The 112,571-nt window shown below is 35.4% G+C and overlaps 7 protein-coding genes, 1 long non-coding RNA gene and 1 other non-coding gene across 11 annotated transcripts; 4 read left to right on the forward strand and 5 right to left on the reverse strand.

The window, feature by feature from the left end:
• Positions 1-17: 17 nt before the first annotated feature.
• LOC112761188 (small nucleolar RNA R71) lies at positions 18-125 on the forward strand. Its single transcript, XR_003181596.1, has one exon. It is a non-coding gene; the product is annotated as a small nucleolar RNA R71 (small nucleolar RNA).
• A 17,849-nt stretch (positions 126-17,974) lies between these two features.
• Positions 17,975-20,168, forward strand: LOC112759037 (uncharacterized). Its single transcript, XR_011873437.1, has 4 exons — positions 17,975-18,421; positions 18,588-18,633; positions 19,135-19,722; positions 19,840-20,168. It is a non-coding gene; the product is annotated as an uncharacterized lncRNA (long non-coding RNA).
• Positions 20,169-20,840: 672 nt separating this feature from the next.
• Positions 20,841-25,249, reverse strand: LOC140179674 (probable glutathione peroxidase 5). The gene is made up of 6 exons (XM_072219214.1): positions 24,432-25,249; positions 24,220-24,296; positions 24,062-24,123; positions 23,806-23,924; positions 21,342-21,509; positions 20,841-21,204 (listed from the first exon to the last, which is right to left on the reverse strand). The coding sequence occupies exons 1-6, from the start codon at positions 24,483-24,485 to the stop codon at positions 21,172-21,174; spliced, it is 513 nt and encodes a 170-aa protein (XP_072075315.1). The 5' UTR covers positions 24,486-25,249; the 3' UTR covers positions 20,841-21,171.
• A 986-nt stretch (positions 25,250-26,235) lies between these two features.
• Positions 26,236-35,289, reverse strand: LOC112756538 (protein HUA2-LIKE 3). Of its 2 annotated transcripts, none has more exons than XR_011873436.1 (12): positions 34,692-35,289; positions 33,927-34,003; positions 31,206-33,230; positions 29,663-30,113; positions 28,972-29,080; positions 28,759-28,868; positions 28,496-28,652; positions 27,758-28,379; positions 27,202-27,646; positions 26,883-27,050; positions 26,697-26,748; positions 26,236-26,606 (listed from the first exon to the last, which is right to left on the reverse strand). XR_011873436.1 is itself a non-coding variant. In XM_072219213.1 (12 exons), the coding sequence occupies exons 1-11, from the start codon at positions 34,812-34,814 to the stop codon at positions 26,723-26,725; spliced, it is 4,338 nt and encodes a 1,445-aa protein (XP_072075314.1). In that variant the 5' UTR covers positions 34,815-35,289; the 3' UTR covers positions 26,236-26,606; positions 26,697-26,722. The 2 variants fall into 2 exon arrangements, 1 of the variants encoding a protein (XP_072075314.1); XM_072219213.1 differs by having other exon boundaries at positions 28,471-28,652.
• A 7,931-nt stretch (positions 35,290-43,220) lies between these two features.
• LOC112759121 (CSC1-like protein At4g02900) lies at positions 43,221-48,654 on the forward strand. Its single transcript, XM_025807944.3, has 12 exons — positions 43,221-43,354; positions 43,806-44,167; positions 44,544-44,699; positions 44,813-44,948; positions 45,229-45,330; positions 45,457-45,576; positions 45,747-45,827; positions 46,257-46,597; positions 46,927-47,172; positions 47,290-47,614; positions 47,782-48,015; positions 48,191-48,654. Exons 2-12 carry the CDS (start codon positions 43,854-43,856, stop codon positions 48,398-48,400), a joined length of 2,265 nt encoding a protein of 754 aa, XP_025663729.1. The 5' UTR covers positions 43,221-43,354; positions 43,806-43,853; the 3' UTR covers positions 48,401-48,654.
• Positions 48,655-52,410: 3,756 nt separating this feature from the next.
• LOC112754732 (isoamylase 2, chloroplastic-like) lies at positions 52,411-55,447 on the forward strand. Its single transcript, XM_029293704.2, is given in 2 exon segments — positions 52,411-53,445; positions 53,448-55,447. Coding segments are annotated over 2 exon segments (2,619 nt in total). The 5' UTR covers positions 52,411-52,547; the 3' UTR covers positions 55,169-55,447.
• An 841-nt stretch (positions 55,448-56,288) lies between these two features.
• On the reverse strand, positions 56,289-66,715 carry LOC112758470 (mediator of RNA polymerase II transcription subunit 33A). 2 transcript variants are annotated; one of them, XM_025807162.3, is made up of 12 exons: positions 66,161-66,715; positions 65,300-65,410; positions 64,696-65,043; positions 64,273-64,586; positions 63,769-63,860; positions 63,105-63,465; positions 61,287-61,497; positions 59,838-59,952; positions 59,549-59,698; positions 58,689-59,355; positions 58,199-58,405; positions 56,289-57,647 (listed from the first exon to the last, which is right to left on the reverse strand). In XM_025807162.3, the coding sequence occupies exons 1-12, from the start codon at positions 66,451-66,453 to the stop codon at positions 56,512-56,514; spliced, it is 4,005 nt and encodes a 1,334-aa protein (XP_025662947.1). In that variant the 5' UTR covers positions 66,454-66,715; the 3' UTR covers positions 56,289-56,511. The 2 variants fall into 2 exon arrangements, with proteins under 2 accessions (XP_025662947.1, XP_025662948.1); XM_025807163.3 differs by having other exon boundaries at positions 64,696-65,054; positions 66,161-66,586.
• Positions 66,716-68,107: 1,392 nt separating this feature from the next.
• On the reverse strand, positions 68,108-71,259 carry LOC112754736 (sm-like protein LSM2). Its single transcript, XM_025802486.3, has 3 exons — positions 71,115-71,259; positions 70,811-70,969; positions 68,108-68,554 (listed from the first exon to the last, which is right to left on the reverse strand). Exons 1-3 carry the CDS (start codon positions 71,250-71,252, stop codon positions 68,435-68,437), a joined length of 417 nt encoding a protein of 138 aa, XP_025658271.2. The 5' UTR covers positions 71,253-71,259; the 3' UTR covers positions 68,108-68,434.
• Positions 71,260-72,887: 1,628 nt separating this feature from the next.
• LOC112754735 (BTB/POZ and MATH domain-containing protein 2) lies at positions 72,888-76,251 on the reverse strand. The gene is made up of 4 exons (XM_025802485.2): positions 75,190-76,251; positions 74,054-74,402; positions 73,597-73,873; positions 72,888-73,276 (listed from the first exon to the last, which is right to left on the reverse strand). The coding sequence occupies exons 1-4, from the start codon at positions 75,615-75,617 to the stop codon at positions 73,089-73,091; spliced, it is 1,242 nt and encodes a 413-aa protein (XP_025658270.1). The 5' UTR covers positions 75,618-76,251; the 3' UTR covers positions 72,888-73,088.
• Positions 76,252-112,571: the final 36,320 nt, after the last annotated feature.

Below are 112,571 nucleotides of genomic sequence, written 5' to 3' on the forward strand. Positions count from 1 at the left end.
AGGATGGTCCATTCTGAAAGCATGTCGGAAGGACACTTTTTGGTCAGTTGCTTGTATCTCTCCCAAGCTTCATAGAGGGATTCACCTTCTTTTTGTTTGAAGGTTTGAACATCCACTCTAAGCTTGCTAAGCTTTTGAGGAGGAAAGAACTTGGCTAAGAAAGTCGTGACCAGCTTATCCCAAGAGTTCAGGCTATCCTTAGGTTGAGAGTCCAACCAGATTCTAGCTCTGTCTCTTACAGCAAATGGGAAAAGCATGAGCCTGTAGACTTCAGGATTTACTCCATTAGTCTTAACAGTATCATATATCTGCAAGAATTCAGTTAAGAACTGAAAAGGATCTTCAGATGGAAGTCCATGAAACTTGCAGTTTTGTTGCATCAGAGAAACTAGTTGAGGTTTCAGCTCAAAATTATTTGCTCCAATGACAGGAATGGAGATGCTTCTTCCATGTAAATTGGAATTAGGTGCAGTGAAGTCACCAAGCATCTTCCTTGCATTATTATTATTTTCGGCTGCCATCTCCTCTTCTTGTTCGAAAATTTCTGTAAGGTGCTTGCTGGATTGTTGTAATTTAGCTTCTCTTAGTTTCCTCTTCAGAGTCCTTTCAGGTTCTAGATCTGCTTCAACAAGAATGTTCTTGTCCTTGCTCCTGCTCATATGAAAAAGAAGGGAACAGAAAATAATAATAGGGATCCTTTTTGCCCAAGTATAGAGGTTCTCTTGTGTGAGTAGAAGAAGAAAAGAATGTAATGTAAAGGAGGGAAGAAGAGAAAATTCGAACACAGATGGAAGAAGGGGTTCGAATTTGGGTGAGAGGAAGTGTTAGTAGATGAATAAACAAATAGAAGGAGATGAGAGAGAGAGAGGATTTTCGAAAATTATTTTTGAAAAATGGTTAGTGATTTTCGAAAATTAAAAGGAAAAATAAATTAAAATTAAAGTTTGAAATAATTAGTTAATTAGAAGAATTTTGAAAAAGAGGGAGATATTTTCGAAAATTAGAGAGAGAGAGTTAGTTAGGTAGTTTTGAAAAAGATAAGAAATAGTAAATAAGTCAATTAGTTAGTTGAAAAAGTTTTGAATTTCAATTTTGAAAAGGTAAGAAGATAAGAAGTTAGAAAAGATATTTTTGAAATCAAATTTTTGAAAAAGATATGATTTTAAAAAGATATGATTAAAAAGATATGATTTTGAAAAAAGATAAGATAAAAAGATATTTTTGAAAAGATATGATTGAAATTAGTTTTGAAAAATATTTGATTTTTAAAATCACAATTAATGACTTGATTCACAAGAAATCACAAGATATGATTCTAGAACTTAAAGTTTGAATCTTTCTTAACAAGTAAGTAACAAACTTGAAATTTTTGAATCAAAACATTAATTGATGATGTTATTTTCGAAAATTATGATATAAAATTAAGAAAAACATTTTTGAAAAACATTTTAAAAATTTTCGAAAATAAATAAGAAAAATGAAAAAGATTTGATTTTTGAAAAAGATTTTGAAAAAGATAAGATTTTTAAATTGAAAATTTGATTTGACTCATAAGAAACAATTGAATTTTAAAAACTTTTGAAAAAGTCAACTCAAATTTTCGAAATTTATGAGTAAAAAAGGGAAAGATATTTTTTTGATTTTTGAATTTTTATGATGAGAGAGAAAAACATGAAAATGATGCAATGCATGAAAATTTTTTTAGATCAAAACAATGAATGCATGCAAGAATGCTATGAATGTCAAGATGAACACCAAGAACACTTTGAAGATCATGATGAACATCAAGAACATGTTTTTGAAAAATTTTTAATGCAAAGAAAACATGAAAGACACCAAACTTAGAAATCTTTCATTTTTAGACTCTATGGATGCAAGAATGCATATGAAAAACAACAAAAGATGCAAAACAAGAAAACATCAAGATCAAACAAGAAGACTTACCAAGAACAACTTGAAGATCATGAAGAACACTATGAATGTATGAATTTTTCGAAAAATGCAAGATGAATATGCAATTAACACCAAACTTAAAATCTGACTCAAGACTCAAACAAGAAACATGAAATATTTTTTATTTTTATGATTTTCAAATTTTTTTTGGATTTTTCGAAAATTGATTTGAAAAAGAAAAATAAGGATTCCAAAATTTTTAATATGAATTCCAGGAATCTTGCATTGTTAGTCTAAAGCTTCAGTCCAGGAATTAGACATGGCTCACTAGCCAGCCAAGCTTTCAATGAAAGCTCCAATCCAAAACACTAGACATGGCCAATGGCCAGCCAAGCTTCAGCAGATATTGATATTTTCCATGTATAGAGCAACTAAGTGTGTGAAGATCAACAAGCTCTTGTGATGATAAGTTGAAACCCCAATCCAAAAGATTAGACATGGCTTACAGCCAGCCAGGATTCAACAAATCATCATGAAACACTAGAATTCATTCTCAAAAATTCTGAAGAAAAATATATTTTTGAAAACATTTATTTTTTTTTTTCGAAAACAAAGGAGAAAATTTTGAAAAATTTTTGAAAAATTCTTTTGAAAGTAAAACAAAAAGAAAATTACCTAATCTGAGCAACAAGATGAACCGTCAGTTGTCCAAACTCAAAACAATTCCCGGCAACGGCGCCAAAAACTTGGTACGCGAAATTGTGATCTCAAACAATCCCCGGCAACGTGAACAATAACTTGGTGCACGTTATTAATCTTAATTCATAATTTGTCACAACTCCGTGTAGCTGACCAGCAAGTGCACTGGGTCGTCCAAGTAATAAAACCTTACGTGAGTAAGGGTCGATCCTACGGAGATTGTTGGTATGAAGCAAGCTATGGTCATCTTGTAAATCTCAGTCAGGCGGATATCAAATGGTTATAGAGTTTTCGAATATTAATAAATAAATAAACAGAAAGTAAAGGTAGAAATACTTATGTAATTCATTGGTGGGAATTTCAGATAAGCGTATAGAGATGCGTTCGTTCCTCTGAACCTCTGCTTTCCTGCTGTCTTCATCCAATCAATCCTACTCCTTTCTATGGCTGGCTTTATGTAAGGGCATCACCGTTGTCAATGGCTACTTTTCATCCTCTCTGTGAAAATGGTCCGATGCGCTGTCACTGCATGGCTAATCATCTGGAGGCATCACCGTTGCCAATGGCTGCATCCCATCCTCTCTGTGAAAATGGTCCGATGCGCTGTCACAGCATGGCTAATCATCTGGAGGTTCTCGATCATACTGGAATAGGATTTACTATCCTTTTACGTCTGTCACTACGCCCAGCACTCGCGAGTTTGAAGCTCGTCACAGTCATTCAATCCCTGAATCTTACTCGGAATACCACAGACAAGGTTTAGACTTTCCGGATTCTCATGAATGCCGCCAGCAATCTAGCTTATACCACGAGGATTCTGATTAGGAGATCCAAGAGATACTCATCCAATCTAAGGTGGAACGGAAGTGGTTGTCAGGCACGCGTTCGTGGGGAAATGATTATGATTATCACATTCATCACATTCATATTGAAGTGCGAATGAATATTTTAGAAGCGGAATAAGTTGAACTGAATAGAAAAATAGTAGTACTTTGCATTAATTCATGAGGAACAGCAGAGCTCCACACCTTAATCTATGGAGGGTAGAAACTCTACCGTTGAAAATACATAAGTGAAAGGTTCAGGCATGGCCAAATGGCCAGCCCCCAAGAGTGATCAATAGATCAAAAGATAATCCAAAGATGTCTAATACAATAGTAAAGAGTCCTATTTATACTAGACTAGCTACTAGGGTTTGCAGAAGTAAGTAATTGATGCATAAATCCACTTTCGGGGCCCACTTGGTGTATGCTTGGGCTGAGCTATAGCTTTCCACGTGCATAGGCTTCTTTTGGAGTTGAACGCCAGGTTGTAACGTGTTTCTGGCGTTCAACTCTGGTTCGTGACGTGTTTCTGGCGTTTAACTCCAGACTGCAGCGTAAAACTGGCGTTCAACGCCCTTTTGCATCATCGAAACTCAAACAAAGTATAGACTATTATATATTGCTGGAAAGCCCTGAATGTCTACTTTCCAACGCAATTGAAAGCGCGCCATTTTGAGTTCTGTAGCTCCAGAAAATTCACTTTGAGTGCAGGGAGGTCAGAATCCAACAGCATCAGCAGTCCTTCTTCAACCTCTGAATCTGATTTTTGCTCAAGTCCCTCAATTTCAGCCAGAAAATATCTGAAATCACAGAAAAACACGCAAACTCATAGTAAAGTCCAGAAATGTGAATTCAACATAAAAACTAATGAAAACATCCCTAAAAGTAACTAGATCCTACTAAAAACATACTAAAAACAATGCCAAAAAGTGTATAAATTATCCGCTCATCACAAGCCATGTCTAATTCCTGAACCGGAGCTTTAGACTAACATTACATGATTCCTGGAATTCTTATTAAAAATTTTGAATCTCTTTATTTGCTTTTTCAAAATGATTCTCGAAAAAAATACAAAAAAATTTAAAAAACCATAAAACCAAAAATATTGTGTTTCTTGTTTGGGTCTAGTGTCAAATTTTAAGTTTGGTGTCAGTTGCATGTTTTTACTTTCTTGTAATTTTTGAAAATATATGCATGGTGTTCTTCATTGATCTTCAAGTTGTTCTTGATGATTTTCTTTGTTCTGATCTTTAAATTCTCTTGTTTTGTGTCTTTTGTTGTTTTTCATATGCATTCTCAAATTGTTAGTGTCCCTAGTATAGAAAACTTCTAAGTTTGGTGTCTTGCATGTCTTTGTTTTCTTGAAAATCTTCAAAAATATGTTCTTGATGTTCATCATGTTCTTCAAAATGTTCTTGGTGTTCATCTTGGCATTCAAAGTGTTCTTGCATGCATTATTTGTTTTGATCTTAGTTTTTCATGTTTAATTCCATTTTGTTGTTTTTCTCTCTCATCATTAAAAATTCAAAAATTCAAAAATATATCTTTTCAAGTCAATAATACAGAGAATTGAAGATTCAGAATATACAGTAGAGGAATCACAGAGAAAAAGCTGGGCGTTCAAAACGCCCAGTGAGGAAGGAAATCTGGCGTTTAAACGCCAGCCAGGGTACCTGGCTGAGCGTTAAACGCCCAAAAAGGTAGTAATTTGGGCGTTAAACGCCAGAATGGGTATCATTCTGGGCGTTTAATGCCAAGATGATACAAAGGAGGTAAGTTAGTTTTCAATTCAAATCTTTTTCAAATTTTCATGTTTTAATTTTTAATTTTGAGATCATATCTTTCAAAATCAAATCTTTTTCAATCATATCTTTTTCAAAAATCAAATCTTTTTCATTTTTCTTCTTAATATTTTCGAAAACCTTGCTAGCAATTAATGTTTTGATTCAAAAAATTTCAAGTTTGTTACTTTCTTGTTAAGAAAGGTTCAACATTTGAATTTTAGAATCATATCTTTTAAATTTCTTGTTAGTCAAGTCATCAATTTTAAAAATCAAATCTTTTTAATTTATCTTTCAAATCTTTTTCAAAATAAAGTTCAGTCATATCTTTTCAATCATATCTTTTTCAAACAAATATTTTTTCAATCATATCTTTTCAAAATTTGATTTTAAAATCTTTTTCTAACTTCTTATCTTTTCACAAATTGATTTTCAAATCTTTTTCAATTAACCACTTGAAATTTTTTGTTTGATTTTAAAAGTTTACTATTTCTTATCTTTTTCGAAAATCACTAACATCTTTTTCAAAATTCTTTTTAATTAACTAATTGTTTTGAATTCAAATTTCATTTTATTTAAAATTTTCGAAAATTCCCTCTTCCATCTCTTTCTATTTAATCACTAACACCTCTCCTCTCTTAATAATTTGAACCCTCTCCCATCTTTATATGTTCGAATTCATCTCCTTCTACCTCATCTTTTTACTCTTCTTTTCCTCTGACACCCCAAGAAATTTCTATACTGTGACATAGAGGATTCCATACTTTTTTTGTTATCTTCTCTTTCATATGAGCAGGAACAAGGACAAAGGCATTCTGGTTGAAGCTGATCCTGAACCTGAAAGGACTCTAAAGAGGAAGCTAAGAGCAGCTAAAGCACAATACTCTGAAGAGGACTTAACTGAAATTTTTGAAAAGGAAGCAGACAAAACAACCATGGCCGAACCCAACAACAACAATGCAAGGAAGGTACTTGGTGACTTTACTGCACCAACTTCCAACTTCTATGGAAGAAGTATCTCTATTCCTGCCATTGGAGCAAACAACTTTGAACTTAAGCCTCAATTAGTTTCTCTGATGCAACAGAATTACAAGTTTCATGGACTTCCATTGGAAGATCCTCATCAGTTCTTGGCTGACTTCTTGCAAATCTGTGACACTGTTAAGACCAATGGAGTTGATCTCGAGGTCTACAGACTTATGCTTTTCCCTTTTGTTGTAAGAGACAGAGCTAGTATATGGTTGAACTCACAACCTAAAGACAGCCTGAATTCTTGGGAAAAGCTGGTCAATGCCTTCTTGGCTAAATTCTTTCCACCTCAAATGATGAGTAAGCTTAGAGTGGAAGTTCAAACCTTCAAACAGAAAGAAGGTGAATCCCTCTATAAAGCTTGGGAAAGATACAAGCAATTGATTAGAAGGTGTCCTTCTGACATGCTTTCAGAATGGAGCATCATAGGTATCTTCTATGATGGTCTGTCTGAGTTATCCAAGATGTCATTGGACCATTCTGCAGGTGGATCTATTCATCTGAAGAAAATGCCTGCAAAAGCTCAAGAATTCATTGAAATTGTTGCAAATAACCAATTCATGTACACTTCTAAAAGAAATCCTGTAAACAATGGGACAACTCAGAAGAAAGGAGTTCTTGAGATTGATACTCTAAATGCCATAGACCTGAGATCAAACCAACAAGGTATATAAACTTAGGCCAATTATTCACCGTTAAGGAAATAATGTTTTGCGTATACGCAACCTAAAAATATATATGATTCCCTATTATTTGTTATTTTTCATCTTCCACGCTCTTTAAATGCTAATATTTCTTCTTTTACAATATCCCCACCAATTCTCTCTCTTTTTCTTTCTATCTTTCTTTCGGAGACATCTCTTTCCCTTTTTCTTTCTTAGATGTCATTATTGATATTTGATACTATTAAGATACACAGATGGTGATGGTGAAAAATTTTGATATGAAAATAAAATGAGTGATATACTTTAATATGGTAATTTTTGGTGTTTTTTAAAATTGTGGGAGTACACAAAGTGAAAAATTTTTGGTGTTTTTTAAATCGGACCCTTCGATTTGTGTTAAAAAATTGAAAAAATTCAGAGTACACAACTCGGACCATGCGAGTTCTTTGGTCATGAAATTTTGCTTCACAAATCGCATGGTCCTATTTGCAGCTGATGGAATTTGAAATCTGAAACGTGGAATTCGGACCTTCCGTTTTTTTTGTTCTGAATAATTTTTTTTTACATTTTGAGGGACACAACTCGCAGGGTCCGAGTTCTGCTTCCTCTGATCCCACAACAAGGTGAAGCACCCCTCCTCCCCATAAGCGAGTCCAACACTTCCTTTGTTTCCATATTCAACTTAAAAAGTGCGTGATGGTGATGGTGATATATAGGAAGAACGCATGGATCAGTGGGCGAGCAAGCCAAGTCATGGTTGTACATATTGTTCTGTAAGTTAGTGTGGTTTCATCCTCTCCAAGAATCAATTTTGGTTTTGGTTTTCTTTCCTGTCTGGTTGAATCCACTTGAATGTTTTGTTCATTCAGTCACAAGATAGCTCTTTCAGTGACAATGCAGACCTCCCTGGAATATTGTCTCGTAGACTAATAATTTTATCATACAAAAATAGCGACACAATCTGGTCACCACCGCTTTTTTTCCTTCAAACCCCACTCGAGAATGTTCTCTAAATTCAATTAGAGAGTGTCTCGAGTGTGGTAAGAAAAAAGCGGAGCGACCAGACTGTGTCTTTATTCTTGTCTGAGAAATTTCGTGACCGTTTGAGTATGCAGCATTTGATGTTAAGAATTATTTTTGTTCTGAAATTGTGTTCTATCACAAACTCTCTTAAGAATCAAAGGTATGTTTTGCCGGTATGGAAATATCAAGCAAGTAAGTTTCTTCTCTTCTGGCTCTTGAAACACTAGTTATTACATCAAACAATATTTACTGTGATGTCTATATTGATGCTTTGCAATGTTCTGGTTCCTAATATTGTCTGCTCTCACCGATTATGCTTATCTCCCCAACTACTTTTCATCCAAGCCCTAATAATATAATAATTTTGCTACAACCTGTAAACAAAACTCAAGATTTCTGATACAAGTTATGGAAATACATAGGAGGGGATGAGCAAATGGTAATAGAACTCCAAACAAAATCACATTAAACTTAGCCTCTAGTGCAACTATGGAGGTGCTTCTTGAGTTTAAGTTCAATATCAAATAGAAAAGTTTCTAAATAATAAAAAGGTAAAGAAGATATTGGAAATTTTAGAAATGGTTGAAGACTAACATTAGGAGATAGTTTAAAAGTTACAGTTGAACATAGTGCAAGTATATGTTTTTAACCTTTGTCTAAACATTTTCTCCTTCCATAAAAGATTTACTTTAAGCGATCTATATTATCTCTGTTTCTTCCTGCTTTGTTATTATTCCTTGGAGATTTGCCATTCATGTTGACTCAAAGAATGCAGCAGGAAGAAGAATTTATGTTATCTGATCATTTGGTATGCGTTTTATATGCGTGTGGAGAAGGTTTAACTGTGTGACTGGGCTTTTTGTGTTGATGTTGTGGAAACAGATAATGGAATAATAATTTGAGGAAGAGGAAGAGGTGATTCTCATGTTGTTTCATGAGTAATTTTGTGCCATTTGAATCAATTACTTGGATGATATGCAAATTTGTCACGAGTATGATTATTTGTAAGCATTCATGTTATGGGAGCTCTAAGCTCTTGGGGACTAGTTGGTTTTTATTTCATATCATGTTTCTAAGTTTTCTCTGCTTTTGGGGTTTGAGTCTTATGGAGGAAATAGTGTAACAATATTTTACTTCTTTTACTGTCTTATTCCCTTTTAGCTCACAAAATTATGATATAGAAAACACTGAAAGTGAAATTAAAAACAAACAGACCCTGTCTTCTCTCTGTGTTGTGAATTTATTTGTCTCAGTTGTGGTTTATATGCACAAGAAGACCATACACGAGGTGGTTACAGGAGATCTACGTAGACATGGTACATGATAGAGCGCAATGGCATCGTTTGGTATATATCGCCAACCCCACTAGGTGGGATAAGGCTTTGTTGTTGTTTCGTTGTTTTGGTTTATTTGCACCCATGCACACAAAACTGCTTGTCCTAAGCCAGTTCAGAGTTTGTGAAATGCTGATTGGTTGTCTGATGCTGTGTGTAAGAAGTTAAGCAGATATGAACTGTGTATTCATCTTTGAAATAGTAGTTGTGCAATTAACAGGTTAAGCAGATGTGATCAGTGTAACAATCCAACTGTTTATTCATCTTATGAGTGTGTGGTGTATGAATAATGTCTAGGATTAGAGACGGTCCAATCCAACTAACAAAAAAAATGTATTGTAATTTCCATCATAATTCACTTATTCTACTCTAGTGCTAAATTTGGAACAACAAATATTAAACTCAAATAAAATTATGTAAAACAAAATCATGTTATAAAATTATTTGGTAGCTAAATTTTTAGTATTTATGAATTTTTTATATTGAAATAATATTATATTATCAAATATAAATAAAATATTCTATTCAGAGATGGGCTGGTGGTTCGAATAGGTGAGGAGGATGCTATGGCTCTGGAAGTGATGCCGTCGGCAGAGGAGATCAAAGAGGCTGTGTGGGATTGCGAGTCCTCCAAGGCGCCAGGGTGTGACGGGTACAACATGAACTTCATCAAGCGATGTTGGGATGAGATTGGCTCTGAATTCATGTAAGACTCGGTTAATTAACGGCTAATTAACCCATAAATGAGAATTTATTCTAGAAAGCCAAAAATGTTATTTTTATGGCTAAATGTGATAGAGAAAATTGAGACGAGAATTTCGGTACCAATTTTATAGAAATCGGACCAAGATTTGACCGAACGGGCCAAACCGGACCAACCGGATCCAAAGTGGGCCCTTGGCCCAATATAACTAAACCAAAACCCTAGTTTTCAGCACTCTCTCTCCTCACACAACACCAAAACACGCTGAAAATTGAGATGGAAGGGGGAAGAACACTCTCTCAACTTCCTTCTCTCACTTGATCTTCAAACCACCATAACTTTTGATCTAGAGCTCCGATTGCCGCTCCGTTTGCGGCCACGCGTTCACCGCGGAGAGCTCTACAAAACCCATACAATTAATCTTGAGGTAAGCCACGTTTTACTGTTCGAAATTCCAGCCCTTGATTTCGAGTTTCATGAGTAAAAATGTTGAGATTTTGGGTTCTTTGATGTTATAGGACCCAACTCTCTTGAAGGAGAAGGTTAATCTTGTCTCTTTGGACCTTGGGTGTGGTAAGATTCTCAACCCTAGTGTAATTTGTTGTTCTATGAGGTTTGGGCATTGAGATGTTGTGTATGGGTATGATGATTGTGGCTTAGGTTGTGTATATGTGAATATTGGAGCTTGATTGGTGATTTTGGAAAGCTTGGAAGAGGGTTTTGTGTGATAAAATCTGTTCTTGGAGGTGTTGATACCTTGAGAGCTTGTGGACAAGTGGTTTGGAAGTGCTCCGGTTGAGCTTGGGAAATTGGCTAAGGTATGGTTTCGGTTTCCCGTATCTAATATGTAATGTGGTAGGAAATACTTAGGCTAGAGGCCCTAAGATAGGCATTGAATTGTTGGTGTTGTTGAATGGTTGAGATATATGATGTGTTCATATATGTGATTATGAATATTGATGCCTTGATTGTGTGATATATGAGAAATGCATGTTGTGATATATGCTTGATGGATGATTGAGGTTGAATTGATGGGTGGTATCATGTTGATGGTGAGTATGATATTGATCATGTATAATGATGGTTGATTTGGAAATTGATATTATTGGAAATTGGGATGAGAAGGATGTATGACACGAGATTGTGTTTGTCCTTTAGCCATTGATTGAGAAGTGTTAAAATGGTTGGAGGTAGTTTTGGGAATTTTGGTAAAATGTTAATGTGTGAGTTGAGGATGGCTTGTTGTTGATTTTGGTACATTTTGAATGATTTCAAAGAGAAGGGTTGAAATTGGCATGTTTTGATTGATCTTGAAAAGAGTTGAAAGTGGCTTGTTTTGAAAATGGCACTTTGTGGTTTTGAATGAAAATATTATTTTTGGGCATACTTTGATGGGACATAACTTGGACTACGGATCTTTGATTTGTGCCAAATCTATTTAGAAATGAAATTGGATTCGGGATGTCCATGCCGTTCGAAGAACGGGTGAAAAATGATTTAAAATGAGAGAGTTATGACCGTCGGAAGATTGGGGGTTGAATCTGTGAATTCTGCAGCTTTTAACTTAGAAAATTTTTAGCAGAATGACCCCTCGCGCGTAGGCGCACTTGGCGCGTATGCGCCGTTCTTCGAGAAAGCATCATCCACGCGTGCGCGTGGAGTGCGCGTACGCGTGGCCCTGTTTTCATCCCAAAGTTGATTTTTGAGTTTTAAAAGCCAAATTTCATACTTCTAAGCCTCCGATCTCACCACTTATGTCTTAAATCATTATGATATGCCTAGCATGAGAAAAAGGGCTAGTGAATGTGGTAACTTGCGAGTGAAGTAAGGGGAAGAATGAATGATCATTGATGATCAAAGATGATTATGTGAGATGCGGAGAATGGCGGTGGAAGTGCTTGTTATGCCATGGGCCGAAGGGCCATAATTGTTAATGAATTGGCTGGTTATGGATTTAACCGTGAGCCGGATGGCTAGATTATTGCCGTGTTACGGCGGAGCCATGATTATGGCTAAGTATAAATGCATATATGCTGTTGAATGAATTGTGAATGTTTGCACTTCTACTACCGGAGATGAGGGTTTCCCTGGGAGGAAGCAGTGGCTAGCCACCACGTGCTCCAGGTTGAGACTCGAAGCTCTTTTGACCCTATGTCGTAAGTGTGGCCGGGCACTGTGAAAGTCCCGGATGAGCTCGCCCTCATAAATATTCACCAGTGATGGTGATGGATAAATATTCACCAGTGAGGGTGATGGATATGGATCATGTTTATGATCAAGTTTATGATGAGTATAACTCGAGTTGGGGATGCACGACAGAGGGACAGTCCAATGATTAGCTACCAGGACTTGTCGGGTTGGCTCTATAACCGACAGATGATATCATCAGCCACTAGGGACAGGCATGCATCATAAGCATACTACATGAATTGTTTGAGATTGCCTATTTGACTGCATATTACTTGCTAATTGCCTAAATGCCTTATCTGTTCCTATTTGTAAATCTCTTGTCTGATATAACTGTGTTTGCTATATTATACTCCTGCTGGTGGTTGGGAGGTCTGAAGGAATTGGAAAGGGAAGTATTAGTTAGACTGAAGAATCTTTAGTCAGTTGCCACTTACGGTTTAGCTTGTTTATAAGCTTTGATTATATCTGGAGGAAGTTCTAGGATTGCCTTCGGCTTTCCTCTATTATTATGTATTATATATGTGGAAGCTGTTACCGTGCTGGGGACCTCTGGTTCTCACCCATGCGGATTTTGTGGTTTTCAGATGCAGGACGCGAGGCTTCTCGTTGAGACATGCTGGAGACTTCTGGATTTAGCGAAGATCCTTTGTTCTCGGGACTCTGTTTTGGGTTATATATCTTGTTTAGATACTTTTATCTCCATTAAATAACACAAACTGTGATGACTCCTCTTATAGGAGGTTTTGGAGAATAGGTTTCTGTATTTGTGTCCCTTTGGGTTTTCCTTGGGGTTTTCCTTATTTTATTATATGTATATATTGCTATGCTCGGACCGGTTATCTTCGCAGCCGGATTTTGAGTCTTGATATTCCTGTTTTTGACACTCTTTATATATATGATCTCGCGTTAGTTTATCCATGTTCGTTACGTTATCGATCGGAGTGTTGCGCGTTCGAGTTACGGTTTTTGTTTACCCCCTTTTTCTACAAAGGCTCCTAGTTATAATCAATTATTCATACTACTATGCGTACTAAATTTTGGTTTTAGAGGTCGTAATACCTTGCCATCTCTGAATTATGACTTAAGCATAAGTCTCTGTGTGGTAGGGTGTTACAATTCACAGCTGCAGTGATGGGGTTCTTCCAGACGGCCAGGTTACCCAAGGATGCCAATATCACTTGGGTGGCGCTAGCTCCTAAGTTCATAGGTGCAAAGGAGATTAAAGACTTGCGACCTATCAGTATGGTGGGGTGTGTGTATAAAGTTATTTCGAAGGTACTAGTTAGGAGGATGAGGTCAGTGATGCCAACATTGGTAGGAGAGACTCAGAGTGCATTTGTTCAAGGAAGGAAAATCCATGATGGGGCGCTCATTGCGTGTGAAACAGTTAGTTGGCTTAAACTGAGGAAAAAAGAGGCTACCCTAATCAAGCTTGACTTCCAAAAAGCATATGACAGGGTTAAGTGGAGCTTTGTGAACATTGTGATGCAGAAGATGGGATTTGGGCATAAATGGAGAGCATGGGTGATGGAGTGTGTAGCCACTACGTCTATGTCGGTGCTGATAAATGGATCGCCATCTAAGCCTTTCAACATGGAAAGAGGATTGAGACAAGGGGACCCACTATCTCCGTTCTTGTTTGTACTTGTGGTAGATGTGCTGCATCGAATGATTGGAGAGGCAGTCAGGAATGGTCGTATAGCACCATTACTGGTTGGTAGAGATAGTGTAGCATTGTCACATCTTCAGTTTGCTGATGACACTATTCTCTTTTGCCCACCAGAAGAGGACACTATAAGGAATTACAAGAGGCTTCTGAGAGTTTTCGAGTTGATGTCAGGTCTGAGTATCAATTTTGAGAAGTCTAGTCTGATTCCAATCAACTGTGAAGAGCAATGGGTCGATCGTATGTGTAACTTGCTGGGGTGTAAGGGGGATACCCTCCCAGTCAAATACCTTGGAATATCCCTAGGAGCTAATCTGAGGTTGGTGAAGACATGGAAGCCCATCATAGATAAGGTGGAGGAGAAACTCAGCCTGTGGAAGGCCAAGGTGCTAAACAAAGCTGGGAAGCTGGTACTTATCAAATCTGTGTTGAACAGTTTGCCAGTATACTATCTGAGTTTGTTCAAGATGCCGAAAGCTGTTGCTGAGAAATTAATTTCGTTACAGAGAACATTCCTGTGGAGCTCAGAAGAGGGTAGGACTGGTATGGCATTAGTAAGGTGGGAAGTGGTACAGGCACCGAAGAAGTTAGGTGGGCTGGGAGTTGGGGATGCTATGGTTCGCAATACAGCGCTATTGTTTAAGTGGTGGTGGCGATTTGCGAAGGAGGATTGCCCTTTGTGGAAAAAAGTCGTAGTTTCTTGTCATAATCTAAACCCCAATGAGCCACTGTCGACTCAAGACCCGCCTACTAGAGGAGGACCATGGAAGGATATTTGCCTGTTACACATCAGGAACCAACCTTTAAGGGATAAGATAATCACAGGCCTGTCCATGGAGGTTGGGGATGGGTGTAGGACACGATTTTGAGAAGATGCATGGGTGAGTGGTGGACCCCTAAAGAACCGGTTCCCGAGGCTTTTCTCTGTTTCAAACCAGTGTGGATCCGTTATAGAAAACTGTGGGTTTTGGGATGGGCTTGAGTGGATTTGGAACTTCCAATGGAGGCGAGAGCTCTTCCAATGGGAGTTGGAACTCTTGAGTGCGTTGCATGAGGTTTTGAGACCTGTGAAATTAGTTCATAACAGAGAGGACAGAGTGGTGTGGAAATATGATAGGCGAGGTGTTTTTACAACTAACTCATTTGTGCAGGTGATGCAGGAGGAACTGGTCCCAGCGGAGGTAACTAGCTACAGCTTTACCAGGACTATTTGGAAGGGGTTGGTTCCACCTAGAGTGGAACTGTTTGTCTGGTTTGTTCTGATAGGAAGAGTGAATACAAAGGACAGGTTGAGCCGGTTTGGAATTATCAGTCAGGAAGATGTTACTTGTGTTCTTTGTAACAACGAGGTGGAGGATATACATCACTTGTTTCTAGGGTGTGTATTTGCATGGCAGGTGTGGAGTGCTTGGATCTCAACCTTTGGCCGACGATGGTCTTATCCGGGATTGATGAAAGATCACTTTCTTAGTTGGACAGAAGAACCGAGGAGGATGGAAGAGCGAAACCACCGGTTGAGGTGTTTCTGCGCAGTTGTCTGGAACTTATGGCTGGAAAGAAATAGACGGATTTTTCAGCAAACAAGCAAAGGAGTTGAAGAAATCATCAACATGTCCTCAGCTAGTACTAACGAGTGGAGCGGTGGGAATCTCTTTAGTTGTTGATGGCTATGCCGGAGATGACATGGGAACGGATTTGTATTTTATGTTTGTTAGTCCTGTTTATGTTTAGTTGTGACACTGTGCTTGCTCCACTACTATTGTGTTGAGCTATTTGCTTTCAAAAAAAAAAACATGATAAAAAAGTATATAAATTATTATATTTCTAACATTACTTATCAGGTAATTCTTTTTGAGTTTGCATGAATTTTTTTCATAAACTTTTTTCTTTTATTTTTATTTGTATTATGTTATTTTTTAAAAAAATAACTAGAATTTAATTCTAAATATTTATTTTTTAAAGATTTAAACTAATAAAAAAAATAAAATAGTAATTGTATTTCTAACAAATTCATTTGATATATGCTTTTTGGCTGAAGTGCAGCAATTTACCATGTGCATGCCTCGTTATTCATTCACATATATATAAACCTTATTTCTAACAATTTTTATTTATTTTAATTTTTTATCATTAATCATGGATTGTAAATTATTTTGTAACAAGTTCAATAAAATTTACTAGCTGATCAAAATAATTATTAAAAAAATAATAATGTCACTATTATTTTTTATAACACTCCATACATGATCATTTTCTAATCATTATTAAAAGATAATTTAGTCAAATAAAATAAACAATAATTTTACCGAATAAAAAACTATATATTTGTAATAAAAAGAAAGAAAATGAAATTAGTGTAAGAAGTTAAGCAGATATGAACTGCGTATTCTTCTCCAAGTCGAATATACGTTCATAGGATCCAATTCATAATTATATGATCCAGACTAAGAAAGATTAAGTCACCAGGTCACTATTTAACAATTAAATTAGATAGGGATAAGTGATCCATATTAATTACAAAGAACCTATTTGGTTATGCCTAGTAGGTCTATCATGGAAGTGATTACTTGCTAAGAAGACTAATAGAGAGGTATTGGTGAAAGTGAAACCAAAGAGATTTACATATAGTTCTTGACCCTTTGCTCATTTGGCAAAGAATATGATTAAACATGTCATATTTTCAATATATTGAATATAATAACTCTTTGATATATTACTTTTTAAAAATTTGGCAGCATTTTTATTCTTTTTCTGATACATTTGTTAGTAGCACTTAGCACGTGAGCACGTGACATAGGAAATTAGGAACAATATACTTTGGTGATATAAATGCTTGGAACATGGTTTTTGGTTTAATACAGCAAATTGGTATTAAAAGGTTAGGTTGTTGTTATGTTTATCTAATCTCATGTGTAAAATGCTATTGCTTTTATACAAATATATGTTATTTAACTTGGAAGAAAAATGTTCCAGAAAGGGGGATATATAGACACATAAGTTTTCATTGTGTTAAAGTGAGAAAATAGAGCATAAAATAGAGCATTTATGTTGATGTGGCGTGAATAATGCAACTCTGATTTTTCAAATGAATGGTCTATTACACTACTAAGAACGAGCAGCAGGTAATCCCTGCCAATACGGAACTACCTATTTCTTGCAAGTGACACAGCCAATACAGCAACTACCTATTTCATCTTTTATGCTCTTTAATAAATGCTAATATTTCTTCTTCTTCTACAATATTTCTTTTGCCAAGTATGGAAATAAGTCAAATAACACACTTTTTAATTTAGATGTGGGAGGGAGAATGGTGTAGAACGTAAATATGGAGTGTATAGGTGCTTTATGCAACTGTGGTGTCAGGAGCAAAAATCGGACCGTCCGATTAATAAGCTTAATTTTTTTTACAAAGAAATCGAATGGTCCGATTTCTGTTTCAGAAAAACTGTTCCCACATCTATGTCTAGCACCTATATTTTCCACAATAATGCACAACACGCACATACTTCTCATATCCAAAAAATGAGCGGAACATACTTCTCATATCCAAAAAAAATGAGCCGAAATAACAAGCAAGTAAATTTCTTCTCTTCAAACACTAGTTATTACATCAAACTTCTCTCTCTTTCCCTTTCTCTTTCTTAAATGTCATTATTTATATTTGATATTATAAAATACACAGATGGTGATGGTGATGGTGATATATAGGAAGAAGGAAGAGAAGGCCTTGGCCTACAACATTCTTTGGTTCGTTTATCATTCAGAATTTCCCATCAACTCTCATGTGCTGCTTGGAATAGTGAAAAGGGGCTTGATTCTTTCCAGAAGTTTTCTTACTTTGCTTGATATTTCCATATTAGCAAAACATACTTTTGATTCTTTCCTGAAGAGAGTTGTGAAATTCTAAGCAAATAATCAAAAGTATATTTAAAAGAATGTTTTGCAAGTATGGAAATAACAAGCAAGTTTCTTCTCTTCAAACACTAGTTATTACATCAAACAATCTTTTGTTGTTGTTGTGTAAACATCATTTAAAAAATTCTTTGATAAACAGATTTATGGTTGGGACATTATTTGAAAGCACATTTCTGCTGCATACACATGGCTACTGAAGTTTGCCTTAAACTCGTATAAACTTGCATGTTCAATTCAGGGTGGGATTTTTTTTTTTTTTTTTTTTTTTTGTTCTTGTAAAAATAATTTAATATAATATTTTGTTCAAATATTTTTCCTTCTGATTTGATGATATCCTTCTTATGTAGTATATGTATTGCTTGTCATGTAAAATATTATCAAATTTAGACATATCTTCTTGAATCCCTGAAATGCTCTTTAGGATGTCCGGAATTGGTTGTTCCAGGAACTTTACTTGAGGGTTGCTATGTCCGGTGATAGCAGTGGAAGATTCTGGAGTGTTCTCAAAAATCATTGTCTAAGGATCCTTAGCTGACAAGACGCAAATGCTTAGGAAGGATTGTCTTAACAAGCAATAAGATTCTAGGGTGTTCTCAAAAATCATTGTCTATCAAGACAATCCTTTCTAAGCATTTGCATCTTGTTGCTTACAGCTTATCAGTTAGTGGAGAGTTTGCAGGGTTAAATGGAAAGGGCATGGTAAGACAAAGACAACATGCATCTGTTTCATCTCCCTTTGTACAAGCATGCTTTTCTGTCAGTTTTCACATTTGTGATTCCAGTCACATACTTTAGTTTTAGCAAAGATCAGGTTATGGTGGCCTTTAGAAACCTTATTTACCTGCATTGCTCTTATTTCTGTTAGGTGGAAGCTGAAAAAGGAGGGAAGGGTTCATCGCTGTTAAGCAAGGGTAAGTGTTGATTCATTTTCCCTCTTTCTTTCTGCAAATTAAAGTTAGGTTCTTTTTTTATTGGGTCTCTGTATTTTTATTTATTTACTCTAATGACTATGTTTGAGAGTGTAAATAAATGAGTGGAAGCAAATGGCCTCAAAAGAACATCAACATGTATTCCTGTTGTTTGCATGCTTAATAATTAAGTATGTAAGGTGATAGAATGAAAGAGAAGTTTATGTTAACCGTTTTGATTTTGAGGGAAGAAAAATGGAGGATGGAGTTGCTGTTTTGCACCCTCCTTTTAAATTGTTTTCAAATGTATTTTACTTGAGTTTGACTCCTCCACTGCCTGTAATCAAATCTGCATTACATAAACTCTGCTTTACTTGTGAGGCTGCTGATATCTTGCAAGGCATTCAAAAGCAGATGGTCATGTCACCTAGAGATTCAACCAACAAAATCCCTATGTGAATCGTTATTTATAGTTCATGATCTGAATTTCTTCTTTCTTTGTAGATCATTTGACAAGGGTCTGCATTATGTCAGACGTGTACTTCAGTATCCTTTATCTTTGAAGATGCTACTTGTTTATACATATCTGTGCATACTTGTTTACATGGATAAGAAGCACTAATGCTTTGCTTTATATGACTGTTCTCTGATAATGAGGTATCAATCTCATTCTAGCTTCCCTTTGTTATGTATTATTTATCATTTTTTTTAAGTTTTTATTCACTGCAGATATGCATGATTGCTAATATGTGCCCAAAAACTGTTGATTGCCTTTTGGTGCTGAAGGTTGTCTTCTTAAGTATATAACAAACTCATTTCTCAATTGATGATTATATGTTCAATAAGCAAGTGAGATCTGTCTTGGATAAGTAATTCAATTGCAAATTCGATTATATGTTCAGCAATCTTTCAAACATGGTGGTTTTCATTTTGACTTTAATATGAGCAGTTCCCTATTGTTTCCATAGAAGATAAAAGTATGTCCTATCATAGAATTCACCAGCTACTTTTATGGCTATTATATCCAATAGGATGATGACATTTTATGATATTTATGTGTTTCTTCGGAGATATTTAAGGCCATAATAGCTGGTGAGCCTTTTTATTTTGTTTTTTTCCTTTCATTGTTCATGCTTGTGTCTCAGTATTTTCTGTGTTTCTGCTTTTATTATTGATGGGGCTTCCTTTTTTCATGTATTGTGAAAGCAGGTTTGCCATTAAGGAGAACTGAAGTATTTCCTCTTTCAAATGAAGCAATCCGCTGTAAATATCCGCATCCGATCCGAAAATTGCGGATAATCCGCACCCTTTGCGGATCGGATCGCGGATATCTGCTCTACATCCGCGGATCCGCACAATAATAATTAAAAATAAATAAATATATATGTTTGGTATTATATTTACTTGTTTGTATGTTTTAGTTAGTAATTATTACTCATATATTGTATTATTTTATTTTTGTTATGTAAAAAGAGTTTGATTAAAAATATTTTAGGAATAAATAAGTTTAAAAGTATAAAAGAAATATTTTTATTGAATTTTTTTACATAGAAATATGATTAAAAAGAGAAGGTTTAATTATGCGAATATATCCGATATCCGATCCGATCCGCACTTTTGCGAATCGAATCGGATCTAGCACTAAAAAGCGCAGATATCATATCCGATCCGATCCAATGAAAATTGTGTGGATCGGATCGAATTTTCGGCCAGATCCGATCCGCAGACACCCCCTACAAAGCAATGTGCCTATTACGATTTGAGTTTACTAACCGAGACAATGTAATTTGAAACTTAATCCATGTTTGAATGCCATAGACCATGGATCTTGTTTTGTACATGTTAACAAAGTAATCCTTTTTTTTTTTACCGTTTTTCTTTTTCTTTTTTTAATAAATTCTGAAAGCAAAAGATACTAAAAATAAAAAATAAAAACATAAATCAAACGTCCTGTAAATTGTTTCACTACAACCTTATATTCAATCATTCATACATCAAATACAAAATACAAGAACTCAGAATTCTCCAACAAAATAAATTCACACCCATGGGTTTAGAAACAACATAATATAATCTCCCCCAAAAGATATGAAATCCATAATCCTTTTATTAAATAATCACCTGGAATACATACATACATACAAACATACATAAATAAATACCCAAGGAAGACCCCAAAATAGAGTAAGGAGAAAAATGGGAAAAGGGAATAAAGTAATAAACAAATCATTACATAATTTCCTGCCCAAAATAATTCACATTTTCTTACATGTTTACAGAAACAAATAACTAAAGGCAAATTCCATCAATCAACTACTGTTTTTTCTGGTACATTCTCATCAATCAACTCTTAAAATAACAAATTATACCACAAGGCCTAAAGTTCTTTTTTTAATACAACAAACAATATAACACAGAGAAGACCCTAGACATGAAATATGTGATCAATAAACACTAGAAGAAACACCATCTACTAAATATACATTCTTCCTGTTTCACTTATCTTCAACACAATCAATTTTAAAATAACTCCAAAGAGTTTCAGGCCTCCCCCAATGCCTTCTTGATCTCATCCTGCAAAGATGACAACAAAACAACTTGTAAGTCAGTGATTTTCAGCTACAAAAACAAGCATGTGCAAGAGAGAAAGCACCCTTGCACGCACGCGCACACACACAAGAATAGAGGGAGAATTAAGAGGGAGAGAGTACTTCAATTGCCAATGGTTCAGTGGTTGGACCGTATCGCTGGATGACATCCCCTTCCTTATCAATCAAAAACTTAGTGAAATTCCACTTTATCCTAGACCCCAGAAATCCAGATTTACGGGACTTAAGAAATTTGAAGACAGGTGCTGCACTTGATCCATTCACGCGGACCTGCAAATAGAAAAAAGAAAATTTTGTGCATATTTATTAAATCACTACATGGTAGATTGGAGATTATAGCACATACATCTTGTAATTTAACATTGAGATTTGAGATCCACTTCTTTCTAACAAGGGCACTGTATTATTATAGTAAGACTAACACAAAGATATGTCATCTGGGCAAGTTATAATTCAATAAGCACACTTGCAGTCACAGACAAACAAAGAATACCAAGGGTCTAGCTTAGAGAGACAAGCTCATATCAGAACACGTGCATGTAAGAAGTTAAGCAGATATGAACTGTGTATTCATCTTTGAAATAGTTGTGCAATTAACAGGTTAAGCAGATGTGATCAGTGTAACAATCTTTCCACTAGTCGTCTAGAAGGTTCAAGATAAATGCGAATAGATAAAAATTAAAAAGAAAAAGGAGAGGGTTTAAACTATGATGCAGTAGAACAAGCCAAGATTTCATGGTTCTGTTGAAAAAAAAAAGTTATAATACACACAGAAAGTAGTGTATCTTTTTAAAATTGACTTGAATCTTTTGTTTCAGAACATATTTTTGATACTGCAGCATAATAGCAATTAGGATCATAACTACAAAACTTTATAAAAGTTATATGCAACAAGATGTAAGAGGGAGCTCTGCTTTAGAGGCCACTATATATATGGTTTGACATTTGATGCAGTTATCTCTAAATCGTTTATTTTCTTCACTTTCTTTTTTAATAAAACAAAACCTTACTATAAACCTTGTTCAAGTCATCAAAGAGAAAAGTTTTCTTCTCCAAGTTAAATGTACGTTCATAGGATCCTATTCATAGCTATATGACCCAGACTAAGAAAGGTTAAGTCACCAGGTCACTAGGTCAGTGGTACTACTGATCTAACAATCAAATTAGTAGGCCACAATATGCTTGTGTGTGGTGGTGTTTTTTTTTTTTTTGGAAAGGGGGGGGGGGGGGGGGAATACTATATGAAGTACATTATTTTATTTCTAGTAGAATACAATTACTATATATATATATGCTTAAACAAAAAGCAATAACCATCTATCTCACCAATCCAACTTCCAAATATATAATGTACCAGCTTTAAACTTCAAATCCAATTAAATCCTAGAAGACTTGAAGAGGATTAAACAAATGGGTATCAAGATACAGTGCTCACCTATTTACCAAAAATGCGGATATACAAAATTGTGCAAATTACATAGAGATTAAGCTTGTGAGTCACACTGTGAAGCTACAAGATAGGGCAACAGAGATGAGATAGGGATAAGTGACCCATATTACAAAGAACCCATTTGGTTATGCCTAGTAGGTCTATCATGAAAGTGATTACTTGCTAAGAAGACTAATAGAGAGATATTGGTGAAACCAAAGAGATTTACATATAGTTTGACCCTTTGTTGATTTGGCAAAGAAGTATAATAGGTTACCAAGGGAGCTTTTATGGAAGGCCACGGAGAAGAAAGGAGTTTGAATAGTCTATATATGTACAACAAAGATATGCAGCCTATAGGTTATGACCACAACTAGCATTAGACCATAAGATAGGATAACCAAAGATTTTCCTATTCGTATAGGACTACACCAAGGGTCAACTCTAAGACCTTATCTTCTCAGCCAAATCTTGTGTTTAATCAAGCACTTACCACTAAGCCAAAAGCTATAGCTATTAGCAAGGGCCCAACTTTAATTCCCAGAAACACATCTAGTATAAGGACTTGCAGCCATAACATGAGCCATTAAGCCAATCGAATCCTTAAGGGTGATGTTAGGTGGTTTGAATAATGAATGTATTTTAAGAAGGTCAATAGGACCCTATAAAGGAGAATGAATCATATAGACCGTAGTCCTATAGCTAGATATAGAGGAAAACCTAAGGAAAACAAAAGAGAAATGATCAAAATCAATTTAGATATTATGCTTAAACATGGTTATGTAGAGTACTATAACATCCTTTGATCCAACGTAGCCAACTCCATCTAATGGGACAAAACTTAGTTGTCACTATTGTATATTTCTCTTCCCCTACAACTATTCTATATTCAATTGTTTTTATCTATCTTTCCCTTACAAGTGACCAACTTTTATCACTCACCCCTATTAAATAATGGCACTGGGTCCATTGCATTCAATGAAAAATAATATTTTAAACAATCAACCAATAGATCAATTTATCATTGTCTTTTCATTAGTTTTGTAAGATTCCTACAATCCTATACATTCACTTATAAGCTAAAAATTATCCAAGTATGAAGACTTCAAAAGCCCTAGAAAGAAACCGACACCATACCTTTCCGAAAATGGGATATTCAGCCTTGTATCTTGTACAGGCAAATTGCTCTGCATCTTCACTAGACCCAGGCTCTTGCTTCAAAAATTGGTTGCATGGAAATGCCAGTATCTCTAGACCTGAGACCAAACCAACAAAGTATATACTCAACTTAGGCCAATTATTCAGGTACAACACTAGCATAAACTTAACTGAAAATGAGTTTAGTCACTGCAAAGCCACAAAATCAAACCCTTGAAAAAAAACAAAAACACACCTTTATCCTTGTATTTGCTGTAAAGCTCAGTTAACTGGGTGTAATTGGTGTCCGTGAATCCACTATATTTTGAAACACCCCATGAACTCAATTAGCTAAACTATGAACAATTACAGAAGGATAACAAGGAAAGATTGAATTTTTATGGTAAAAAATACCATTTTGAAGCGACGTTGACTACAAGAAGAACTTTGCCCTTGTAAGTGCTGAGGCTCACATCTCTTCCCTTGGCATCCTGTGGAAGAACCATGTAAGAGATTTCACAGTGATATAGAAAACCCAGAATTATCAGAGGAAAAAAAAGGATCTTTCTTTGTTTGTAGTGCTTACGATTCAGAAGAGAATGAAGTAAGTGTGTTTGTGTGGGTACCTTAACAGTGAATTCAAAGATGGATTTTTCCGAAACTGAATTTGAAGCTCCCATTTATTCTTCGTTCCCTTTGTCAGAGGATGTAAAGGAAGCTAATCTTAGTTGAGTTGTGACTATTTTCTCTCTCCTCTTTCTTAATTTAGATTTTAGTGTGTACACTCTTCTTTCTTCTAAACTGTTACACTAGATTTATAGTTGCTCTGCTTAATTCTAAATTTTGGTTTAATAATGTTTGTGGTCCAGCAATAGCTAAGAGACATGTAACATATTTGATAGTTCATATGTTGAATTATGACTTAAGTCTTCCCAATTCTTATTCAACTTTTGTATAATGATTCTTAGAATAACTTAGTAAACTCCACCTCTTTGGCTTTTTTTTTTCCTTGGTTATTATTTTACTAACATGATTATGATTACAACCACTGAAAATGTGTAGAGCTTCCCACTAATTTAACTGAAATGGCTGCATGATGAATTAACTTCCATTCTGACAATAGTTTGTGTTAATTGTAGAATGAAAACGCAGGTGCAGTCAACTTCACGCGAAGTTGATAGTTGTATCTAACAATTTTTAATTATCAACTTCACATGAAGTTGACTGCACCTGAATTTTTACCTAATTGTAGATTATTGACTGTTAAAATGGATTATTATTTATTAGTACACATCATACTAATAATAATAGGCAGTAATTATTCTCTAACATTGCGTTTCCTAAGCTGATAAATTGCATCATTTAATTTCATTTGATAAATTGCATCTTTTAAGTACTCATTAAAATAAATGGTTCAATTAAGAGGTTGCGGGTTCGAGTCTCCTATCTTTTTAAATTTTAAGTCAATGAGTAATAGCTCAAATGGCATAATCTCTCCATACTCAATTAAGAGTTGCGGGTTCGAGTCTCATATCTTTGGTAAAAAATAAATAAATAAATGGTTCAATAAATAACTATTATTAAGGGATTATATAATCCTTATCTTTATTAAATAAGATTATAATCTTATTAAACAAAATTATTCGTATTCGCAGTTTGAATAAGCCAAACTTTTGTCTCGTAATCTCAACTGAAAGATATTATGTTTCTCTTTTTTCTTTATATAAAACAAGGCTGCTAATAATTGTCTTTAAACCAATCGATTAAGGATTCAAATGTGAATTTTTATCTATAGTTTTTAATACATCAAATTTCTTTTTTACTTTTAATTTAAGCGTTTTTTGTTTGATAACTCCTTTATCCAAGAAAGATAAATATGTAATCAAGTATCATGTACCTGGCTTTGCCCAAAAGAAAGGAAATATATAAAATCAATTAGGTAGTTTGTTGGTTCCTCATTAAGTTTTATGAATAAAAATTATAGAAAATTATTACTAATATATATTATGTTGTATATGAGATATATACAACACCCTAACACATTTATAGCTCCAGCTAATAGAACAGTTGGAATGCTTGGTAGGCAATCATCTCTGTCATGTGTTCTTACTTCTTAGAGGCCACCCAAAAGAGAAAAAAGGAGGCGCACTCAAGTGAAACAAGAGTAACAAGATGAGAACAAAAAACAGAAAGTAATGCCCTCCATGATTTTGCAGGCTTGCATTAGGTGAACATGTCAACTACCCTCATAAATTCCAAGTGGCCACCAATGCCCCACACGTTTTTATGATTCATTGTCAGCCATCAAATCATGGGTTGCAATGTATTCACAACGTGTATCAAAGCAATGCATTTCACAGAATAAAAATAAATTATAAAGCAAACCATTTATAATAAGCAGCAGACAAATTAGATCTCACTGCACATAAGTTGGCCAAGGAAAGCTTTTCCATAAATTAGAGAACATCTTCAAGAAACAGCTCCCCAAAAAAAATTGTATGTTGTTCTAACATATATATAAGGGCCTCTATGAAATAAATTATATGCAAATTTGGAACAAAAAATTTGATACATGATGCCTAGATAAGTTACAGCTCTCCAAAAAATCTACAATGAGACTTCCTGCTCTGCTGCATTCTGCAGAAGAGGAGACACATATATATACAATCTAATAGAATATGATTTAGTCCTGTGCAGAGATTCATCATAACTCAGATTATCCTTGCCTTGCATGTACAGAGTAATGAATTTAGATTCACCTCCTATATATAGCCAGATCCCATGCCAAAAGTGGGTCATATCTAAGCATTCAACAGGCAAGAATATAAGTAAGGGTATTAATATTGATTGAAGAACAATCCAAGAGGCCTTTCAAAGGATAGAAAGCATACCAGTCATCATTTCTTGAAATATATGTTCATCTCGGTCGCCAATAGCTTGGGCCTGAAACATGATTATCTTGAAACCTTACTATTGGCAAGCAACATCCATAATTCAAAGTGGGAAAAAACCAAATTAACCAATAAAAATTTTAACATGGGAATGAAATTTCATTCGTGAATGGCGCATGTCCATACCTCGGTTAGCTACTGGAACTGCATCTTCATAGGGTGGTCTGTAAGGCATGGAATCCCAGTGATTCATTGACTGGGAAGGAAACCTCCATCCCTGACCTGGTAAACTAGTAGATTCACAGGGGTGGCAACCATAAGGTACATGCATACCATTGTCATGATACTGAGGACCTAGAGGCAAAAAACACAAGATAACTATTAAAACATCAAGCATACCCAAACTAAGGCTTGCATGGTTAACCACCAAGCCTCCCCACTTCCAGGTGCCCAATTTATATATTTGTATATATTGTATATGCATGATCAGTCATCACAATCTTACCAGAATAAGGCATGGGAGGATTCCATCTCTCTTGATAATCATATGGAGGTGGTTTTGATCTATCGTGATTGCTGGAGAAGTTCTCTCTTTGCATGTTCTGCACAAAGTGATGCCTATTGGAGTGGAAAGGTGGTGGTGGTGGTGGTGGACCATCCCGAGGAGGTTTCAATTGTTCCCCGTGAACGAAAGAAAACTGATCAGATGGCACAGGTTGAGGTGGTCGTAATGGATAGCCATTGTGTTGCAGGGTAGCACCATCAGAATACCGGAAACTGTGTTGTGGCTGTGCCATGGATGTCTTGAAAGAACATGAAGGCTCCGGTACCGTCATATGCATGCCTCTTTGTTCTGGGTCTTGATAGCACACTGCATCATTGATAGGTTGGCTACTTCTGGGTGCAGTCATGGGTTCAGCCATAGAGTGGTGCATGTTGTCTCTCACAATCTGCATGCAAATATGAGCCCAATCAGATGGGAAAAGCGTTTAACATGAGTTCTCACTTTTTGAAGCCACTGACTACATCTAGCGTAAAATTCCAGACAATGTAAAGCATACCTGTGAATCTACAAAATTTTTTGCATCAACTGCAGCATGATACGGACCAGTGGTACTAGCTGACATCAAGTGCAATGTAGGAGTAAGAGGTGGAGGTGGAGGTGGAGGAGGAGGAGGTGGAGGTGGAGGCGGAGGCGGTGGGGGAGGAAGCAGAGAAGGTGGTGGTGGTGGTGGTGGAGGAGGAGGAGGAGGTAGCAGAGAAGGTGGCGGTGGTGGTGGTGGAGGAGGTAGCATAGAAGGAGGTGGTGGTGGAGGTGAAGAGGATGGTGGTAGAGGTGGCGAAGAAAGAGGAACCTCCTGTGGAAGAGGAGGAACAAAGGATGGTTGGACATTCTTTTCCAACTGTGAGGCATCCCCATCTCCTCCCTCCACATTGCAATTTGAATTTGATTCAACATCAAAAGAGGGAGCCACATCTTCCATTTCAAGCTCACCATCAACGTCTTCCAACACACGTCTGTGTTTTTCAATTGCATGAGCAATTTCTGGCACTTCATGTACTTCAGAATCATGCTCGGGAGTGACAGCCTCAAAGTTCCCTCCATCAGAATCGCTCCCTTCTTCATCTTCATCTTTAAGCATTTGAGGCATGCAAAATCCAGGAAGCTGAAAACTTGAGTTGCTGCACAACCAAATGCAACTTTTAAGTAAAAATTTCCTAGAAGTACGAGAAAGAATATCAGGACGAACTTTTTATCACAACAAATTCAAACCTTCCATATTCGTCAACAAGCATACCCTCCATTTCTCTAACAGGGTCATCTAAAGGCCTCTCTGTCCGTAACGTACGTCGTGAATAAACACCTGCTGAACTATGATAGGTGTCCAGTTCCCGGATATGACGACGAATAATGGATTCTGGAAGGATTCTTCTCTCCAACCACAGCCTTAAAACCTAAGCAATTGCAAGGAAAGGTTATCGAGAATAATGATCCAAAAGAAAGATATATGAAAAAGCTGCAAAGCATAAATATTTTAAGTAAACTGGAATATCAACTTGCCTTAAGACACTGCCTGCGATTCTCTTGCGAAGTATGTCCAGGAGGAGCAGCAGCAGACAATAGGCGTGAGAGGACAGCTTGCATAGCGGATGGATATGCTCCACCATCACCTGAGAAACCAGATTTATTTTTCAAGATCAATGTATAAAAAAGCACATATTTACATCTTCCTTTCTGTAAGCAAGATTCAAGACTCACAAGTCAAAAAATCACCTTTCAAACCACGAGAACTTTGAGCAATAGAATCAACAAGAAAAAATAGGTCCACCTTCCGATGCAGGCTTGACTCGGTTTCCAGACTTCGGACAAGAATTTCCATCACCTAGAATACAACCCCAACAGACCCAACCCCATAAAAGTACATATATATCAAGAAACTAACTGAGAAGCATTAAGTGCAAAAATTTTGTTTAGGAAATAACATCGATGTAATTAAATGATGTTAATTCCCATTCAAAGTCCAGAAGGTTTACATGAATAAATAATTGTGCAGTTCTACACTATATTAACAAAATCTAAATTAAATCAATAAGCTTTCTGAAGTTGCAATTGCAAAACCATTTGACCAAATCTATACATTATACATATTATATGATGCACCCATTTATTCCTACTTCCAACAATACCATCGAAAGCAATGTGGTTAATCTTGGTGCTTTTATTGACTAATGCAAGTATAAAGAGAAAATATGGCATACTTCTCGAACTCATTGTAATTTGTAAAATGAAAGGTAAACTGTTGGAGTGCGGAATATTATAAAAGATTATTTGGAAGCTAAGTTGATTAAGTTGGAAGTTTATATACATGGTGAAATTATTCAGGATTCAATGATTAACCACATACTAATGGTGTTATGGTGGAAGGGGGGAATAACTAAAATTCAGAAGAATACAATTGTATTACCTTAGCAGCAATGCCAAACTTTGCACAGTCCATAGCTATTCGGGTTGCCCGCCCAATACTTTCCTTTGTCCTTGTCAATGTTCCAAGCATTGCTTCAAAGTACAACAAAGCAGCATTCCCTGCATCAGTTGACTTGCCTGTCAATCTTGATTGTTGATTTGCTACAGACCCATCTTTCCATCCATCAATGGGACCAGATGAAGTGTTCTTCTGGTGTACGTCAGGGCTACAACTTCCATTTTGTAGAATATTACTACTGTCCGATGTAGAAACATTGCAAACTGATGTATTTGGAGGTGATCCTTGAGGAACGCAGCCTCCACCACCAGTCAAGGACGGGCTTGACTGAATGCACAAAGTACCATTTTCACCCAAACAACCATTGGATATCGAGGTCAAATTCATATACTCCTCTTGTCCCTTGATTTCTACCCCTCTCACAGCCTCATGCCTTTAAAAAAAAGTAATTTAAAAAAGAAAAGCGTTAACTTTCTTTGATTGAAGGAAATGCAGATATTACTGTTGAATAATCGTTTTCCTTTCATATGCACTATACAATTCTGCTAACTGAACACTATTTGACCAGGATCAAATTCTTCAAACGTGAGTAGGTTGGTAAAACGAGAAGGTAAGAGTCTAATCACCCTTAAATCAAGATAGTGGGACTCACACATTATGAAAACTACAAATTCAATGGTGATTAATACCTCACTTTATCACTTTACTAATCTCCTCACTCTAGAGAATCTTTTTCCATTTGACAGAACCTCAATAAACAGAACAAGTGCCAAAAGGCAACAAGGAAATTTACCTTTGGCTGTGCCAAAGTAAGCATGCAGCTAATGGGAGCAGAGATAAGAACAACAAAATGAACAGACAGAAACCAAAAGAAGCAGGCAAAAAATCAGGATTCAGAGTATGTATGGGTAATAATCGACAAAGGGGAGGATAAAGTGGAGTGTAGGGGATTGGGGCAGGCAATAACTCAGATTGTGGGATACCTGAGAGCTTAATACTTTTCTCAGCTAATGGAATGGCAACTGTTCACTTTTTTTTTTTTTCCCGTTTTTCCAGTTTTCATTTGTAAGGAGGTCTACCTCCATTTCTGATCTTAGTGTTCATTGCTGTCTGGTGTCTGCCTCCATTTTTGTTTTTCACTTTTCCCTTATTTAAGTGTTAGCTTGGAAACACAAGTAATTGATCTAATATAGAAATTACAAATTCAACGTCAATGCTATTGTGAACAATGGATCTTAATGGCGAACGGGAAAACAGCAGGGAACTTCAATGGTTTAAGACTACTACAGTGAAAATTTGTATAAGCAATGTAAAACCCAAAAACTCTCAACATTTAGAATAAACTGGAAAATCTTCTTTATTGCTTAAGCTTTACTAAGGGACTAAAAAATATTTGGATTTTCTAGAAGAGATCCATTTTAAATAATAAAAAATGTGATTTCAACCCAAAAAAAGGCAGTAAAAATGGTTTCAGATGGTCAAAAACTAGTAAATAGTTTAAGTAGATGCCAAAAGCTGAACTCACATGTTTTTAATTCTGCTGCCTTCATCAACGGCTTGCTTTGAGCACTGTGTATCCTCACAAACAATCCGATTCTCACCCACATTAATGCTACTTTGAGGTATCACTTTACCACTTTCATTGGGACCTGCCACAGGATCAACACTTATTCCATTAAGTTCTAATGTATCAGATGGATTTGAATGATTCACAGTTTTCATATTGTCTTCATCTTTTGGTGGCAATGATGGACCTGGAGAATCTTGATTGCTTCTAACTTCACAACATTTTACATCAAGATTGGGAGACATGTTTCCATGTAACTGAATTTGTGAATCTGTTTTAGCACCCTGATCGACCACAGAATCACCAAGATTTTCACCAACTTGATCCACACCATCTGGGACAACATCTTTGCAAGCTTCATGGCATTGATACTTGCTCAACTGCTTATCCACTTCAGAAGATGACTTATTCTCTGTTGAAATCATTGCATTTGAACAGGTGGTGATACTAGATACACTGATGTGAGAACAACCAATGACACACGATTCCAAGCCTTGCGTTTCTAAATCAGTACCTCCTTTACTGCAATTTGCGGTCATGCAAGGGCATCTCTTTGTGGAAGTTCCACTCGATGTCAATAAGGATGACAATGGCTCGTTGCAAGCTTGATCTTCTACAGCAGCATTAGCAGACATAGCTTCTAAAGCACGATGGAGGCGCTTAGATGGAGGTAAAGCAGCTTCAACATCCATTGTGCAGCCAAACATTTTCTCTTTTTTTGTTTTACAAATCTGAGATCCACTTTCAAAATGTGGCTCTAACAAATTTGAAGAAGAAACGAGAACCACTGTTCCATTTAATGCTACCGGATCCTCACCAGCCAGGCTACCATTTTCACAATTTGAGGATGTGATTATCTGCTTTGGTGAGTTAACAATGTCTTCCTTATAGCTTTTCTCTTGAGCTTGCACAGTGCTATTGAGCTCTGCCTCACTGGATGATTTGCCCATTCTAACTCTGGCTCGTTTTGATAGGGGCAAGTGTTCATCTCCGTCTTGATTTAAGCATTTCTCAATTGAATTTCCACACATATTCTGCAAACTGTGATTGGCATTTTGAGATTCAGGCTCCTCTTTCCTGATGGATGGCGTGGCAGAATCATTATTTGCCCTCTTCCTATTTGGTTTTCTTTTCTTCTTATTGAATACAGCCTTAATTTCTAGATCAAGCCCTTTCTTCAACTCAACTTCAAATTCAGGCCACTCACTATTCTCAGACTGTCCAAGTTTAAAATCCGAATCTAGTGTACTTCCCTCATTTGGGCTAAAGGAATCAGAATCAACAGCAATATTTTCAGAACCATTGTCCTCCATGCTGACATCGGAGGCATATGCTGAAGAATCAGCATCATCACACCCAGAGAGATCAGGTGATTTTTTAATTCGTTTGTTCCTGGTTATAGGCACAATATGAGTTACATCACCAGCATTACCTCCAGCATCACAAGGCACAACATTGTTGTGGACTCGTGATGAGCTTCTAGATCTTCGAACAGGCTCATTTCTTTGTAGTACATGGCCTTCCAGATGCAAGTCTTTGCATCTTCCTGGAGATGGGGAAGTTACTGGCAAAGGTGAGTTCCCAGTTGCAGTTGCAACAGCATCATCAGTAGGTTCTTCCAATGATACCTCATTATTACAGGATTCACCCCTAATTGCAACTACTGGACCATTCTCAGCTGCACAAACTAGCTCTTGTCTGTCAGTCAAATTTGAAGATTTATTTTGTGAATCATGTGTCAAAGGAGCATCTCTTTGAACCTTTACATTAGCATACGAGTCAGCTGGCTTTGAGACATCTACATTAGTAACTTGATCATTGGAGCAAGTTTTCTGAACTTGGATGTCTCGCTTTAACTTTTCATAACTGGCAATAATCTCCTTTACTGCACGCACAAAATCAGCACCCCTTCCCTGTCGTTTGGCAAGAGACTGTTTCTTCTCTTCAGTAAAGGCTTCAACATCAGCAGGATTGCAGAATGCTCTTCACAACAAAATATCACTCAAAATAAGACAAATTGCAAGCCAAGCAAAATTCAGACTTAGACATAGGAAAACAACTGAAGGCAGCCAGAAGAGTTTCCAGTTCCACATTGCAACACATATAAACAAAGTCTTCTAAAGCCAATACAGTTAGCGGAAAGATTATTGTATCCTGCCCTATCATTCAATTGAATCATCATGAAGAACTAAATCAAAATTTATCTTGTGATATTATCTTTTCATATCCTTCAAGGATGGTGCAAATCATTTCCTCCCCTAATTAAAAATGCAGGTTCCAATCCATGTTCAGTCACATAACCGAGAAAGAGAACATTTCCAACTTACAGAAATCACCCTCAACTTTAAATACAATATAAAAAGCTATGAAGATCAACATAAGCATTATTATAACCAACTGTAACATCAAACCCTCACGTTGAAGAAAATATGCCTAGCAATGGAGATGTATCAATGTTCTCATATAAAAGCTGCACATGCACCAAATTATATATTCTTACTTCAATTTCAACTAATTTCTAACTTCCATGGACATCAAATAAGCAAAGAACAAAAACAAGTTTCTAATTAGTTTTAATAAACATATGCAGAGGAAGGGATGGGACTACAGGAAGGGTGAGAAGTGGTTTTAACTACTAATAGCAATTCAATCAACTGAGAAATGGATTTGATTACATACATTTGTTGGGTTCCAAAGAAGTAAACAAGTACTTTCTTCCCATCAGAGGAATAACCCCACTTCTCCGGCTCACTTACCTGCAACCAGCAAAGAAAATCAAGCAAAGCTTACATGATAACCAAGAAACAACAATAAGAACAAAGCCCTTTCGACTAAGCACAGGCAGTTACGTGGATCAAATGAATGCTCCTATCATCAGCCATATCTTAAACATCTAAAAGCACATGCAACCAAGCAAGAATAAGAAGAAAGAAAAATTAATAAAATTCATCGTGGCCATTAAAAGGAGCATAATGCAAGTCAACTAAAATCTATTGTGGCCATTACAAGAATTAGTCCACAGTCTCTCTCTATTCTCCACCTTATATTCCTCATCAATTTTTCGAATCATCTAACCCCAGCGTGAGTTATACAACAAATATAAATGTCTCTATATATCTACAAGATTATCATTTGACTAAGCCTGTAAGTATATAACATCAAGATGATACATAATTCATGAAAACCCAGAAAATAAAGAACGCACCCACAATTCATCTCCCCCCCCCCCCCCCCAAAAAAAAAAAACCACAAAAATTAAAAAAATAAATAAAATAAAAGGCCACAACAACACAAGTAAACCGAATGATGACAGGAATACTAATATAATCCAACATGCAATTCGATTCAGTAAAGAATACGGCGTTATAAACAAAATTGAAAAAAAAAACACAACCAACCAAAAATATACAAACTTTCACTAAAAATTTGGGAAGTGGCACCTACCGTGGCGGGCCAGGCAGGGAAGCCCTTAACCTTAGCAAGCACGAGATCTCCGACCTTCCACTGCCGACGTGCGGCGGCAGCCGCCGCCGCCTTCCTGGCGCCCTTCTTGCGACTGGGCGCCATAAATTACGCAGAGTCAAGAAAAAGGAAGCGATTCGAACTGAATCAAACAACCAGACTCAAGAAAACACCGAATTCGCCAATAAATCGAATCAGAAATGGGCTGCACAGTGTGTAATTGGACGGTGATGGAGCTGACAAGCATTGAAACACAGGTGTAATCGAGAAATTGAAGGTGATCGAAGGAAGAAACCCTAATTCATAGAGAGAAGAAGTGGTGTTTTGTTTTGTATTGGTTTGGTTCAGCGAATGAGAGAGAGGGGTTGAAGGAGGTGGCGGTGGTGGCCGCTTTAGGGTGCGCAGGTAAAGAGGGTAGAAGTGTGGCTCTGTGCGTGTGGGTTCATAGTTTCATTGAGTTCATATACTCCGTGAAGTGTGCTAACGTGCGCTGCGTGCTCACTATAAACTATAGGCACGTCACGTGACTGACACTGTCCCGGTCTCCAGCCCCAAATGCCCAAATATTTTCAGTACTTCCAAAGGATCCTTCCTTGGTTTGGGGAGATTAAATTAGCCCTATTACTTATTTCTCTCATTTAATTTCACATTTTGCTGAGCATATTGGTTAAGAAATCACAAAATAGTATTATTATTCATTTCTCGCATTTAATTTCACATTTTGCTGAACATATTGGTTAAAAAATCAACAACTAAAATTTAGAGTAAACTATCAAAATAATATCTAAAAATTTACATCTATAAAAATTTTGTAATGAATATATTTAGAGTTTGTTACGGGAGTTTATTAGTGAGTGTCCATGATTCCCATGCCTTGTGAAAATATAAAAGGTTGAATCCATTACACCAACATGATATCATCGAGCTAAGTCACTGATTTAGAAGATCTTTTTTTTTTTTTTTCATTCATTCTTCTTTTTCTCATGGCTCTCGTCACATTCTCAATCATAAAAGGTGTTCTTGTACTTTTACAAGATAAACTTGATTAAACGAATTTCATCACATAGCAACAATTGGCTTTGTTTATAATTTATGGGCAAAAGCTCCAATATCACCTCCTTACTGAAAAAAGTCCCTGCACAATTTGATTCTTCTGAGGCACAAATTGCGGGCACTTTCTCCGCTGTATATACCGAATGGCGTACTATTGATTACTCTCTAGTTTTTTGGTTTCTTTCTTCCATAGACGGGTCCTTCAAAAGTCGCAGGGTGCAATGCCAATTCGCTCATGAAATTTGGAACAAGTTTTAAGAATATTTTGTTGCCTCAACACGCACAAAGATCAACTACGGACTCTCAAGAAAAATAATCTCTCTGCCTCTGACTACATTGCTAAGATCAAAGATTTAGTAGACTCTCTTCGCGCCATTGGCTGCAATCTCATTGATGAAGAACATATTGATCCTTTGTGTGCTGGCCTTCCTGAGGTATACATTTCATACATCATTATGGTTACATCCAAACCCGATGCCTTCACTGTAGGAGAAACTGAAGCATTTCTAGTTACTCATAAGGGTCTTCTTAAAAAATACAAGAACCTACATTCTGGAAATTCTCAAGCAAACATTGTTCAATCTATCTTATCCACTCAACCTTCACATTCTCAAGGATATCAAACTCACCGAGACTATGGTGGCCATTCTTAACGTATCAGAAGATAAAATTGGCAACAAGGTTCTCGCATGGAATGCTAATTATGCAACCGCTTTGGACATACTGTGCTTTCTTGCTACTATCGATTCGATCAAAATTTTCATGGTGCATCTTCATCCCAAACTTAGAATTGATTAGCCACTTATCCACCACCACCCTCATTCCATCAACCTCAATCATACCTTGCAACACCATTCATCGCCGCTGATTCAAACTGGCACCTTAACACGGGCGCGTCCCATCATCTCACATCTGATGTTGGAAGTCTAATCTCTTCTTCAAAATATACAGGCCACGACCGATTGTTTATCACCAATGGTAAATAGTGTTCCCCTTAAATCGACTGGTAATTCCGTTCTTGAACATTTTCCTTCTAAAAGAACTTTTCAATTAAAGGATATATTGCATGTACTTAAAATTACTAAGAATTTTATTAGTGTCTCTAAGTTTTGCCTTGATAATAATATCTTTTTTGAATTTCATTCATTCTATTGCATTGTTAAATCACAGGAACCAAGGAAACACTACTCTAAGAACTTCTTAGGCATGGCATTTATATTTTTCAAGATATACCGATTCCTAGCTCTTTACCCTCTCTTATAGTTCCTAAATCTTTGTTAGCTTCCCTCACCAACACTTACTCATTGTGGCATCGTAGACTTGGACATTCATCTTTTAATATTGTAAAAATTGTGCTTTAACATTGTAATTTGTCTATCTCTAATAATTCTATACTTCACAATGATTTATGTGATGCTTGTATGTTAGCAAAAATGCATTCCTTATCTTTTTTCATCTTTTGATACATTGTATAAATTTTCTTTGGAATTAAATTAGTTCATATGAATGTCTGGAGACCAGTCCCTTATTTGTCCCGTTTGGGTTTTAAATATTATGCGAGCTTTGTTGATTCCTTTACACGATATAGTGTTTATATCTTTTTTCCTCTAAAGCATAGGTTTATAATTGTTTTGTTCAATATCAAACACTCATGGAACGCCAAACCGAACTTAAGCTAAAAGCCATTCAATCGGAGCATGGATAAAAATTTAGTTCACACCAGTTTAAACAACATCTACAAACTAATGGCATCATTCGCCGTTTTATTTGTCCATACACACATCAACAAAATGAAACAATTGAGCACAAGCATCGACATATCACTGAAATTGGTCTTGCTCTCTTAGTCACTGCCTCACTACCTCTTGAATATTGAGAAGACTTATTCCTCACAACAACTTTTCTTATCAACCGCCTACCTTCTTCTGCTCTTCAACCACAAGTTTCCATATGAATTTTTTTCATGGAATCAAACCAAATTACTCTATACTTCAAGATCTTTAGTTGAGCTTGCTATCCAAATCTTAGACCATATAATAAACACAAACTTGACTACCGATCTGAGAAATGTATTTTTCTTGGGTATGCACCCCAATACAAAGGATTCAGGTGCCTATCTCCTAATGGCAAAATATACATTGCAAGGAATGTTTTTTTGACGAAGGTTCTTTCTCTTATCCAATTCTTTTTTCACAAAAACTTGGTTCTCTTTTTTCACTGTCAACTACTATTTAACACCATCTTTTTTGACAAAACGAACTCCAAAAAATGCTAATTACAAATAAATTCTCAAAAGATTTAAAAATATAACAAAAAATTAAATATTAAATATATATTATAAAAGATAACTTTAAAGATCAAATTTTGATATAAATTTTTGCAATTATTATTAGAAAAATAAAATTCTTTCATCTTTAAAATTTCTTAAATGTTTGTCAAGTAATTTTTTTAAAAAAATTTATTCTAAATGACCATATTTTTTTGAAAAATAAAATAAAAATTTAGAGATTAAATTTTATTTCAAATTTTTTTGTGTACCTTCTGATTTATTTAAATGTTGCCACAAAATTTAAACCTAATGGATAAGTCATTTGCTAAATATAAATATTTTTTTATTACTTATAAAAATTATAATATTTATTAGTTTTTTTGTCGTTGTTATGATATGATTCATAAATTTAAAAGATTCAAGTTTAAAATAATAAGATATAATTTACATTTGAATTGAGATTCAAATTTGAAATCAGTAACAAATCTCATACTATATATGTATGCCAAGAGTAGAGGAATAATACAAATAACATATAAGTGTTTTATTTCTTTACCTCTACACACATAAATGTATGTGAACCTAATTCTTAGAGTAGAATTTGATGGTATGCAAAGAGTTGCAAGAGGTTTCTCAATTTAGATCAGATGTCCATTGGTCAAGGAGTTGACAGCAAAGGATGGTTTCGGTGTGGATACGCATAGCACCTTTGTACTATCGAAGGAGAAAATAAAGTTTTTACTAAAGCATCCAAAGGTATTTAGATTTGATTTATATATTATTTATTCGAATAAAATTTAAGCATAAAATAGATCTTTAGGATTATTTTCTTTTTTTCTGCTACGTGTTATAAACATATAGTAATCCTACAGAAAAAATGAGAGAGTTAAGATTTGAAAGAGATGAAGGGGAATGACGAGTAATGTTGAGGGAGGATAGATTCGAAATAAAACAAAAAAATAAGAGGTGAAAAGGTCCAAAATATATGTGTGTCTACTATAGAAATTTTGTGTCTTACCTTTTTTTTTATACGAAATCTCCAGCTCAGTAGGATTAAGGATTAATCTGCCGTGGTATGGTACAAAGCTCCATTTAAGGGTTTTGTCGCTGACCAATGGGTTGTTGCATGCTAGAGGCGGCATCCGAACCCCCAACGCTTGCATAAATAGGTGTTGAAGTTTGAATCCCGCGTTGTGTCTCACTATTTTAAAAAATAATTCTGGTAGGTAGACAATGGGGATGCGAAAAATGTGAACATCGGACTATACTCCTAGGTCCAATAATTATGAAAAAACATCCCAACCTAATTTCACTTTTATCTTTCACATTCTCCATTACCTATTTTTACCTACACCAAACCCTAAACCCTATTTTCACCATAGCCTCCTCTGAAACGCTGTCAACCTTCGCCACCTTGCCCAGAACGGAGACGATGTTCCATCGCTACTCCATGCCGCACTGTTGCCTCTCTTTCACGCTGCACCGTTGCATATCCATCTCCCACGAAGCTCACGAAGTGTCGTCGCTACCTCCGCCCCTGCTTCCCACAGCAGCATCGTGCCTCTGTTCCCAACAGCTACGCGTTCTCAACGAATAAGAAGGCCGCCTATCGCCCCACTGCGCCGTGCACAGCCACACCGCCCTATTGCTCCCCTGTGATGCGCATTCTTGCCGAGGAAGAAGGCCACCCGTCGTACAGTCACACTGCGATGACTCGTCCTACTTCGTCCTCGTCTTCGTTCACCCAAATGGTATGACCCAAATAAATTTTCACATCTTAGTGAAAAGAACTATTCGCATACATAGTAAAATGAACATCTTGCGGAGCATGTGCATGCAATTTTAAGCAAATCAAGTAAAATATAAATGATATACCAAAATAAACATCAATTTTAAAATGAAAAAAAAACCATCCGCATACATAGTAAAATGAACATCCGACTTAATAAGAAACAAGTAACGAGACAGTAACTGCGAAGTACCGGAGTCGCAATACAGCAACGGCAGCAATGACATAGGATTGCAAAAGAACAATTGCGGCAAAAATAAAAAAATTCAAAGATTCAAAATTATGATTAAATCTAATTAATTTAAAATTTGATTTTTAAAATTAAAATTAATTTTTTTAATCTATTGTTTACGTTATTAAAAAAATATTATTCTTCTATATTTTTTCTTGAAAAAAAATTCAAAATATATATTTATTATGTGTAATCATGTCTTTAAAATTTATATTTCAACAACCAAACATAAACATGTATAATTATGTCTATGTATTTGAAGAACATACCTACTAACTAAATACAACTTTAAAAATGAAACACCAAAAGGAAAGGGAAAAAACACCATAAAGATATGGCAGCAAACTGAAAACATTTAGGTAAAAATCAGAATCACAGCTTTCCTCATAGCTGAAACGTTCTTCCACGAGCTTAAAATCAAATTTAGAGTAACTAATGCCTCCATAGGTTTTTAAAGCACTAATTGAGGTGATCCTATTACTAACTATATATCAATCTATAACATCGTCTAAATCCCTATTGTTACTTAAAACTACAATCATTAATTAGCCGTAATTTAAGAATAGTTTATACATACATGAGTATAGCCATGGATCTATTGAATTAAATGTGACAAGTCATACCCAATATTCTTTAATTTATGCTTTATTCTTTCTCCTTTCCACACTTTTATCTTTTTCTTATTTTTTTACTCTTTTTGTATTGGCTTTGATATTTTTAAGTGAGAAACTTTTAAAAATAGTAAAAAAAAATATTATTTTATACCATTTAAATTAAATATATTAACAGTATAAAGAATGTGTAAGACCATCTAATTAAATTTATAAGTTTAAATAAATTTTTAAATAATGAATTTAAAAATTAATTATTTTTATTAATTTGATAATACACAATTAATTATATAAAAATATTTTAAATAGATAATATATTTTATATTCTTATATAAATTTAATTTTAATATACGGTTAGTAAAATAATTTTATAGAAACTTCAAATGATATAATAATATCATATTAACAAAAATAAATTATTTTTTATATTAATTATATAAATAATTAAAAAACTAATATAATTAAATGATTATATAAAAAATTTCATATAATTAATACATCATAAGTATACTCTTATTTAACGTTTTGTAGTATATAATTGATTGTTTTGATTATTTATACCGTTTACTAAATACGATGTAAGTTAATCCAGAAGATAAAATGAGCTGTTAGGAACTTTAAAGCCGCTCTGTTGGTGAACTCATTCACCACAGTCCATAGTGTGTAATGATTATTTTCTAGAGAAGTAAATAGATAAAATTAAACAAATTAAGTAATCCTAAAAGAGATTAATACAGAGATAAAGGTGGATTCAATGAGTTTGAGAGAGGTGTAAGGTGTGCAGATAATTGTAAGGATAATAATGGATAGAATATAGTAAGATTTTATCTAACTCTAGTTCTATTCGTGAATTTGAGATTTTTATATAAACTTAATTCTATTCTACTCTATTATTAAGCTGCGCCTATTACAAAAAAAATAATATTATTATATAATTAAATAATAATTTAAAATACAACTAATTTTATATAAAAAAATATTAAATAATTAATTAATATTTTTTTATGACTAAGAATCTTTTGTATTTAACGAGAGATTCTTGTTTAATATTCATTTAAAATATATTTTTATATAAATATATAACATATAAATATATAGGGTGTGGATTGGTTGAGTAAGGTCAACTTGCACTCTACCTGATCCGCACGAAATCCCACCCATATTCTACTTTATCCGCTGTGAATTAGGTGGACAACTCTATTCGATCGATTAGATACTCACATTTAGAGTGCATATTGACATCTCTAAATAGTTGTAACATGGACCTTATGAAGCTAGTAATATATAAAAGGCATGGGTGTGAGTTCACCCAAGTGCTGCTAAAGGATTTTATACTACTCAAGGAGTATACATTGGGTGTTGGAACATTCAAAATATATGAAGGCATGGTCAGGAATGGATTTTGTAATGTCAATGATTTTGTTATTCTTGTAGGTTTGTAATGTTTGACTAGGGTTGGAAGTGAGTCGAACTAAACTAAGCTCAAGTTTGGCTCATTAACAATCGAGCCTATTTTTTAAACTCAAATTCGGCTCACCGAAAGCTTACAAGCTGATTCAAATAATAAAAATATAATTTATAATTTTATATCAATAAATTATAACTTATAACTTATATATTTTAAAAAATATTTAAAAACATCAATATTATATATAAAAAATAAATATAAAATTTTAAATAATTAAGATTATTAATATATATAAAATTATATATTACTATATGTATATATATAAATTAAAAGTATATATATATATATATATATATATATATATATATATATATATATATATATATAATCGAGCCAGTTCATGAGCTAATGAACTGAGTTTATCCAAATTTAAATTTGACTCATTTAATTTATGAACTCAATTTCAGGTTCAAACTTAGCTCACAATCTCACGAGTTTAACTTATCGAGCTATTAACAAGTCGAGTTTGAACGAGCTCATGAACTAACTTGACTCACTTCTAACCCAATATTTGACTTTGAAATATTTAAAACATATGGAGGTGCTACATTACATTTTATACTCTCTTTTTTGGGTCGAATTGTAACAAACAATCTGAAGAAAATAACTAAACTCTTATTATATACTATTTGTGACTAAATAAATATAAATAGATAAAAATGCAAAATGGTCAATGGAAGCATCCAAGGACTAGAGAGATACGAGAAGAGTGAATGGCGGGCAAAAGGGACAATTCACATTCCGAACCTTTTGGCGCGAACTGCATCGCTCATTCATTCCCTCGCTCTGCACCTTAATTCTATTCCCAATCCATTCTCTCAAACAACGCAAATTTAGTTACCGTTCCATTCGGAACAATTCCTTTCTCCTCTTACTCCTTTCTTCGCATTTTCTTTCTCTTTCTCTATTTGGACCCCAACGACTAAGAAAATCTATCTTCTGTGTTCTTCTACCTATTACGAATTTCACCTAACAAAGAAAACAAAAAAAAAGATTCTATGTACATTTTGATTAATTACTACCAGCTGCGATCAATCAATATTCATGTTACTGCTGTGGTTTCCTTGACCTAACGGAAGCTGCCGCATTCGCTCTCAGGTTATTGATTATGTTTTTTTATGTTTAATTCTCACGGCGTTTCTAGGGAACCAAACATGATGGTGGTTACGTACTTGGAATTCATAGGCGGGTGCAGATTTCTACTCTGAATTTGTATTCTAAAAGTACGTGGACGTATTTATATTGCAAGTTAGATGTTTGTTGATTCCTAGTTTTAGAAATGCTTATGGTCATAAGAAAATAGTCAAATATATTTTCAATTTTTTTTCTTAATTTGTTCTTTTGGCTCATCAATGAACTGTTGGATGCTTGAGTATATAAAATGTGATTGATCATTGCTGCCATTATTTTTGAGCTTTGACTTTTGAAATTGGAAATAAGCTGTTGTATGAATAAAAATGTATGTATTTTATATCGGTTTTAATTTCTTATTGGGATCATTGAGTTTGGGAACTAGATATGGAAGATAACGAGTGCATGTTTAATTCAATTATTCAATGTGTATAATGTTAGAAACTTAGAATGTAGCTGAAAATTAGTATGGTATGCTAGTTAGAAAATTTTTAGGCGGGAGCCAGTTTCACTTGTAAAACAATATCATGAATCTGGATGCAGATAACGAGCTTGAAAGGAGAGGGAAAAAAATAGAAGAGGAAGAAGAAAATGGCGACTCTAGGGGATATTTGTGTTTCCGCGGCCGTCAATCTCTTGTCTGCAATTGCATTCTTGCTGGCTTTTGCAATATTACGACTTCAACCCATTAACGATAGGGTCTACTTCCCAAAATGGTATCTGAAGGGAATAAGAGGAAGCCCAACAAGTTCCAGAACAGCAGTTGGAAAATTTGTTAACCTGGACTACAGTTCCTATCTCAGGTTCTTGAATTGGATGCCTGCAGCATTGCATATGCCAGAGCCAGAACTTATAGATCATGCAGGGCTTGACTCAGCAGTGTATATTCGGATTTATCTGCTTGGGTGAGTTGTTACAAACAAGGGCCGTGTTTGGAGACGGTCTCAGGATAGAAATATAATAACATAACTCTGAGATAATAGACACAACCTCATATTTGAGTGGATGAAAAATACAAGAAAAATCTGTCTTAGGACAAAAATATTTTACTTGTCTCCTTATCCAAACAAATTTGTATTTTTCAATGTCTCTATATATTTATGTTCTTAGACAGTATTCAAATGCAACATTTTTATTTTTATTTTTTTGCAATTAGGCTCTGCTGAGACATTTAAAAGACAAAGGAATTTGGTCTTCTATTTTCTATTTTGAATCTTTATTTCTTCTTTCCCCCTTTTAATGCTTGATTCTTTTTTCTCTGTTGGGAATACTGAGATACAGGTTGAAAATATTTGCCCCAGTTGCCGTACTTGCTTTTGGGGCTTTGGTTCCCGTTAACTGGACTGGGAGAAGATTGAATGCATCAAAATCCAAGGAGTTGACATTTAGCAATATTGACAAGCTTTCGATATCAAATGTTCCAGATGGATCAAAGAGGTGAGGAGATCCTTTTAACACTGTTTTCTTGGCTCCAAGTCTGTCTCTTGTTATACAACATAGGATGGATCTTAACACTATATGCTAAGAAGTTTAGTGTCATCTCCTTGCAGGTTTTGGGTTCATATTGGTATGTCATATCTCTTCTCTTTTTGGACATGCTTTACTCTTTACAGAGAATACAAGATTATAGCAGCAATGAGATTGCGATTTTTGGCATCTGAACGTCGTCGTCCAGACCAATTTACTGTAAGTTGGTCTCATTTTCATTGTAGTACATTTTCTTGTTATAAGTAGCTTGCTGAGATGCACATATGTACATATATGTACATGTGCCTATTATACACAAATGAAGGGTATGTGGTAGTAACATAAGTCTTTCTATTTTCATGTTCTCCACAATTTTACTGTGATGCAGTGCAAGTCATTCAGCTTTTGCTTGTTATCAGTACTGTAACATTTACAGCTTGCTTAGGAAATTATCCTTATTCAGATGTTCAATGTTAATAACAGCTCTGATAATTTATAGGTCCTAGTGAGGAACGTTCCACCAGATCCTGATGAATCTGTTAGTGAGCACATTGAGCATTTTTTTTGTGTCAATCATCCTGATCACTATCTGATGCATCAGGTAATGTTGTTTATAGACAATCTTAATTATATAACTGACAATAATAATATTTATAAGAATTGGTCTGGTAATCTTGTAATTTTCTTTGATGTAACAAAACATTAATTTATTCTTAATGATTGATAGGTTGTATATAATGCAAACAAGCTTGCTGCAATAGTTGCAAAGAAAAGGGCAATGATAAACTGGCACATTTACTACGAAAACAAATATGAAAGGAATCCTTCGCAAAGGCCAGTTACTCGGGTAACTTACTGTCAATTAGTTGTTATTGTGGCTTTCTTTTTAATTAACAATTTGAATTGATGGGATCCTCTTTTGTCTTTTTGTTTTTTCATGAGAACTAAAAATAAGGTGATGTCAACTGACAATATTTTTTTTCCCCTGTTCCTCAATTTGATTTCTTATCTATATAGACAGGTATGCTCGGTATCTTCGGGAAAAAAGTGGATGCTATTAATCATTATACTTCGCTAATTGATAACTTGAGCAAACAAGTACGTACTGATTAAAAAGTGCAATGCTTTAGTCAACTTTCACCTTCCATATACTTCCTTTGAAGTTGTCAAGTTATGGTAATTATTTGTCATTGTTATTTCACTAGAAATAGCGGGTTATGATCCTAAGAGTTCTTAGAGGAAGTTCAAGTTATGGGTCTTTCACCTCATTTCCTACCCTTGTTCTGTATTCTAATTGTGCTTGGAAAGTTATAAAACTGGTTTAAGGTTAAACCAATTTCTGAACTTTCAAGTGTTTCTGAACATGCATTAATAAATTGTTACTCTTATATAGTTGTCATGGTACAAATGTTTAATATCAAAATATTCATCTTGCACCAAATTCAGTTTGCTCTTTGTTTGTGTGTCTCCTCTCCTCTTACGGTATTTTCATATGGTGATCAATATGATTGTATTCATTTCATGCAGGAAGAGGAAGAAAGACAGAAAGTTAGAAATGATCCCGATGCTATTGTTCCTGCAGCATTCGTTTCATTCAAAACCCGATGGGGAGCAGCTGTATGTGCTCAAACTCAGCAAACTAGTAATCCTACTGTTTGGCTCACAGAATGGGCTCCTGAGCCTCGAGATGTCTATTGGGATAATCTAGCCATTCCATATTTGGATCTCAATCTTCGAAAATTGCTCATGACTGTTGCTATGTTTTTCTTAACTTTCTTCTTTATGATACCAATAGCATTGGTCCAATCTCTAGCCAACATTGAGTCCATCAAGCATGTCTTTCCTTTCTTGGCGTCGTTAGTTGAGAAGTAAGTTCAATCTTACACTAGTGATATACAATTTTCTTAAATCTGAAGTGCTAATAAGTTAACATTTTCGCTTGATTCACCAACGCTTAGTATCTTTTTGTGTTGTTCTGTAAAGGGAATAATTCTTCTCATGTGAAAAATCACATAAACTAGTCATTTGCATACTCTTAACATTAACTAAAATATCGAGATCCACACTATTTCTTATCTTCATGTTTCATACTCAATAATACAATTTCACAAATAACTACATCATGCACAATTTCCGCATAAAAGGAGTCCATTTTGTTGCTAGAGTAATGGCTTTGGTTTCTTCTCATACTCTGCAGGCCATCTGTAAAGAATTTTATTCAAGGATTTCTGCCAGGGCTAACATTAAAGATATTTCTTATTTTCCTCCCTAAAATTCTCATGACAATGTCCAAAATAGAAGGTTTTACATCGCTTTCAGGTTTAGACCGGAGGTCAGCATCCAAATATTACTTATTTATTCTTGTCAATGTGTTCCTTGGAAGCGTTGTAACAGGAACCGCATTTCAGCAACTTGAACAACTTATTGATCAGCCCTCTACAGAGTAGGCCCCGAGCTTAATTAGGTTTCATAATTATATAGCTTTTACTTGGTTGCTGAACATTGTTGCAACTGAGAACTCTCATGAACATGATACTTAATAAATCTTTATCATGTGTAGGTTCACCAAAACTGTTGGCAGTACAATCCCTATGAAAGCAACATTTTTCATCACATATGTAATGATTGATGGATGGGCTGGAATTGCTGCAGAGGTCCTCAGATTAACTCCGTTAATTATGTTCCACCTGAAAAACACATTCCTGGTGAAGACAGAGCTGGACAGACAAGCTGCTATGGACCCTGGTTGCTTGGATTTTTCCATATCTGAACCTCGAATACAGTTATATTTCATGCTAGGACACGTCTATGCCCCAGTTACGCCTTTACTTCTCCCCTTCATTGTAGTATTCTTCGCCTTTTCCTACTTGGTCTTTCGGCATCAAGTAAGTTTTCAATACAATTTGTTGCAATGTTTTGTTTTATATTCAATAATGGTGTCAAGATAGAAATACTGACAAAAGTTTCATTACACATGTAAGAATAAATGTCATTTAGTTTTTGCTGTTCTTAACTGACGATTTTCTTTTTCTCTCTCTTTTGCTGTCACAAGATTATCAATGTGTATAACCAGCACTACGAGAGTGGAGCAACATTTTGGCCAGATGTCCACCGTCGAGTTCTTACCGGATTGATTATATCCCAGATTCTTTTGATGGGGTTGCTCAGTACCAGAGGCACTAACAAGATCACGCTAGTGCTTATTGGACAACCCATCTTGACATTCTGGTTCTACAGATATTGCAAAGGCCGCTTTGAATCAGCATTCATAAAGTTCCCACTAGAGGTCAGTTAACCATTTAAATAATTTCTTACACACAATTCAATAGTCCGGATAAAACCGTTTTGGAAAAAAATCCTCTAAAGGGAATTGAAAAGTAAGAAAGTAAGAAAAAAACCTCTAAAGTGAAGAGAATCGTAAAGTAATAAAATAAGGAGTTAATAATCACTATTGATGACAGGAAGCTATGGTGAAGGATACGCTTGAACGGGCTGTTGAGCCAACCTTGAACCTGAGAATATATCTTCAAGATGCTTATGTACACCCAGTTTTTAAGAGAAGTGAGTTGGAAAAACCAATGGCCGTTGATGATGAAGAAGAGAATCCTCTCATTCAAACAACTAGAGCGTCTCGTCTGAGTAGCATGCCAGAATCTGATAATGAAGCATAGTAACTGATAGTTGTTAATGTACAGTTAACATTAGATTGAATTTTTTCTTTTTTGGAAATAGAATCAACCAATTTTTATGTGGAAATTACAAGATTGCAACAAGCGACATGTCCCAAACAGATTCCTGGCTCAGGTGACACTGTTGGTCTCACTGGGTTGGAAGATGCTGTTTGTTGTACCATTTTTTTTTAACCTTTTGTTATTTAACAATTTCTTTGTAGGTATATATCATATCTTGTAATTATTGTAGATAATTTTGTGTTCAATAGACCAATACTAAAAGACATAACCCATTTGATAAAAAAAAAGCAAGCAAATCAACAAGAGGTCAGAAACAACACTCCCAAGATGAAGTTAAAGTTTTTTTTTAAACAATGAAATAAAGTTTTTATAGAGATTGTGTAAAATATCATACTACCATCTAGAGGTGGGTATACTGTCCAGCTCTATCCGTTAACTCAAATCACAACAGGCTAAATATTAACGGATCGAGTCGGGCTAGTTTGCAACATATAGGAGTTGCTTTGAGAAATGTTCGTGTTTACATCGCGTTGGTCCGCGGTTTCATGGGCCAACTCAAACTGCAAAATTTTTTGTGTCTTTTATTTTTTTTGCATTACTATTATCAAATTCATGAGTTATGATTAAAAATTAGTAAGAGAATGAGTCATAGAAGAAGGCACAAATCTTATACAGTAGTAAATTGATATTTATGTCAATTTAATGGCAAATTAAAAAAATAAATAGTAAATATTAAGTGAAAAAAAACAAGTTTTAAATGAGTTGTTAGCTTTTAGCTTATATAAATACATTTTTATTAATATTATACTTAAAGCGAGTTTAAGTGGTACGGATTGTTGATTAAATAAGTTGATCTACGGATCATAGCCGCCTTCATTACGGGTATGTCTAAAATAAACTCAACAATTATGTGCTTATTGAATGAGCCACACTCATATAGACTATTAGATTTTAATAGATAAAAATCATAGACTAATATAAAAGAAGAGCATTGATGGACTCTAATAAATATAGAATATCCTAGTACATAAATAAATATTTTAAATAGCAATAATTTAATACACAATACTTTAAATAGCAACATAATCTTTCATTATTAAATAATTAAATATAAAATATATAAATATAAAATATATGAGTATTTTTTATTTATTAAAATTAATTATTATACAAAATTTTTTTATAATATTCAAAAATTATATTAAAATAATATTTTAAACTGTAACATAAAAATATAAAATAATTAAAATTTTATTTTATATTACTTGACAAATAATTAGATTATTATATTTAAAATTTATTAACTAACTATTTTTATTAAAGATATTATTATATAATATAATTTTTTATAAAAATATTTTAAAAATATAATTTATTTAAAATATTATGTATAATACATGAAAATATATTTTTTTATTTTTTTCAATTTTTTTTAGAAAAATAGAATAAATAATATAATTTTAAATACATACCTAAATAAAAAAGTTAATATTTTTATGTATTATATATAAATTTTTTAAATTTTACTTTTACAAATATTTTGATAAAAAATTATATGATATAATAATATATTTAATAAAGTAATTATTTAATAAATTTTAAATATAATAATCTAATTATTTGTCAAGTAATATAAAATAAATTTTAATTATTTTATATTTTTATATTGTAGGTTAAAATATCATTTTAATATTATAAAAAAAATTTACATAATAATTAATCTTAATGAATTAAAAAATATATTTTTTGTATTTATTTATTTTATATTTTTTAGAACAAAAAATTTCTACCTTTATATAGTAAAATATGTGATAATCTTCTTAATATATATATCAGGGGTGGCAAAACGGGTCGAGTCCGTCGGGCCGACCTGTCGAACCCGCTAAAAAATGTGAATTGGGCTAAGATTTGAAACCTGTCAAATTAAAAAAATTTGCCAAACTCGCAAAATTTTTATGCAAATTTTTTTTATAATATTAAAAAATATTAAAATAATATTTTAAATTGTTATACTATAACAGATTTAATATGTTTTCTAATTTCAATGTTATTATATGATTATAATTATTTAATATATAAAAAAATTACTAGATAGTATATATATTAGGGGTGGCAATGTGGGCCGGCCCGCTCCAACCCGCCTAGGCCCGCACTATAAACGGAACGGGTCGGCCCGCCCCACCAACTAAAGTGGGTATAAAATGCTAGTCCATTTGACTTTTTTTTTGAAAAATAAAATTAATTAAAATTAACTAAAAAATAATAAATTAAAAATTAAATACAAATAAAAAATAGTCAAATTATAATATAATTTTTTACTATTTTTTTAATTTTTAATTTCAATAAAATTGTTCAAAATAATATTTGTCAATAAAATTATCTTTATTTTAAAAAATAAGTCACATAATTTGAACATATATACGAAATTGTAAAATAAAATAAATAAAGTCACATAATTGGAACATATATACATAATTTGGTGAATTTTTTTTAATTTGACAGGTTTCAAATCCTAACCCGACCCACCTTTTTTAGCGGGTTCAGCAAGTCGACCTGACGAATTCGACCCATTTTACCACCCCTAATATATATATTAATAAGAAGATTATCACATATTTTACAATATAAAGGTAGAGATTTTTCGTTCTAAAAAATATAAAATAAATAAATACAAGAAATATAAGTTTTTTTATTCATTGAGATTAATTATTATACAAAATTTTTTTATAATATTAAAATGATATTTTAAACTACAACATAAAAATATAAAATAATTAAAATTATTTTATATTACTTGACAAATAATTAAATTATTATATTTAAAATTTATTAACTAATTACTTTGTTAAATATATTATTATATAATATAATTTTTTATCAAAATATTTGTAAAAATAAAATTTATATTTATTTAAAACGTTATAGATAATACATAAAAATATTAACTTTTTTATTTAGGTATGTATTTAAAATTGTATTATTTTTTTTAAATTAATGAAATAAAAAATTAATATTTTTATGTATTATATATAATATTTTAAGTAAATTATATTTTTAAAATATTTTTATAAAAAATTATATTATATAATAATGTCTTTGATAAAAATAGTTAGTTAATAAATTTTGAATATAATAATCGAATTATTTATCAAATAATATAAAATAAAATTTTAATAATTTTATATTTTTATGTTACAGTTTAAAATATTATTTTAATATAATTTTTTAATATTATAAAAAAATTTTGTATAATAATTAATTTTAATAAATAAAAAATATTCATATATTTTATATTTATATATTTTATATTTAATTATTTAAGAATAAAAAATTTTGTTACCGTTTAAAGTATTGTGTATTAAAGTAATGTCATTTAAAGTATTTATTTATGTACTAGCATATTCTATATTTATTAGAGTCCATCAATACTCTTTTTTTATATTAACTTTTAATTTTCATCTAATAAAATCTAATCGTCTATACAAGTGTGGCTCATTCATATAATTATTGACCTTGATTTAGACATACCCCTAATTATTTGCTTGTATATGCTAACTTTTTATATAGTAACCAAAAAAACAAAAAAACAAAGAAAATTTTGTCTGTCTAACAAATTTAATCTCTCACCGAAGACTATGATCTACTTCACCGAAGACTATGATCTACTAATATTGATTGCACCTACCAAACCACTTTAACTTGTCTGACAAGAATGTCTGAATCAATAAAATTATTCTCCACCGTTAGTTTTCGACAAAATTCCTGTACATTTATTTAAGAAAAAAAGCTTTACAAAAAATCAAATAAAATAAAAAAAAATCTTGATCCGATTGTAGCCAAAGGCGACGGTAATGAGCACCGCAGAGTGGAGAAGACAATGAAAGCATTGTGTTAACACAACCACACACATACCATCCCTTTCTCATCTTCTCCATTATTTATTCTTTGCTCTCTCTTCAGTCATTTCAATCATTATCTCATAAAATGTAAGTTTCAATCTCTTACTCTAATCTCTTACTCAATCATTTTATATAGTTATTATATTCGCTCGCTCGCTCACTCACTCACTCACTCACTGTACACTGTTAACTGCAACTGCAAACACATAGCACCAGGAACCGCTTCTATGGCGAATCTGGTGCATTCATTCACACTGATTCCTTGCAACCCATATAAATACCGAACCAAAGTTTCATGCTTTCACAAATCCTTTAACCAGACAAAGGACCAATTCGTTATTCGAGGGTTGCAAAACCCCATTCAACCCTTTTCGCGTAATTTCACCTCAAAATTGGGTGCCACGTCAAGGTTATCCGTTGAGCATAAACTGAATGCCGTAGCTTCCGAATCTGAGGATCTGAAGAGGACGTTGAGCTATTTGTTCAGGACAGAGATTGGTGGCGGTTTGGTTAGAGTTTATGTCACAAAGAGTAATAACCACCTTAGGTATTCTGTTTTGATTGAGGTTTCTTCGTTGGATTTAAGGGTTAGTGGCCAAGGTGAAAAGAGGCTTGTGTTGTGTTGGGGTGTGTATAGAGACGATTCGTCGTGTTTTGTGGAGTTGGATTCGAAGAATTCGGGTGGGGATGCTGGGGCGGGGATGAATCTAAGCCAGTTTAAGCAGAATTCTGCTGAGAAGTTTGTGGTTGAGTTGGATTTTGATGCTAAGCAAGTTCCATTGTACTTATCATTTTATTTTAAGTCTCTGTTAGGTGATGATGAGACTAGTGGATTGGAGATCAGAAGCCATAGGAGAACAAATTTTTGTGTTCCTGTCGGTTCTCTTCCAGGATACCCAGCTCCTCTAGGTCTGTCTTTTAGTCCTGATGGTTCTATGAACTTTGCCCTTTTCTCAAGGCATGCAGAGGGTGTTGTTTTGTGTTTGTATGATGACACTGGTGTGGAGAAACCTGCCTTGGAGCTTGATCTGGATCCTTATGTCAATCGATCAGGTGATGTTTGGCATGTCGCATTTGAGAGTGCCTGGACTTTTGTGAGCTATGGTTATCGCTGCAGGGGGATCTTGTGGGGAGAGACAAGGATGATGATGATGCCATGCGTGTTCTTTTGGACCCTTATGCTAAGATCATTGGGAATTTTTTTCCTGATGGTCATGGATTAGTGAGGAATCTTGGACAGTTGGGGAAGGAGCCTGCTTTCGACTGGGGTGATGATTACCGTCCGAATTTGTCCATGGAAAAGCTAGTGGTCTATAGGTTGAATGTCAAGTGCTTTACGCAGGATATGTCCAGTCAACTTCCTAGTAATTTAGCCGGGACCTTTTCTGGTTTGGCTAACAAGGTGAAGTATCTCAAAGATCTGGGTGTGAATGCCATTTTGCTGGAGCCAGTTCTCACATTTGATGAGAATAAAGGACCATATTTTCCTTGTCACTTTTTCTCTTTAATGCACATATATGGGCCATCTGGTGATCCTGTGTCCACTATCAATTCTATGAAGGAGATGGTTAAAACTATGCATGCCAATGGTATAGAAGTTCTTATGGAAGTTGTGTTTGCCCATACTGCTGAGGCTGGTGCTCTGCAAGGAATCGATGACTTATCGTACTATTTTCTAAATGGAGTCGATGATCCGGATACACAGGGTGCTTTGAAATGTAACTATCCTGTAGTGCAAAGTTTGATTCTGGATAGCCTTCGTCATTGGGTGACTGAGTTTCACATTGATGGCTTCTCTTTCATAAATGCTTCTAATCTGTTGAGGGGTTCTCATGGGGAATACTTGTCTCGACCTCCATTGGTTGAAGCAATCGCTTTTGATCCAGTACTCTGGAAGACTAAAATCATTGCAGATTCCTGGGATCCCCATGGTATGGTAGCAAAGGGAACCCACTTTCCCCATTGGATGAGATGGGCTGAAATAAATACAAAATTTTGTCATGATGTGAGAAACTTCTTGAGGGGTGAAAGTCTTATCAGTAACCTCGCAACAAGACTTTGTGGGAGTGGAGACATGTTTTCTAATGGACGAGGCCCGGCATTTGCTTTCAATTATGTTGCCAGGAATTTTGGACTTTCTCTTTTGGACTTGGTCAGCTTTAGTAGTGGTGAACTAGGTGCAGAGTTGAGTTGGAATTGTGGAGAAGAAGGACCTACTAACAACGTCGTTGTGCTTGAAAGACGACTCAAACAAATCCGTAATTTCCTCTTCATCTTGTTTGTGTCCTTAGGAGTACCTGTTCTGAACATGGGAGATGAGTGTGGTCAGTCTTTTGATGGTTCTCCTGCATACAGTGTCTTTAAACCTTTCAATTGGAGTGCCTTGCAAACAGGTTTTAGCAAACAAACAACACAATTTGTTTCCTTTTTAAGTTCACTCAGAAAGAGGCGGAGTGATCTTCTTCAAAGTAGCAGCTTTTTAAAGGAAGAAAACATAGAGTGGTACGGAAGCAACCGGGATCCACCACAATGGGAAGACCCAACCTGCAAGTTCCTTGCAATGCTTCTGAAGGCAGAAAAACCAGAGCTCCCAGAAAACCCTTTACCTACTGACATATCAGGGGACTTATTTCTTGCTTTCAATGCAGCTGATAATTCAGAAACCTTAGTTCTACCTGTGCCCCCGGAAGGGATGTCGTGGTACCGTTTAGTCGATACGTCTCTTCCGTTTCCTGGTTTTTTCTTAACCGATGGTGAACTTGTCCCTGAGCAGACAGCAGGATTGTTTACTTACCTAATGAGGTCTCACAGCTGCACTTTATTTGAGACAAGCAATAAGAGAAGCTAAAGTGCATTCATCAGCCCAATACATCTCTTAATCCTTTCCATTATTTATTACATGAAAAATGGGGTTTCAATTATTGATTTATAAAATAATGATTTGAGATATATATGTTATGATGTTTGGTGAGGAATATGTAATAGGCTATGCTTGCTGGAAACCCGTGTAAAATAGTGAATGCTTTCAGAAAAATGTCCCCTGAAAACTATAATTATCTTATGGCGGTGGTGGTATTGTTTTCAAATGTGTAAAATATGAAGAATTTACCAAATTACATTTTGTTAAGTATCTCTTCATTGAGTGACAACAATATATAGATAATTTAGGACCATCGTTAAGAGATATACTGTGTATCATTGATGGCCAAGCACGAGAAAATTTTATAAATTGGTGACTTGAATCACTCTTTCATTCAAGTTCAAAAGAAAAAAAAAGGAAAAAAAATCCATTCATCCATTCTCGTTCAAATTTCATAAACTCATACTCCACTATTCTTCTCTTGCAAATGGCCGCTGAATTTGTTTGTGTCTACCTAAATGCAAACATTCGACGTGATTATGATAGAGTCTCTTTTGAATGTAATTTCGTTCACCGATGAAATTTCATCGAGTTGAAATTTTGACCGAGATAAAGAATATTGTATTGATGAATACCAGAGTACTCGGATCAAGAAGATAGAAAACATGGGGTACAACCATGTACGTTTCTAATAGCAGCAGATGACTGAAAAATTAGTTTAACCGTCGTATAAAATATATGGCCTAAGTCAAGAGCAAAAACGCTATGCATCTTAGAATAGAAAAATTACCATATTCGAAGGAATGTGAATTCTGAAATACCATTTTGCATGCAAACAGGTTGGGGGCTTCATCTAACATTCTACAACATATGAGATATTGATATGAATTTGATTTTATTTGAATTTTTATTTTGATTTATTACTTTTTTTTTTAGATTTAGTCTTTCTTATGTTGATTATTTTTTAAAAAGTACTTTTTCCATTATATAATTATAATTTATAAAGCTATTTGGTTACAATTTCTTTAAAAAATAAGATATTTTTATTAAGAAATGCAAACATGTTCCTTTTATTTTAAACAAGCATTTTTTTTTTTTCAAATAACAATTTTAAAAAATTAAAAATAGTACTTTTTATATTTTCTATTCGAGAGGATCTAATGATCTACCCACCTGGTTCATCTTTTTTACTTAATACCTACAAGAAGACAAGTCTCAAATTCTACTGACTAAAAGCATGCAAGGACAGTAACCTAAGTAACACTAACATCCAAATTTGTTAACAAATCAATGAATATCTATGCCACAGTACAACACAGCTCTGGAGAGATTTAAAATCTATGTTGAAATGCAACAATCATTTCAGCTGCTGCACCCATGGCGCCAATCCCTCCTTTCTCCAAAAGCCTAAGAGCCAACTCATGCTCATTCATCTGTATTAATCCCTTGCTTAGTCTCTTCAATATATCAACATCGATTTCGCTGACCCACAATGGAGTGCAACTCACAATCAGGCTCAGAAATCCTGACACATAGGCTCGCCAAGTAGCATCCTGACAACGCAGTGGTATATTCTTCTGAAGGACACTTGCAATGAATTCAAAATGCAGCCCCATAACCTTTCCTCTTTGTCTTGATAGAAGTGAATGGTCAATGCCCCAGGCAAATGCCCCGCTGAGCATGACAAAAAATGCTAATGCATAACCTCTAAGCATAGCAACCAAGGCACTGGATTCTTCACCATCCAGCTCCAACATACTAGAAGAAAAGAACCATTTAGGAATAGTCTCTTTTATGAAATATTGAACCAACTTTATTCCACCCGATATCCAAACCAATGAAGCTGCCAGTAGAGCAGCATGCTTGACCCGTGCCTTGGATCTAGCAAGAGAAACATGTCCATGTGTCGTTCCATACTTGATTTTCTTTTGCTTCTTACCATCCCCCTTGAGTAATTGATTACTTACTATACCTCTCACTGTTTGCATTAGAATAGAGACAATTTCTTCAGACAAGTACCTGGTATCTCCAATATACTGGTACACTTTCAAGCAAATAGTTCCTGGAGCAATCGGAGAGACCCCGTCAGATGTTTTGGAATTGACACCAACGCCATAACCATGACCAAGGAGAGCACCAACACCACCATTATTATGTAAACAGGCAGAGCCAAGCCCAAGTGTGGATTTGAAGCAACTTCTTAGTAGTTGAACTACAGCATCCTTGTTGCAGTGGAAGACTGTTCTGGAAGCAGAGAGCACAAGGTGATCACTCCAACGCTTCACTTTCTGGACCCACAAAGAAGCTACAATGGGCATGCACGGCCAGGGGCAACTAGAAGCAAGAGCAATCATAACTGGGCCAATCAGGCTAAGGAACCGCCCAGTGTCTTTGTCAAGTTTATATGTTAATGTGAGGCTTACAAAAGCTGCCAAAGGCAAAGGCAACGTAGCTTGAAAGTCCCCATCTGCTTGCAAGGAATCGAAAATAAACAACATAATGACTAAATGAAACTTTGATCTCCACATTTAATAAGATTAAGAAACAAACAAGTCCACCACAAAAATAAATACTGGGATGACAAAAACATATATGGTTCACACAGCAACCTCTTTTGTATGTTCATAATAGCTGCTTGATTTTAAGTCATTCACGAATAATGTCAAAGACAAACTCTTCTAAAGGCTACTGTCTACTGATTTTTACAACAACAGTGTCAATTACAAACTCTCCTACAAATAACTTAAGCTGTTAAGGTTATAAATGGGTTTTGGACTCATGAAAGAAACTTTGGACTTCAAGTATATAGGTGTATGAGTATTACAAAGGAATTTAATCCATTAAATTTTAACTCTTAGTTTTACCCCATACTAATCTTAACTAATAATGACTAATGTTAAGGCCAACCCTATCGTATCCTAAAATATCAACATTGTATGTAAAGAAAGTGTCAAGGATAATGTCAAAAATAAAAATTTTGCTGTGGGCGTGAATTGAGTAAACAATAAGATGAATTACCTACAGCAAGGCTTGGAACATCAACACCTGTGGTGGCTAAAATTTTCTTTATCTGCTGCTCAACAAGGGATAAATTTGCAGCAGGGCTAGGCCAATCAGTTCCATTCATAAAACCTGGCTTCCATATTCCGCGTCTAACTTCAGCTGATAAATAGCTTGCAATTGTAACCAAAGATGCTGGCAGAAAATCAGCCAGATCTTTGAGGCCTGGGATAAGAGGCACATTGAAATAAATTACACAGTAAACAACATAAGAAGAAAATTCTAATACTCAGGATTACCAATGCAGCATTAAGTTCAAAACACAGGAATTCATTATCAAGATATAGGTAATTGAAAAATTATTCTAGGGCACCTTTTAGATGCAACATGTACTGGTTCCTAAAGCAGCATGAGGTGTTCTAGGAACAACTTTTGACTATTTGAATTCTACTCAGTATTTACCTAATAAATGTTAAAGCTACTAAGGTATATAAAAGACTAGGCAAACCTGTAGCTAGTTGACGTGTAGAAAGTCTTCCATGAGCACAAGCCGTCAAAGCAGCATCCAGCACAAACGGAATGGCCTCAAGTATATCCCACGCAGGTACCTTTAGTTTCATGATAGCTTCATTCAGTGCAGACCCAGGTGAACCGCTGCTTCCTGAATTGCTACATGCCAAAGGTTCATCACAACTATTTATCTTCCTAAATAACGTGCATAGTAGAACATCAACAATCTGATGCACAGGCCCTCCAGGGACAAGACCAGACGGGATTGAAACAATGCATTCCTGATGTTGCTGATACCAGAAGTTGAATTTTGGAAAGGAATCCAAAAATACTGGTTCAGTAGGAAAGGTTATATATTTTGAAAATCTTTTGCGCGTTATTTGATCCTTTGCTGATCTTCCAAAAGATGCCAATAGAAAGTTTCGAACCAATAAAAGGGAATCAGGACAAAATAGTGACCCAAGTGGTGGAGTAGCAGAATCCCTCCGCACATGTTCAATAGATGGAACATCAAACCGCCAGAACCTCAGCAAAAGAGTGAATGCATTTGAGAACACCTCATGAAAAGAGAGTTCTTCTCCAGTTGAAAGAGTCTGTGAGACATCGGGAACACATGATCCAAAAACCTCACATATTCGCATTAACCCTGCTGCAAGTAATGGAACCTGAATAAATAGAAATATCAGCAAGCATCAGCAAGCACAGTATATATCAGCATCTGCTTGTATATATAACTGATTTGATGATTGAAACTTCTCAGATAGGAAAAACAAATGCCATATATATACTTGTACTATAAAAAAGAGTAGTTATAATTACATGTCTAAGCCAGAATACAATTGTTAGAAATTAACATACCAAACCATGAAGAGAGAAAATATGAACACAATCTAGTGATGAAATTCCAATAAGAAGGACATTGAGAAATTGAGCTTGGCTGATCAAATGGCTTTCAGTTGGAGGAACCAGAGGTGAGAGCAAACTTGTCATAAAAAGAATGGTGTGCTCCTGCAATAAAGATAATCATAGTAAAAAACTAAAATAAAAAGAAGGATCAACAGACACAACAAACTAAACAACTAGGAAAGAGAAAACTACTAATTTCTATGGTAGAATCAAAGAACTAACTGGAATAATTTAGCTCTACCTGTACATTCCATCCTCGTACTAAAGATGCCCCACAGAGGATAGTGGCAGCAGATATCTTCTCTTCGTCTGAACCATTGGTTGCAATTTCATATATTTTCTCAATCTCTGCTAAGCTTCCATCAAATCCATGAGCTTAAAAATTCAGTTGTGTTACCTCTGGTAAATTTACAAAAGAAGCATCTAATATTCTTGGCTTAAAAAAAAGATAGGTGTGTTTGTAGTATTGATACTAGGCAACACAATTGTTACTCCTTAGAGAGAGAGAGAGATTCATTAAAATAATAGATATTTCCATTGATGTAAATGACAAACAACCAATTTTCAATGCTTTCTATGCCCTGTTTAGAATATATAAACCATTCTAGATAATTTCTTGTGTCAGTAGTCAATACATGCTATTTCTAAGTTCTTTTCTAGAAGTATCAGCTGAGAATGAGATTTTATGAAAATTTTAACTCTATCTAAAATTCTGAATACTACTCTTGTTTGAATTTTGTATTTATCTAAAAAATTGAAGTCTAGGTGAACACGAAAGCCACATGTGTCGGACAGGACAAGTGTTTTGTCTAATATGCAAACACAACAACTCAACAAAGTATCCATATCTGTAACGATCGTTCCATATTACTAGAATACATTCTTCTCCCCATATTAGTTGTATACCATGTGTGGAAAAAAGTGCAATGCCATGTGGTTCTGGCTCACACAAGATGTTCCAAAAACTCATCACAGTAAAGAGGGGTGGGGATATTTTGTCTGGACAATATCTAGAGATAAAAAGGGACGTTCGACAAGGAATTAAAAATGTTCAGAGCTCAGACAAAAATAAATAATGAAATGCAAAAGGGGTAGCTTCAGAGAAGATATTCTTTCAAGAAAACAACATTTAATTTTACAATAACAACCTTTTAGAAATCCTTGCATATTAGGATTATAAGAAAGTCAGTCAGTTCTTGCATCCTAACCCATTAAAGTGAATTAGAGAATAAAGTTACAAATAGAAATACTGAAACTATCATAATACTAAACTACTAAAGTGTGAACAAGGTCTAGGTCAGTAGCATGAATGGAAGAAAACAAGGAAAAAGAAAGATACTATGAAATGTATAAAGGAGTATCCAAAAGTTCCTGACAAACAATTTAAGGTGGGACAGACAACTTGGATCAGGAAGTGCAGTCAGATATTAGACCACAAAAAAAAAAATGAATGGCAAGAAAATTAAAGGCAATAAGTAACCATTAGTTTACTACAAGGATACACCACTGCTGCTTTGTCATGGTGGAAAGAGGAAAAAAGGAGGGGGGGGGGGGGGGGGGGGAGACTATCTGAACAAGAACAATAATCTAAACTTTTAACAATATTCCCCTAAATATTTCCCTTGTAACAGAACTTTTAAGATGGGAGCAGGGGCACAAAACCCAGGAATGATATGATTCACTAGCATACCTGGAAGCTGGAGTTACAACTAGTACATCAACCAATTCAGGAGTTAGCTGTGATCCCTTCATTAATGAAGACCACCCAGCCACCTGGCTAGAAGTGCTACAAGGAATTTGATTGCTGCATGCATTGACATAGCCAGGCCAAGAATAAGCTGATGTATCAAGTAGGTTTCTTGCAATGCAAGCCTCAACGATTAGATGCCATAAGTTGCCAGCTGTGAGGAAACATAAAATAAAATAAAATAAAATTATGAAATCATGTCGCTACAGACAGAGAGAGAGAGAGAGAGAGAGAGAGAGAGAGAGAGAGAGAGAGAGAGAGAGAGAGAGAGAGAGAGAGAGATTTGGAAATATGCATACATTGACTTTGAATGGAAGGTGACACGGAGGGGGAAATCCTAAAAATAAGATCGCATCCTTAGCTCTTGATAGATCCCATCTTTTAGAGAAGCTAAATAAATTGAGAGAAAAAAGGGGGGGGGGTGAGGAAGAGCGGGATCATTTTTTAGAGAACCTAATGTTTGAATCGTTGATTTTAAAAAATGAGTGGGATAGGCTCTACATAAGGATTAAAAATAGTAGATTTGTCTAGTTCGCATGGAAAGCAGGTGGAGAGGAAGAAAGAGAAGATTAAAAAGGCAGAGCTCTGAGGATTTTGTGACGATGGCTGACTGAAAGGAGGGAGGGGATGATGACAAGGGAATAGTCCAGAATAGGCATCGGATTAGCATAAGTTATGACATAGAAAGAAGAGAGAGGCGAAGGAAAAGAGGATGAAGTGGTTGTGTGTCATGCAACTTGGACTAGGCCGCCACAAAGGGACCCAGCATTGATTTAAAACTACATTGATAGATAGCCATTCTGAGCTAGATACTCAAGGCCCTTGTGCTTTCTTTAGAGTGTTTACCTCATAAATTTGCAGTCAAATGACCTAAATTTGAGTTTACGGGTGTCAATTAAACTAAGGAAAGGAAAACAAAAACAATAAAAAACTTTAAAGCTTATACTATTCACCAGTCAAGTTACTTGTGAAATAGTTATTCATACGGTGATATGATGGGTGTGAGAGCGAGGTTCAAGAAGCGAGATGATGCAAAGGAGGGAAGGCTACTAATTAATTAATGGACAGTTAAATAAAGTATCATCTCAGAACTTTTAAGGGGCTTAAGCTTGTAGAATAAGATCTGCAGCGTTCATGTCAGTGCTTTCTCTCCATGGTTCTATTCTAGTGATGTGTACGAGAACATGGGTCTATGGAATATGCCATTGCCTCTTAATGGAATAACCAAATTCACCAAACCAATCTGATTGAAGTCATCATGAGAAGAAGTTGGTCTTTCTTCGCTAACACTATGGTAGAGTTATTGCTATGCAAAAGCAAATTTAGGTGGAGTAATGATTGTTTGATCTATGAAATGATGGATATTGTGATCTAAATGGTTGCTGTAATCAGCTGTAGCCAAAACTGGATTTTAGCTCTAGAGTTATGGATACCATGTTAATATTCTGTGAGTTGTAAGAAAGTGCAGAAAACTAGAAGAAAATGAGAGGGAATATAAGAACCATGTTTGGAAGAAATCCAATAATAATCATTAGAGAATAACTATGATAAAATTATATACAAGAATTTCTATTAATAACTCTTAGTTATAATTTAATAGAGATCAATATGCTCATATTTTTCTTTCCCTTCTTTTCCATATATTCTTTGAACTATTTTATCGAGTCCTGTCTCGTAGCTTAATGCTAGGTGGCTGTGATGAAGTTTCCAATAAAAAAGAAAGGTATAAGTTTTGTAACCAACATAGAGAGAAATACTTACAGCATTTTGTCGGTAAGTCATTCACGCTTATACTCTCTAAGACCTCACTGCCAACGGAGTTTCCAGCTAAGAACATAATAGCCTTGGCAGCAGCTTTATTGGCTTCCGAAAAAAAAGATTGAGGTGGAGTCAGTAAGAACTCATAATCACCCAATAGCTGTAAGCTGGCAATCAATTCTCCACGACACTTCCCCAAAGTTGGTTTATCTTTTCTTTGATTGGCAGGGCTACATTCAGCTTCCTCAATCAATTCACTTTCCTCTTCATCAATAATATGAGCGACCACAAGGGTTATAATGCTCAATAACATACACATGCAAGTATGAAGGCGAGGTACAGGACCTTCAGTTGAATCCCTCTCCTAAAATAACAGGTGAAAAATATAAGTAGCATTATTTGAAAAGGGTGTAGATTCCAATTGCAAAAACTTTCCAGAGCCATTTTTTTCCTTTGTAAATAAAAAACACTTGATCAATTAAATGTAGAACTGCAGCTGCCAACACATACAAAGCAAATGTAAATGACATGCCAGCATAACCTTCCCTTATAATAAAAAAGATGATTATATCACCAGCTCATACACATGAATAAATTCATGAAGCCATTTCACAATAAAAAAAATAATCAGTTTCCCATCACTTCTGTTGTATCAACCCATACATACCCTTTGAACCAACCGCAATGCTGCAATCCATAAACCTAAAAATGCACTGTGCCAAGTACTTCCATTTACAGCATGTAAAACCTTCACCAAACCTGCAATAAAAACTTAAAATAAATTTCTAGTAAAAAAGGCTTGAAGTAAATAAAACTGCCAAGTACTTCCATTCAAAATAAGTGTTCAGTATTAAATATTATATAACAATGAGATTGAGCATTTGTATGGGGGTTCAAACCCTTGACCGCCAAAGAATTGAGAGGTTTTCTTTTCATGTTAAAGTGGGCAAGCAAAAAATGGTCAATTTGTGCTACAAATTGTGTTATGCGAGGTTTTGAAATAAAGCTTTGAGCTAGCGTGAGATTATTTAGAGGTTGATTGATACTATTTGTACATTTTAATACTGGTGCTTTTGTTGATATTCAAATGTAGGCAACTAACAGAATCATGGCTTCACATGTATCGATTTGAGTTGTTTCACCACTATGATAAAAATAATACGGATCATACCAGTAACAATTTTAATAGCACTAAGTGCTGAGACATTAGCTCCACCCAAAGCATCTTCAAGGATAAGATCAATAGGAAGCCATTGCAAAGAACAACTATCACCAAAAGATTGACCAGCAAAAAAGATCTGAGAACCAGCAACCATGAACGCATTAGCCTTAGATGTTGTTTTGCTTTGATGAGATATGCCTTTATAGATATTTTCCATTAAAAGCAAAAGGGCCTCCGGAGTAATATGTTTTGAGCTCCTCAAAACTGAAGAGTTTGATACAAGCAGATGCATTTGGCGAATGAAAAATCCCCAATGAGATGGCCTACAAAATATAATTTTTCTTCAGCGAGTGTTCCAGCACTTAATTGAGATTCACCCAATGGGCATTGTTCACCTCATAAATGCAAAGTACACCATAATTAAGTTCTTACATGTTTTGATGAACTAAGGAAAGGATCCTTGAAGTAATTTTGTTTTGCAAAAATTCTGCAACGATCTCAATAGCCATTGCTGTATTTTCTCTCTGCAATTCCCCCTTTTGCTCAGTTTTTTTTCCAGTGAAGCAATCAGGACTTCCAATATTCATATCATCTGACCTCCTTAGCCATCTAGGATTATCCTCCGATGCATGATCCAGTAATCCTTCATCATCTAGTACTGCTTCAAGTAACTGCCAAACAATTGAGAAGACAAACTCAACTAGAACAACTCCAGGCTCACAATCCTTTCGGTTATATACTTGGGAGAGAAGAAGAACTTCATCAATTGATGTCATAATCCTGCACAATCACTATGGAACATTACTATTAGCATTCAATGCAATATATCATCCAAGAAAATATTATCCCTATTCATGAGGTAGAAGGTTTGAAGGCACACTATGTTAAAGAAACATTAAAACCCACATAACCAGGCTTCTAAAAGCAAGGCGTAGAAGCAAGGCCTTGTGGGCCCTAATGTTCAACTTTTAACATATTATAAAAGACAACCCAACAACATTAATTCACAGAAAACTCCTTTGGAATTGAACCTCACTTTTCATAGTTTGGGGAATTGATATGAGAGGCGAGCATAAAAACATTTCGCTTTAGGAGTTCCATATAAAGTCTGTAAGCTACTGGATGGAGTTGCCTGCTTGGAACAACCCTGCAGTCAGGGGAAAAAGAAGTTGTAATTTAACAAGGAAGAAAAATAAGAAACTCCGAGAGATAACATGATGTTAGGCAAAGCTTTCCCTTAAAGATGCAGATATAATACAGAAGACAGCTGATTAGCTATCTATGTCACTGAAAAGCTACTTCAATCGCCAGCAAGGTCATAACTCCAAAAGGACACAAAAATACATACATGAGAAAGTTCAGAAGACCACCCCCAAACCTTCTACTGCTTCAAATGGTTTCATTCAATAATTATGAAGTGCAACCAATTTGATTCCAAGCAACTTTTTCGTGCGAAGCAGAGCAACAAACAAACTTGCATTCACGAAATACAGTTACACAGATACATACACATATAACTATACAATCATACGCGCTGTTGATATACTAAGCATTTCATAAGGTATACACATAACAGTAACAAATAATAATAATAATAATAATAATAATAAAATACATGCTAAAATATAAAATATATATTGAAAATAAATTAAACCATACATGTATTTATATAAAAATATATTGGTGACTAATTTTAGTGTCAGATTTTGGTGTACAAATAGTATTTCTCTAATAATAATAATGATAATAACAATAAACGAAATGGCAAAAAAAAAAAACCAATCAGAAATGCACACATATAAAAACCATAATGAACAAGACTACAACAAGAAAATAATTTCTTACAAAAAAAAAAGAAAGAAGAAGAATCGCAGTAAAAGGAGGAATGAGGAGTTACGTGGCGGAGAGAAGAGCGAGGAGGAGCAAGGGAGGGACGATGTTGAGAGAGATGGCTCTTTCTAGAAACTTCCACGCGGCGGGGCAGTGATTCTTCCAGAAGAAATGAGACACGAGGTGGTGGGCGAGCTCCACGGAAGGAAGGATCACGGTGGAGGATCGGAGCATGGCGGCGAGCTCCGAGGCCCACAGGTTAGGGTCGGAGTTCCGTTGCTGAGCCAGCTCAGTGTGCCGAAGCACCGCGTCCCAGAGGCTCGGTTGATCAGTAGCGCTGGTTTGCGCGGGAACCGCCATACGAGAAAAATGAAAAGAGACCACGAGAAATTGAAATACAGAGAGAAGAGAAGAGAAGAAGAAGAAAAAAAAAACTAAAATGCGGAACGCGCAAAGCGCAATGGAGAGAGAGAGCGAGTGAGATTGTGAGAAGAGCGTTTAGTTTATGAGTGTGTGTGTTTTTGTTGTGCATGGGAACGAGAATGAATTATGTTAGGGTCGGTTGCGTGAGAGATTTCTCTTCTTCAAACCTTTCCCTCTTTTATTCAGCCAAATGGCTTTCTTCCTGCATTTAATTATGAACGACTATTATACCTGGACGTCAAAATTATTCTTTAATTCATTCACCAATATAAAATATATATTAAAAATAAATTAAATTACATATTTATTTTATATATAAATATATTAATAATTAATTTTAATATATAAATAATATTTTTAAATTATAAAATATAAATTTTTAGTATAAAAAATTTAGAACAATTTTTTTTAGAAGTATTGGAAATTAACAAAAGACATTTAAATTCTTAAAATTAAGAAAATTCGAAATTTACTTAAAAAAAATCTAAATTTAAATTTAATAAAAACATTTTAAATAGATTGTATATTAGACTTGTTAAGCAATTTATTATAATATTAATTGAAATTCACTGTTATAATGTTCATTTTTTAACACTGTTCTAAAACTATTTGATTCATTAATGTACTATTTAGAATTTAAGATGACTGTTTACAAAATTATGTAAAGATAATAAATAAAAATTATTCAATGACTTATCTGACATATTTCTTTCAGTTTTTAAAACATGTCTATTTATAATATTCAACTAACATTTTTTCTATTATGTTTTTAAGGAGATTTCTAAATCATCTATAAAATATTGTGTGTTTATTGGTACTCTGAGGATGGTTATAATTAATTCTATGGGAGAACAATCAATTTATATAACTTTCTCTCTCCAAGTTTACCCTGAAAAAGTTCTTAATATGTGTGTTATTATTTGATTTCAAAGAAATAAAAGAATATAACTTTAATGCAATGACAAGTTTTATATAGCCATTTAATTAAATTTATACGCTTGAATAATTTTTGAAGTAATAAATAAAAAAAATTTATTATTTTTATAGTTAATGTGACAATACACACTTAATCGTGTGTGTAAAATTTTTTTCCACCAAAGATCTATAAAATTCAATAAAAGATGTTTATATAGCTTATGAAAATTCATTATTTCTGCACATGTTAATTTATTTGTCGAATATAGAAAATAGAATGTAATTGAGTAAGAATATCAAGTTTTTCTTCAGAAAATAATTTTTCTCCGATGGATATATTCTAGAGATTAGAGGCTAATCTTATTTAATCATACGCTTATACGACACGTAAAGTAATAAATCTTCCCCTTTCTGCTATGTGCTATCTCATACAATATTTGTCTCCCGTTCTGACATAATGTCAATGCAATTATGACAGTGAATTCATGCATGGTTATCACTTAGGTCCAACTTTTAAGTTCTTTTAAGTAGATGATTTATAAAACAACGTGAACATTTGACGAGTTTGCAAAGTCTTAGACTTGGGCACAAATATTTCTTCGAATCTAAGTTCAATACATTCCATTAAGAAAAGGGGTTGACAAAGCATAATAAAATAATAATACAAAAATCATAATTTTGCAATTTCATGGTGATACTCACATCATAACATTTACACAAGATAATCCCTTAACAACCTGTCTACAGTAACTATCACTGAAGTTCAGTCACCATCCATCATACTTTGAAACAAGGAAACAAGGGCAAGGAAAAGAGAAACTCAGTTATCACTTTGTCATAGTAAAAATTGGACAATGCTTTCAAGAGAATAGACGGATAAAGGAATGCAGATAAAAAGTCTCAACATCTGTTAAATGTTTCTTTCTTTATCCGAAACCAAAATATCCATGACATTTCGATCCAAACAGACTACAACAGAAAGATATACTATAAGAATAACCGATTAACCACCCCGAGCTTCTCTCCTAGTGGCATCGTGCAATAGTTCAACGTCCACGCCTTCTGGAGGTAATTGCACGTATCTGACCACTGAACCTCTGATGAAGCAGTTCCTCACAGAAAGCTGAGATCAAAGAGTAACATACATTATATATAAACTCATCATATTCATAGTTATGTAATTGCTAGAATGGATACATGAAAGCATGGATGATTATAACATGAAGAATCAACACTGAAGCTAGTTACAGTATACATGCCAAATTGAGACAATAAAATATAACATAATTAACAAGAGGAGAACATAGCTTCAGATTGCAGAATGAAACACGTGATAATCAGAGAAACCTGTACGAACTCCAGAGACTATATCCTACTACCAAGTTCCTTTATACACATTACACAAAGCCATGTCCTATAATCCTTTCACAAAGTAATTTTAAAGCGAGTATCTCTCACTCATATATTCTATTACAGAAGCGTGCTTTATTATTTATCTTGTCTTCTCCCTCACCATCTAACCTCATAACAACACATCAACTCATTATTATATCCCTTCTCTCTTTTTTTTTTTTTTCATGGCATACATCAATAGCCAAAATTTCAGGCCATTCGAGTACAAAAATTGGGGGCAAAACCTTCAAATGCAAATTCATAAACTCCCAAATCTTTCCAAATTCCAATAATCTACAAGACATTACCATTTCAATTATTAACATAACGGAAATAAGGAAGACAAGCATTGACAGCCTGCAAAATCCCCGAGTTCTCATTCCACCCTAGTACAACTCCTATAGGCCTAAGGCTAACAATAGGAGAACAAAAATGGAGTGGCTTAGAATGGGAAAGAGACTTTGATAAAATTGTATGTTCAGAAGTTTCTCCAAAAGCGAGTGAAATTGCCATCAAAGAAAACCGAGATGGCGAGACCACCCCTCAGCAATTCAAAACAATGAATTTTATGATTCCCACAGTGTATTCAAGCTTCTCTCCCTTCTCTTCTCCTACCAAACAATAAAGTGCCCTATGATCGTTAACTCCAATCCTCATCTTTCTTTTCTACTCCATTAATGACCATTGTCTTCCATCATCTGCAAACTCCCAAACATACTCTAAACATATAAACAAAATCAAAACATACTAACACACTCATATGAAACACATTAAAATGTAGAAGGGAATCGATGAAATAACAGACAACCCTGAAACTTGACGTGGCTCTCAAAATAATCAACAAAGTAGACCATATACAATCTCATATTAAAGTTCCAATTGGAACCCAATAGGGTGTCTCAGTGCATGAGGCTAGTACCAGGTGTAGTCTAAAAAGGGCAGATGGACACAGCCTTACCTCTTGAAACCTAAAGCTTGTTTCCAGATCTGAACCAATAACCTCTTATTACAAGACAACAACCTTATTGTGTATCAACTGTCAAGGCTCACCCTCTATTAGAACTGAAGGGATCCTAAAATTCCACCCGATGTGCCCTTGAAAGAGTATACACAGTCCTACCAGAGCACACAAAGGAACTATTTGCAGGATTTTAACCCACGACCTCTAACCCATAACTCATGCAGCAACAATTGTACTTTTTGTACCATGGCTAAACCTCAATAAAACAAATAGAAATTTCACACAAATATAAAGAACAAATAGAAGGATTCGAACCATAATACTACAACATGAACAGTTGAAAGGAGAAACTTACATCCCTCCCTGTCTAAATCACATAAGAAAGAAAATTAAAGACCATGATCCTTATAATCATTAGTTTGTTAAGGTAAGTGTTAGGCTTAGCAGTTGAAGAAACATAATAACTTACTATGAGTTATGGTCACATTAAGGCAAGTAAGCAACAATCCCACAAAAACAGTAAGTTACAATCAGTACAATACCATGACCATAGTTCTACTTATTCTTCACTTCTGTGATCTGTCTATTTAAATAAGAAAACCCCCTTCATACAAGGTTTTGCAATTCACTTTCACCTACAGCCAAATCCATATCTAAAATTAACCAACCTCTGGCACACATACAGATTCGATTGAAGAATAATCTTATTCACATACACAAGAAGCACCTAATTGCTTTAATACTTCATCAAGCAATAGTCAGCAATTCATCAAGAAATGGTCAGCATTAAGCAATCCGGTTGGCAGAACATTAAAGTACACAAATTTGACAGAATACTCAATATGGTTTGCCAAAAATCAAATAAATGTTAAAAAAATTCCAATCATTAACAGGAATTATCAACAATATCAGTGACTATAATACCGAGAAGTCCATTGATCATGAATTCAAAGTTTTTGCAATGCAAAACCCCATAAGCCCTAAAATTGAGGACAGAAAAAGAATAAACCCTAGAAAGAAGCATACCATATGGGGGTACTTGTCTTGGTCAACGACGCGAGTGTTCTCGAGCTTGATGTTGAGGTACTGGTCAACGGAGTGAAGAGTGCCCCTTATGGCCAAATCGTTCTTGAGCTCCACCGTTACTTCTCTTCCCACCAAATCCTTGAAGTACGAGAAGAACAACTACACCCGCCCAAAAACCGGGGGGGAAAAAAGGAAAAAAGGAACATACTTTAGGACCCGTCGTGACAAAAAAACGAATCACAGAGATGAGAAAATCGGAAGTAGAGAGAAGAAGAAGAGGAAGAAAGAACGAAAGGGACATTACCATTTTGAGAACAAAGGAAGAGAGTGCAGTAGAAAATGGGAACCAAGCACTCAAGTTGATGTAAACGTATACGTATATATGAAGATTTTCTGTTATTCCATAATTGCCCCCCGAGGCCCCGCCCAAGCCCGAATGCATTGTTTTATTGAATAGAGCAAAATTAATTTATTACGAAAATAACTAAACATAATTTATTTAAGATAATAATTTTTAACTTATATGGTCACTTAATTGAAATTAAAGAAACGAAAAATGTTTAGAATAATTTAATATATAAGCTTCATGAGACATGCCAGTTTTTAGACCGGTAAAAACTCAGGTAAAGCCGACTTCACATGAAGTTAATATTTGAAAAGTGTTTGATAAAAATTTAGTCAGTTAAATCATTTAACCGGTTTCAAGTATCAACTTTACGTGAAGTCGACTGCACCTGAGTTTCCACCTTTTAGACTAGATCTAATTTCATAACTCGAGCATGTCGGCCCACAAAAGACGTGCGTTTGGAAACTCCAAAAGCTACTTTTTTTTTTTTTTTAGCTTTTGACTTATAAAAATTTATATTAATAGTGTTTAGACTTTAGTACAATTTTTTAGATAAACTTTTAACTTTTTCAAAAATTATTTAAGAGCCTTTGAAGAAGTTAAAAAATGTGACTTCTATTTTCAAAAGCTATTTTATCATTCCTATTAAATGCACAACTTTAAAACAAGAACTTCTATAATAACTTTTCAAATACAAAATAACTTATTTAAAAGTTGTTATTAATAAAAATTCTTATATTTTAAACTCTTTTTTTAAAAGAACTTATTTAAGAAGTTTAGCCAAACTGACCCGATTATATGATCGTATCCACACAAGATTCCGCATATATTTTGCACAAATTTTTTCGAATCTTTACAGATCTTCTCTTCAAACTCTATAAATATATACAAGCCCAAAATATCACGTCTAATCTTAATTCTAATCCTAATATCTCTTAGACTATATTAATTCTATTATCAGGAGTCTTTTGCAGGTACACTTCCACCCATGTGGAGATGCCGACCCAAAACAAGAAGATTTGCTGCAGCTTTGTATTTTGATCTATAAATTCATGTTCGACCACTATGAGAGGTAATCCTAATCTCGCGTCCGGAACACTTACATTTTTATTATTTAACTACCAAGTATAATTACGTCACATAGTCATAGTATAGAAATTAAATTCTATATTATTTAAAATATTTTAACCCTTTCATTCTTTTGTAATGTTTTAAATTGGTTCAAGTGTTTTACAAACATGAAAATATAACGTAAGGGGGAAAAAACATACAAAATAACATGAGCCATGACCCATGAGTGAAAACGCAATTGTATTGATGTTTATTTGCACTTGAGACCTTCAAGATCGTTTACAAATAGAGTAAAACAAATAAGGGATTTATTGTTTTAAATACTGTGTGTTGCGTAAAAGTTTTGTTTATATCCCATTAATCATTAGTTGAGAAACATAGCAATCATGATAACGGACAAACACAAAAGGTATTGCTATAAAGATGCTTGGCACGCGTTGATACGGTGGCTTTCAATAAAGAACGCATAAAAAAGAGGTATTGGCAACATCATCGCCATAGCTAAATGGAAAGATAGGGAGAATTTCGTCAGAGGATACCTTTCTAACGTCTCTAAGAATGCATGAACTCTGAACAGACGCTGACTGATCAGTGATCACTACTTTCAGACAGGTTTCTTTCAACGAAAACGAAAACGAACTTGAAGGCATTACAGAAAACTACACAATCAAACGGAGCATTGATAGTACAACACTACAATCACAGATTACATTACATTTACGTCTCATACACATGAATAAGCTAAGAATTAAAAATTGACTCTAAATCCTATAAAGCTTATCTCGCTATCCTTTTTAAAAAAGGGAGAGTGAAAGAAGACTCTACAGAGAGCAATTTGAGTTGAGTACAGTGTACACAGACTTAGTTATTATAAAGCCTTTGCTTCACCCGCCTCCCATTTATGTCGCTGCCATCAAGGAGTACATCATTCCTGTGCTTGAACATCAAGTCCGAATGCTCAGTGAATCTAGCCACATACTCCAGTAGCTCTGTCAGTACAGAAGGGCAACTTTCCTTCAAGTAGTCAAACCCATCAGTTTGCATCACGGCTGAAAGTCCCAACCGGGGGAAAATACTTTAGTTTATTAAGAAATAAAGGTGGATCAATATTTCTATTCAAATCAATCCAGATTAAATTAACAAAATAATTTCCGGCATTAGGAAACTTGCAAACCCTTTTATGAGGTGTTTTTTTTTTTTTGGTGACTCTTTTATGAGGTGTTTGCTTACTATTATCAATGATCTCTGCACTCAAACGTTTTATATTTCTGATAAATTTTAACTTTATAGCGGAACAACGATTTACAATTCCTAATAATCTAGTTATTTGTGAGCAGAGCAGTAGAAATCCATGGAAGAAAATACACACCTCTGAGGTTTTCGGAGGTTGCAATAAACTTGAGACAGACTGCTTTCAGCTGAAAACAATGATGCTGCTCTGCTAAAGCTAAAGTCGTAGCCACAGTGTTTATTGCAACATCTTCACAGAGACTTGCTTCACACATCAGCCTAAGCCTCTCTAAGGCATACCGATCAGCTGCCGCTAGCAGATGTTGAGCCATCAAGGTAGTTGCCCATTTTGTGTTCAGTCCAGTTAGCTCATGCAAATCAGGTAGTGTGTCCCAGTACATATAATGAAGTGATGCCTGCAGAAAACATTTCACAGCTTACAATAATCAACAAACCCGGAGTCCCAGACCTTAACCCAAAGCATATGTACATCCCCCCCAAAAAGAAAACACCCCGATGTCCAAAACCATATTTGCCAAGCATGCAGAAACACAAAGCAAATTAAAAAAGAATAGCAAAACAGCATTTAGTCATGCCTTAAAGACTGGAGCCTCCATATCTTCAACTTTTATACAATCAGTATTCTGATCTTTCATAGGACCAAAAAGTTGGGCTCTGAAAACGGGTGATCGTGCAGCTAGTACCAATTTATGGGCCGCAAAAATTTCTCCATTCACTTCAAAACTCACATCAGTTCCTCTTCCGCTTTCCAGTAGTTGACCAAATTGCTCACCAATGTTAGATGGAGGAATTCCTATAGAATAGATTCTAGGGCCTTCTGTGTGTGATCTCACCACACCAACACTACAATTCACAGATAGGCAATCATCTTTAAGGTAGTCAGATGTTTCTAGAGCCGTTCTCTTAAAGAATCGTTTGTAACCCCTGAAACACACAGCATCAGACAACCAATCAGCGTTTCACAAACTCTTTGGACTGGCTTTAGGACAAAAAGTTTTGTGTGCATGGGTGCAAATAAACCAGAACAACAAAACAACAACAAAGCCTTATCCCACCTAGTGGGGTTGGCGATATAGACCAAACGATGTCATTGCGCTCTATCATGTATCATGTCTACGTAGGTCTCCTGTAACCACCTCGTGTATGGTCTTCTTGTGCATATAAACCACAACTGAGACAAATAAATTCATAACACAGAGAGAAGACAAGGGTCTGTTTGTTTTTTATTTCACTTCTAGTGTTTTCTATATCATAATTTTATGAGCTAAAAGGGAATAAGACAATAAAAGAAATAAAATCTTGTTACACTATTTCCTCCATAATACTCAAACCCCAAAAGCAGAGAAAACTTAGAAACATGAAATGAAATAAAAACCAACTAGTCCCCAAGAGCTCCCATAACATGAATGCCTACAAATAATCATACTCGTGACAAATTTGCATATCATCGAAGTCATTGTTTCAGATGGCACAAAATTACTCATAAAACATGAGAATCACCTCTTCCTCTTCCTCAAATTATTATTCCATTATCTGTCTCCACAACATCAACACAAAAAGCCAGTCACAAAGTTAAACCTTCTCCACACGCATATAAAACGCATACCAAATGATCAGATAACATAAATTGGTAACAACAGCATCAATCAAAATAAAATAAATGCAATAAACTTCAAGCTCTCGAACTCAAATCACATAAAATTTAGCATACCACATGCTACCCCGGTACTTCAACGTGTACGGCCCGCTTTCGAGCGTCCTCTCGAAATGGCTATGGACCTTGTGCCTCTCCTTCCCGCTCTGATCCAAAAGGGTCAGCTCAAAGAGCGCCCTAACGTCGGTGCCGTCGCTGGCGAGAGCGATGAAGAGAGAAACGTAGGTGGCATTGTCCTCAACGCTCTTTCCATCAGGGTAAAAGTAGATCGCCCAATCGTACCCACCAACCGAGAACGTATCCGAGGCCACGTACTTCCCAATCCCAATCCCCTTCGAAAGAGAATACCCCGTGATCTTGAAATGATGAGACCCCCTAACTGTTTCGGTCACGGACGTAGACGACGTCGTTGCCGGAGCTGAAGACGATGCCGGCGAAGCAGTACTGGAGGACGGTTTCCCGGTTTCTCGGAGAATCTTACCCATGCGCGAGAGCCACCGTAGCTAAATTGATCGAATTGTTCGGAAATTCACGCCGATCGAGGGTTTGGAGACGAACTGGGAATGGGAAATTCGGGGCGTGGATTAGAGTATGTGAACTCGATTGGGTGAGTAATTGGATCAGGGTGCTGAGAAAATCTAGGGTTCCGTTAGGAGAATTGTCAGGTTCTGGAAGGTGGAAGCTGAACTTCTAGGGTTTCGAATTTGGATTCCCAGAACCTAAGAGAGGGAGAACTGAGAAGAATAGAATAGAGAGAAAGAAAGAGAAAAGGGCACGGATTCCGTGCACAACTTAAGCTCTTGTGATTATTTTGGTTCTATACTTCTATGTATAATGATATAATTTATAATTTTAGACATCAACATCCAAATATTTTTTTGATGAACTACTTTTTGCATTATTTATTTAATGGGAAGAAATTGCTTCCTTCATTGACAGATTGATTTGGAGACTACTAATTTTATTTTCAAAGAACAGACTAGAAAGGTATGCTGCCTATTACCTTGGGCATTCTCTTCATTCTGTATAGAAAAAAGTATTTAATAGTGATGATAAAATTCTAGTGATGTTAGATATTTCTCTTTATTCAGTTGTTTTTGTAGGATTTTGCATGCATTTAACTGTTCAAGGTGGTTTATGTCTGTTAAGTATGAGGCAATCACTCTCTTATAAAAGAGTAGTTATTGTTGTGATAAGAGCTTGATACGATGAACATTGACTACATGGGCGGCTGATTTTTTTAAACCAGACTAAACTTTAATGAAGTTTAAAAATGATGTTCATGTATGTCTATAAATAAAGAATTTGATATGAAGTAATACACACAGCAATAAATAATTTTACTATGTATGTACTTCTACTTATTTTATTATTATTATTATTTGTCTCTGAAGAAAAATGGTAAGGACATATTCTGAAGATATTTGCCTTGCGGATAGTGTAAGTTCGCACACTATTCTTAAAAGTGATATATATTTTATCCATCTTGTGCCAAAAGAAGAGTATGTTAATACTATTATTGGCTCAGGCAATGTGATAGAAGGCTCCAGAAGAGCTATAATTTTGTTTTCCGGAGGAACAAAATTCGTAATAAATAATGCACTATTATCTACCAAGTTTTTGAGAAACTTATTGAGTTTCAAAGATATTCGCAAAAATTGATATCATATTGAGACTATGAATGAGGGAAATCATGAGTATTTATGTATCATAACTCATGATTTAAATAAAAATGTTATATTAGAAAAGTTGCCCTCACTTTCATTTAGGTTGTATTATACTAAGATTAGTGCAATTGAATCACATGCCATTGTAAACCAGAAGTTTACTAGCCCAAACGAATTCATAACTTGGCAGACCGATTGGGTCATCTGGGAACAACCATGATACGGAGAATTATTGAAAACTCCCATGGACATTCACTAAAGAACCAGAAGATTTTTAAAACTAGTGAATTTTGTTGTGCTGCATGTTCTCAAGGGAAGTTAATTTTAAGGCCATCACTAGTAAAGATTGGATTTGAGTCCCCTGAATTCCTAGAAAGGATTCAAGGTGATATATGTGGACCTATTCATCCACCATGTGGATCTTTTAGATATTTTATGGTCCTAATAGACGCATCTTCAAGATGGTCACATGTGTGCTTATTATCTTCTCATAATCTGGCGTTTGCGAGATTACTGACTCAAATTATTTGATTAAAAGTACAATTTCCAAAAAATCCAATCAAAGCAATTCGTCTTGATAATGCTGGTGAATTTACTTTCCAAGCTTTTGATGTTTATTGTATGGCTAATGGAATAAGTGTTGAACATCCAGTAGCTTATGTTCACACACAAAATGGGTTAGCAAAATCACTTATTAAGCGCCTCCAATTAATTGTTAGACCCTTACTTATGAGAACAAATCACCCAACCTCGGTTTGGGGGCATGCTATTTTACACGCCGCGGCACTTATTCGATTGAGGCCGACGAGTTATCATCAGTTCTCTCCTATGTAATTAGCTTTTGGCCAGCAGCCAAATGTTTCCCATTTAAGAATATTTGGTGTGCGATATATGTTCCCATTGCACAATCTAATCGCACCAAAATGGGACCCAAAAGAAAACTGGGGATATATGTTGGATATGATTCTCCATCTACAGTGAGGTATCTTGAAATACAAACTGGAGATGTATTTAAAACCCGGTTTAGGGATTGTCATTTTGATGAATCAAAATTTCCAACATTAGGGGGAGAGAATAAACTTCCTGAAAAGGAACTTAATTGGAATGCATCATCCTTTATGCATTTATATCCTCGATCAGGGCAATGTGAACTAGAAGTTCAAAAGATTATACATTTACAGAGAATAGCAAATGAATTGCCTGATGCATTTTCCGATACAAAGAGGATAAACAAATCTTATATACCAGCGAAAAATGCCCCAATTCGAATTGATGTCCCAGTTGGACAAATAGCCACTGAAGCAAATTCACGCAAGAAGCGTGGCAGGCCTGTCGGTTCCAAAGACAAAAATCCTCGAAAGCGAAAAGAGGTGAATATTATTTCTGTTGAAAAATACATAGGAAAGACACCTGCAATTGTCCAAAATTCTGATATAGTTTTAACGCCAGAAGACGTTCAGGTACCTGAAAATTGTGAAAATGACGAGATCTCGATAAATTATATCTTTACAGGAGAGAAATGGAACCGAAATAAGACAATTGTCACTGAAATATTTGCATATAATGTGACATTAAATATCATGCATGAAAGCAAGGATCTTGAGCCAAGATCAGTCGAAAAATGTCGACAAAGAAATGATTGGCCAAAATGGAAAGAAGCCATGAAGGCTGAATTAAACTCACTTGCAAAACGTGAAGTCTTCGGACCTGTAGTCCGTACACCAGAAGATGTAAAACATGTTGGATACAGGTGGGTATTTGTGAGAAAACGAAATGAGAAAAATAAAGTTGTGCGCTATAAAGCCCGACTTGTGGCACAAGATTTTTCACAAAGGCCCGGTATAGATTATGAAGAAATGTATTCCCCTGTAGTGGATGCGATAACATTGTGTTATTTTGTCAGTTTATCTGCATATCATAAACTGCATATGCATTTAATGGATGTGGTAACAGCCTACTTATACGGCTCATTAGATCGGAATATCTATATGAAAGTCCCTGAAGGACTAAAGATATCTAAACCATCCAATGAATATTCGCAAGGGTTATACTCAGTCAAATTGCAAAGATCTTTATACGGTCTAAAGCAATCTGGACGAATGTGGTATACTCGTCTTACTGAGTATCTGGCCAAAAACGGATTCAAAAATGATGATATCTGCCCGTGTATTTTCATAAAGAAATCTGCATTTGGATTCATTATAATTGCTATGTACGTTGATATCATTGGAACTCCTGAAGAGATTCCAACAACTATAAAAGCTTTAAAAGAATATTTTGAGATGAAAGATCTTGGAAAGACTAAATTTTGTCTCAACCTGCAGATCGAGCATATAAAAAATGGAATCTTTATTCATCAAACAACATACACAGAAAAGATCTTGAAGAGATTTTATATGGATAAGTCACGTCCATTAAGTACACCAATGATCGTAAGATCTTTGGATGTGAATAAGGATCAATTCTGTCCTAAGAAAGAAAATGAAGATATCCTTTGTACTAAAGTACCATATCTTAGTGTCATTGGAGCGCTAATATATCTTGCTAATAATACACGACCCGATATATCATTTGCTGTGAATTTATTAGCAAGGTATAGTTCCTCTCCAACCAGAAGACATTGGAACGGAATCAAACAAATCTTTCGATATCTTCATGGAACGGTTGATATGGGATTGTTTTATCCCTATGGATCCAAGTCACAATTAGTTGGTTATGCAGATGTTGGATACTTGTCTGATCTATATAAAGGGAGATCTCAAACATGATACCTATTCACATATGGTGATACAGCGATATCATGGAGGTCCACAAAACAGACGATTGCTGCAACATCCTCTAACCATGCCGAAATACTAGCGATACATGAAGCTAGTCGAGAGTGTTTTTGGGTGAGGAGTTTGATCCAATATATTCTGTCATCATGTGGATTGATTGATCAGAAGATAGGTCCAACTATCCTGTTTGAAGATAATACAGCATGCATTGCTCAACTTAAGGGCGGATATATCAAAAGTGATAGAACAAAGCATATTTCTCGCAAATTCTTCTTCGCTCATGATCTTTAAAATCAAGGGACAATTGATATCCAGTAGATCCGCTCAAGTGATAATCTGGCAGATTTATTCACAAAGTCACTCCCAAAGTTCTCTTTTGAAAGATTGGTACATCAGATTGGGATGCGCCGATTTTGAGACATTAAATGACGTCGACAAGAGGGGGAGACTGTACTCTTTTTTCTTTGGTCAGGTTTTTCCCATTGGATTTTTATTGACAAGGTTTTTAATGAGACAGTCCCTATCACAAAAGATATTGTACTCTTTTTCCTTCACTAAGGTTTTTTTCCACTGGATTTTTCTTTAGCAAGGTTTTAACGAAGTAATAATCCTAAATGGTTATCAAAGGGGGAGTGTTGTGATAAGAGCTGATATGGATGACCATTGATTACATGGGCGACTGATTTTTTCAAGCCAGACTAAACTTTAATGAAGTTTGAAAATGATGACCATGTATGCCTATAAATAGAGAACCTGATATGAAGTAATACACACAGCAATAAACAATTTTCTCTTTCTTTTCATTGCGATACTTCTTTCTCTTTCTTTATATTTTTTTATTTTATATTTGTTACCTCTTCCTTATTTATTTATTTATTTATTTTATAACAGTTATTTCGTACTTGTTTTATGTTTATGAACATATCTTTTATTTAGAAATCTAAGTGTTGAATACCAATAACTTTTTTTAAGACATATTTTATTGGTAGTTGCTCATTTAATTTCTTAATTTGATGTTTAAGACCTTTTTTTGTGTGAGATGCTTAAGACTTTGATTTCATGTAAAATCTACTTCTTATAACCTTGTAAATGATATTGTGTTTAATAAAATATTTATTTTATAATAATTAATTTTACTATATTTATATTATGTATAAATAATAATTATTGACAGCAGTAATTTTAGAATTTTAGAAAAAAAAATAGGTTGTTAGTTTTAAAAAAAGAGTATAATATAATTAAAAAATATGTAATAAATATATTAATTAAAAACTTAATTTTTGTATTTTTTTATAAATTTTTTTAATTAATAATTTTATTATGTATCTTTAGAATACATGTCAGTTAAACTCAACGAAATAGCTATAATTTCTATTTTATAAATGCCAAAAAAAATGCTATAGCTAATATAATATTTTTTTATTATATTCATATTTATAATCACGAGATTACACATTTCTTTTCTTTTCTAATCTTATAAGACCACTCATGTCGGGGGAGACTTCGAAAAAAAATTAAGTGGGAGAACATAAAATGAAAAAACATTACATCTAATCCAAAATTTTAAGATGTTAAGTTAATGAGTCTCTCATCTTATAAATTTCTCACTCTTCCTTATTTGTTTTGATATGGAACTAATTTCATGCACTATTAACACTTACACCATTAATAATCAACACCCCTAACCATTTTTTCCTTCTACGCATCTCTCCTTCGTTACCAACCATATTTAATTGTAAATTCTCCATTGTAAGTGTTTAGAGAGAAATGCATATCTTAAGTTATAGACTTCATTTTTTTTATGTATCTTCTACTTGAAATACGCATCATATTAAATTTGAAGGTGATTCATCCTAATAGATACAATTTAGAAGTCGTGGTTGGTCCGTATACTACTATGTGATTTGTTAAGGTTTTTGCTGCTGGAGTACCCAACTATTGATGAAGGCCCGATTGGTAGACCAGGTTATCAGCTAATATTTTTTCGCGCCAAATGACTTATTGTTGCTGGAGACCGTTCAATTGGGTGCAAGAGATGCCCCCACCGAACACCACCAGTAACAGTTATATATAAGATCTCTCCCTTTCTTATATTTATAAAAAAAATTAAAATATTATGTACGTATAAGGGAGTTATTATCATAGCAATCATTAAAAAAAAATTATAATAGAGTGAAGTTATGTCAAATATAACTATATCTGCCACCATGAAAATCTCTTAATTATTAGGGAGACACCACATTAACTCAAAATCTTAAGGTGTTAAGTTAATTGGTCACTTTTCTTTGCCTTGTTTTATTTGATGTGAGACACCACACTAACAATCTCCCTTCACCTTGAATACTCCTTAGCCACTAGATGAGCTCTAACCACCATTAATACAGAACGTAACACATAGTAAAATGGAAAATCAAAGAAATTGACTCATTTATCTCAATTTGATTTTCTGATGCATCAATTAAGAGAATCACTCTATCTCTCTTATTAACACCTAAGTTAAAAAAAAAAAAACTCAAAAAAATTTTCATTCATCAAAATTAAGAGAAAAAAATGGCTATCAAGTTTTAGAAAATTTTTACACCTCTTAAGTTTAAAACATTAACTCATAAATTCACTAAAATAAAAATAGATAAAATTATAATTGAGCCTAACACAAACAAAACAAACTAAAATCAAATAAAAATAAAATAAATATAAAAAAGTGATGCATATTTAATTTATCTTGACTAATGAGAGCCTTTAATACATCTTGTAAATAGCAAGATATTTGACTTTCTATAATCGTTAATCATTGTCTTGTCCAATTCTTAATGTATCTTGTGAACAAATGATTTAGTCAAATTTGTAAAACATTCTTTTATTCTCTTAATTGTTGCTCTTGTAATTGTACCAATTGGCATATGAGACTTTGGAGAGAAACTAAACGAGATAACATAAAATGGGAAGACATCACATTCAACTCAAAATCTTAAGATCCCCTTATTTTTCTCTCTCGGAGGCACAACATCCAATTCAAAACCTTAAAATTTTTCTACTTCATACCATTTGTTGGATTACCATGGAAAGCTTTTAATCACTGGGGAGACTTCGGAATGAGTCTCTAATCTTATAAACTACTAATTTTTTTTTTTTTATGTATAACTAATTTCATGCACTCTTCACACTTGCAGCATCAACAATCGACATCTCCAACTATAATCTCCTTCTACGCATCTCTCCTTCATTCCCAACCATATCTAACTGCAGATTCTCTACTGTAGGTGTTTAGAGAAAAATGCATATCTTAAGTTGTAGGCCTTGTTTTTTTTATGTATGTTTATATACTTGGAATATTGATTGCATTATTTTTTTCTAGTTTATTTATTTATTATCATTGTTGACAATTTTCTCTTCTTTAGGCATGTATTATATCAAATTTAAAGGTGATTTTTTTTAGATATGAGTTAGAGGTCGTGGTTGCAGGAGAGAGTTAGGATAAAATTTAAGAAAGAGCCAAAATTTAAATTTTTAATATAGAAAGACTAAAATTAAAATTTAAAAAAAAATTAAACCAAAATTTATATATAACTTATAAAAAAAATTAAAATTTAGGGAGTTACTGTTCCCTTTTTGTATGAGTAGCTCTGCACCTGCGTAGTTTGCTCCTATACCATTATATCACTCTGTAATTCGTTAAGATTTTCGTTGTTGGAGTACACAATTATTATGTAAGGATGAAAATTCGATTAGTAGACTAAGACCATCTCCAGTAGGGAACTCATCCCAGTTCCTGTTTATGGCCCACCTGTCATAAAAAGTAACTCCACATCAGTTTTTGCGTCATAAACAATAAATAGGAACTCAAAGCATCTCCCTCTTCTCCATTAGGAGGAACTAACTTTAGTCCCTATTGTGGTCCCACTTAATTAATTAATTAAAATACTTAAAATTAATATAATTAATTTTTTTCAATAATATTATTTAAATTTATAAATTTAAAAATAATTCATTATTAAAAGATATTAATATTAAATAAATTCATATATAATAATAATACACAATATATAATTCGAGATTATACTAATTTATAGTTTTGTGTTTACAACTGCTAATTTTAATAATATCATTAGCATTTTAAATTTTAAAAATAAAAATAACCAACTCAACTAAAAATTATTTTATAAGGTATAAAAATTAAATTTATTTTTTAATGTAAGTAAATTTAATTAATTATAATTTAATATAATAATATAAATAATATTCAATATTAATTATAATATAAATAATTAATATAAATTATTAATTAAATAAAAACTTAATTATTTAATTTAATTAATTATTTAATTAATTATTATTTAAATAATTAATATAAATTATTAATTAAATAAAAATATAATTATTTAATATAATTTTTATTATAATTATTACTAATTTAATTATTATTTAATTATTTAATTATTTCATATTTTATATTATTATTTTTTTATAATAATTTGCCAAATGGCAAGTTATTATTGGTTAATTTGAGTCCCTGCTTAGAGGGACTCTCTTGCCTTGATCCTTGTGCGGGAACTCACTCCTTCTCTCCTTCAATGGTTAGAGTTCCTATATGTCAAAAAAAAGTCAAAGAGGAACTCACCATTGGAGGTGCTCTAAGTTACCGGCCAATATTTTTTGGCGCCAGATGAATTTATTACTGTTGAAGACCTCTCTAATAAGTGCAAGAAACTGCATTTCTTTGTCGAGTCTATTGCGCCTCCAACCGAATACTATCAATAACAGTTATATATAAGATCTCTCTCTTTTCTATATTTATAAATAATTTAAAATATTATGTATGTAGAAGAAAGTTATTATCATAGCACTCTACGTAAATATATGTATTTTTATTAATATTGTATAATAGAGTGAAGTAGCCACACAAAAAAAGTTATAATAAAGTGAAGTTATTACAATACAAGTAGTTATTATACATCTTAATCTTAATAGATCTAACAACTGGAACTTAAGCAACTGGAATATATTATTTTTATTTAATTTTGTCCTAGCTGTTTTAATTTCTCTTTTTTTTTTTTTCGTTTTTCTTTTTTTTTTTGGTCACGTATGTTTTAGGCTTTTTAGTTTGAGTAATCATAACCGCAAAGACCGTATAAGGCCCAAAAAGATAGTCGCTACATCTAATTCTTCAAACAGTCATGTCATGTGCAATGGGGTTGGTGCATATATGAAAATAGTTTTTGAAATCCATATAAATATATATCCAACTAATCAAAATGCAAAAACGGAACTCGTGAACTATGAGTTCTTAATCCATAAAAATATAAATCTTTAATTTTCTGTGATGGTCTATGTTACGATGGGTAACCGGAGATTATTGAGTTGTATTAGTTTGGCTGGCCCAATCGTCTGAATGAGGAAGTATCCAAGCGGATTGATGATCAAGGCCCCGTCCGACTTCGGTATGAGAAAATGGGGGCAGTACCTGCAAAGACACTCCGATGCCAAAGTCAGCAAAGGGAGCAAAACAGGTCTAGAGAGTATTGGGACTTCTGAGATACCTGAGAAGTGTCAGTGTATTTATAGTGATGAACTCATAACCACCGTTGGTGTAGTTCCGTTATTTATGGTGGATAACCGTCCCTTTATTTTAGGGAGGTTGAGATATGGCTCCAGAAAATGGGTAGAGAGATTTTAGGAGCAGTTACTCATTTGAATGAGTGTTTATCTGCCAGCTAATCTTCGTCCCAACTTCTTTAAAGCAAGTCGTGGTAGGGACCGACTTCGTAGGGCGAAGGTCAGTATAGGACGAGGCTCAATGCTTTGGATTGGGTCTTTCGTTTGGACCTGTGCCTTATCATTGGATCAATGTATGAACAATTTATATTATCAAAATAAAATTGACATAGCTTAAAAAAATTTATATTTTTATAATATTATTATGAACGAAAAGACTAATTTATATTAATATTATATAATAAAGTGGAGTTATTATAATACGACTAATTATTATACATCTCAATGGATCTAATAATTGGAATTTAAGCAACTGGAATACGTGAAATTTTCCTATATTATTTTTATTTAATTCTTTTCTGGCTGTTTGCTCTCTTCTCTTTTTTTTTTTTTTCTGTTTTTCCTTTAATTTTTTAGTTTTACTTTTCACGTATTTTTTAAGTTTTTTAGTTTGAGTAATCATAACCGCAAAGGTCATGTAAGGCTCAAAAAGACAGTTGCTGCATCTACTCCGGCAAAAGATAATATTTTGAAAACCCACTTAAAAATATATCGAACAAATCCACAAAAGAGAAAAAGGAACTCGTGAACTATGGGTTCTAAACACTGTTACATGACCAAAAAGAAAAAAGAGAATATCATTAGCCCAATAGAACACTGTTTCTCTCAAGTGAATACTATTTTTCTGACCAAAAATAAAAGTGAATACTATTTTTGTATAATGTTAGGCCTTCGATTTTAAATTTCAATTAATAAAACTTACTTTCATAAAAAAACTAGTGCATCGATACAAAAATAATGAAAAAACATTAGATATATCATATATGTTAATTAAAACTAACAGACATAAAATTAATTTTCAATTAATTTAAATAATAAAAATTATTAACTAATATATATAATAATTAATTTTTACAATACATAAATTATTTTTTATAATGATTTGATTTACGTAATTTTATAATGATAGATAGATTTTTAAAAATAAAAAAATACTAAGATCTTATGTTTGCTTTAAATGTATCTTATATTATCCTCAGCCAATTTATTCTTGCTTTTAAGCTCTAAGTATTTAGTTTCAAAATTTGTATTAAATATAAAAAAAATTATAGTGATGCAATTATTCTTTCATTTTTTTTAATTTTAAACAATGGAATGATCAATCTATATATCAAAAATATATTTAAAAAAATAAGTCTTTTAACTATTATTTAGAATGTAGTATTTAAATCAATTAAGAAAAGAAAAATTCAACGTCATCGCTCTACTTTTAGAATTAGTTGAGCCCTGTAATAGTTTCTTAGTGTTCATGTCCTTCATACACACCTCATTATTTGTCTCTAAAATCGTTAATATTAAGCGATGCACGGATATGCTAAGTTTAATAAAAATCAGTTAATATTAAGCTATTGTTAGAATAACTAATTAAATATAAATTTTTTATTTTAAATTAGATCGTAAGAATAAAATGATCTAATTTTTTTTAAGAAAATTGTAAAAATATATAAATTAAGATTAAGATTATGTTTAATTACAATAAATGCATGATAGAAAAATTGTAAACTAAAGTGAATAAGTATCCAAAAATAATTTTTACAAAAAAATAACAAATTTATAGAAGAATATAAATATCTAAAATTACATATTAAATAGATTTTAAAATATACATAATCAACTAAATTTGTCTACAAACAATATTAATGATTGTACCTTTGGCCTTGAATGATTATTCTAAATTAATATCATTAATCTTGATTTTTACTTTTAGAAGAGAAACATAAAGTTGTCTGGGTGTAAAAACATGCTTCGACAAGTATAGAGCTATATGTTTGACCCTAAAGCTTGTTAATAGTCATCGTCTCATAGATAATATAACACACATCAGAGAGGAAGAACCATCTCCTACTATTAAGATCATCTAACATTGCAATGGCATTGTCACCAACTTCATATACTACATAATATCACAAAAGTCATGTAAAATTATAAATATGCATTAATAAAGTAGCAGTCAAAATAATAATGATAATAAAAAAAAATACAATTATGGACATTTAAAAGAGCACAGAATATTATATATCACATAAGCAAATTTTTTGAAAACTTCATAACTCAATCATTTAAGAAATATGGATAGCTATTTTTTTAGAGAACAGGATGCACATTGCACGCAATGCAAAATGATTGATCTCTAAACTCTCATTAGAATAATAGGTTCGCATAAATGGGAAGAATCTAAGAAAGAACTATCTTAATTCTATAGGAGTAGAGGCTTTCAAAAGAAAAATTAAAAAAATGGTTTAAATACATATATTTGCCAAACATAAATTTTTTAAGATAAGAGACAATTCACTATCTCAACAAAAATTAGCTGAAAAAGATACAGCTTGTGTAGTTAGAGCGTAAATATACAATAATGAAAGCTAAATCAGCAAAAAATAAAAAGCTTCATGATTTTTTTTAAAAAAAAATAAATAAATATGCACTCCAAACCATAAATATTCAAACTTTGCACGAGCCAGATCCACCTCATCCAACTAAAACATAACAACTGAAAGAAGAATATCAAATACTAATGTTGCGAAACAATTGATACATACCATTAATATAAAAGGAAATCAATTGGAGAATAAAGTGTACAAAATCCACTATCAGGTACAATTATGATTTTAACCATAGAATAAATTGATAAATGACTAAGTGGATAAAAAAATGTATGGGAGAGAGAACTTAATTTTTCTGAATCTAAAATCATTAGGAATTGTGGTGCAGAATTCTCTGTAATAAATAAAGAACTCAATTAAACAATAGCAACCCAATATTTTAAAGAAAAATTATATCCCTTAAATAGAAAAAATTAAGTCATAATATATAAACAAATCAGTACTCAACTCTTTGAAAAGCAAATAAGCAGAAGAAGGCACATCAATGAAAATGAAAAAGAAAAAAAAGCATTGAACACTAAGTACAAAGGGAAAAAAAGAGCATAGAACATTAAGTACAACGAAGTACTGAATCTTCTTACTCACGTAATTGCTCAAGGGATTTCCTATCAAATTTATCAGTCACATAAGCAAGTTTTTTGAGAACTTCATAGCCCTAAATCATTTAAGAAATATAAATAGTTATTTTTCTAGAAAACAGGATGCACAATGCACGCAATGCAAAATAGTTGATCTCTAAACTCTCATTATGTAGAAAAATAGATTCTCATAAATGAAAGAGTTTAAGAAAGAACTATCTTAATTCTATAGGAACAGAGGCTTTCGAAAGAAAAATTGTAAAAATGGTTTAAATGCATATATTTTCCAAACATAAAAATTTTTCAAGATAAAGAAACAAATTCACCATTTCGACAAACCATAAATATTCACTCCAAACCATAAATATTCAAACTTTGCGCCAGTCAAATCCACATCATCGAACTAAAACATAATCACTAAAAGAAGAATATCAAATACTAATGTTGCGAAGCAATTGATACATACCATTAATCTAAAAAGGAAACAAACCAGAACGAACTCACCCACAAATAAACTGAATGGTAATAGAGGATCTGTTAATTTTATTAATAAGTTCAACTATGTCCTGTTTCATGCATCTCCTCTCAAGTGAGGAAAAAGAAACTAAAGACTGTCAAATTCTGTTTTTATTTGTTTTTTGTTCTGTTTTCTTTTTCTCTTTAAAAAGTAGAATCTTGTTTATGTATGAATGAGATATCAAAAGATTTTCTGCATGCACACTAAAGAAAGCAATTTTTCTTCTTTGTTTTTTCTCTTGATAATCTAGAATGATCTACGGTTCCTTCATGAGGACATTTAAAGTCTTGGTACCATAGTTACTAACCAAATCAGATATAAAATATTTAGACAGGGATAATTAAAATGAATAATTAATGACAACATAATAGAACATACACAAAGTGACACCACTAAGAAATCTTATGAAAACTTACTTGTTTATTCAAATTAATGTAGATATAGGTTTAATGTTCATTCTTATCAATCCTTGTGAATGCAGAAAGGAACTTATCAACATCATCAAATTTATTATCAAGCGATGTGCTCGAAATACTTCACATCAAAATAGAACCCAATCTCATACTAAAGCCTAAGAAAAAGATAACAAAAGAAAAATGGAGTTTCAAAAGGAGGAGTATTAAGAATCAAAATAGAACCCAATCTCATACTAAAGCCTAAGAAAAAGATAACAAAAGAAAAATAGAGTTTTAAAAGGAGGAGTATTAAGAATCTTAGTATATAATGTATTGGAAAAATAAGATTATAGAGAAGTTATATGAAATGAAAACCAAGATTTTAAAATATGCTTAAAAAATATAATAGTAATGTCACTCTCAAATTAAAACAATATAAAACCACTAATAAAAAAATAAAAATAAAAAATAAACGCAATAACCCATCAATCAAATGCCAACTCTAAAAACAAAGGAAGAAGACCAAAATAAAAGGAATTGCAACAAAGAAAGCAATAGAGTAAGGGATGCACAAAAGTGTATATATTCACCTGTTATTAATAAAGAAAGCAGTAGAATCGGAGATTGTAAGAAGTTAGAGTACCACAAATTTAAATGGGAGCTTGGAGATCCCATAAATTTGGCTGTTGCAAGAAAATGTGCCAGATCCTGGACTCCAAGAATTTCACCTTCTTTTTTGCCTGAAAAAAAAAATTAAAGAAAGAAGCTAAAAGTCTTAGCATGAAAAGCATGAAGATACATATTTATCACCTTGACCACCTTCTTTTAGAGAGGAACCAATAATGAGTGTTATTTATATAAGAATATCAATGAAATAATATTTTTTATTATTTATTATAATTTTTTTCTAATTAGTCGTCACTTAATAGTTAATAGTAAATTCTCAATATTTATGTATATGATAGCATAGCAAAACAGAACAACAAAACAACCATAAGCAATATTAGAAACAACAAACAATATAAAATCAATAGCAAGGTAGTTAAAGAACATATCTTTAAAAAATAAAGAGATAAATGTCTGAATTATATGTATATTATAACAGCAGTCATCCACAAAATGGAAAGATGAAGGTTCTATTGCTCTTTAGCAATTTGAAGGAAGAAATTGGTGGTTTATTCTTGATAATTTAAGGTAAAGCTTTTTTATCATAGCTTGAATCCTGCTAAAATAACTAAATGACAAAAGAACAAACCAAAAAGATACCGAACAAACCAACAAAAACCCCATAAGTAAATGACAACTATCAGTAGATTAATTGGGAAAATGAATTACCAATTATTTGTGATTCTTTTTAATAGTTTTCTTAGTGGAATTCTTCACACCCATGGATCTTGTCTTCATATTGCACTATCGAGAAGCCTTTGCAGCTTTGCTGTCTGGTAACGTGCCCATTTCTATTGTTAGTAAGTTCTGGTTGTTAGAAATCAGATCTCAAATAATTTTTAGTAAAATCAACATATCAAAAAGGAACCATAAAAGAAACATTAAGCAAAAATATCTACCAAAATTCATAGAGAACCATGACCTCCACTATATGTGTGCTTGTACATCATGGGAAACTTGAAAAAAGAAAATAATGCACAATAAGAACATTTAAAAGAGAGAAACTGGAGAATCCAATCCCACCAATAATCGCTATTGCTAACACCATGATTCACATGACACTAAATGAAAAACCTCTTGTCTAGTAGATCCAATCAGTTCAAAGGATTCTAAATCCCAAAATTTTAGTGTACTGTCTGTTGACCCTGCAATACAATTTGTGATATTCAAAAGCTTAAGAATAAACATTGATACTTTCAATCTTTTAGGCATCAGGTCACAATTAAGTTAACCAAAATTAGAGGAAAAAATATATGTATAAATTCCAAGTCCACACAAATACATATTATGTTTAGTATGAAAAAATTAATTTGCGAGTGGTCCATACATTTGCACTTTCTACGTTGGTGATATATGTTTGGGGGACTGCATTGAAATAAAAAAAAATAAATTAGCTTCTTATTTAATTAGATCCTTATATAGAGAAGAGAAATTTGCGATATCTAATAAGATATTTAAATAGTACATGTACTAAGATTGACATTAGTAAAATAATTAAGAAATGAATTGAAAATTACACTTTGAATTATGTACTTTTGCTGGTAGTAGATTTAGATACTTAAGGCACCCACCAACTGTTAGTATAGAGAAAAATTTCCTAAAAGAAAAAGAATGAACTAAAATAAGAAAACATACTCAGCTGAATTTAAGTCTTCAACTCTATTATCATTAATACTATATAAATTGATGTTCAATGCTTGGTTAACATATAAGTTGACTACATATATAGGATGCATCCCATGTCTATCCTTAAACTCTAAGAAAACATAAAATTTGAATAAAAAATCTATGTAAATATAGACGGTCATATTTTAAAAAAAATAAAATTTAATTAGATGGTAAATGAAGAATACCATCATGTTTATACTTTGAAATCAACGGATCCAAGTTGCTCTCCCACTTTGCACCCCAAACCAATTTATTTTAAAAAAAATCACGTTGGTTAAGATCACAAAATTTATTTCAATTGCAAGGAGTATAACAATGTAATGAAGAGATCCTTCTTACATATTGCCATTGCTCACTCCCAAATACCGAACCAATCTCCGTATTTCTGCTGCATGCTCTACTGCTTCAATACCGGTTTTTATATAAGGCTCGGAAACTATCTCAAGCAAAGATGCCCTGCTCTATTTAGATCAACCATTCAACCTATCATGAAAACACCAGAAACTTCATCACTATTTTATCATAGATACAAGTATTTGAGCATATTATGTGTGATCTAACAATGAAATAACTAAAGGTAGTTGAGGGATTGTCCAAATATAAATGTGTTTATAAAATATGTAACTCAGTACAACAGATGCACAACAAATAAAAACAACATATTAATTATTAAGCACTAACGTTAGAAATAACTAAAGTTCCAAAACGGAAGAAAAAAGGATTGCCTATAAGTAATTTTAACAGTGAGTAAAATCAAGACATTTACCAAATTCCATGATCAAAATGTTAGGATTTGGTTGAATTAGTCTCACATTGCTCAGGATAGCAAATGGAGTGGGTGGCCTAGGCTATAAATATGAGGCTAAGTTCTCCATTTGTTTTTGCACCAGTCAGAAACATTTTAAGCTTGTATCTGATTTTTCTTTTCCTCTGTACTCTTTATTAGAGAATGTTGTGAGGTGTAGTTAGATATTTGCTTTGAGAGAGTGTGGGTGTACTGGGGTGCCGGTGAGAGAAAGAAGTCTATGTGTTGTAACAATTTTCACATAGTGATATTCTCTGGTTGTCATTTGACAACGGCCGTGGTTTTTTCTCCGGTAATTGGAGTTTCCACGTTAAATTCTTGTGTTGTGATTGTGTCTATTTTATTTCTCTGTCAAAGGTATTTTCTCAAGGGGAAATGGTGTATTATTCCCAACAAGTGGTATCAAGAGCTTCGGTTCGGTGGGATTTATTCTTAGTATGCTCTGTAGTTGCAGCCTAGTCTGACCTTCCACATCAGAAAAGAATTTTGTCCTGTGGCTTGAGGTTGATCTTTGGTTGCTGTTGTTGTTGCTGGAAGGCAGTGTGACACTGTGAGAGTGCTGTTTGGAAAGGTTCTGGCTAAGGAAAGACTTGGTATTTAAGTGTGTCCATTATGACCCACCTCTCTTTCCTGGGGACCCTTCCTAGTGCACAGTTGAGTTATACTATTCCAGTATACGGTTGCAACAATGTCAGGATATTCAAGTGCTGTGAAGCTTGAAATAGAGAAATTTGATGGAAGAATCAATTTTGGCTTGTGGCAAATACAAGTCAAGGATATGTTGATACAATCAGGTTTGCACAAGGCGTTGAAGGAGAAGATCTCTGGTTGCTCTCTCTATGAGAGAAGATGATGTTCTCTAGAAGACAAGAAGTATCCTCATGGTATTACCGCACTGCCATGGATAAGGATGAGTTATGGCAATCGGGTCCACAATTGCACACGGGCATTGGTTGGCATTGAGATGCAAGGTGTGTGGCGGAATTAGGTCGATGGCTGAAGAACTTCCAGGAAAAGCCAATTTGGAAGTTGCACCATGAATTTTCAGCAAGGTTTCGATCTGTACCAAGGTGAAATGCTTGGAGTGGTCTAATTCCAAGTGAGTATACTTTCATGGTGGAGTATGATAGTTCTCTGAACTATGATTGTCAGTATAGACAATGGCAGCAAAGAATTGTCGGTGTTGACAATGGAAGCTGAAGATGTGTGACTATTTCAATCAAGGTGAAGATTGTTAGGATTTGGTTGAATTAGTCCCACATTGCTCAGGATAGCAAATGGAGTGGGTGGCCTAGGCTATAAATATGAGGCTAAGTTCTCCATTTGTTTTTGCACCAGTCAGAAACACTTTAAGCTTGTATCTGATTTTTCTTTTCCTCTGTACTCTTTATTAGAGAGTGTTGTGAGGTGTAGTTAGATATTTGCTTTGAGAGAGTGTGGGTATACTGGGGTGCCGGTGAGAGAAAGAAGTCTATGTGTTGTAACAATTTTCACATAGTGATATTCTCTAGTTGTCATTTGACAACGGCCGTGGTTTTTTCTCCGGTAATTGGAGTTTTCACGTTAAATTCTTGTGTTGTGATTGTGTCTATTTTATTTCTCTGTCAAAGGTGTTTTCTCAAGGGGGAATGGTGTATTATTCCCAATACAAAACTCAAAAGGGAGATACCAAACCATGTTTCACAAACAGTAGCCGATTTGATTTTGTTGTCGAATACTGCAGCTCCCAGTATTAGAGAGCGAGAGCAAGAATGATGAGAAGAAAAAATTGGAAAACATGATTTGTGCGGATAATGAAAATGAACATATACAAATAATTTTTGTTTTCAGATTAATTTTCAATTCAAATTTTAAATTTTCAAACAATAAAATTTGTAGATTAAGCAAATAATAATCATTCACATAATTTATCTAATTAATTAATTAAAACAAAAAATATCAACCATGCAAATCTGTTCTGAACACCGATTAGATCTCACGGCTCTGTTCTGGTCATCACTGCTGTCCTCTCACTACATGTGCTCCCTATGGCCGCGACTCAGTACTTTTCAGCTATATGCTTTCTTCCGCCGCTTCCTCCTCCGTATTCATCACCACACATCGATGATTACCACGAACTCCACCGCATCCACTGCGACCACCATGCCAAACCATCGTCCACCACCATAGCAATCGGCACCTCATCCACCGCCGTAACCCTACCACCACCGCTGGCGTTCCTCCACTACGACGATTCTCCTGAAGGTTAGAGCCATCAGGTACAATGACATCCTCTGTGGTGAGTACATAAACTTTATGACCTCCATCTCCAACTTAGATTAGGAATAGGAAGAAGAAACGAACGGAAAAAGGGAAGAAAAAAGAGGAGGAACGGATGGAGAACCCTAAACCGAGAGGAGGAAGAGAGAAGAAAGGAAACAGAGGATGGAGAACGCAGATGATAGAAAATTGGGAATGAATCCCCTTTTTAATTGATTTTGAATTTGAAATTTGAAATTTCAGGAAATGTGTACATGTAAAGAAAGCTGTAAAGGATGATAAAAAAAGTAGGCACGATGTTCAGAAGACTGAAGAGTAGTGAAATGAGAATGATTTGATTATGGGTGTTATTGTAATAACGACCATGTATACAAAATTTGAAAAAATCTAGAGAATACCACATAGGAATTCTACTACTGAATAAACCTTCTTTTAAAGGATTGTTATAGGATTTGAAAATGACTTATTGTATTAGTGGAAATTTTGAAGCTAATAAATAACGATAGTAATGGGAAGTTATAAAAATGAGACCATTTAAGAATACAAGTTGAATTGAGTTAATGGAATAGCATTTTTCTAAAAAATTAGGAAGATAGTTTTATTAAAAAAATATTATAGTTAATTAATTAGATTTAAAGGTGATTAAATGATAATTTGTTAATGGATGGGTAGCATTTCTGTTATTAATTATTATTAGGTTTAATTACTTTGTTGGTCTCTATAGTTTTGCGAAATTTTTAATTAGGTTCTTATACTTTTTTTCTTTTTAATTGAGTACTTGCACCAAATTTTTGTTAATTGTGTCTCTATATTTTTTTCTTTTAATTGGGTCTGTGTATCAATTTTTTTTAATTATGTTCCTATACAATTAAATTAATTACTAGCAAGAGGGACCTAATTGAAAAAAAAATTGATACAGGGACCCAATTAAAAGAAAAAAAATGTATAAGGACCTAATTGAAAATTTTGTGAAACTATAAGAATCAATCGAGTAATTAAAACTTATTATTATTACTAGCAGCAAACTCGCGGCGAGAATTTGAATTTTTGTCTCATGCTAGGATGCACGGACACTGACACGGATACGGGACACGACACGACACGACACGAGACACACCGACACGCGAATTTTAAAATCTTACATGACACGGGGATACGCATACATATAAAATATAAAGTATTTTTTAGATAAACCGTAATGATATTTTAATATTTTATTGATATTAAAATATAAATTATTTTTTAATTATTTTTAATGTCTTATTTTAATTATATTAAGTATTTAAAATATTTTTTGTTTTAATAAATAATAATATATACTATATCTAAATTTATTTTAAAAATATATATTAAGAATAAGACCGGACACGCTGATACGTGATGGTATTTAGGTGTGTCCAAGTGTGTCCGGAAAAGAATTTTTTATTTTTTATTAAAACACGGTTTGGACACAGCAGACACACGTGTCGGACCAGTGTTAGTGAGTGTCGTGTCTGAAATATGTCTGACACGCAGACACGACAACTCAGCAAAGTGTCCGTGCTTCATAGGTCTCATGTAACTGGTTTATAATAATCATAATAATTTTTAATATAATTGAGATTATAATTTAATTTTTGTATTATTAGAGATGAATACTAAAATTCTACAATAATTATTTTTTTCAATCACAATATACGTTAATTGAATTTTGTGGAAATTCATTGATTTATTTTTTATAAAATTTAGAGCGAAGGTGATGAGTTTGGTAAAAAAAATTCTTAAATACTTTTGTATTAAGACCAAAATAATTTAGAATATAAATTACTATTATAATAATAGAAAATAAATATTAATCAAAGATATATTTTTTGTAAAAATGTTCATTTGGCATACCAATAAAAAGAAATAATTTATTATATGAGTAAATGGTCAAATTAATTTCTGAAAAATTATGCAATTTTTAATAAAAAATGTCCTTAAAAATTTTAAAATTAATCACGTTAGTTCTTCCATCAATTTTAATGTTTGCTGAGCTGTCACATTAACTTGACATATATAAGATAATCATGTTAAAGTAGTCCCCAAAGCCCACAAACCTAATCCCTAATTCCTTTTCCAATTTCTTCAATAACGATGACATACTCATACAAGACTTCACTCTCAGAAAAGAAAAAACAGCTTTCGGTCCTTCCTCTACCTCTCTTCTTCTTCATCTTCTTCCAAAAAGCTTGATGTCAATAACAATGGTGGCACTCCAAAAGTCTTTGCAAGCACTTCGTCAAGTTCGGAGTTGATGATCACTAAGCCTATTGCCACCAAGAAAAAGTGCATGACGGTGGTTCATTCTTCTTCTTTGGAAGCACTTCTTCTTCTTATTAGGTTTCCTCCGATCATGGAAGAGTTAGAAGTTGGAGTAGTTAGGCATTTGCAAGTTCCATGAGAACTTTTACCAGCAGTAATAAAGGAAACTGTTTTTGGCTCAGGATTTTGTTTCTTGTTGATTTATTATAACTCGATATATAAAAGTTCATCAAGGACTCTATTTTTTTTATTATTAAAGGAGTCTACTTTTTATCAAAATTTTTGTTCATTGTTTATGTTTAATTTTTGTTCTGGTGTTTGGTTATGGTTTTTGTATTTTCTTCATGGAATTCGATTCTTTTGAAGTTAAGGTTTTTTTCTCTGTTACTAAAATTCTTGTTAGGATTGTGCCATTATTGATAAAATTGGTTTCTCTTTGGTGTTTTTGCTGAAACTGAAAACTATTTTTGGGATTAGGGACTACACATTTTTGGTATATCAAAATTAATCATTGGCTTTGCAACGATGATGAAGGTTTCTTCTTTTTCTCCTCTGCGACGTTCAAACGGAAATGAGAAGGAGACTGTTGTGAGAGAAGCAGGGCTACAACGGTGTCGTTTCATTTACTGCCTCTAAATGACTCACTCTAAAAAAAATGTCATCGTTTTAATGTTGACCTAGAATTTAATGTGCCACCAGGTCAACTTTTGTTAATGTTATCCACAATAAAATTAACAGAAGAACTAATGTGACTAAACTAAAATTTTTGGAAAATAGATTTAATTAAAAAAATCTTTCAGAGATTAAATTAAAAATCGCGTGATCTTTCAAGAATTAATTTAACTATTTACTATATATATAAAAGAATAATAGTATATTATGACATTACAATGATACAAATATTTTAGTCGTATACCTTTTGTTTCGAGGGTTACCTGAAACTGGAGGTCGATCTCGGACGAGATCTTCTGTACTGGTCGGTGCTGACGTGTCCGGCTGGTGAGTGACGGCCGGAGCTGTCGTGTCTGACTTGTTGATCTAGCTGCACTACTGATCCTTTGTCACCGGAGGGTGGGGGGTACCTTCAAGAGACTCCGATGCTTAAGTTAGCATAGATATTAAGTAGGTTTTTAGTAGAATCAGAGTATGAGTTATACCTGGGTGCTCCAGTGTATTTATAATGGTGTAGAGTGACCTTCTTAGATAAGATAAGTTAGTTATCTTATCTTATCTTCGAGTGAGGTCAGCTTATCTTCAAGGGAACCGCCCTTATCTCTATAGGCTTGGACTTCCTTTGGATTTGGGTCGTGTTCCTTTATTTGGGCCCTTTACTGGGCTTTTCTGTAGATTCGTCAGAGCTCTTTTAAGAAGAGATCGGATAGCCTGACCTGAAGAGGTCGGTCACTTTGTCGCCAATCATCCCGGGTCGGATAGCTCGACCCAGGGTATGAACAGCGCCCCTGCTTGAGCTTGGTCTTCTTTTTTGAGGTCGAGTCCTTGACTTCGGTCCTTCTCTAGTGAAGCCGAACTCAAGCATTTAGTCGATTCCTTCCTTTGTAGAACCTTTTTGAATGTAGAACGTTTTTCTCTAAAGGCGCGCGCTTTTGTATTAGCGCTTTGTTCTTGGGAACGTGCGAGGATTTAATACCTTCATTAATTGGTATTAATTGCCCGTTTCCTTTGGCTTTATTTTGAATTTTTGCACTCAGAAACGGTTTCTCTCCTTCATCTTTCTTTGTAACTTCTCCCTTCGTTCTCTTGCCTTTTGCTTTTCGCCTACATTTTGCCTTTTCTTGCGTTGCAGCGTCATTCAGCGATCCGGCGATTCCGTCTTTCCATCTTCAACCCTTCTGAGGCTCTGCTTTTTTCCAGGTTGGTTCCATTTGCAATTTCTTCTCTCTTTTGTTGCTTTGTCTTTAGTTTTGTGGTGAAGCTTTGATATTTGAATGCATGTCAAAAAAGCTTGAATCTTTTTATGACTTCATGTTTGCTCGTCGCTGTAAGGTGTTTTCTCTGATTTCCTTTTTTGCTTTTTCGTATATTCCTAGTATTTTCGTTGAGGTTTTCTAGGGCTTTGCATGTTCTACTGTTGCTTCTGTCCAATACCCAGAAAAAACTGCATCTTTGCTCACTTAATCGAAGATTGCTCCCTGGTTTTTGCCCTGTTGATAGCTTTCCCTATTTGCTGCGATATTTGTTTTGGTTTTTGTTTGATTCTAAAAAAAGGTTGTGCCTTTGGCAATTTCCTCTTGGCATGTTTGATGTTGGCGATGCTTTTTGCTGATAGAATGTAAAAAGATAGTGGCTTTGATGACTTTTTGTGTTTTGCCTTTCTGGAATGTTTGTTATTTAAAATCTTCTTTTCTTGTTTGAGAAATGCCAGGACGTGAGCTGTAGATTTTTCCTGAAACCTTACTTGGTTACTGCCTCCAAAGGATGCCCCAGGACTTTGGTCTGAGTCTTGGAGTTTTCCTTTTCTGTTTGTTCTTCTGTATCATATTAGTCGAGTCATTTTGCCCTTTGTCCGAGATGTTTTTTAGTAATCCAATCTTCTTTTCTTATTGTAGGATTAGTTGGCCTCATGTCTTCTCGCAATAACATTGTAGAGATGTCTTCTAAAGTTCCCGAGGGGATGTCTGATTGGCTGGACTCCCTTGTCTTAATGTGTGCATCTGTGGTGGACGCTGATTTTTGTGTAGAGCTGAGGAAGCGTCATAGGATTTGTGGTAGCAGTGCTCGGGAGAGGGATTATGAGCTTGTAGCGCCCGACTCTGACGAGAGGGTTTGTTTTCCTACTTCGGTTGATGGGGAGCGTCCCTTCTTTTATGCCTATGAATATTTCTTCAACCAGTTGGACATTACTTTTCCTTTTACTGCTTTCGAGACCGACTTGTTGTGGTCGTGTAACATTGCCCAATTTCAGCTTCATCCGAATTCCTGGGGTTTTATCAAGATCTTTCAGCTACTTTGCCAAGAGCTAGGCGTAACACCTTCTCAGACTCTTTTCCTCTATCTCTTTATTTCTGCCAAGCCTGGAGCTTCTTCCAAAAAGAAGGCTTCCTGGGTTTCTTTTAGGTCTGCCCAGGGGCATAAAGTTTTCGCCATGTACGATGAATCTTTTAAGGATTTTAAGAATTACTTCTTTAGAGTCCGTGCTGTTGAGGGGGTCCGCCCCTTTTTCCTTGATGAGAATGACGAGCTGCTTCCCTCTAGAGTGGCAGAAGGATGTGAGAGTGTCTCGTTATACATGGGAGATGCTTGACGAGGTTGAGCGGGCTTTTGTTATTGTTCTTGAAGATTTATGGGGGGAACCACCCCATCTTGATACAAAAAGGTTTTTGAATGACCCGTCCCTGGTTCGAACTATTTTGGTACTGTCTGACTTGTTTCTGTATTTGTTTCTTGGTTTTGCTTCCTCTTTTTATGATTGTAACCCCTTACTGTGGTTGATTCTATTTTTTCAGAGATGTCAAAAAACAATGATTCTATGAAGGCCTTAAAAAAGGCAAGAAAGGCTGCTGCTGCTCAAAATATCTTGGCCAAGGCAACGAAAAAGGGATCTTCTCAAGTTCAGATGAAGCCGCCCATGCCGAGTTCTCCTGGGCCGAGGAAGGTGATTCCCACTCCTCGGGTTCGCCTGGCTGACCCTCCGCAGTCTTCTGTTGCTGCTTCTGGTGCTCCTCCCAACAAGAAACAAAAAACAATTGAGCCTTTCAACCTTGATGCCCCTTATTTTGACGCGGTCGAGTTCGTTGATCAGCAGATCGGTCCTTACGGTGTCCTCCCTATGGATGATGTATCGCTCCTTCGTCATTTGGATTTTATAACTCGGAGTAGTGTAAAAATGGCACATATGGGAGCTGCCTTGTACCGAACTGCTCAAAATCTTCCTTTCCATGCCACCAAAGCTTTTATGGAGGAGGCAAAACAGGAGTTCGATCAGATGAAGGGCTTGAAAGAGGAGCTTGAGGTAAAGGTGGCTAAACTGGAGAAGGATCTGAAGAATAAGAAGGCAAGTTCCCTTGCTCTGGCGGCTTCTGTGCGGTTGGCCGAGGACACTGCATTGAGGCATAAAGACAGCTACGTCACATCCTATTGGGAGGGAATGCGTTTGAAGGAGGAGTTGGAGAATGCCCGAGCTGATTACTCTGAGCTCCAGGGTCATCTTGTTGGCAGTGTGAATGCTGTTTACGAGAACTTGAAGGAGCAGGTTCGAATTATTGCTCCCGAGGCCGATCTTACTCTTTTTAGCCTGGACAATATTGTGAGGGATGGTAAGATTGTCCCTGATGACCAGGATAATAACGACGTCGAACCTCCCCCTGTGCCTTCTGCCAAAGTGTTAACTTCCACAGTTCCCCTAGTTGAGGTCGGTCAATCCGTTTCTGACCCGGACTGTCAGATCTTGAACCGGGATGATGGTACCGTGGATGCTGTGCCTATTCAGACTCGCCCTCCTTCTCCTCGTATTGATGCTGCCGAGAAGGCTCTTGATCTTAGCTGATTTTTCTTGGATGTTTGTGTAGATAGCCCGACTTGTGGGCTTTTAAACTCTTTATCTTGTAGTTTGAATATTTTGCTGATTGTTGATACTCCTTCTGGTTGCTTGTTTAGCAACTTTTTATTTTGAAAAAACAACTAGTAGCTTTCAAGCTTTTGGGCTTGGCCCTGAGGCTTGTTATAATATCGTATTTTATATCATGCTTGTTTGCACTTGTCTTGGCATCTTTCTGGGTTTTGAGAATGCTGGAGCCTTGATGCTCAGCCTCTTTGGATTGCTTTGTACTTATTGCTTGTAGCTTAGATCCTTTGAGGTCGTGGATGTGTGGCTCCAACTTGTATTTCGGTTCTCTTACTTGTATTTATTTCTAGCAATCCCTAACCGATTTCTTTACGTTGGTCCTCTTTCCAGTTATTTTTGTAGTCCTCTTTTTTGGACCTTTGTCGGGTCTCTTTCAGGGACTACTTTTATAACTTCTTTGTGGGAGACCGACTTCTTTGCGTCGTCTTCTCCAAGTTATTTTTGTAATCCTCTTTCTTGGACCCTTGTCAGGTCTCTTTCAGGGATTACTTTTATAACTTGTTTGTAGGAGATCGACTTCTTTATGTCAATCTCTTCTAAGTTATTTTGTAATCCTCTTTCTTGGACCCTTGTCAGGTCTCTTTCAGGGATTACTTTTATAAATTGTTTGTTTGTAGGAGACCGACTTCGTCATGTCGATCTCTTCTAAGTTATTTTGTAATCCTCTTTCTTGGACCCTGTTCAGGTCTCTTTCAGGGATTACTTTTATAACTTGTTTGTTTGTAGGAGACCGACTTCGTCATGTCGATCTCTTCTAAGTTATTTTGTAATCCTCTTTCTTGGACCTTGTTCAGGTCTCTTTCAGGGATTACTTTTATAACTTCATGTTTTGGGCCGACTTTGTCCTATCGGGCCCTTCTAAGTTAAAGTAATCCTCTTTAATAGGGTTGGCCAGACCTCTTTCCAGGGTTTACTTATAACTTGGGTTGACTTGGTCCGACTTCTTAACGTCGGCCAGTCTTTTAAGTTATTATTTAGCAATCCGTAAGACCTCGTTAGGTTCTTTTTCCGGATCACTTTCGATAACTTCTTGCATTATTCTACTTTCATATTTGCCGATTTGTAGAAGGTGGTTTCTATCTTTATTTGGTCGACCTTTAGATGAATCACGCTTTCATCTCTATTGGTCTTTATCGTGATCGTGCTGTGAATATGTTTTTCACTTTCTGCCGATCTGTTGCCTTATAATCAGACGATGAATGCTTTAGATTAATGCGTCTTGAGAATTTGTAAAATATCTGAAATATATTTCATTCAAAGGAAAAGTGCAAATATATACATGCGGGAGTTTTTCATCCCTGTAATTCGGATGGTTTGTAGGTCTTAGCTTGGTACCTCATTAAAAAACCTTTTCAGGAAAAAGAGTGTACCTTATACCAAGATCCTTTATCATTCCTAACTATAGTACCTTCTTAGGTTGCAGGCGTGCCATGATCTGGGAAGCTCTCGTCCATCGAGTTCGGACAGTCTGTAGTAGCCCTTTCTAAGTACTTCTATGACTCGGTAGGGTCCTTTCCAGTTTGCTGCCAGCTTTCCTTCTCCAGGTTGAGTTGTTCCGATATCATTTCGAATTAGAGTGAGGTCGTTTTTTGCAAAACCTCACGGCACTATCTTTTGATTATATCTCGAAGCCATTCGATGTTTTAGTGCTTCTTCCCTGATCCGAGCTCTTTCCTGGACTTCCGGGAGTAGGTCGAGTTCTTCCCTTTGTAGTTGGGAGTTGGCTTCTTCATGGTAGTGTACTACTCTAGGCGACCCTTCCTCAATTTCTACCGGGATCATTGCCTCTACTCCGTATGCTAGTCGGAAGGGTAATTCCTTTGTGGTGGAATGTGGCATTGTTTGATATACCCATAGGACTTGTGGGAGTTCCTCAGCCCAAGCTCTTTTTGCATCCTGTAATCTCCGTTTTAACCCGGCCAATATGACTTTGTTGGCAGCTTCAGCTTGTCCATTGGCTTGGGGATGTTCGACGGAGGTGAACTGGTGCTTTATGTTCAAATCGGCTGCTAATTTTCTGAAGCCTGCATCTGTGAATTGGGTGCCATTGTCTGTGGTGATGGAGTATGGGACCCCGAACCTTGTGACAATGTTTCTATATAGGAATTTTTGACTTCTTTGAGAAGTAGCATTAGCTAGGGATTCTGCCTCGATCCACTTTGTAAAGTAGTCTACCCCTACTATGAGGAATTTAACTTGTCCCGATCCCTGAGAAAAGGGTCTGAGAAGGTCGAGTTCCCATTTTGCAAATGGCCAAGGTGAGGTTATGCTGATGAGCTCTTCTGGCGGGGCGATGTGAAAGTTGGCATGTTTCTGGCATGGTGAGCATGTCCTTACAAACTCTGTAGCTTCCTTTTGTAGAGTTGGCCAATAAAATCCCGCCTAGAGTACTTTTTTGGTGAGAGCTTGTGCTCCGAGATGATTACCACAAATGCCACTGTGTACTTCCTCTAAAACTTCCCTTATGTTGGAGGTCGGCACACATTTTAATAGTGGTATTGAAATACCTCTTTTATATAGGGTGTTGTTTATGATAGTGTAGTACTGAGCCTCCCGTTTTAACCTCTTTGCCTCCTTTTCATCTGTGGGGAGTGTTTCTGTTTTGAGGTAATTAATTATGGGGGTCATCCATCCTTGATCCTGACTTGTTATGGATAGGACTTTTTCCTCTTCCGAGATTGATAGGTTCTGTAGCATTTCCTGGATGAGGCTTCTATTGTTGCCCCCTGGTTTGGTGCTGACTAGTTTTGAGAGTGCGTCAGCTCGGGCATTTTGTTCACGGGGTATGTGGCAGATCCTATATTTCCCGAGTTATCCCAGTTGTTCCTTGGTTTTATCCAAATACTTTTTTATGGTGGGATCTTTGGCCTGGTAGCTCCTTGTTATTTGTGAGGTGACTACTTGTGAATCACTGAAGATGTTGAGTTTTTGAGCTCCAACCTCCTTAGCCAGCTTCAAACCAGCTAGTAACGCTTCATATTCCGCCTGATTATTTGAGGCTGGGAACCCAAATTTGAGGAAAAGCTCAACTTGGGTTCCTTGGTTGCTTTCTATTATCATACCTGCGCCGCTTCCAATCTTATTCGAGGAACCATCCATGTAGAGATTCCATTCTGTGGGGGTTTCCAGGGTATCTGTGAATTCTGCAATGAAGTCGGCTAAGTACTGTGATTTGATGGCTGTCTCAGCTTCATATTGGAGGTCAAACTCGGATAATTCGACTGCCCATTGTAAAATTCTGCCTGCTAGATCTGTTTTCTGCAATATCCCTTTTAGGGGCTGGTTGGTCCGAACCTTAATGGTGTGAGCCTGGAAGTACGGGCGAAGTCATCGAGATGTCAGTATGAGAGTATAGGCAAACTTTTCTATTTTTTGGTAGTTCAGCTCGGATCCCTGTAGCGCTTTACTAATGAAGTATACATGTTGTTGCCCTTTGTCGTCCTCTCGAACCAGTGCTAAGGCTACTGCCCGACTTCCTACCACAAGGTACAATACGAGTGGTTCTTCCTCTCGTGGTTGAGTTAGGATAGGTGGTCGTCCCAGGAAACTTTTGAAATCCTGGAAGGCTTGCTCGCATTCCATTGTCCATTCGAACTTCTTTTCTTTCCTTAAATTGGCAAAAAGGGGGAGAGATCTTATTGCTGATCCTGCTAAGAATCTGGATAATGCTGCCAATCTCCCGTTGAGTTGTTGTACCTCTCTGTCACAAGTTGGACTCTTCATGTTGAGTATGGCCTGTCATTTCTCTGGATTTGCTTCAATTCCCCTTTGTGTGAGCATGAACCCTAAGAATTTACCCGCTTCTACTGCAAAGGTGCATTTTGCGGGATTGAGTCGCATGTCATGCTTCCTTATAGTGTCGAACACTTGGGCCAGGTCAGACAATAATGTCTCTTCACTTTGTGTCTTTATTAACATGTCGTCCACGTAGACTTCCATGATTTTTCCGATATGATTTGAAAAGACTTTATTCATTAGCCTTTGATAAGTAGCTCCTGCATTCTTGAGATCGAAAGACATCACAATGTATCAGTAATTTGCTTTTGGTGTTAAAAACGAGGTCTTTTCTTGATCTGGCAGATACATGGGGATTTGATTGTATCCAGAATATGCATCCATAAATGAGAGGTATCTATATCTGGAGGAAGCATCTACCAGAGCGTCGATACTTGGGAGTGGGTAAGGATCTTTTGGGCAGGCTTTGTTGAGATCGGTGTAGTAGTCGGTGCACATTCGCCACTTCCCATTTGATTTTTTCACCAAGACGACGTTAGCTAGCCATAGTGGGTACTTTACTTCTCTTATGAATCCTGCCTCCAGTAGTGCTTGTACCTGTTCTTCCACAGATTGGGATCGTTCTGGCCCAAGTTTTCTTCGTCTCTGCTGTACCGGCCGAGATCCTGGATAGACCGCTAACTCGTGACACATTAGCTTGGGGTCTATGCCTGGCATGTCTGCAGCTTTCCATGCGAAGAGGTCAACATTATCTCGTAAGAACTGTATTAGTGATTCTTTTGCGTCTCCCTTCAGGATCGTGCCAATATTAGTTGTTTTGTCCGAGGTGTCTCCGATCTAAACTTTCTCTACTTCACCTTCGGGCTGTGGACGGAGTTCTTCTCGTCTCTGAACTCCGCCAAGCTCAATTGTATGGAACTCTTCTCTTCTGCCTCTAAGGTTTAGACTTTCGTTATAACAGCGGCGTGCCATCTTTTGATCTACTTTTGTCGTAGCTATCCCTTCTGTAGTTGGAAATTTCATGCATAGATGTGGAGTTGAGACTATTGCGCCGAGTTGATTTAGTGTTGTCTGACCTATTAAGGCATTGTAGGCTGGACTCACGTCGACCACGATGTAGTCTATCTTGAGTGTTCTGGATTGGTTCCCTTTTCCGAAGGTTGTATGTAGTGACACGTATCCCAGTGGTTGTACTGGGGTATCTCCCAGTCCGAACAGGCTGTTCGGGTATGCTCTAAGCTCCCTTTCTTCTAAGCCGAGCTTGTCGAAGGCAGTTTTGAATAAGATGTCGGCGGAGCTCCCTTGGTCTATTAATGTACGGTGGAGATTGGCGTTTACCAGTATGATGGTGATGACCACGGGATCCTCGTGTCCTGAGATGATACCGGATGCGTCTTCTTTGGTGAATGTGATTGCAGGGATGTCGGATGCTTCCTTCTTCCCTTCGACATGATATACTTCTTTGAGATATCTTTTGCGGGATGATTTGGAGATTCCTCCTCCTGAAAATCCTCCGTGTATCATATGGACATATCTTTCTGACATACGAGGTGATCGCTCAGTTCGTCTGACATCTTCATCCCTTCTTCTCTTTCTTTGTTCATCATCTCGGGTGGCCAGAAACCGATCTAGTTTTCCTTTTCTCACTAGTTTTTCTATGACATTTTTTAAGTCGAAGAATTTGTTGGTGGAATGCCCTCGGACTCAATGATATTCAAAGTATTCGTTCCGATTTCCTCCTCCTCTTTTGCCTTTGAGTGGTCGAGCTGGGGTATCTTTTCTGTGTTACAGACTTCTTTGTATAAATCCACAAGGGACACCTGAAGAGGGGTGTAATTATGATACTTTTTTATTTTTTTCCCCTGTTCGATCTTCCTTCCTCTTGGATTCTTTATCTTTATCTCGGTAGGTGAAACCGGATCTCGAGGCTTCTCCAAGTCGGGAATTTTCTTCCATGTTGATGTACTTCTCCGCCCGCTCTTGCACCTCATCCAGAGATGTGGGGTATTTCTTTGATATAGATTGGCTAAAAGGCCCCTCTCATAGGCCGTTGATGAGGCCCATGATAGCGGCCTCTGTTGGCAAGCTTTGTATATCTAGGCACGTTTTGTTGAATTTTTCCATGTAGTTGTGAAGACTTTTCCGGTCTCCTTGCTTGATTCTTAATAGACAGGGGGCGTGCTTAGCCTTGTCTTTTTGGATGGAGAATCTGGCCAAAAATTTTTTGGCTAGGTCGTCAAAGCTTGAGATGGACTTAGGAGGTAAATTGTCGAACCACCTAATTGCTGTCTTCGTGAGAGTCGTTGGAAAAGCTTTGCAGCGAACAGCGTCTGAGGCGTCGGTGAGGTACATTCTGCTTCTGAAGTTGCTGAGGTGATGGTTGGGATCTGTAGTGCCATCGTACAAAGTCATATTTGGGAGTTTGAAATCCTTAGAAATTTTAGTTTTCATGATTTCCCTAGTGAATGGATCTTGATCTTTGCGTGATTTGTCCTCAGGGGTGGTCCGGGTAGCCTTTGCTTTGAGATCGGCTTCGAGTTGTAGGAGTTTATCTTCTAATTCTCGACGTCGCCTTACCTCTCTTTGTAGATCCTTGCCAATTTCTCGTTGATGCTGGCTTTCTTTTTCAAGTTGCTTTAAACGATCTTGAAGCGCTTCTATTACTCCTGAATTTGATGAGTTTTTGTCTCCGTTAAATTTCAGAGTATCTTTTGGTGTAGCATCCGCGTTTTTGTGCGACGTTCTGTCCTCTAGATCTGAATCATGGTCGTTGTCATGGTTGTCCGCCATGGTGATGGGACGACTTCCAGGATCCCCGGCAACGGCGCCAATGTTCCGAGGGTTACCTGTAATTGGAGGTCGATCTCGGACGAGATCTTCTGTACTGGTCGGTGCTGACGTGTTCGGCTGGTGAGTGACGGCCAGAGCTGTCATGTCCGACTTGTTGATCTAGCTGCACTACTGATCCTTTGTCACTGGAGGGTGGGGGGTACCTGCAAGAGACTCCGATGCTTAAGTTAGCATGGGTATTAAGCAGATTTTTAGTAGAATAAGAGTATGAGTTATACCTAGGTGTCCCAGTGTATTTATAATGGTGTAGAGTGACCTTCTTAGATAAGATAAGTTAGTTATCTTATCTTATCTTCGAGTGAGGTCAGCTTATCTTCAAGGAAACCGCCCTTATCTCTATAGGCTTGGACTTCCTTTGGATTTGGGTCGTGTTCCTCTATTTGGGCCATTTACTGAGCTTTTCTGTAGATTCGTCCAAGCTCTTTTAAGAAGAGGTCGGATAGCCTGACCTGAAGAAGTCGGTCGCTTTGTCGCCAATCATCCCGGGTCAGATAGCTCGACCCAGGGTATGAACACCTTTAAAGTTCTACTTTATAGTACAAAAGTAGTTGAAGATCAACAATAATACCATCTAATGTCAGTTTACAAACATAACTTATTATTATTATTATTATTATTATTATAAAAATAAAGGGACATAAATAAATACTTCACTAGGTACCAAACGTTTAAGAATTAAGATGATGATTCAAAGTTAAAGATGCAATTGTAGTCCAAGTAAGCAAACAAAATATCTTTGTCAACACACCAATGTCCCTAATTTATAATGTTAAATAGTATAAGTATAATTAAACTACCCCAAATCTTAGATTTCACGCACAGAGAATATTTATGGTTGAATTTTACTTAAATAATAATACTTATTGTTACGGCCTGGCCCAAACTATTTGCGGGCCAGCCCGATCCGAGCACCACCCGACTCGAACGGTCAAGAGTGAGGCGCTCAGTCGTCGACCCGGATACGTGTCCCTGATAGCTTTGCTACAGCTATACGAAGGAAGCCTCGAAGAAGGTGGGCCTGTCCTTGTAGGACCCACCTCTGACACGGTATATATGGGGAAGGTCCTACCCTTCCCCCAAGGTACGACACATACCTTTTTCTCACATTTTCACCTGCACACTTGACTGACTAGAGCGTCAGAGTGTCCTTGCAGGTGACACCCCCCTCCTCCACACAAAGAGCTCAGGACGTCGGTTACTCAGGTTTTGCCCCACACGACTCGCATCCAGGCCACGCCTCATCACACGATCCAGAGATCCTTTCGAACCGTCCGGTACACGACCTACCGAACATTGGCGCTGTCTGTAGAGATCCCAACAGCGCCTGAATGGAGACCGCAAGGGGCCCCGGCGGCACAGGCCACGAGGCCGACCACAGGGGGGAGACCTCGATGGCTTCCACCGAGGAACGCACGAGATCCCGATCTCGCGAAGGACGCCCTTTCGGGGGACCTGGCGACAACCAAGCCAGAATAATGTAAGAGCTGCGCCACAGGATGCAGCACCTGGACCGCCAACTGGCGAATCAGGAGCATCGCCGAAGCTCTGAACCAAGCCGCTCCCGATCTCTTTCGAGAAGCCACTCCCGAGAAACGCTCGTCCCACGAACGAAGTCCGAAAGCTCCCGGGAGGAAGAGGAACAGCTGAGAAGGCACCGTGACCCCTTCATATATGCACGACGTGAAAGGAGGCGTACCACGGAGCGAGGTCGGGGAAATGGCGAGGAGAGACCAAGAAGAACATGGCGACCCGTGATAATGGGCGCCACCCCATTCCATCGTTCCATCTTCGAGGTCCGGTTGCCAAAGCATTTTGACAAACCAATGGAAATGAGGTACGACAGAACCCAAGACCCACAAGAACACCTCACGGCCTTTGAGGTCAGGATGAACCTGGAGGGAGTGGGAGACGAAGTGAGGTGCCGCGCCTTCCCGGTTACCCTAGCCGGGCCTGTGATACAGTGGTTTAACAACCTCCCCCAAGGCTCAGTGGCCAGGTTCTCGGACATCAGCCGCGCTTTTCTGGCCCAATTTACAACCAGAATCGCAAAGGCAAAACACCCGATCAATTTGCTCGGGGTGACTCAGAGGCCCGGCGAACCGACCAGAAAATATTTAGACCAGTTTAACGACGAGTTCTTAGAGATCGACGGACTAACCGACTCGGTAGCTAGTCTGTGTCTGACGAACAGACTCCAAAACGAGGACTTCAAAAAGCACCTAACCATGAAGCCGGTGTGGACAATGCAGGAGATCCAAAGTGTAGCCAGAGAATACATCAATGATGAAGAAGTCAGTCAAGTCGTGGCTGCCAACAAGCGGCAGCCCTTTTACAACCAACCCAGGCAGCACGGTAGCGGGGAGAAACAGAAGGAACACGCCAGAGACGGCGGTCCGAGCAAGACGTCCAGACAGTTTCCTCGGATTGGAAAGTTCACCAATTACACCCCCTCACTGCACCAATCATGGAAGTTTACCAACAAATAGCTGAGAAGGAAATTTTGTCGAAGCCCCGACCTTTGAAGGACTGAACAGGGGGGAACAAGAGCCTCTACTGTGATTACTATAAGGGCTACGGGCACAAGACACAGGACTGCTTCAACCTGAAGGATGCGCTGGAGCAAGCGATCAAGGATGGAAAGCTAGCCGAATTCTCCCACCTCATTAGGGAGCCGAGGAGGCAGAACCGCGACCACGAGGGGGAGGACAAGTCCCGGGCAGTAAAGCGATGACACGAGCCGGAGGACAACGACCATGGCCTTACCATAGTGAATGTAGTAACAGCAAGAAACGCGGCACCTAGGTCGAAGTCGGCACACAAGAAAGATGCCAAAGTCCTGGCAGTCTCCTCATCCTCTGCGCGAAGCCCCAAGAAACTTCCATCCGTTTCGTTTGGCCCGGAGGACCAATAGTTTGACGAGGTCGCGGAAAGCCCTCCCATGGTCATCATGGCCAGAGTGGGAACCGGCCTCGTCAAGCGGATCCTTGTAGATACTGGGGCAGACTCGAACATCATGTTCCGTAATGTGTTCGACGCCTTGGGCCTGCGGGACACTGACTTAAAGACCCACCAGCACGGCATTGTAGGGCTTGGCGACCACTTCATCAAGCCGGATGGGATAATCTCCCTGCCGATCTCGGTGGGGGCAAGGCCAGGGAAAAGAACGGTAATGGCTGAGTTCGTGATCCTACGAGACTCCACCGCCTACAACGTTATCCTAGGGAGGAAGACCATCAACGACCTAGGGGCAGTCATCAGCACAAGGATGCTGATAATGAAGTTTGTAGCTGAAGATGGATCGGTAGGGTCTGTAAAAGGAGACCTGGAAACGGCAGTCGCTTGCGACAATGCCAGTCTCTCATTAAGAAAGAAATCCAAAAAAGCATCAGGAGTGTTCCTCGCCGACTTGGATGCCAGAGTCAGCGACAAGCTGAGACCCGAACCAGAAGGGAACCTGGAGAAGTTTAGAGTTGGCGACACGGAGGAGAAGTTCACCTTCGTGAACAGAAACCTCCCTCACGAGCTGAAGGAACCTTTAGTGAAATGATCAGGGCCAATGGCAACCTATTTGCCTAGACACCAGCCGACATGCCGGGGATAGACCTCAACTCATGTCGCACCATTTGGCCGTCAAGCCAGAAGCCAGACCAGTGGCTCAGAGGAGGAGGAAGATGTCACAGGAAAGAGTAGAGGAGGTGGCCAAGCAGACGGCCAGCCTCCTCGAAGCAGGATTTATCCAGGAACTTGACTACTCGACCTGGCTGTCGAACATAGTCCTGGTAAGAAAGCACAATGGAAAATGGAGGATGTGCGTGGATTATTCTGATCTCAACAAAGCATGTCCCAAGAATTGCTACCCCCTACCCAACATTGATGCACTTGTCAACGCGGCGGCGGGGTACCGGTATCTGAGCTTTATGGATGCTTATTCCGTCTACAATCAGATACCGATGCACCGGCCAGACGAAGAAAAAACAGCATTCATAACGCCAGGAGGAATCTATTGCTACAAGGTAATGCCCTTTGGCTTGAAGAACGCGGGGGCCACATACCAAAGGTTGATGAACATGATATTCAGCGATCTCATTGGAAAAACGGTGGAAGTCTACGTGGACGACATCCTATCCAAGACCACCCGGCCCGAAGACCTCCTAAGCGACCTGAGAAACGTGTTTGCGGCCCTCCAACGACACGGCATGAGGCTTAACCCTCTCAAATGTGCCTTTGCCATGGAGGCCGGGAAGTTCCTAGGATTTATGATAACCCAAAGCGGGATGGAGGCCAATTCTAGAAAATGCCAAGCAATACTCCAAATGAAGAGTCCGGGCTGCGTCAAAGACGTCCAAAGACTGGTGGGAAGGCGCACTGCGCTATCTCACTTCCTTGGGGCGTCGGCAGCAAAGGCCCTGCCTTTCTTCAACCTTATGAGAAAGGGGATAGTATTTGAATGGACCCCGGCATGCAAGGAAGCGTTCAATCATTTCAAAGAGATCCTTGCAAC

The sequence above is a fragment of the Arachis hypogaea genome, chromosome 16 (assembly GCF_003086295.3).
Source record: "Arachis hypogaea cultivar Tifrunner chromosome 16, arahy.Tifrunner.gnm2.J5K5, whole genome shotgun sequence".
Classification (NCBI taxonomy): domain Eukaryota; kingdom Viridiplantae; phylum Streptophyta; class Magnoliopsida; order Fabales; family Fabaceae; genus Arachis; species Arachis hypogaea.

Excerpts from the sequence above, each read along its gene's own strand:
- LOC140179674 (XM_072219214.1), bottom strand. The coding sequence starts at position 24,485 with ATGGGAGCTTCAAATTCAGTTTCGGAAAAATCCATCTTTGAATTCACT. Across the intron at positions 24,297-24,431 it reads TCTTTGAATTCACTGTTAAG|GATGCCAAGGGAAGAGATGT; the intron begins GTACCCACACAA and ends GTTCTTCCACAG. Across the intron at positions 23,925-24,061 it reads CAGCAAATACAAGGATAAAG|GTCTAGAGATACTGGCATTT; the intron begins GTGTGTTTTTGT and ends GTTTGGTCTCAG.
- LOC112759121 (XM_025807944.3), top strand. The coding sequence starts at position 43,854 with ATGGCGACTCTAGGGGATATTTGTGTTTCCGCGGCCGTCAATCTCTTG. Across the intron at positions 44,168-44,543 it reads ATTCGGATTTATCTGCTTGG|GTTGAAAATATTTGCCCCAG; the intron begins GTGAGTTGTTAC and ends ACTGAGATACAG. Across the intron at positions 45,577-45,746 it reads CGCAAAGGCCAGTTACTCGG|ACAGGTATGCTCGGTATCTT; the intron begins GTAACTTACTGT and ends TTATCTATATAG.
- LOC112754736 (XM_025802486.3), bottom strand. The coding sequence starts at position 71,252 with ATGCATTCGGGCTTGGGCGGGGCCTCGGGGGGCAATTATGGAATAACA. Across the intron at positions 70,970-71,114 it reads CTTCCTTTGTTCTCAAAATG|TTGTTCTTCTCGTACTTCAA; the intron begins GTAATGTCCCTT and ends GGGCGGGTGTAG. Across the intron at positions 68,555-70,810 it reads AAGACAAGTACCCCCATATG|CTTTCTGTGAGGAACTGCTT; the intron begins GTATGCTTCTTT and ends CTTTGATCTCAG.
- LOC112756538 (XM_072219213.1), bottom strand. The coding sequence starts at position 34,814 with ATGGCGCCCAGTCGCAAGAAGGGCGCCAGGAAGGCGGCGGCGGCTGCC. Across the intron at positions 28,653-28,758 it reads ATCGCAGGCAGTGTCTTAAG|GTTTTAAGGCTGTGGTTGGA; the intron begins GCAAGTTGATAT and ends GCAATTGCTTAG. Across the intron at positions 26,749-26,882 it reads AGTTCCAGTAGCTAACCGAG|GCCCAAGCTATTGGCGACCG; the intron begins GTATGGACATGC and ends ATCATGTTTCAG.
- LOC112758470 (XM_025807162.3), bottom strand. The coding sequence starts at position 66,453 with ATGGCGGTTCCCGCGCAAACCAGCGCTACTGATCAACCGAGCCTCTGG. Across the intron at positions 59,953-61,286 it reads GTTGTAACTCCAGCTTCCAG|CTTAGCAGAGATTGAGAAAA; the intron begins GTATGCTAGTGA and ends ATTTGATGGAAG. Across the intron at positions 58,406-58,688 it reads TACACGTCAACTAGCTACAG|GCCTCAAAGATCTGGCTGAT; the intron begins GTTTGCCTAGTC and ends CTCTTATCCCAG.
- LOC112754735 (XM_025802485.2), bottom strand. The coding sequence starts at position 75,617 with ATGGGTAAGATTCTCCGAGAAACCGGGAAACCGTCCTCCAGTACTGCT. Across the intron at positions 73,874-74,053 it reads TGGAGGCTCCAGTCTTTAAG|GCATCACTTCATTATATGTA; the intron begins GCATGACTAAAT and ends TGTTTTCTGCAG. Across the intron at positions 73,277-73,596 it reads AACCTCCGAAAACCTCAGAG|CCGTGATGCAAACTGATGGG; the intron begins GTGTGTATTTTC and ends TGGGACTTTCAG.